A 144,179-nucleotide genomic window follows, 5' to 3' on the forward strand; every position below is an offset into this window, starting at 1 on the left:
ATTCTAACAGAGATATTATCTGTATGACTTTATTATTGTGGTGAATGGAGGTGGGGGTTATAATGAAGGAAAATGTAAGATTATTATTTTGCTGCGTTTTCTATGTAAGGACGAAATTCTTGAAAGGAACACACAGACAGCCGTACACAATGGAAAAACATTTACACTCCCTTCGATGGTGTTTACTGACAAAATAAAGTGCATAGTTCAACTTAATGTCTAACTTTTCAATAGCCTGCTGTGCATGATCTAAACAACTTTAATGTGTGCTTTCCCTTTATGGTCCATAAATTTGCTGAATGGAATGCCATATATTCTCTTCTTAGTATCTAATAATCTGTCAGTTAAGGATATGAGCATTTCATTCAGATCAACAGATCCCAAGCAATTTGCATATATTGTGGACAGTTTTATTTCCCTTGCAGAAGCGCTCTTAAACACAACTGCTGTGTTTATAAAAGATATGTTACAGTAGCACTTTGTCATATGGGAGTTTAAAACCACCGTATAGCAAGCAATGACTCTTTCTAAGAAACGTAATATAGATCCATTTACTGAAGGAATGAAATAAGAATTCCACTAAGTTGCTACCTACTCCTTGGAGAAAACCCCTGTAGTAATTTTCCCCCTCCTTTTTGAATTCATCTAATGACCTTGAAAATGAACAGTAGAACCCAGTACCTTCCCATCCTCAGAACGACTTCATAACTAGTGTTGCCTGGCTGCCTGTATTTCCTCCAGCTTCCTTTCTTCAAGTAATACATGTTTTTTCTTTTATTTTCTCGTACATCTGGGACCCTGATTGACAACTACCCTCTTTTATTAAACTACTTGGCTGCTTTTAGAAAGTCCACATATGTTTTACAGAAGAAAGGATTTATCACCTTGATAAACTGTAAGCCCTTTTTTTTTTCTGATCCCAAACTAATCATTCAATTCCTCTATTCTATTCATAAATTAAATGATCAGAATAAGAGTGTGGCCAGAACTGCAGGAAACATTAGTAGCAAAATGATTCTGGCACTAGTACACTTCATGGGAGCATGTGTGAATGCATCTTGTAGTCGGTGTAATTGAATTTTACCGTCGGCAATTTACTGCTGGTCTTTAAATTATGTAGTCCATTACCCCCAAAAAGTATTTCCAACTTTAGCTGTAGCACATCCTTATTAAAACTCCTAATTGTGTGCTGATGTTATATTCCTGAATGTTTATTTTTGTATTCAGTGTAGCACCTGGGTCTGTAGCATGTTGCATCCTGTTTGCAGTTGGCAGGACCACACATCACTCAACTGAAAGAGCTTATTTCCCATTGCGTGTTTCCTAGTACGGTGACTTTTCAGTCTTGCACATGAGTGTCTTTAATTACAGATTGATTTTGGATTCCTTCTTAAACAAGCTTTCTGGGCAATCTCGAGTTTTGGGAATGAAGAAAATCTAATCTAAACAGATTCGTTTTGATCGTTCTGAAACATTCCTCAAGGAGTAAAACAAAATATAAACCATACCTGGAGAAGGTGAAACAAATTTTTGAAGAAAGGAATCTTGTGTGGAGAGAAATGCAGAAGGGCAGTTATGCTAGAAATTAATGTTTCAAAAAGAAGCTGATTAAAAAAAACATAATGCCCTGACTTATTACAAAAAATTTCTTACGAGTTTTCTAACACCCATGGTACTTTTGGTGTCATTTAATGTCCCAGACAGCATATGGATTTTTAAGTAATTATCAGAACAGGCGTCTAAAAAAATCTGTATGAATGCATTGCTAACTTGAAAACCTGAATCAGTTTAATATACGAAAGTACGAGTTCTAACTCTGCAGCCAAGCTGACAAGACTTGACTGAAGCTCTGTAATCTGCCTACCTGTGTGCCCTTGGGTAAATCACACGGTTTTTGCTGGACCTCCACCTCCTAAGTTCTGAAATGAGTGAAGTAACGGTGTCAGACGCCTCCGGTGCCTTGCCCGGCTCTCCGGGAGCCCACCTGCCAGCTCTCTGGGCGACACGCCTCCGGCTGTGGGGAGCTGGGTGCGTCCCTAGACGGCCACCCGCTTTATCCCTGCCCCCCGCAGGCCCCCTCCTGAGCTAGAACCCCCTCCCCTGGGTGCCTAGGTGCTGAGAGAGAAGCCGAAGCTCTTCTCCTTTGACCCAAAGTAAAACAGAGTCTTTGGAATGATTTCCCCTCCGGAGCTCCTCTTGAGATGAGGTCCAGTTAGACGTCTCCTGGAGCCACATCCTCTCCAGACGTAACCTTTTTTCTTCCCTCTCCTGCTTCCCTCATGACTTCACAGGCAACACAGAGAGCGCTGATTCAATCAATCACATGCTCATAAACGCCCTTCTCAGGCCCTGCTGCTGGGGAACCCCGCCCAACGAACCTGTCTTCTTAAGTCGTTATGGGCATCACCCTAATTCACTTAAAGTCTCTAGAACACACCTGATACGTGGTAAACAATAAATGTTATTATTTTGATTTATTAATATTGCTTAAAGAGAGAATAATCATATGTGATCTTTTTAAAGTTAGTTTAATTTGACCTGTAGAAGATTTTGAAGATGAAAATTATACACAAGGAACTCCAATGAAACGATTAATCTGTCCATGAATTATTCTCATTTTATTAAATGGCTGATTTCAAATTTATCTTAATCAATGGATAAATATTTCTTTTCTTAACGTAAGCTGGTGCAAAAAAACAAACAAATGAAAAGACACAGAAACCTAGTAGGTTGTTGTCTACAAACAGTGCTTTGAGACCTAGGAAACAATGCTGTTTTAAAAATGCACTGTTGAGCGGACGTGTGTCTGTCTGCATTAATAAGAATGTCGTCCTTCACTGTGTCAAGTCAGTTTTCCCACCATAAAAGGCGAGGGCAAACAAAACGAAAGATGTATGTTCATATCTATATAACAGATAACAAGGAGGAAAAGCAGACGTTCTGGGTTTTTTCTGTTATTTACCCAGATACACTAAGCTGGAAGGGCTGGAGATGACCACTTCAGCAATCTGATGCTTTGAGAAAATTCATCTATGGACGTTTTGAGCATTATTAATGGAAGGCTATCCACCAGAATATCTTCATCGTTTCATCCGCGTGTGATATTTTTTATGCCAGCAAGGGAGTCAGCGTGTTCCATGGCTTGTGAAAGGCCACATGAAATTAGCCTATGTTTTGGCACCACTGAACTTCATAATAAGACAAGTGATTTTATTTTCATCATTTAATGGCAAAGTCATATTCTCAGTGTGAATATAACTATTAAATCAATATTTATTCAGGCAAGTAAATTGATTTATGATATCAGATTTTAATGGCAAACTTTGAAAAAAAACTTTATATTGCATAGAAATAATAATTGAAACATAACTGTGTTTAACTGCACATTGATAACTATTCATTTCCTAAATACAGTAATTACACAAAAATAAGTTGATGATAATCACATAATATTTCACTATTTAGAGATAAATATTTTTGTTGGATATTCTTCTAGCTTTTTATATGCATATGTAATTTTAAAATGCTATCACACCTTGGTACTACTTGTGACAAAGACATGAATATCTAATTATGCAAATATTATGAACAGCCTTATAGATCATTACATATTATCTATGAAATTAATTACGTGACTATATAACATTCCATTGTATGAGTTCCTAGATTATCTATCCAACTTTTTTAGTTTATAGAGAATCTGAATTCTCCTAATTATAAATGTCCTGGCAATGCAGGTTATCATACCAACATCTTTGCATCTATTGCTGCAGCAAAAATTCCTCCTGAAAGTTTGTGACAATATCCCTCCTCCAGATATATTTGAGACTGTCCATTTCATTGCAACTTCAGTCTTACTTGACTGTTTTTTATTTGTTGACAAATTAGCAGGTAAAATTTTTGACTGTTTTGAAACTAGATATGTTTTCACTTGTTTATTAATGTTTAAATGTATCATATTCAAATTTTACACACTCTCCTAAAGGGATTTTCTTATTACTTGATAAGATCTCTTTTTTGTACTTCTATAAACTCTTCATTTGTTTCATTTTAATTTCAGTTTTCATGGCATTTCTAGTCGTGCAAATATTGTACAATCAAATCCAGCTCTCTTAGTTTATTGCATGTTTTCTATGGCATCTCTATGAAATGTGTACAGGACTTATTGTCATTGACTTTAAAATGGATGAGGCGAGGACGAGGGTAGGGAAGAGGGAAGAGAATGACAAAAGCACACAAAGTCAGCTGTGACAAACAACAGAGACTGCATTTGGGCTGATCAGGCTCAGGGACGGTCACCAGTGCTCAGTCGGACGGTAGCAACAGGCGTCGGGGTACCTGTTTCATAACGATGACCTCTGTAAGTGTTGGTGGTATTTTTCCGCTTCAAAAGGCATCTTTGATATCTCCCTTCATTACTTAGTGATAATGAAGACGGGGCATTTGGAATACCAGTTGGGCTGAACCTACGGCAGACGTTCAAAACTTCTGGATAGGATAGCCATGTGGAATATTGAGTGTTTCCTTTGTGACATTACTGATGGACACAACTTTCTCGTTTTAAAAATAACATTCTGGATCTTATTTAGCCCTAGATATTACAGTATTGCTATGGGGCACAGGCTGTAGTTTTGCTTGAATAGGACTGCTCTCTTTTTTATTTTATTTTTTCACCCAACGTGTTATTTACTTTTTAATCCTTTCTGAGTGGTTGGTGTTTAGTTTCGGATGACCAAACCTTAGAGTCTCTGGGCTTTCACATTGACAATTAATGTATTTGCATTTGTAGTGACAATGAACATGTGTATGTTCATGTATAACTGAAAATTGTGCTCTACACTGGAAATTGACACAACATTGTAAACTGACTATAACTCAATAAAATAAAATTTTTAAAAAAGTATTTGCATTTGTAGTCACAAATGCTTTATCTTATTTTGCTATCTGTTCTTTTTTAATGTATGTACTATTTAATAGGATCGATAATCAATTCCAGATCGATCATGCCATATATGACTAAAAGGATTTTTTAAAAATAAGCTATAATTTTGGAACAGTTTTAAGTTTACAGAAAAGTTATAAAGAGGTCCCATACACCCCACATCAGTTTTTCCTACTATTAACACTTTTAATATGGTAAACTTGTCATAATTAATGAACCAATATTGAAATCCTTCTCAGGTGATTGCTTATCTCCTCATCTCTTATTTCTTCTTCTGGAGTTTTGTCTTGTGCCTTTGCCTGGAACATATTCCTCCATCACCTCAATTTGTCTAAATTTCTATTTGTATTTTTATTCAGGTTAGTTATGTTTCTCAGCCTTGGAGAAGTTGTCCTGATACATGAGATTTCCTGTGCGTCCCAGCAGTGCACTCTTCTGTCATCACCCAAGGGCGAGGGTCCAGCTGGTCCCAGGGTGAGGAAGGTGAGGCTGGACTAGAGGCTTGTGCAGGTCTCCTGGCAGGAGGGGTCAGTGCCTGCCCACTGCAGGGTGGAGCTGAGTCCTGGCCCTCTGGCGGGCAGGGTCATGTCCAGGGTTGGGTCTAGAGGCGGCTGTGGGCTCAGGAAGTCTGCTGATGGATCGGGCTGTGCTCCCATGCAGGATGTTGTTTGACCTGAGACCTCTTTGCACTTAAGCCTACAGGCTGCGGGGTGGGGCCAGGTCTTAGTGCTAATGACCCAAGCAAGATGCCAGCCTCCACTAAAGCTCATGTCGATGAATCCTCCCTGAATGTCTGCCACTTGCTTTTACATCCCTAGGGTGAGCCACAGCCGCCCGCAGGACCCAAGATACCTTCCAAAACTAGCAGGCAGGCTTGGCCCGGCTTCCTACAAATTCACTGTCTCTTCCTTTGGCCCCAGGGTACATGAGACTCTGTGTGTGCTTCCCAAGAGAGTGAAGTCTGTGTTTCCCTCAGTCCCACGGAGCTCCTGCAATTAACCCTTGATGGACTTCGAATGCTCTGGGAGGTCCTCCTCCTGATGCTGGAACCCTGGGCTGGGGAGCCCGACGTGGGGCTGACAACTCTCCTGTGGAAGGGCCTCTGCAATGTAATTTTTCTCCAGCTTGTAGGTTGCCCCCCGGGGCTGTGGGATCTGAGAACATCACGAGCCCTCCCTTCCTGCCATCCGGCTGTGTTCCCTCCTTACGTCTCCAGCTGGAGATCCTTTTTGGTGGGTTCCAGTCTTTTCCCATCATGGTTGTTAAGCAGTCAGTAGGGTTTGGGTTGTTGACCTTAACCATTTTTTTATGGAATATAGAACAATTAGCCATTTTAGTTTTTCAGATATTATCTTCCTTTATTTTTCTGTTTTAGTTGGTAAAATATGGTGTTTCAGACCTGTTTACATATTTTAAAATGTGACGGGTGATAATATTAGTCATATGAATTATTAGTGTATATATAGATATATACACATTATTTTCTACAACATGTGTATAGTCAAGTACTTCACGTTTACATTTTGATGGTCTTTCAGACATTGCTGAAGACATAATAAAGTAGTTTGTAGTCATATACCTAATTTTTGCAGTCCAGAAGATTTTGCAAGATTTTTTTCCTGCAGTTTTGATTACATTTGCTCTTCATTTGCTCTTAATTGGTCAATTTATTTTCCTTAAGTTTTTAAAGAATGTAAAATTGATCCACAGTCAAGTTATGCCAAAGGAGGATCCATTGCCAAGGATCAGTGTCCGCCCCCATCGACCAGGATCCTCTTGGTGTTTGGGTACAGTTGCTGCACCTGCAGATCTCAAATATTGGACATTCATTTTTATGTCCCTCATCATGAGAAACAAGAATTGAACAATCACTCTCATACAATCAGAGTATTCAACAGTATCTCATACCTCAATCTGTCCCCTTGAAAAAAGTATTTCTAGAAGTTCCAGAGGTGATGCATATTTCATCTTTGTTTTCAGCAACGGAAGCAAATGTGTTCCCATTTTTGAATTCCTTTGCTACTGCCTATGAAACAGCCAACTGGGCTTCTTCAGTTCACGGGGTTATACCACCCAGCTTTCCGTAAACTCAAATACGATGTAGGTTTCTTATCCTTTAATTCTCTGATGAAAAGAAATCCCTTTTTCTGTTATTTGATATGATTATAATTTATTGGTTAAAGAATAGTTGTCTTATAATAGCCAAACAGTTTTTGATAAAATATTATCAGAAGCATTCCACAGAATGTTTAATTTGTAAGTCTATCCTCTGCCCTCCTCGACTGCAAAGAGGAAGGTGGGGATCTTTGATAAAGCCTTTTACTTTACCTGGTGCTGTTAGTGTATGACAATTTATAAAGGTACCTTGTGTATTCGCTCTCTAATTGTTTCTGTGTTTTTTAATACAGCACCATACTGTACACAATATATTATTTGTTATTTGCTTATGTTTTAAATCATGGAGCAAATTATAAAATTCAGAGGGATTTAGGCGATAAGAACTTAAAAGTTTAAAGTGCTCCTCTGAGGGAGAAAAGGAAAAGACATAGTTATAATGTTTAATAACGTTGCATGATCATTTTTAGCATTTGCACTTGAGGCTAAGAGACATTTGCATCACTAATATTTTACAAATATGTTTCTTTAAGGGGTAATATTATCCAATCCCCAAACAGAAACTAAAATAAGAATCCAGTAAGAAGCACTAATTGAACCCTGGAGTACAAGAATTCCATCTGTTTTTACAGGACGTTTGTGTGTTAGCAGCAGAATATTTCTACTATAAAAATATCTTCGGTCTAAGAATGGTATATAGAGCTAAGTCCTAAACAGCCGTTATTCAGTTACCCAGAGTCCTCTCTGAGCTGCTATTTCTAAAAAGTCTGCCTTATACGAAGCTGATGGTTACAATGGTAGCCCTTGAATGCGTGTTCTAAGGCACTACGGAAATAAAAAGCATTAAAATGTAGTTAGCACAGTTGCAAGTTTGTCGTGTAAGTTTAAAATGTCCAGGAACATCAGTCGTTTTCACCGTCAGCAAAGCTCTGATCAGCAAGGCGGTAGCACTTGTTCTCAGACACCCCTGTTCGCCTCCGCGTCTTCAGGCAAACGGAGGTGGGCGAACGAGGTTTCCAAATGGGCCTCGGCCTCCTTCGGTCGCCCCTCCACACCCTCGCGTCCCCAGGCGCTCACATTTCACAGCAGTGACCAGGAGACGCCACAGCCGGGGCGGGACGACCGTAGCTGCACAAGCACCAGGCCGGGGAGGTTTCAAGACGGGAGCCGCGTTCCCCGCCGCGCTCCCTTCCTGCCGCCCGGACGAAGCGAGGCGAGCGAGCGCTCAGCGACGTGCTCCCCGCGCCTCCCCACGAGCTCCCGGCTGCTGCGGAGCCAGCGGAGCCCAAGCCCGGTCCCCAGAAACAGCGGGCCTGGCGGCTTCGGTGCGTCAGGCTGCGGATGTCGACCGATTGGCGGCACGGCCCTGCTGGCTTGAACAAACAGCGACGGCGCGAAGAGGGCTTGGAGAAGCGTTCGCAAGCTGAGCTGCAGGCTGGCGGAGGGACGGGCAAGCTAACCGGCGGGTTCACCCACCGATGGATGGGTCCCAGGAGGAGAGGCCCTTACACGCTCTGCGATGGAGGCGCAGACGGCAGGTACACGCGAGGGCACCGCGGGGAAGGCGTGCTTGCGCCGGGGCCCGAGACACGCGGTTTGCTCTTCCCGGCTGGCCCCGCACACGCATCAGGCTTGGCACAGAGGGGAGCGCGCCCGCTTCGCCCTGCATCCTCAGAAACACAACTCACCCTATTAGAAGGGCCTGCCAAGTCACAGTGAGCTCCTCTGAGACGGAGGCAGGGGCCCCCGCCCGCCGCTCGCTCCTGAGCCCCTGCGAGGTGGAGCTGCCCTCCCGCGTCTGTCGAAGGCGCAGCGCGTGCCGCCCTTTCCAGAAGCACCTTCAGCCTTGAGAAGCGCGCTGAGCACAGGCGTGGCGTGGTCTCTGTTTTAAAAACGTGATCTTGGCTGCTCAGTGCGAGACAGATTTAAGAAAAGTCGGAGTAGAATTTGCTGCCATAGTTCAGGTAAGGGATGGCCGAGCCTCAGACAAGGGAGGGCACAGGGCACAGGGCCTCCCTTTATCTTGAAAATAAACCATCAGACGTGTTGGTGGGTTGGGCCTGTGGTGAGGGTTGCAGATTCGTCTTCTTTATTTTGTTTGTGTTTATTTTATTGTCAGAAGGGACTCCCATTTTATTTGGTATTTGCGACTTGAGAGTGTGTGTGTGTGTTTGCCACGAGCCTCCTTACGTTTCTTACGGTTACGATGCTTATCTTTTATTGGTGGTGCCGCTGACTTAATTATGTCCCAATATATCTCCTTAAAAACGTAACCCCTTCACTTTAGTATATTTTGCCAATATTGTTCCAACTTGTCATTACCCTTTTATTTTTGTTTAAGGTGTAATTAAACCGCCATTTCAGTGCTTAACATTTTTACTTGCAACTATTTGGCTCTACAAAATGCACTTCCCTAAACACATTTTTAAGTCCCTAATCTAAAATTAAAGAGACAAACACCAATGCAGACCAACTGAGCTAATTATATTCTCTACCCTCCTTAAATCTTAATATAGTTTTTAAGCAAGGAAACAGGAAATAGTGTCTCTAGGGAATAATTCATAGCATGCGTTTTCTCAAAGCATATCTGATTTCTGATTTCCCAAGAAATGTTTGTTCTAACAAAAGATTGAATTGCTCAGGAATCCATACCCCTGTGTTTTTGCTCCCCTCCCCCCCCAAAAAGCATCCATTAAGCAACGTCAGATTCCTTTTTCTCTCTGTGAATCTCCATTCTGTGTATCTCTGAATGGGTCAAAGAAAACACAGTAAATGTAAATGGGTTATTTTTAATTTCACCTGATACGAAAACAATGGAGAAGGACCAAGTCACATCTACAGCAGAGAATTGAATCAGCTTTGAAGACGGAATCAAAAAGGTCTCCATCCACACAGAGGGCCAAACAATTTACCACATTTGCTTGCACATGCCTGAGAGATTTTTGCCTTGCTAGAGTGAGTTCTAGCTCAGGGGCCCGTGGAAACATCAAAGGGTGTATCTTGAGAAAGTAAGTGACTCTCAAGCTGGTTAGTTTTAAACCGACAGTTTTATCAATATTTGATCATTCAAAATGATACTAATTAAGTATTAGTAAATGCCATTTTGTTATTAAAATGTGATTAATTAAGAAATCATAGAGACCACAGATATTGTCGGCAAGCCTAGGAAATTTTATTTTATATCAGAGATTTTATGCAATCTCTGGTGAACCATGCAGGCATTACAGAGAATTCCATAATTTAAAAAATGATTTTGAAGAGAGTTTTAAAATATGTTCAATTTATAAAAGGAAGGGAAGAAATTGAGGAGAATAGAGTTATATTTCTGTTTCTATATGGAGATAATGTTCACGTACATATACAGATCCAATTTTTTTTTTTTAAGAACAGAGAGGAAAAACAAAGCCATGCTTACCCTTTAAAGAGAGGGAATCGGGGCCAAATAACAAGGAGACAGATTTGTTTTTGATTTTTAAATTTTATTTTATAATTACTGTACTCCTTATTTTTTCCCTGTATTTACTACTTTATTTCTAAGAAAACAAGAAGACAATTTCCATACAAAAGTGGTATGTCTGAAATGCATCCGTGTTGAGGTCACACATCGTAAGTAACAGTAATGGTGGTGGGCAGCCACCTCTCCTGTGAGGTTTACTTTCAGTTCAGCACTGCGTAAAGTAACAGCAGATTTAAAAAGAATTAAAATGTTTGTATAAAAAGGCCTGCCTGACTCCACGCTCTCACCGCTTTCTTTGAGCTCAGGTGGAAGACCCCGCTGTACTTTCCCTCCGACTTCCAGCCCGTCCTGATGCTGAGTGTGGGTAGATTCATTTCAAGACGAGGAACCGCAGCCGAGCCCAGGCTGGTCCCCGAGGACAAGGAGCCCTTCCAGTGTCCCTGACACCCAGAGCAGCCGTGACCACGTCAAGCTCAGTCAAGGATCCTGGTTTAAAATGCACGGCCTATAAATCTCAAAAAGACAACGCTGAGAGGATCTGTGATTTGGGACGACACGGATGAGCCTGGAGGATGTTATGCTAAATGAAATAAGGCAAGACAGGAAGACGAATGTTCCAGGAAACCACCTTATGAAGAATCTGAAACAGTCACACTCATGAGAGCAGAGACTAGAGTGACGGTTGCCACAGGCTGGTGGCTGGGGACACAGGGAGCTGTCAGTCAAAGGGCACGGAGTTTCAGCTTGGCGAGATGGATGAACCCTAGAGAGTTCCTGGTCTGGCTCTAGCTTGAGCCTCTAGTTCACAGCGCTGCTGCACACTGAAAAGTCTGTTAGGGAGTTAGGCTTTCCTTTGTGTTCTTACTTCACACTAATGACAATAATGAGGCTGCGAGGAAACTTTGGGAAGTGATGGACATACTTAGGGGCCGGTTGTGATGGCGGTTTCCAAATGCGTCAAGCTGTATACGTGAAGAATGCATACTTTTTGTACGTCAGTGATATGTCAATAAAGTGGCTTAAAAACCAAACAGACAAAAAAATAAAATGCACAGAATGTTTTCGCCCATTCCGTAGGTTGTCTTTGTGTTTTGCTTATGGTTTCCTTTGCTGTGCAAAACCTTGTAAGTTTAAGGAGGTCCCATTTGTTTATCTTTGCTTTTATTTCTGTCATCTGGGCAGCCTGCCCTAGGAGAACACTGCTGAGACTTTATGTCGTCTCCACTGAAGCAAAGGTAATTTAAAAATTCACAATTCCTGGAAATTCCTTAGCAATCTATTAATAGTACAATTACTGAACATTATAAATTAGAGCTATTTTATTCTACTAACCAATATCAAACCCAAAGCAGAGACCTAGAGGTGATTTTTTGGGTGCTTATGCATAATTGTTTATCATCGTTCTGTAATTTTTGATTTCTAAAATGAAAAAAAAAATCCAAAGTAAAATCAAGTTATTGGAAAAAAAAAAAAAAGGATGCTTTCCTAAAACTCACTTAAAATTTTAACCCAAAGGTCATTTAATTCATTTTTATAGATTTTGGTATATTCTGTTAAAGAACCATGCTAGAAAATACCTATTGATATGAATGTACATATTTCTCAGTTAAAGCATGCCGTTATAAGATAGACTTATAATTTAGCATTTTTGTAAATTATACAGGCATGTGTATTTGTTTAATAAGTTTAATCATAATATGACTTAAAGTTTCTACTGAAGAATTTAGTGGTGGTTATCTCTAGGAGAAAATATTATCCAAAATACATCTTTCTAAAATTTCATTTATTGAGCATGTATTACTTGAAATTAAGTCTAAATGCTATAAAAATAAAAGAAATTATGCTATTACAGGACACGAAGATAACTGATCATCAGTGTCAGGAAGGCTGCCTGATTTAACATGCAATGCTGACAAAACTTGGCAAACGAGCTTTCAAACGTAGAACGGCCACCATCACACAGCGTCCAGCTCACCTCGGCAACTAATTGGAGCTTCCATCTCTGTGATTGTCCACTCTCTGTGGCCAGCCACCTACTCCCTCCAGTCCTTTCCTATATGTTCCAATATCTGAGACAGATGTTGATTCCAGTGGGATGCTGATGGCCCTGAGTGTGAGAACTTCAGGACAGCCTATCAGAAAAGAGCGACCCCACCAGACCAGGTCCAAACACCCAGTTACTCAGCCTGAAATCCTCTGGGAGGTGTCAGCAAAACGATCCAGTTGGTCTTTGCCTCTCTCAGCCTCTAGGGTTTCTCTGTCCATATGAAATTAACACAGTCTTCCTTGAGCCTCCAGACCCAGGATCTGATGCCCTCTGGTGAACCACCTGGAGACAGATCATCCCAAAACAAAGAATAAGAGCAGCCAAAATCCAATATTGATGAAAGAAACACTGTATGTGTGTATTTCAGCCATAACTGCAGCCAGGACTTCACAGAGAAGTGCCCAAGGCAGCCTCAACTAGAGACCCTGTTAGGCACACAGGAGTTTCCTGTTTTTCCAGAGACAACTGGTCTTTAATTCACTTTTACTTTTACATAAAAGCCTATAATGAAGCTTTCAAGAACATAAAAGTCACTGGGAATAAAAAGTTTTAGCAGGCAATGTCTTCCTGTAGAAATCTAGCCCACGGAATACATTTAATAATTTTCCACCTGCCAATCTCGACTTGAATCTGTCTACACAGGGAGCCTGGGGTTAGCTGTGTCACACGATGTGAATGAGATATTTGTCAGTGCCTCGCGACAGAAAACTCTTGTATGTTTTTTTTTTTTCCTGTGAAATCCCTTGAAATGCCTGATGTGGTTGTAACAGCCATCGTTTTTTCACAGCAGCTCTCTTTACAGAAATTAGGGCATCAACGGCCACAGGAAAACAGCATGAAGCTTGGAAGCGGGTCTGCGCTGCAGTCCAGGGATGTTTGGTACATCTTTCCTTGGTGTAAGGATTGGCACATCTCGGCTTGCAGGAATGCCGGAGTTTAATCTTCTACTCCGGAGTATACATGAGCACAAGTTAATGAAGTCATTGAATATTGCATCTCTCAGAACCTTCTTTCTTAATAGCACGCAGAATAAGGACAAGTGAATTCTTAGTCTGCTGGATTTTTCTGAAGCTGACACAAGTTAGAGAGTTTAAATTTATTAAGAATTGCCAAGTTTGAATTATTTTTATGGCATTCCAGCCACAATTAGCTAACTCCAAGCTGATCTTTAATATAAATGATAATTTTTACTAAGGAAAGAACTGGAGTTGGTGCTAGTAAATTCAAGTCTTCTTAATATCATTTTTATTTGAGGATAATGTTAAATAAAGTTATATTAATGAAACTATATTTCTAATGTATTTGCCATAATTATGCTAAGTTTCAAAAAAATGAGTGTTTAGACTATTTTAACGACTAAGTTAGTATCCACTCATCTTTTAAATAATATTCACATATGTTTGAGATGGGCAAGTAATGTCTCTCTTATTTAAGATAATGGATTTTCCTCAATTAGTTTTAGTTTAAAAATGATTAGTAATTGGAGAATGCCATCACTGATAAGACGATGTGAGAAATACTTCATGTGAAAATATCCATCATTTTCAAAAACAAAATTATTCTAATCTTCCATTTTGGAAGTACTGGAAGATAGACTTTCAAGGTCTAATATTTTCAGACAAAAAAAAAAACACCTCTCAAAGATAGCAGTGCCTTCAAAGATTATATTGTCTTAATTTGGAAATTCAGTTGATCTTAAATTTTATGGATAAACAAATAATTTCGGTCTTAAAGCCGAATGACTTTTTAAAATGTGTATAGTAGGAATCAATTTGTCTTTAACAAATTTTAACATAATGAAGTATATTGGCTTTAATTCTTCAATTTAATTTATACAAAGTGGTGCTTTCCTGTCTCAAGACCTTTCTAGAAAAATCCCTCTGCTTAGATCCTGCCCTTGATTTGTGATCTCTGAGTTCCCTTCACCTTCCTCTTCTACTGAGAAGCGGTTCTCAATGAGGGAGAGTGTATTTTGGTCCCGGGAGACATTTAGCGATATCTGATGACATTTTAGATCATAACAACTGGAGTGGGAAGTTGGTGTTGAAATCTAGTGGACAGAGAGCACGGACGCTGCTGAGCATCCTACAGCGCACAGAGCAGCCCCCAGGAAAATAACCGTCCAGTCCAAAATGCCAACGCTGCTGGCCTGGAGAAACTTTGTATGAAAACATCAGTCTCCACGCCAAAAAAAAAATACCCTTAAACACTGAACCCAGCATTCCCTTTGAAAGTAGTTCCCGCAGTTTTGGCATCACTGGGAAAGGCTTATTTCAAGAAAAAAAAATGTTACATTTAGTCAAGTCACTTACTAAGTTAACAAGTCAATCAACCACAAGTCACACGTCAATAATAAAATAAGCTTCATTAGCTCCAGCATTTCCTCCAAGGAACGCTTTGCTCAGTCATGCAAGTAGGAATAACGCCACACGTGTGCAGGGATTCAAAAGTGAAAACTGAATACTGATAACATGCAATTTTGTGATGTGGTGGAATATTGAGCATAGTATTTCTTTATTACTCAAGAAATCCTTTACTCTGAAATGTATGCATGGATTTTACGTATTGGTTATGTCCGCTAAAAATAGCTATCACATTAAGACACCCAATATTGCTTAATTCACCAGTTTTCTCATAATTGTGGGTTTCGAAAATAAGTCAGTGCATGATTTGAGTAATTTAAGTAATATCATGTTTTTCAGAGTTCTAACAATATGACATGCATATGCATAATAATAGATACGCATATTGTTATGACTCAAAAAAACATGAGATCTATTATATGATGTAATATCTGGTCACATAATTATGTGTCTATATTGATAGGAAAAGCACTATGATGCAAAAATCTCATGACTCAAATGAAAGGTTAACATTGGATAAGAATTTAATAAATTAAAAACTCATATATATTCTCAGTGCCGTGATCAACTCACAGACAGTTTGACCTAAAAGGGTAGTAGAAGTAAAGACTGACTTGCTGTAAAGCCTGAGAGGACTTGAGTGACAAGAATTTTGCTGACACTCCTGTTACTAGACAAATGGCTTCCAGCCTTGCACATTTGCTCTCTGTCAAAGCCGCGTGGGCCACAGGAGTAACTCACCATGTTCATACTGTACGCTTTCAGTTGTTTTCTCACACTTCTTTGTCATGCCTTGCGTTAAACAAACAAACTGAGACACGTTAATGTATTTAAGCGTTTATCTGAGCGCACATCAGTTCAAATCAGGCACCAGCAAATCCAGAGCGGCGAGGAGGGAGCCACCGGCACGAGCCAGCAGGGAGCACCTTCATAGATAGCATGCAGAAGCAAAACCAGGGGATTTCTTAATTGGCTGCAGTTTCAAGCTGCCTTATCTAGGGAAGCCTGTTTGGCCCTTCATGACTGGTTGTTGCCAAATTTCATATTCTTGAACTGGACCGCGTGGATCCCAGCTGGGTTCGTTTCTTCACACACACTGCTAAGGCATTAGGGCCACTTCCTCGTTTAATTACTTAAACTACTGTACGTTTTCCAAGTACTATTTTAATCTACCTTTCAAAATATGTGCATTATTTCCTTTAGGAGGACAGAAAATACCTTGAACTTGGATATGTAGCATATTTATTTGTACTTCCGTTTATAATTCGGCCACTCTAGAAAGGGAAAAAACTTCGGTTTTTGTCTTGCTTGAAAGAGAAGAATTTAGATGGGAGACAAAAGTGTCGTGCAGCAAAGCATTTTAAAGATTTTTATTAGCAGGGCAAAAGTGCACCTCTGAGAGTGGAAGGCGGGCTGCCCCAAGAGCGGATAGCAAAGATCTGTTTTGTCCCATCTTACACCCTTGCTGAGAGGTGGTCTCTTGACTGATAGACAGCTCTTGCCCCTGGAGCGCTGAGTCATGCTGGTCTCCTTTTGTGCATGTCTTTGCCCAGGATGCACACAGAAAAAACCATGTTGGGGGGACCGAAACCACAATGCTAATTATATTGCAATGAACACTGGATCTTGTCCGGTTAGGTCCCTGTTGCTGCAGCATGGTCGTGGCCCGTGGGTTCTAACCAGTTTCTCGCTGACACTCATTTAGAGAAAGTAAAGCCCCTTTATGCTGGAGGAGGTCACACCGCCATCTTCCAGACCACCGTCCCTCTCCTCCGTCTTACCCGCCTGGTGCCACCATTTATCTAACTACCTAACAGTGCCACCAGGCTCAGCAAGTTACAGCAAATGCCTCATCATGGAATTAACATATCTTACCTTTCCTAGTCCATTCAGTGAAACGGCATCTGTAAAAGATGTGGCTGGAGAGAGAATTATAGAACTTGAGAACAAAAAGAGAAATTTCTTCTAGGTGTTCTAATTTTGCTTTTAGGTCAACTAACTGGTTAAAAAATGTACTATGAAAAGTCCAGTAGCCCTCAGACCACCAGCCTTCCATCAGTGTGACCTGCATCACTGAGTTCAGCTTTTACGTGAAAGATACCATCCCCTGCAAGACCTAGAAATGCAGCCAGCCCTTCTTCAGAGCAGTTCAGTGTTCTCCATCAGCCCTTGCAGGAGCTCTCAGCCCACACAAACCGGCTGTCAGAGGGGAGATGTCCAGAGGTCACAGCTCCCATGCTTTTCTTGACTGAGAGTGAATTTGTTGCTTAATTTAGCTCTGCAGACTAGTCATTGTCCATACATCTTTAGTTTAGAGTGAAAGTCAGCGCTGGCTAGGACTGAGTCTACCTCCAGGGCTGGAGGGTTTTTCAGCTCCTCCATGTGTTCCTGACCCTCGCAGGAGGAACTGGTCTAGAACAGCTTGCAATGGGCCAGCCCAGAGGCTAACGATGTGGGTTCAAATCTAAGGGTTAGCTAGATGTAAATTGCTATTTTCATTATCATGGTTGCTATCAATTCTGCTGTGTGAGTTTGTAGCCTGCCACAAGGGGATGAAGGCTGACCTTTCATACCCCTCCTCTGCCAGCTGCACTTCAGCTGAACCCAAGGGTTGCACACTTGAACGGATGGAACCAGGGCATCTTTGGGGTTCTAAGCTTCTGTGTCATGTCTCCGGTCTCTTGTCTCATGCTGGGTTGTTGCCTCCCCAGAGTGGGCAGTCTATTTTGCTTCCAGTCTAGTTCAGAAACACTACCCCCTGAAATAAAGCCTCTCTTCTGAATTCAGTTCAATTCAATTCAACTCATAATCCCCTGGAAATATACTTTAGTTAGCCTGTAGAATTTTCCAGGTCTATATATTTTGGCCTATTAAGACCTATTCTTACCATTATCTTTATTAAACATATTATATATTGTAAGACTATATACAGATACAAAACCCTGAATTTTTAAATAACTGGACCACAGTCATATTTCTAACTGGTATCTGGATCACACTAGGACCCTTGGATCCTGCCAAATGGTGGCAGATCCTTTCAGCTTCCTCTATTAAATCCTAGTGACACTGGTGACATTGGAGTTTTTTTCATTACTGCAATGGCCAATTATAAATAAGATGTGAGAATTAAAAAAAATTGTTTTTAATACAGCTATATATTCATGGACAGTGATTTGCAATTAAAAGCAAAATGCAAAAATACTGGGGGGGTTGTGTGTGCATGCTTCCATACATATGAGAAATCAGTGTTTCTAATAACAGCGTTTTTTCTGATGGGACATGTGTTTCAAAATAACGTTTAGATCATTTTTATTTACATTCTGATTATGTGTTAATCATTAAACCCAGGTTTTTTTTTTTTTCCTAGTGATAAACATCTAAGTGCATGTTGCCTCCTTACTGACGCTCTTGCAGAATAGAGTGAAATCTACTTGAAACTGCTGAAGCATGTTCATTCTGTTCTGTGGCTATTGTCACTATTAACTTCATGCTGTCTGCTTTAGATGAGAGTGACTCAGGGCCATTTGGGGACCTTGTAACATAAACATATATCTCAATTCCCTGCGTAAATGCAATACTGACTCTTAAGTTGCTACAAACTGTTACATATAAATCCAACTTTTCCATCTCTCCCTGAATCGGGCTCTATATGGCTACAAATAAGGAGAGTTTACATTTGGGGAATATTTAAGACAACTTTTTTCAGCTGAAAGGTTTGCTTTATTTAAAAATAAAGGGCTAATTTTTGAAGTAACAAATTGATTTATAAGAGACTTTAAACTGGACAGGTGGCAGTTTAATGTCATCTCATCTAATTCATTAAAGAGTTATTTTCAAACAGTTTCTTTTTATATTGCATAATATGTGAGATGGATGATAATATAGTCCATAGTAGATCTAAATTTTCAGGGTTTACAAGGAATCAAGATGAGCAAATATTCCCATATATGTTCCTGATATTTATAACCAATTATTAACCTACAACCATTTGCTTTAATTCAGCCAGCATATGCAAATTAATCAGAGACTCTTAGCATCCAAAGCAATCTGATTCATTTAGAGATGCTGGGGAAAATATTTAGCGAAACTGTAATATTACTAAGATCATCTGGCCGCTTTATAGTTGAATCTGGACCATAACACAGACCCCTTGGTGATCATGCCAGTGCAATAAGACATGTTTGAGTGAGGACTTGGGCAGACCCAGTAATGTACTGATAATGACAGTTAATAAAAAAGGAAGTATAAAGCCTGTTTTTTCTTTCAAGAAAAAAGTTGATAGTAAAAAATATGAAACTATATACATACAGGCTCAGTTGAATATTATTAAATCTTTCATGGAAAACAGTGAACATGCATTAATTAAGTTCAAACACATCACTATGCATATTAATATGTGGACACTGATATGGAGATACATACATTTAACACTCAAAACAGCCTTAAAAATTATATACTACTATCCTATTATTTCCATTTTACAGATTAGGAACTACAGAGGGGCTGGTTAACTTGCTTTTTTTTTTTTTTAACCCAGCTACACAGAGACAGGGAATTTTTGCTCACTGACACAGCACGCACTCAATAAGTACTTGTTAAATTGAGAAACTTAATAGTGCCGCACTGGAATGCAAATACTTTCAGCTTCAATATGCATGTTCTGGCTAATATACTGCTTTGCTTTCATTTGAAAAAAATGTACCAGTGTGGCAGAAAGAAGAAGCATATTGACTGGTGGAGTCATTTAAAGCTTCGTGCGGTAGTTCACATAAAAGACCTAGTTGGGCTATTTCATTCAGAACCGTCTACAGCCCTTCATAAAAACCATACACAAATGCTCCCTACCCTATGATGACGATGCATGTAACTGTCTAATGTACAATTATAAAACTTCAGTTTATGGAAGATATTATAAACCACACCCTTAGAAAGCCAAAACCGATCAGCAACAGCACTAGGACGACAATTACCAAAACATAATTGCTGGATACAACCGGACAATATGCAGAAAAATAATAACCACCAGTGCTTATGAGCTGTGATTTTTACCAGCTATTGAAGCATGCATTCTGCTGGCACCATTATAGCATAATTAAGCATCTTATAGGTCTTTTAATGTTTTGCTATCATTATTTACTTAACTCTCAAAATACCTCTGCTTTACAAATTTGTTATCACTCCCTTCCTTATAGGAGATAAACATGAGAGGCAAAGGGTGAAGAAATTCATCAGCATGGCCCAGATACAAAAAAGGATTTTAGGGTGTAAAACACCTACTTTAACCAATTAGCTTCCTGTAATGGATGTCTGATCAGATATGTTTATGTCGTCAGGAGAGACAGCTGGAATCATTTACAGAGTATTCCAGATCCTTCTACGACAAAGTCAGAAACTTGACTGATACCTGAACTTAATTTGTCAGACGTTAAAGTGACATCAACCCGCTTCTGGTATCATCTTCTACCCTTATGATTCTTATGTGTTGCAGAAAGAGAATTACAGCCATAGAGATATTATCAAAAGTTACACATTTACCAAGCCATTTTGTTTCTGTGTTACTTTCACTTCCTTTTTTGTTGTCAGTGTAGATTTTTCTACCTGGTTGTAATCAGTATAATGAAGATTATTGTGCTTTTACCATAAAATTATTTTCATATTTATCAAATGCAAATATTTTATTGCTTAACGTGTGGTTTCATTTCTAGTTTTTTCAAAGCTTATTTTGTGACTTATTTTTAAAGGAAAAGAACCTTTCTAGTAAGATCCTGTCTAATAAAACCACAACGCGCATGTTCTGTATTTCTGTTCTACAATAGACGTCTTATTTCAAGACATCCTAGAATGGAAACACTGGGTTAAAAGCTGGGTATGTTTGTTTCTATGGATCTTGATGCTTACTGCTAAATGCGTTAAAATCATAATTATTCTACTTTATATTTCCACTGTAGACACAGGTTTGACAACAAACATAAAAACTGTGCAATATAATTTAAAATATAATATCTGATAATATAGTCAGTTTATGGTATTACTTTTATTCCTTTTCCTAGTAGGGATATATATATATACACACACTCACACATATATAATATGTATTTTTACGTATATTTTCCTATCTGACTATTTGAATTTTATTTTTTTAGTTTTTTTTTATTATTGAGGTATAATCAGTTTACAGTGTTGTGTTAATTCCTGGTGCACAGCACAATGCTTCAGTCATACATGAATATACATATATTCATTTTCATATTCTTTTCACCATAAGCTACTACAAGATATTGAATGTATTTCCCTGTGCTGTACAGTATACACTGGTTTATCTATTTTATTATATACCAGTCAGTACCCACAAATCTCAAACTCCCAGTTTATCCCTTCCCACCCTCCTACCCCCTGGCAACCACAAGTCTGCATTCTAGGTCTGTGAATCTGTTTCTGTTTTGTGTTTAAGTTCATTTGTCTTTATTTTTTTTTTAGATTCCTCATATGAGTGATGTCATATGGTATTTTTCTTTGTTTTTCTGGCTTACTTCACTTAGAATGACAATCTCCAGGGCCATCCATGTTGCTACAAATGCCATTATTTTATCATTTTTATGGCTGTGTAATATTCCATTGTATAAATAGACCACAACTTCTTTATTCAGTCATCTGTCAATGGACATTTAGGTTGTTTCCATGTCTTGGCTATTGTAAATAGTGCTGCTATGAACACTGAGGTGCATGTGTCTTTTCGAGTTAAGATTCCCTCTGGATAGATGCCCAGGAGTGGAAATGGCTTATTACCCAATCTACCTTGTAACAAGTTTTGAATATCATGTGGAAACAAAGCCTTGATTTATTGCTTTCAATTTCTTTTTAAAATTTTCACTGAAGCAATATTTTATTTTTTTTATAGCAGAATCTGTCAGCCCTTTTTTGTGTTCCTTATATCACCTCCAATTTTATAACAACAGTTATTGAAGACAAATGAATAATTTTAAATGACTGAGCCAAGAGTTACCTTTTGGCAGTGGAATTTCAATTGGGTGTTACCACTATTCCTGTAACAGACAAAATGCTCATGTTACGTAAACAACATGTCATAGTCCATGTGTCGAGTTCGATCCAAAGCTCTAATGTTAAATATTTGTGAAATTTTGAAAAGGCTATTAAACTTATCTTAATTATAGCTTCTATATTTGTATATTCATGTCAATGTTTTTTAAACTGTTTACACTCAGAAGTCAATTAAATACACTATCAGCATATTATTAAGCAAAATTAAATAAAGTAAAAAGTATCAGAATGATATGGGTTTAAGAAAAGCATTTTTAATTCAGTAAAATGTATTATTTTCTATGTATGATGGTGAAAGAAAAAATGTGTATATACTTGAGAGCCCCAACACTAAGTTTCACATTCTGTTGTTTTATATGGTTCCCTACATAATCTATTCAGCTCTGCCCCATTTCCATTACACCTATCTATAGAGTTAATAATTTCATGTTTTTCAAATTATTGTTTTAGGTTTGTATTTTTGATTTGATTCTTATTTATGTAACAGAAAAGAACAAATCTGACTCCACATTAAATCTGTTCCTTTGGCTTCAACCCTGTGCCCTGTTTTCTAGGCTTCGTCTTGCTGGTTCTGCACCTTCTGTAAAAGGATGTTGCCTTTAGCCTGAAATACACAGGAGAGCCTGTTCTCAAGGCCCTGACCTTTAAGGATATTAAAGGATTTTGCACTTATATAAAGGTAACAAGCTGCAGAATGGAAAATAATGTTTGTTTTGTTGGAGGTTTACATGGATGCCGTGATCTGATCCACACAGACAGCTGCAAGAACAAAGGATTCCAAGAACAAAGAATTCCTACACTAAGACGTTTGCAACAACTAACCACACCCCCCTTTCTTTTCTAGTATAAAAGGAGCCTGAATTCTGGCTTGAGTAGGATGGTTCTCTAAGACATTAGTCTGCCATCCTCTCGGTCTGCTGGCTTTCTGAATAAAGTAATTATTCCTTGCCCTAACACCTTTTCTCCTGATTTACTGGCCTGTTGTGCAGCAAGCAGAATGAGTTTGGACTCGGTAACATTTACAAATTTTATTTATCTGCTGAAACCCCCCATCTTTTGATCCATTAAAAACAAAATAGTAACCATAGTTATTTTTGTCTGTGTCTGATAACTCTGCAATTGAATTATCTGTGAGTCTGTTTCTGTTGTTTATTTGTGTTTTCCCATTATTTGTTCAAACAAGCCAAGTGTTTACCTTTCCCAAACCTATTTTACTGTTTCACCTGCTATATTCTTCTCCTTTGCACTTAATTTTTGCCTAGTTCACTCCCCTCATTCTTATAGTCTTAACTTTGGTCCTTATATCATTCTGCAAATGTGTGACAGTATTTTACTTGAAGGCTCATTAAAATATTATAATTAAAGATCCCTTTCCCAAGTCTCCAATGCAAATTCTCTCCCATTATTCTGTTTCATAACATCTTTATATTTACTATACATTATAATCTATGAATTATGTATTAATTTTTGTTTCTATTCTTAATGTCCGATTTCCATGCACCTCAACCCCCATTTTGCCATGTTTTATGTTATCATTGTCTCCTCATTAGTATCCTATCATCAGTCCATTTTTTTTCCCTTTTGAAAAGTTAGTTCACTGGTTAATAAAATGAAACACAGAAATAGTCCAGTTTTATGTGTCTATAATTTAGTACAACTTTTGCTGTGATTATATTAATAACATGAACATTATCTTAATTTACACATTGGGATTAAAAGTTTTGAGTATGTACAGTAAGATTCCTAAATTCAGCTGAACACATAGAATAAAATATTTTTCTTTAAATTTTTAACAAGTGATTACCACTTCCACCAGAAGTGAGGTTCTGTTAAATTATGATCGTTAAATTGCAAAGGGAGAAAAGGTCATTCATTTTGAAAAAAGATGATTCGAGATTCCTCTTCATGTTGAAACTGAATTATGTGCATAATTAAAATGTGTCCTGATGGCAAATTATTTCTAAGCATGTGTGCATACAGTGTGGTTTTTAGAGCATGAGTGTGTGTGGGAATGTGTACAACATGAATGCTGTCGGCTTTTTTTGTTGTTTACATTAATGAGTAAGACAAAAGTGAAACAACATAGACATAAGTTAGAATTTCCCTCCTTAATGACATGAGTGATTTCTTTGCTCAATCAGCTAATAGTTTTCAAGTATCGGAAGGATGTGTTTCAATTTTTGTGCTGTTTATAATTAAATGGCTACAGATGCAATGCACTTCTAAGTTTAATCTGTATTTCTAACATTTCCTCTATCACTTTCTTAAGTCTAGACCCTCATCAAAACAATAATTCACACCTTTTGTTTTTGCTGATTTCCTTGGTGTAAATACTCCTATCACGGTCAGTTTCAAATGATCAAAGTGAGGTTACTGAATGCTCTTTGTGATAACAAAAACTCCGATTAGATCCTTAGTTCATAAAGTCTCAATTCAGTAAATGAAAGTACTAAGTCCATCCTATTAAGTATTACCTCATATGTCACGTAAAGCTGAAGCATCCTCTGCCTGGTCAGCGAGGACCAGCTGCAGGTGGGCCATCCGCCACCGAGAAGCAAAGGGGAAGTGTAGCCAGTTTCTCCCATTCTTGCCCACCTCCTCCTATGCTCAGGTACCACTGTTTCTTACTTGCCCAGGAAACTTTTTGATTGACTGGTACAATGATAAAAAGGGTATCTGAGCATAGCAGAAGTAAAACAATATTTATCTTTCTCGTGGACACACTGATTGATCCTTAATAGCCCCATTAAGAATAATGGGCCAAATTTCCCATGACAGGGATGGCATATTTTTCTTCATCAGCCTTGATTGGTTTCTGTTTATCTTTGTTGCTGTTGTTTTGGTTTGGTTTGGTTTGGTTGGGTTGTCTGTTTTGACAGTGCATTTATACAGATCCTTCTGTTGGGGGAATCACCAGGATTTTAAGTGGCTTGAAGCAGATTTATTCTCTGTCTCAACCTCTCTCTCTCTTTCTCTCTCTCTCACACACACACACACAGAGCCTACCTCTCTTCCTTGGAAAACACTTGTTCATATTTTTACCCAGACAAACTCCGAAAGTGGAAGCCAATTCCAATACTCATGTAACTCGTTTTTGCTCTGGCAATCCCATTTCTCAACTTCTGGATTTCTCAGACAGGAATCATATACCATTCTGTGATTCTACACTCACTGCTGGAAACACAGATCTAGCCCTTCAAGTAGCCTGTAGAAGCCCCTTGCACTACGATTAAGCTGGAGCTGACATCCCTTCCACTTTCTTTCGGATGAAGTGTGTGTGTGTGTGTGTGTGTGTGTGTGTACACACACATGTGGTAACAGACGGACTTACCTTTCCAAAGAAATCTTCCACACAATATCCTTTCTTACTCTCAACTCTCTGGATCCTTTAATATCCACACCATGTGTTCAAGACAACTGTAACTAATTGTTGACAACATTCTTTATAAATTCTACACATGGTCAGGATCTCCTTTGGAACACACATGTATCAGATCACAGTACTTTAAACAAAACTGGCACTTTAGCTGGTTACTACACCATAAATGTGGGTTAACAAGAGATTTTTTCAGTCCACTATCCAAAGCTGTTATGATCTCTTTTATTCAAGTAAAGAAAAAATGTATATGTACACAGGCACATACACACATCCCTATTTGGAAAAAATGAAAAAAAAACTCATCATATTAGAAAAAATAGAAAATACAAATAAACAAAAAATCATAAAGGATGAAATGTAATACACCCAAAACTAACTTCCCAGAAAATCTGCTCTGAATATTTTATTTCGTGCCCACACAAATGAAAATTTGTACAGAAATAGACCCCATGTCCCCCCCTCTAAGACCCATGTCCTCACTCCTGCTGCGTGCACGGCACTCATCATTGCCTCTCCGCAAACACAAGCCATTTCACTTCCAATGGCAGCATATCTTCTAGTTCATGAATATATTAACTTCCTGAACTAATCCTCTGTCACTATTTGGGTGCGTTTTTTTATTTCTGTGTAAACAACACTACTGTAAACACATTATATGTGTGTTCATGTATGCTTACCTCCTTAAAAAGGTGTATATACCTTTCATTAACTTCTCTTGGTGCTCATTTGCATTTTAGTAGGTACTAAACCTTAAACCAAAGGAATGCATTTCAAAAACAGAATTTAGATATCAGTTAAAGAGAAAAGGATGTATTTGTTCCAGGAGAAATCTTTGTAATTAGACAATTGCCCGATACTGCTTACCCATGTATCTGAGCTAAATAATATATGTTATTCATATGATAAGCCCTCCTTACTTGTTAATATTTTGGTAAACAATCTAAAATCAAGGACTATTTATTAAAATATTCATTTCTAGTGATCCACAGCAATCTTCGATGCTTATGTAATATTCATTTAAATTTCTCACACCTGCTAAATTAGGTTAGCAATCTTGTCTAGCAGTCTTTCTCTGTATTGTATTGGTCCTTTGTTCTGGATTGTTCCAAAAATCGTTGCCTGCCAAAAGATTATGAAATAAACAAGAAGAGAAACAAAATAGAGGCCATGCTTTATTCTGTGTTTTCCAAAGTTTAGTACAAGTTCAAGGGAGGTGTATAGCTTTTTAAAAAGTACGTATTTCAGGATTATATCATTTTATCCTTTCTAATTCTTAGGCTACTTTGCAAATTTAGAGAAATCCTATGATGTAGAACTCACGTGCTTTTATTTTTCTCGAATGGCACTTTATGGTAGCCGACTTGCATAGGGAAATGTTTGCATTATAAATGTAGGTGAGTTTAAAGGAAGTGACTGCAGTAAGGATGTCAACCTGCAATCTGACCCGCCTAACATTTAATCTCTCTTAGTTAACTGCACGTTTGGTAATATAATATTAAAAGGTAACTGATTTAAGGCTAAAAATGTACACTTCTTGAAAGTAATGCTCTAGACTGTTCAGTATAATGTGCAAAATTGCAGAATATATTTTGTTATCAAAAGCTGAGATTTTTAAAACTAGACCTAAATTTTTAATGTAACTATCCTTAAAAGTGATATAATTACATTTTTCCTTTCTCAGTTTTCTTACCAAAAAAAGCCTCTAAATAACTAAAACAAACCAACATCAAGAAAAATAAAACTGAAATCACTTCTGTTGTTGGAGAAAAGGTAATACATCCCCTGTGATATATGTGGGGAAAAAAATCAGGTCGAGGCAACTTTGAAACAACTATTTGAATGATATTTAGAGGAGCAGTATTTTACTTAAAATTTGACATCACTGAATGGAACTCCTTGGCAGAAGCCTTTCATAATATTTATTATTGGAGAGGGGGAAAAGAAAAAGCGATCCTGTGCCTTTAATTTCCCTTCTGAGCGAGGGAAGGCTGCACACCAGCGACAGTCTCACTTGCTCCCCTCTTTAATGTGCAATCTGTTTTCTCCAGCGGAGGGCACTCAGTGTATCACAAACCCAAGCATTAGCACCAACAAGCCCTCGGCGTCATCCGTCTCTGGAAAGCCTTCGGAGCTAGACAAGGGCTGCCTCCCAGCACAGCCACAGAGCACCGGCAAGCTGGCCAGCCGAGCGGGTAAACCTGGCCCGCATGGCTTTTAAGCTGGGGTCTCGGGCAGCGAGGAGGCCTGCCGGCTTAGAAGAGCTGAAAATGCACAGGATGAGTAGCTTTTTCTGAGAATGGCAAAAGCCGGCTCGATAAGGAATGCCAGGTACTCTGAAGATTTCCTTTCTTTCTTTTTTTTCCCCCCCTCCTCTCTTTTTCCAGAGAAGTTGGTCACCCCCGAGGCGGGCTGCCGCTCTGCTGCACAGACTGCCAGGTACTGCTGACAAGTCCCTGCTGAATTACGCGAGGATGCTCAGCGCCTAGAGGCCCTCCCACCCCCGGCTGCTCCGTCTCCCGGCCCCCCGCCCCAGGCTGGGGTGTTTTTTTTTTCATATATGTATACATATCTCTTGCCTGTCCTCTCCGGGGAAGTTTGTGTGGGGCCAGCAGCGCCCATGCGGGATCAGAATGGTGTGAATGACAGCTGCACTGTGTCATGAAGGGGCTGGTGGCTTCAGCACGAGACACCAAATAAGAAGAAAGCTGAGAGCAGCGGGGAGCCGTGTTTGGATGGCAAAGGATGGGTAAGTGAACTTTTGTTGTCTCCTTCTCAGCAGAGCTGAGCCTCTTGGCTTCCCGTTCTCAGCGATGGGCAGGCAGGCAGGCAGGCAGAGAGCGGCAGCCTCCGACTTTGCCACTTGACTCTCTGTAGTTGCTATTGCATTTCTGGATCGTTTTCCTTTCGTCTTTTTTCTTAAATTTTATTTTGAATCTGTAAAGGCATAACACGGAGTTAGACTCTGGAGAAATGTCTCTGGCTGTCCCTTCCGTGTGCGTGTCCACGGCTTGGGCATTGAGCGTGAGAGAAATATCCTATCTGTTTCTATTTCTTGACAACATCACAGTGCTCGTGCTGCTGGTCGCTGTGGGGAAGACTGTTAACACTTCCCTGCGTGTGTGTGTGTGTGTGTGTAGGGGTGGGGTCACCGCTTTATCAGAGGTCGTACAAGGGCTTGCTTCGTCTTTGAAGCTGTATCCTGAACACAGCTTCCAAATTGCCAACAGTCATTTGCCAGTCTTGCTTTTTCAAGTGCGACTGGCGTCCCCTCCGCCCCTCCGTTCTCCTGTCTGGGAGAGCTGGAGTGTATTTCAGTGAGGCTGTAGCTGGCAGGAAGGCAGAGAGCAAAACCAGTTTTCAAATAAAAAAATCTTAACTGGTTTGAGTTAAAAAAGGAGAGCTTCCTTTGTTTTTTTTTTTTAAATCAGGAATTTGGCTGATTGCCTCTTGGTTAAAAATATGAACATTTAAGATTAATTAAGAAACTGCATCACATGGCACTGTGTGGTTTTTTTTCCCTTTTCCTCGCCGCTGAGAAATAATAAATCTACTGTTGACAGAGGAAAGCAGTCCCTTAACACGCTATGACTTGGAAATGCAGCCTAAGTGCCAATAGATTGCAGCTTTGCAGGCTTTCTGAAGTTAATGGAGGTAGGGGAGAAATAAAAACTCAGTCAGTGAGAAATCTGAGCAAGTCGGGGTGGAGGGGGTGTCAGTCTGCTATCTGCGTCCTTGATTATTTCCATTTGCAAATGCAACTGGTTTAAAAATAACAGAGAAAAACTAATATTCTCCAGGACTATCTTACATTTCATGCAAGTGTTTAATCAGAGTTGCACAGCCGTAACTTGGGGGTGTCCTGTCCTGCCAGCAGTCGGACTCTGAGCTGGGGCCCGGGCAGGAAGCTCCTGAATGCCGAGAGCCTCCGCGCTCGTTCCCACTCTGAGCGCACCTTGTGCCGTGACCAGGCTGCGTGCCCGGCTCCGCCGTCTGTCCGCACTGGTCCCAAAGCCCTTTCCTCCCGAGCTCGTGTGCTGTTATCCTGTTATGCAGTGAGGCTCCAGTTTCAGGCAGGGCAGCTTCCCTTTGCCACATCACAGCCTCTTTGCTCAACTGGGAAAGATGCAGAAGCACAGGGCTTACTCAGTCGCATGTTTTCCCATTTCCAGGAGACTTCATGCTCGTCCTTTCGGTGCTGGCGTTCAACAGTGGCCAGCCAGAGGTGAACGTTATTAAAATGTCAGCATGAAGCATTAAGCTAGGCTCGGGGTCTTTTAGTGGTGATGCGTCTATGAACTCCTGAGACTCAGGGGGGCTGTTCTCAGTTCTCTGGCACGGTGGCGATTTGAGAATCAAGGAAAAAAGAATGGAGCCTAAACAGGAAACATGCAGCTATGCAGAAAATAAGGTTTTAAGCATCAAATACATTGCCCTTAAAGCAACTGTCCTGTTCCTACCTAAGAGGTAATGCCCCTGATTCTGACAAGGCGGTGGTGACTTACAGCAACAGCTTTACAACGTGCGTTTGTCTTTTTTTTTTTTTTTTTTTTTGATGCTGTAGGTTTCCGTTCAGTTACGCAGCTGAGAGGCATGCGTGTGGCGCTGGCGCTGCTCCCCACCCTGCTGCTTGTGGCGCCCACGGGGGCTCAGAGAGCTTGCCCAAAGAACTGCAGATGTGACGGCAAAATTGTGTACTGCGAGTCCCATGCCTTCGCAGACATCCCCGAGAACATTTCTGGAGGGTCCCAAGGCTTATCACTGAGGTTCAACAGCATTCAGAAACTCAAATCCAATCAGTTTGCCAGCCTTAACCAGCTTATATGGCTTTATCTTGACCATAATTACATTAGCTCGGTGGATGAAGATGCATTTCAAGGGATCCGGAGGCTGAAAGAATTAATTCTAAGCTCCAACAAAATTACCTATCTGCACAATAAAACATTTCACCCAGTCCCCAACCTCCGCAGTCTGGACCTCTCCTACAATAAGCTCCAGACACTGCAGTCGGAACAATTTAAAGGCCTTCGGAAACTCATCATTTTGCACTTGAGGTCAAACTCACTGAAGACGGTGCCGATAAGAGTTTTCCAAGACTGTCGAAACCTTGACTTTCTGGATCTGGGCTACAACCGCCTTCGGAGCTTGTCCCGAAACGCTTTTGCAGGTCTCCTGAAGCTAAAGGAGCTGCACTTGGAGCACAACCAGTTTTCCAAGATCAACTTTGCTCATTTTCCACGTCTGTTCAACCTCCGCTCGATCTACCTGCAGTGGAACAGGATCCGCTCCATTAGCCGAGGCTTGACGTGGACTTGGAGTTCCTTACACAACCTGGATTTATCAGGGAACGACATCCAGGGAATTGAGCCGGGCACGTTTAAATGTCTGCCCAACTTGCAAAAACTGAATCTGGATTCCAACAAGCTCACCAACATCTCCCAGGAGACCGTCAACGCTTGGATATCGTTAATATCCATCACTCTGTCTGGAAATATGTGGGAATGTAGTCGCAGCATTTGTCCCTTGTTCTACTGGCTTAAGAATTTCAAAGGAAATAAGGAGAGCACTATGATCTGTGCGGGACCTAAGCACATCCAGGGCGAAAAGCTCAGTGATGCCGTGGAAACATACAACATCTGCTCCGAGGTCCAGGTGGTCAACACCGAAAGATCGCACCTGGCCCCCCAAACCCCCCAGAAGCCTCTGATTCTCCCCAGACCCGCCACCTCCAAATCGGACCTCACCCAGCCCACCCTGGAAGCACCAAGCCCTTCCCCAGGGTTTCAGATTCCTGGCACAGAGCAAGAGTACGAGCACGTTTCATTCCACAAGATCATTGCAGGGAGCGTGGCTCTCTTTCTCTCGGTGGCCATGATTCTCCTGGTGATCTATGTGTCCTGGAAACGCTACCCAGCCAGCATGAAGCAACTTCAACAGCACTCGGTCATGAAGAGGCGGCGGAAAAGGACCAGGGAGTCTGAGAGACAGATGAACTCCCCTTTGCAGGAGTATTACGTGGACTACAAGCCTACAAACTCTGAGGCCGTGGATATATCCGTGAACGGATCCGGGCCCTGCACGTACACCATCTCTGGCGCCAGGGAGTGCGAGGTATGAACCGTGATCCTCCTAAAAGCGTTTCCGCCGCGGGGAAGGAGAGGTAGATGCTTGACGCGCTAGAGGGGTGTCTGGTCGCTAGAAAGATTAACGACCCCTTTGCTTTTGGGTTTTGCTCAGTGTGAAAGGTTACCTAATTAAATTACAACCACCAGAAAATTGACTGCTTTTTTTTTTTTCCTTTCTTAAATGGTTGACACTTGAAGGAAGTTCATTCAAGGATGGGATTAAGTTGGAATAAAGCATTATGTTGAAACAGCTGTTTTTTTTAACAGTTTGTATACAGGGGTTGGACTTAACAAACACGTATCCACACAAATGAAACTCTTTTCATTCTAAAGTTTATGTCCTGATTCTTGTTGTCTGACTTTTGTAACCGAGTAAAGAAGGAGGGGCCAGCCTAATTTAACAGCAAAGCGAGTTTTACCAAAATTCCAGGAGGTAATGAAGATTTAAACCAAAGAGCAATCTACCCAAGGGTTGATTTTGTTGTACATTTTTGGTTTTAATTAAAGCATGCAACAGGGGTCTCACAGGGACAACTGTTTCCGTGTGACGTGCCAGTTAGATATTATACCAGCGCGGAGAATGCCAGGCCTACTGTGCAACTGTATTAAGGCTTTCGAAGATGTCTTTTTTCCTCCCTTCCTTCCTTCCTTCCCTTCCATCTTCCCTTCTTCCTTCCTTTTTCCTTCTTTCTTTCCTTTGCTTCCTTCCTCCTTTCCTTGTTTATCTAATTACTGGACATAGCTCACTTGTCAAAGGTTTTCCTGAGTGCTGGCTGTATGTGTGTGCTCAGAATGGAACTTACACTTTGTGTTTTGGCTTCGTCCCTGGGAACTGAACCAGGTCACGGTGTTGTGGGTTAGTTAGCAGTAACAGGACAGGCATGACGGGGACTGCGTGTCAGTGCTGCTGTCGTCCACACACACATGCTGTGCATTCCTGATAAACTAGTCCAAAACCAAGCGATGCAGATACTCACAAATGCAAAGAGAGAGACTGGGGTTCTGAGTAATCTCCCTTCTGTAACAGTCGCCTCAAATGAAGGCATTTCTATACTATCCTATTTTCATTTTAACGAGAATAAGATTGGAGTCAGTGTCTAATCGTTTAATTTTCAAGACCACATCTAGGAACATGTGAATAAGTAGAAAAGTAGTCACAGATTTCCACCTTATCCATAAGGAACACTGGATACAGATCATTCTTTACTTGGTGAAGTTGATCAAAAACTGCCAAGACTGTGACTGGCAAGGCCTTGTTAGTAGAATAAATTAGTGAAGACAGATCAAGCACTGGCTCTGTGTCATCTTAGTACCCAGTTTCACATGTTGCTTTTTCAAAAGAAAGTTTTAATGAGTATTTAAAGATGTTGCCCTTTTTAATACCAGTTGTAACAGTTGAATAATATAATTTGCTTTTTGATAATATTTACCCACATCTTTCCATAATCCTAAATGCAGATGCTAGCGAAAACATTTTCAGACAAAAGCACTGAGTTTTAAATAATCTCCAACCCGGTGTAATTTGGAACAGCGAGCTGTTCTTCACAAAGTTCATTTTCTCTTTTTTATGTATGGTTGAAAATCAGAAAATCAATCCCAGATAATAAGTCCCTAAAAGAAATCTGTATAAGCAAATGCCTTTACAAATTAAAGAGAATAAACGGTTTTATATAAAAGTCTAACAAGGCTTGATGTTTTAATTGCAGGCTGACATTTATATAATATTCGTGAATATCAGTAAAACAAGTTCATCTTGTTTTATTTTAGATTCTTCTTATATTTTGAGATCCTTTTAAAGGCTAGTAACATAAAAAGAAAAAGAGAGATAAGTTCCCGTCATTCATTGTCTCTTGGCGTTTGTAGTAGAATGGTGATTTTTGTTTACAAGAATCACCAAAAAAGAAGATTCGTGAAGAGCTAGGACTTGAGAATGATGGTTCTAAACCTTTTATAGAGATCTTAAATTACAAAGATCATCCTTTAAGGACCCTCAGTATTACCATGATAGGAACAAAATAGAAACATATTTCATTCGATAAGAACGTGTAGTATATGTGTTATTTAGTGGTGTTTATGGCCATGAATTGCTGTGACATTGTTGGGGATGAACGTGCTGTTACAGAATTAAACAATGACCAGTTTAACTAAATGTTACAATGAAGCTATTGAGTTAAACTGGTAGACCTTCCTGAAGGAGATCAAACTGTCCGTGCCCTAAAAAGTAGAAAATGGTAGGCGATCGATCTAAGGTCATTGACTCCACTTTCGAGCATGTGGGGTCCAATAAAGCTACATTTAAATAAACATGCACTTGTTTTGAAACACAAATGCACAGAAACAAACACCGTGGCCGCCACTCCCCCTTTTATCAGTGTGTTCACTGTATTACGGTTACAGATGGATATAAGAAATGAAGAAAGGCAGATTCTTAGAAATTGTCATGAAAAACCATAATTTTCCCTTACTTCTCTTGTTTAAAAAACAAATTCTCTATAAAATGAAGCTGCGAGAAGAATGATTTACCCAAGTTTATGAATTTTTAGAACAGTAGAGATATGCTAAGTTTTAGTCTGGTGGTGTTTTGACAAACCTCACAAATCAATAGCCTCAAGAAATGCAGAATGACTGGTATATTTACAATACCTTTTTGTGAGGTAGTTTTTTATTTTTTATTCAAAACACCAAGCTCTACCCAATAAAGCCATAAATATTTAACTAGAAAGCTTAGCACCAAATGCTAATTTCCTAAGATAGTGCCTTGGAAGATATTGCATTAAGTTGAAAATTCCACCTATACAGTTGACGTTACCTGCCGTTATCATGATCTAATTATAGTTAAAATATCCATTTTGCCTATTTCCTTTAACATTCCTCCTTAGAATGATGGCTCTGAGACACCACACATAGAGAGCATGCAATCTATAAGTTAAATAATTTTGGCTCTATTCTTCACAAGTCTTTAAATTTTAAAAGTCCAGTTGCACACATTACATGCTAATAGACTGACGGAGAATATTATAATAATTTAGGAAGTGAAACTCTCTTCTAGGTATAAAAGAGGAGTAGAGTAGACAGGTATGAACGATTAATATGATATATGGCACAATGCCAATAGATACATCTGGGTCATCAGACGTTGAGTAGATCAGTGTGCTTGGTTGAACTGAAATCATTTAATTTGCCCTCAGTACCTGTTCAGGGGAGGTAACTTAAAACCAAAAGGACACAGCTTTATCTACAAGTGTCACTAAGAGAGACAAATACATTTGAAAACAGTTGTGAAACTTCAGGTCGCTTTACCTCGTACACATTATCCCAGGAGCCATGAAGTTGCGTCACGCAGCCCACCGAAGTTTTACTGAAGGATTACGCAGAACAGAATTCTGAACATCGGATCCTTCTAGAGTAGAGTCTCTCAGATGAAACTGGCAAAGGCCTTTATAAAATTAGACTCTGTGAAGTGAGCTGCGAATTTGCCTTTTAAATTAAAAAGAAAATTGAAATTGGTGAAACCTGAACATGAATGAACGTGATCTCAAAAGAGACCCTCCATTCAGAGCGTTTTAAAAGATAAGTAACTGAAATGTCGTTTAATGATCCTCAAACGCTGGCAAGGCTGCCTCTAGGTGTGTGGGTGACATTATAGGTATATATCTATATTTTCCAAACATTTAACATTTTCGTTACACTCTTTAGAATCAAGTAAAATTTAAATCTATTGGCTGTCTCTGGGGCTTACGTTGCTTCCTTCACTGCTGTGCGGTGGGTGGGATGGACCATTTCTGACCGTTTATTTGAGTATTTATTGAATGTATTAGATCAAGTCCAAACTACTGAATAAGGAGGGTTATTAACTTCTTTCTACGTGTTAGAAATTGACGTTTTGAAGTATACTGAATGAACTTCCATGACCTAAAAATCATAATATATTCAAAGAGGGTTAAGTGAAGCAGGCCCTGTATGACAGTTTAATTTACGCTTTACTCATATAAAGCTACAGAAAACGAAGTTAATTCTGGTGGCTGTCTACTACCGTGTCTTAGTAAAGTGTTACAATTGAAACTACGCTTTTCTATGTACAGAAAGTAAATTTATGCCTTTGTATGTGCGAGTCTGTATGTGTGTAAGTATGTGTGTGTGCTTGCGTACAGAGATAGAGGGAAAGTGTGAATTTATTTCCATTAAAATTTTTGTTCGTTTGGAGCATTTGAAATATTAATGACAAAAACTTGGGTCATGATTACTGGAATTTGTTAATCAAGAAAATCCTTCTTAAGATCAATGTTTAATCTTCTCTAAAATTGTAAGTTATCTTATGGCTAGAGAGTCTAATGTTCTTTAAAAGAAACCCAGAGTTTGAACTACACATTGGCATTTTTGGTGTGTCTTTATGATAGCGCCTTCATTTCTCTGTGACCCATCACTGAATGAGCCTATTCAGCCAGTACAATAAAGCCCATCTCAAATCGTTTCTGGAATAGTACACTTCGCAAACTTTTGTGGTCGTTCCTAGGACTACAAGAACAAGATGGGATAGGAAGGAAACGCTGAGCTATTTATGTTGATTGTTAATGAGAAAAGGAAGAGCTTCTTGAGTTGCTAAAAACTGGCATGCTCAGGTGAGCAGCCGTACAGTTTCTTTATGTTTGAGGGCAAAACACGTAACAGGCACCTACACATGTGAGTGTGCGTGCACACACGCAAAAATTTATGTGCCTTTTAAATGCTCCCAAGTAACTAGTTACTTTGAAAGCACTTGAAATATGACATCTAAAATGTAGACTGTCTAAATTTGATCCAATTAAAATCCATTTGTGAATAGAATTTCTATTAGAACCTTCAGCTATTAGCGGTGAAGAGTGACAGCTGCCAGGAAGGACTGACGTGGCTAATTTAGGAAAAATTTTACACTGATAATAAAGGGTTTAATTCCTTTATCTAGAATAGCTTGTATTAGCATCTCATGAGCCAGGCTTTTAATAATTGGTTGCTTTCTAAGATCCCAAGTTGAGAAGTCTGACTCTGGTCTCAGCATGTATAGCTGTCGATACACCCCAGTAATCTTCCTATGATTCCAGAATTTTTTTTTCTTGTGGCTTTCTCTATATTCAATAGAATCTAATCATCGTAGTCCTAAGAAATTACATTTATATATAGATTTAAGCTTTGGAAATTGCTCGAGAATATTAACACTGGGGACTTGATGACTCTTCAGAATTTCCCTGTCTCTAGAGTTTCGTGAATCACTAAATCAAAGTGAAACTGTATCAACCTGTGTATCAGCAGACACTGGGAGTTTGGAAAAATTAGTACGTCTTTTGATCTGTGAAAAGCATGAAAGAGATGTTGAATATGTTTTAAAAATTAAAATTGCTTTTTATAGTACCAGAAGAGCTATCATTCATTGAGTCAGTTTAATAAAATCTCAATATTCTTAAAGTGGAAGAGGAATTGTGAGGGTATTTTTCTCATGCACTCCATAAGACTTTAAAAATTTAACTGTTAAGGAAGGTTTAGAAAAAGCATGGTATTTTTCTATGGTATCAGAATCACTGACTTTTTAATAAGCTTGAAATGGCTCCATATGTATAAAGGATATGATTTATACTCCTTTAAAAAACAATGTTTTTATGGTCAAGAGAAATTAAGATCCTTTGAAAGTAAGCTGATTGACTTTTAGTCAAATCGTACATGTTATAATGCTTGTAAACATATGGCTTGGTAATTAAATGACATCAAAGTGGATACACATTAATAAAAGGTCATTAATAAAGGTTAAAGTCATGCTGAGAATATTAAAACATTCAGAAAAATCTTATCCAGAAATTATAAATAGATTGACTAAAAGAAAAATATTGAACAAAAGCTGGTGCCTGGATATCAGATAAACAATAAACATTTGCATAACTAAATAAAGTTATGATTTTACTATTTTTTTGTACATGGAAATCAGATTTTTTTGATTTTAATATTATACAAGTAGTATTCTTAAACATAAATAGGAAAGTAACTTTGAAATATAGTTGCATTTAAATAACCATGTACAATGATATACAATGTATATCCCACATAAATATTTCTAAACTACTGAAATAGATGTACTTTGCTTTATCCAATTCACATGAATTGCCTCAAAGATAAATATTTAGGTGAGATATTAAAAAAATTTACAGGCATCAAAATAATATTATGTTCTTCTATCATTGCCTCAGTGTAACACTATGGTTTTCTGAATTTTTGGATGCCCATACACCATCTCTTCGAAGGTTCTAGCCTCTCCTTTACTGCAGTCTTATATCAGTATTTACTGATCACTCAGACGTCAGAGTTAGAGATGAAGATGTAATTGCTAGACCTAGCAAGACAGGTCATATTTTTATTCTTATTTTACTTTCTTAAAAATGTAAATTCTTCTAGTAGAAAAAGTAAGGTACAGTCAATATGTTTATCACTTTGACTTTAAAAGAAAATTTTAAAGTAAAGAAAGAGTAACTATAATATCGAAACAAAACTTCCTAAACAAATATATAATTATCATTTTTACCTACTGTTTCAGTGGATCTTCAAATTTCACTGAACCTAAAAACTAAAAAGCTTATTAGTTTTTACAGTATCTCTGAAGATTTAAAACAAACTAAAATGGGTCCATATGGGCTTGTTTAAGAAAACTCACTCTTTTTTTTAGGAGCTCAGTAAGCAAAGGTATTCCAAAATAGGAATGGATAGTGTTAATGAATTGATTCAATTTTGGGGTCATTTTAAAGGTTAGATCAAACGCATAAAAGACACCTAATTTTAGAACAGCAAATGATACAAGGAGGGCAAATGCCTGAAACTGTTTAACTTTGGAAAGTCAGTGCTACTTAATTTATACTCACTGTGTATTTTCATTTTAAAGGATAATGACTGATGTTTTGTTGCTTTCTTTTAAAATTAAATATCATCAGATAAATCATTGAAATTACACTGATTTTATTAAAACCAACAAGAAACAGTCTTTGGGTATAAATCCCGTGCTTGCTTTTTCATTCCTCCTTCCTCCGTCAAGTCGCGTTCACTGAAACATTGCTTCTTTCATTTTCTGCTAGAGTGAATTATTTGCTGTGCTGGGAATTATTAAAAGTTGTTTTTTTGGTTTTGTTATAACTGACGCCTGTTAAATACATTTATGTTCAAATGAAGCCCTGAAAATATTGCTTGTTTGTTTCAGCATAAATTTGGTCGCGGTGCATTCCACTATTATTTGATATTTACAATTTTAAGTTGACGTCAACTATTGTTAAATATTCCTGATGAGATTTTTTACAAAAAAAAATACTAGACATATCAATTAATTCTGTCTAAGTCTTTTTTCGTATGGTCTCCACAGATGAAAAATTATTTTCCTCTGTGTTTATAGGTCTGTAAAAGCTACAGCAGACAGGTCAGCCTCAAAGGGCTTAGGTTGATGGTCAAACCACAACATGGACCAAAACTGCATTGGTCCAGTGGTTGGATCAAGGGCTGGAAAAGAGGTCTCAGAGATTTGAAACTGACTCACTTCACTTCTGTAGTATTGGACAAGTAAAGATGTATCTGACCTTCCTGTGATACAATTTTTCCATCTATTGAGCTGGGATCATAACTTCCCGAGTAACTTGTTGAAATGATTAATGAGCTACTATGCAGATACCACTCTGAACTCTTTCATAAAAAAGCCTCGGTGTGAAATATGAATGAATACTAGCCATAATCCCTACTGTCTGCTGGAAGATGCAAAATACAGTGTGGCTGTGCCATTTCCATTGTTACTATTAGTTACAATGACGATTATAACACTCCCTGATGTAGAGGCAAGTGTTGTGGTTACGTTTTTACCGAAGTGAGTAATAAACCTGGCCTTTCAGTCCCTCGTCTGAGCTGTAATTTAGTTTGGGTACCAGACGCACTAATGCTTAAATAATACCCCGGACTTGTAAAATGCTCCCTTGGCTGAACGTTTTATTCCTGTTTCAAAGAGAGCAGCATTTGCAATTCTTTTATTAGTGCTAACGCTAAAGAAGAAATGGGTTGTGGAAGCAACGTGCACGTTTCCAGTCTGATCAGATATTGCCTTCTGGTTCATTTTCTTAACAAACGGAGGCATTTTTAGTTTCCCCAAAGTGTTTGTGCATGCCAAATGGGAGTCTTCAAATATCATGTAAAATATTTCTTATGACTAAGTTAATGTGTGATTTTTAGAAGACCCACTATTTCTCACACGTTTATAACGCTTTCATGTCTATATAGTAAGTACTTATTTTTGTTAAATATAAGATGAGGTCTTCTATTTTGCATAAATATGTGATTATATAACTCCTGTTTTGCCTGATATATTTTGAAATGAATTACATTTCTTTGTAAGTTTATCATTGTACACGCTATGACTGTGTGTGTACAATTAGGGCCCCAGTGATGCGGGGTTTTTGACACAAGCAGCCTACAGACAAAAGAGCGTTAGCTTTGCTAGAGAAGACAGTGAATTGTCTTCCTTGTGACTGGAGAGGCAGAATTATTCCAAATTGGAGATTCTGCTCGGCGATGAGTAAGTCTCTTCCAGTTTTGCGTTCTGGAACTAGGGAGATAATCGCACGAATGTGACATGATGGGGTCCCAGACCCACTGGACCCGCTGTGACATGGATCTGAGCTAAAACTCCATTGATTGCGTGAGACTCTTGTCTGACCGGGGGGACCACAGTGATGTTCCGCATCTGAAGGAATTAGGGTCCCTTCAGGGTCAAGGGCCAGTAACCGCCCGAAGTCTGGTTACTTCACTTTCCCTGGTGCACGGTCACCTTGGTTAGTAGTTATGTGTCAGATGACTCAAGTTAGACTTCTGTTCACGTGACCTGGCACGATTCCACTTACGCAGATCAGGTCAGAGGTTAGCGGACTGCCCGTGTGCTGGCTCCTAAGGGCACCACCATTGAGCAGACAGCGTCATGATCTGCTTTGAATCAGACTACACTGAATGCTGCTTTGACTCTGCTGTCAGGCGTGGTAGCCGTGCCCACCTTGTCTTTGGCACTAGGACTGCGTCACCCTAGGATCTCATTGTCCCCACTGCACTTAGGGATGTCCGTTGAGGAGGCTGTTCCTACTAAGATTCCGAGCTGCAGTGAAGAGTGACGACCGAGCCATTAACCCTGACCCGACATTCCTCCATCTCTTTCCCCTCTCCTGTTGCCCCGCTGTCAATCAGTTTTATCATCTTGGGATTTGCTCTGCAGTATTCTCATCAGATTTATTTTTTTTGAGGACCACTGCCTAGATTCCAATCTTGAATCTTGAAAGAAGAGAATAGAAATTGTAAATATAAAATTTTAACCCTTTGCAGTGCTTAATCTTTTTGGCTGTCTGTCCACTCATGGTCAGCCCTCTCTCAAATGATTGGAGGATAAGAGTTGACTTTAAATCAATGTTCCAGCCCTTTCCCCTGTAATCTTGGCATAATATCTTCCGTCAGACCACGCGTACAGTTCTTCCCCACACTACGAAGCGGGCAAGGAGCACTGCCCTAGAAAGGAGGTCGCATCCATTCTCTTTCTCATTGCCTTTCTTAGTGAACATTTGATGGAACATGGTGATTAATTGCATAAGCAAATATATGATTTTATTGATGTTTTCAGACTGCTGCAATTCCATTGACAGAAAACAACTAAAGAGATAACCTTATTCTAAAATATGAACAAGTATAATTTTGTGCATTAACCTGACATATTTTGTTTATTTTTTGATTATTTTCTAATTATGATTGTTTAGAAAATGTTACAAATATGAGATTATTTATAAAAAAGAAGTAAAGCAATTATCAAAAGCATATCATACAGAGATAATAATTTTCATATTCTGCTACATTTACATCTATAATATGCACAGATATGTATATATGAGGGTTTATAAAAATATTTTAGCATTGAAAACTGGGTGCACAGACTTTATATATATATATGATTACTTTAAATTTCACATTTTGTGATGAATAAAATCACTTTGGAAAATAATATGTTTTGAAATTCTGTCCCTAACATCATATTTTACTTACTGCTCCCTTTTTGTTGAACTATTATGAAGCTCTGTCTCACTGTTATAAATATTTCTTCAATGACTTCCTTATCTAGATTCCTAGAAGAAAACATACATAGCCAAGGGAATGGAAACATTAAACTTAACTCCCCCCAAAATATATACCTATTTGTGTTACCACATGAACTGTATGAGTTATTTTCCCACATATACACCAGCATTATTTGTTATCTTTTATAGCAAGTTGACGATTTTTATTTTAGTGTTTAATATTTACATCCTTGGCTTTAGTGCTGTAGAATTTTTTGTATTACTGGATTTCTTATCTTGAAATATGGTGTATAAATAGTCCATGGGACTGACAATAATACTAGTTCCCATTGTGTTCTTTCACATTGCTTTTATTTTTTGGAAAGGCCTTCGCATCTTGTGGTAAGGAAACATTTACTATGTTTCGATCATTCCATGTATAATTTTATTTCCATATTCATTTCTTTAATCTACCTAAAACATCCTTTAATAAATCATGTGAAACACAGATCTACCTTGTTTTTTCTCACAAGAGTTGTGATTTTTCCAGTGTATTTTACCATGTTAATGTGAAGTTTTCATACATCCACATCAGTTCTGTGCTTTCTGTATTTTTCCTGGGGGTTCACTTTCTGTTCTTGTATCAGAATCACATTTTCACATTGTTATAGTTTAATTTTTAAATTTTTTATAAGTGTGTCTTTATTCCTACTGCTAAATTCCATATACATGTTTTAATTTTCTTGTTTATTCTTTGCTATTTTAATTTGAAATAAAATTTTGCATCTTCCTTTGTCTTTCTCTCTCTCTTTTTTTTCTTTTCCAGAACACACACACACACATGCTTACACACATACACACAGTACTTTGACTGGATTATGTGGATTGACGAATTCACTTGAAAATGATTAAAATCTGTTTGTTGTCAAAAGGAAAGTTATTGATTTTATGGCATAAAAAAGGCTTAGAGCTTCATTTATATTATCTATTTCTTACATCCCCTGTAAACATGACCTGATTTGTTTATTATTAAGATTCTAATATGTATATAACAACATTTGTGTGGATATGCATACATAATTATTATCAACATTTTGAACAAATCCATTAATTTCAGTAGATTAAGTTAATTTCTTTAAAATTTCTAGTTTAAAAATAATTTTGTAAACAAAAAAATGTGTTGACTTTCTAATAGCTACATCTATTATTTAATTTTTTCCTATATTCCATTGGCTAAGTCTTCTAGACTAATGTTACTTAATTATGGTGATATAGAATATTTTTGTTTGTTTCTGAGTTTAATGCAGGCTGTCTCCTGTGGTTTTGTGTATTTTATTACTATAGTTATTCATTCACTTATTTATTCAAAAAATGTATTGCATACCTACATTAGTAGCTGTTAAGACAGGACCCAGTGCTGTGTTTACAACAGTGGGCAAGATAATCTGTTTTAGGTAAAAATTTCTTTATCCCATTTTTCATACCTAGTCTCATTTATAAATATGCATTTATCAAGGTGGGCATCAAGTATGGCTAAATTACATTTTGGCATTTTGTTTTTCTCGTTTTGTGAGTTCTTTTTTTCCCACCTTTTAGTTATTGATTTTTATGAATTACATTTTGGTTTTCTAATGTGAAATGTTATTTGCATTTCTGGAACACATTGTAGTTGCTTCTTTCATAATATTTTTTCTAGAGTGAATCTCATTGTGTTTACTTTTATTTCACTTTCCATTTTTAAATCACTCTTAAGGGGTGGGACTCAATATTATGCTCTATTAATCAGTTGAATTATATTTATTGATTATCCTTTTCTAGCTCTGAAATGGTGCCCATTTTGAATATCATACTGAAAAAATAGTATTAATTTTATCCAGATTTGTTCCTTTGGGGGTCTTTGAATCAAAATGTTGAATTAGAGTTTCTAGAAAAATACCCTTTTCATTGAAAACATAGCATGTATAATGACTTATTTTATGTAATAAAATAAGTTTTTCTAAAACATCTCCTCTAGTCAATAAATATTCATCCAATCACTATGGGCCACTATACTAGAAAGTGTAAATGAGGCAGGTGAGTTTTATATATTCTTATAATCCAGAATAAAAATCATTAACATATCAGATATAGTTTTTCCTTAAGATTTTAAATTCCTTAAAGATACAAAATGTATCCAGTCATACTTTTTGTATTTTGGTTTTGTTAATTTATTCTCGTTCGTCATTGCTGAAGGCTTTCAGTTTTATTGATTTTTTTAAAAAGAACTCAAGGGGAATTATCTTTAAGTTAAAGCGAATTATATCACCATCCCACTTCCCAAGGTATAATGTCACCTAAGTCTGAGTGGACCCCTCCACCAGCAGGCTATATGGCGTTCAAAGTTTTGTCACCTTTTCATTCTCACCTTACCTTTCACTTCCTTATGTACCCGAATTCTTTCTTTGATCTAGACCAGGAGTCAGGAGAATATTTCTGGAAAGGACTAGATAGTAAATATTTTAGACTTTGCAGACCACACACTCTCCGTCACAACTACTTCATTCTGCCATTACAGCATAAAAGCAACTGTAACAAATATGCAAAGAAACAGCACATCTGTGACCCAATACAACCCTATTTACAGAAACAGGCAATGGCTGGATTTGGCTCCTGTCTTGCCGTTTGCTGACTCCTAACCTTGATCACCTTCACAGGATTTTAATCATGTCTGGGTCTCACTACCCAAAAATAACAGAATTTTCTCCTAATCTGACATCTTCCTTTCCTTCTGCCCTGTCTTATTCCTCCCCTTCCTAGAAAAACCTTTTCATAAGATTCTACCCTGGTCCGCATTTCCTCATCAGTCACTCAATTCTTCAAGCCACTGCAGTCTGTCATCAGAACCTATCAAGCCATCAAAACAGCTCCTGCTAAATTTGCCACTGACTTCATTATCACTCAATTCTTTGCCTTTATTTAAAATGTTTTGCTTTACTTTGATATCACGGCAACAGTCAACTCTTAGTGTTTTCTTTCTTCTTATTTGGAGAAGATGTTTTCTGGTAGATGCTTTCCTTCTTCATCGCAGCGTGTTTCTTTCCCACATCCTTTGTAAACTCAAATTCCTCTACCTGAATATTATGTTTTCCTTATGGCTCTGTCTTGCACCTCCTTTTATACAATTATGTTCTCTCTCCTCTCCTGCTCTCTCTCTCTCTGTCTCTAAATAATCTCAGGTGATCTCATTCTCATGTACAGCATATGCATTACTATTTATTTATTAACCATGAATAAGTTGCTTCTCAATTGCTTTTTTCTCTGAGTTCCCCACATGTACACCAATTTCCTATTTGGCATCTAAATTCAAATATCTAAGAGATACCTTAAGCCCATCCCCAAACCAAATCACAGTCTTTCTTTCCAAACCTGCTTTCCTTTTGGTGGTTCCAGTCTTGTGAATGAAGCATCCATTTCTGCAGGTCAGAACTGTAGGAACCATCCTTGCCTCCGTCCTCACCCTCACGTTCCATAAGCAAATCATGGTGAAATCTTGCTGGTTCTACTTCTTGAGTATCTCTCAAACCCATCCAGTCCTCTCCATCTTTACTGGTACCATTTTGTCCTGTTGAGTCTCCCCAACTCTGCTCTTGCTCTGCTGGATTTATTCTCTACGCTGTACATAAGGTGCGTCTTTCGAAACAGAAGCTGAGCGTGTATTTAGAGCAATTTAGAGGAGTCCTGTTGTTCTTTGGATGAAGATTGAAACCCTTAACATGACCTTAAAAACTGAATGATCTGGTCCTGCTTCCATGGATTCTTGTCCCATCACACTCCCCTTGCGCTCAAATCTCCGTGCAAGGAAGCGTCCACACAATCTACACTGGCCTCCTTTTCTTCTGCTTTCATTAGTCACGCTCTGTCCTTTGACGACAGCATCGCGTAAGCCCAGACCTAGAATTCTGCTACTCACTCTGCTCAGTTAGTTTCTGTTCCTCACCTCCTCAGGAAGCCATTACTGAAGTTCTCACGTTGTCAAATCACACGATTTTATTCCTGCTTACCACTGCATCTTTTAAATAATGATTGGATAACTGTCTTCCAGTTTTATTTGACTCTGATCCAAGGAGAAGTAACAGGTGACAGTTTTTATTTGACCTGTATCTTCAATGCCTTCCTCCATATCTTATGTAGATGAGAAGCTTCATAAATATTGACTGAAAGAATGAATAGTTGCATTCCCAAATTAGACTCTCTTCTTTGAAAAATTTCTTTACAAATCTTTTCTCTTGAAAAATCAGTAAGTTTATTTCATTTATTTTTTAAAGTTCAAAAATATATATTAGCTTTAGGATATAGGTTTGGTATAGCCCATTTTTAGTAATTTTTCTTAATAAACTTTTTATTAATATGTCATTTTATTGTACAGTCTATGCTCAAGATGACAAAACACGTATGAACGAAAAAAAGAAAAATACCTTTATGTAACTTTGTTTACCATTTTACTAACATATTTGTATATTTTTGTTACACAAATAAAATTAATAGAAGCAAATTGTTTATAATCTGCCATTTTTACTTACTCTATTGTGAGCCCACTAAGCGTTCATCTACAGCTTGATTTTAGTTAGTGGGTAATACTGTATAGTATTTTTCTGTACATAGTTTCTAGTTCTGATTTGGTGGGTGTTTAAAAATTTTTGGAATAAATGAACTTAAGATGACCACCTTTGCACTTATGTCTTTCTAAATACACTTAATGGTTAAAATTTTATTTTGATATTTCAATCCATCTTATCCAACAGTTAAAAAACTGTCTGGCTGTAACATGTTCCAACTTAGATCAAAAGGTATTTTGTTGTGTTTTTAGGATTCACCACTTTGATTACTAATGATATACATGATTTTTTACATTTGTTTGACCTTTGTATATTTTACATTCTGTATATTATGTTCATTTTCTTTGCCAGTTCATAATTTTTATTGATCTACAAGTGGTTTTAAATTAATTTATTAATCTTTTAGTTTCTATAAACATCACAAATGATCTTCTTAGAGCCTGTCACTTACCTTTTAATTATTTCAGATGGGATTTTGATTATATATTTAGAAGATTAATTTCACATATTTAAATTATTTCATTTTATTTTATGGTGTCTGCCTTTTTTTGTATATCACAAAGGTTATCTCCAGAAGATATTAAATAAATATTCATTTTATTTTCCTCTAATTGTTTCACGGCTTTATTTTGTGCATGCAAATCATTAATTCAACTAACTTTTTGGTGTCCAAAATTTTACCTAGTGTCCCTAACTCATTTGTCATTTTCTCATAGCTAAGAAATATTTTATTTGTTAATCTACAAAGCGTTAAATACTCATATATATAAACTGTATGCATATATATTTATGTGTTACATGTATGGATTATGTTTTCACATATATGTTTCCATATATATTTGTATATATATGGATACACATGCTCTTCTATTAAACTTGTCATTTTCCTAATGATTTTATCATGTTCTTTATTTAATGTAAAGAATGAATTACATTTCATTATTCATTTAAAAAAAGTTTGGCTATACTTTTTATTGCATTTCTATACTTAATTATAAAGTTACTATATACGCACACACACACATATATAAGTGGTTCTTTTGACTATCTTCTTTTCTGTTGACTTTTATTCTCTCCATAAACATATCCTAGAAATAAGTCACTGCTAATATTTTGCTCTGTGTTCTTCTGGATATTTTCTGTGCATATATAAATGAGTATGTTTTTCTTCTCAAATGCTACCTGTACCTCTGTTTGTTCGAATGCTTTGGAATTTATTTGTTTCATGTAATATACCTTGGACATGTCTCTATGACAGCAAATAAAGATCTACCTCTTTGTTTTTAGTTTATTAAAAGAATTCTCTAGTGGGAGACAAGTGAGATGTTTGAGGCTGTGGAGATGAACTTTAGAATGACTATGTCAGTACCCTAATAAAATTTCTTTGATACTTTTTTTGGAATTGCGTTATTTTTAAAGAATAACCTGGACTGAATTAATACCTTGTGAATTTTAACTCTTTTATCTAGGGATTTGATAAAACTCTACTTACGTTAACTTCTGTTTGCGAGCTAAGTACACAGTAAAACGGTAAATGATTCTGCATGTGGGAAAACACTTACTTTACATCCGTTACAATGACATTTGACCTTTGAATGCATTTGAACCGCTCAGGTCCACCTATATGCAGGTGTTTTTCTATAGTAAATAATACACAGTCCGTGGTTGGTTGAATTTGAGTATGCGGAGGAATTACAAACATGGGAGGCCAAGTATAAATTGTAGGTGGATTAACCCCTGCGTTGTTCAAAGTTCAACTGTGTTTTATTTTTGTTTCTAATATGTACATAATGAATTTTTTTTTTGGTATCTTTGATCTATTTTTTTGCTGTCACCCACCTGATGTACGTCTGTGTGTGTTTGTATGTGGGAGCAGGGTTGCATTTTTCTTAATGTGCTTAGTACACCCAGAAAGAGTGCTGTTCCAAATATTAATTCCAGTCGTGTTTTAGTACATTTTCTTTGTTTTAATAAATAGGACACTTTATTTATTCATTATCTCTCAATTCTCTCCATTGTTAAAATTCACATTCTTTTTTTTTTTCATTTAAAAAAAATTGCTTAATGGAATTACTGGAAATTGAACCCTCCCCTCACCAAAATTCACATTATTTTATTTTATTAGTCAAACTTCTACAATGATGTTGACCAATTCGGAAGCTTAACAATTTTCCTCTCTTTCAATTTCACAATAGTTGTAAAGAGGAAAATCATGACTGTGAATGACTTGGGCCAAAACCACGGAATGTTCCAAGTGATAGAGCAGAGTTTATAGCCGAGATTTAAACTCTTTTGCAGGAAGAGGTTGCAACAAGGTGGCCTGGAAGCAGCCTTCCAATGAGAGTGTCTCCACTCTGGGGAAGCAGACTTGGGCAAGTCGCTCTGAGCTGTACCACTCTCTTGTTTACTGTCTTCCATTAGGTTTCCTCTACTTCACTTAGTCTTTTGTGTGGAGATACTAAGAAAGCCAAAATAAGCATATGAGTTTGGGGTGAAATATTAGAAAAACGGTCTGTTTAAATTTGCCCGTGGGTTGCATTTAATGAAGGCTAGGCAAACTCAGATGCCCTCAAGGGCAAGAGAGATGACATGAAGCAGCAGGTATAAATAGATAAGGCTGGGGACTTAGTGGGACAGGGAAGCCTACAGCGACACGGGCAGACGGTGTAGCCTACGTCGGCTGTGTTCTTAGCTATAAAACAGTGAGACACAATCAACATCTAGGCAGGCTCAGGTAAGTGTGTACAGAGCGAAAGCCAGGAAAAGTTTCCTCGGGGAATTGTAAATGTTGAGGTGGCTCTGCTTCCAACAGATATTTTATATAAAAAAATAAAACTCCTAAAGTAGGAAATGATCTAGGACAAGGGTTTTCAACCTCATCACTATCGACATTTGGGGCCAGATATTTGGCTGTTGGTGAGGTGGGGGTGTGACGTGAGCACTGTATCCAGATCCAGCAGAAACCAGCAGTTACACCCACTCTCCAGCCGTGACGATGGACGGTGTGTCCAGATATTGCCGGATGATTCCATAGGAAAACAGGCGCAAAATCACCAATGGCTGAGAACCACTGATGTAGCACATGGAATGTGGTTTTGGAGAGAGAAAGATACAGCTCTGTAGCCAGGACAATTTCGCTAGTGATCCTCAAACTTCACAAAATCTTGGTGTCATTCGTAAGGAGCAAAGGGTGTTCTAAGAAGAGATTGGTAGGTATCTCTAGAGAAAACTCAGGCTCACTTCAAAGTTGAGAAGATTTGTGTGCAGGCTTTTAACAGAGTAGAATCAGCGGTTGTGGACGACAGAGATGACCTGCTCTGCTTCGTTGTGACTCTTAGCTCAGGTGCAAGGGCTAGCAGGTGTCCACAGATAAAACAGTCACAGTTCTGTTCCAGGACAATGAGAAGAGCACATTCATTTCTTTTTGTTGCCATCTTAATATACTGTAGGTCTAGAGAATTTTGCATGAGGAGAGGCAATGCTAGGAGAAATAATTACATGGTAATTAAAATACATCTTCCCACAGGGTTCCAGAGTACTTGGATTTGGGAAACACGGATAGCACCAATCAGGTCTAACAATATTTAATGCATAAATATTAGACATCAGTGAACTTAAGACTATGACTTTGTTTGTTTGCATATTATACACATGGAAATGGGGAAAAACCCTAGTAAGAGTCTTTCTACATTCCATTCAATGTTGGAAGACCTGCAAAGCAAGAATCACGAGGGAAACTGAAAAGCAAATAAAAGGTTTTGGGCACATCAAATGAAAATGTGCAGGAGAAACCAGCCTTAGGAATAACTTGGGGACTAGCCAAGGCATTTCTATAATTTTCCACAATCTCTAAGGAGATAGGCTTTCAGAAGGCTTGCTCTGTTAGAGGCAGCAATTTTCACGGATGGTAGAATTTTCCCCTATCATGTGGGGGGGATGTGGTTAAACTCTTGATGAAAGATTTCTTCCAATTGAGTTTGAGGCTCACAAGTAATGAAATCGGAACAAATGCCGCAGACTGACTGACTATGGAGAGGCCGACGTTGAAATATTTTTTTCTTTAGGAAGCTTTGCAGTCAGAAAGACCTGGGCTCTAACGTCAGCCCTGCCATGTGTAGCTCTGGGATCACGGGCAGACAGTGAAGACTGTGTCAACCTGTTTTCTTATCTATAAAATAATGATGCTCTTTGTACCTTATAGGGTGATATGAAGATGTCAGATAGTAAAGACTACAGCATATTCTCTGGCACAGAGTGTGTGTTCTTAACAAACGGTAGCTACTGTTGTGATATTGTTATTATGCATGTAATAGCCTCCCTCTTTGCCCAGACGTCACTAATTTCTGATTATTTCTATTACTGCTACCAGCAATTTAAGTAGATTACAGAATACGTGGTGCCATTTTGCAATAGGCTGTTTTATAAGATTAGAAGATGTTAATGATTCTTTCTGTATATACATATATAAAATTCCATATAAATCCATATATGGACACACACACATACATATGCATGGACTTAAAATCTTTTTCTTCTTGACCTCTTGAAGCTATAGAAAAGTGTGACACAGGGAATACCTGGAGGAATATCCTGACTATAGGCTCCAAAACAAATTTCAAAACTGCAGCCAGTTCTTGTGGGAACTTTGTGGCGCTCAATACCTATAAGAGAAAAGAAAGCTCTCATCTCAGTGACCTCAGCTTCTACTTTGAGAAAGCAGGAAAAAGAAGAGCAAGTCAAATTCAAAGCAAGTGGAAGTACATTAGTAATAAAGATAGAAGTTGAAATCCATCAACTGAAAAGACACAAAAATAATAAAGAAAATTAATGAAAGTGGAAGCTGATTTGTTGAGAAAAGTGATACAAGTGGTTAAACTCTGGTCAGGCTGATTTGCAAAAAAAAAAAAAAAGAAAGAAATACACACATATCAATATCAAGAATGAGGCTGGATCACACCAGTTTCTAAAGATATTAGAGACAAATTAAGAGAGTATTATAAACATGCTTTTGAAAATCAGTTTGTTAACTTAGACATAATTAACAAATTCCTTGAAAAAAACAAGCTACTAAAGTTTACTCAAGAGAATATCCTTATGTCTATTAAAGAAATAAAATACATACTTAGAAAAACCTTCCCACAAATGGAGCTCCAGGTGTAGGTGACCTCACTGATAAATTCTACAAAACATCGAGGAAGCAATAATACAAATTCTCCAGAAACTGAGGAAGATTGAAGAGAAAATTAAAGAGGAGGAAACACAATACAACTCATTTAGTGACACCATCACTGCACGGCCAGAAGCAGATAAATAAGTTACAAGAAAAGAAAGTTACAGGAAATACACCTAATAAACATATGTGCAAAAGTTCGATGCATACATCAGCGTACGTTCCCCAAATTATATAGTCCTGACTGAATGGGGCTTATCCCAGGAATGCATGGTTGGTACAGCGTCTGAATGTCAATCAGTATAATTTATTACAGGATATAAATAACATACAATTATCTTAGTACATGGAGATAAAGAATTTGACAATATCTGACATACATTTCTAGTAAAAACTCAGCAAACTAGGAATAGAAGGCAATTTCGTCAACCACATAAAGAACATTTATGAAAAAACTGATTGCTAACATCATACATAAGGGTGACAAACAAATGCTTTCACCTTAACTTCAGGAACAAGGCAGAGCTGTCTGCTCTCACTGTCTCTGCAACACAATGTGACAGTTCTAGCCAGTGCAATAAGGCAAGAATAAGAAATTAAAGGCATCCAGATCGGAGGGAAGGGTATAAAATTACATTTATTTGCAGATGATGTGACCATCTAAGTAGAAAATCTAACGACATCTATGAAACACAATCAACAAAACAAAACTTCCAGAATAATTGAATTTAGCCAGGTTACATTGTGCTATATTACTGTGTAAGAAATCAACTGTATTTCTGTATTACTAATAAATATTTTAGTGAAAGCAATGCTATTTATGATAATATCAAAATATGAATTACTTAGAAGTAAATCTGAGGAAAATGCCCAAGATCTGATCTGTACTCTGAAAATTACAATATATTGCTGGGAGTAATGAAAGTATGTGTAAGTAATCAGTGAGGCAAACCTTGTTCAGAGATTAGAAGACTCAATATTATTACAGTGTTGGTTCTCTCCAGATTTATCTGTAGATTCAACACAACCCCAAACAGCATCCCAGCAAGCTTATTTTTGTGTAAAATGTCGGACTGCCATTGAAATACTAAGTTTCACGCTGATGTGCGAAAGACTTAGAATAATCAAAACAAACATTTCAAGGAAGAGCCAGTTGGAGGGCAAATTTCCAGACTTGTAAAACATTAGTATTCAGTACAGTGTGGAACTGACATGAAGGTAGACAAATGGGGAATGACACAGGGTTCAGAAGGAAACCCAAATATATATGGACGACTGATCTTTGCTGAAGCTATGAAGGCAGTTCAAGGAAGAAAGCATAGTCTTTTCAACAAATGACGTTTGACATCCATACACAAAAATAAAAATAACAAACACTTCATACCTCATAATAAATATAATAGTATGAATCATAGACCTATGTGTGAAAATGGAAACTGTAAAACTTCCAAAGTAAAACCTAGCAGAAAACCTTTGTGGTTTTCTTTAGATATGAGAACAAAAACATGATCCATAACCAAATGAAATGATAGATGAGACTTAATCAACATTAAAACCTTTGCTCTTGGGAAGGCAGTGTTAAGGGAATAAAAATATAAGCCACAAACTGAGAGAAATGTTCAAAGTGCAAATGATGGATTCTATCAAGGATTGACAAAGATGTGGGAAAACTAGGACTCTCACACAGTTCTGGTGGGAATGTAAAATGGTAAAAGTGGTTTCCTGGAGATGAAGGGGTGTTGGTAGGAAGGCTAAAAAGGGACACAAATAAATCATGTTGGAAAACCATCTGGCAGTTTCTTAAAAAGTTAAACATGAACCTCGCCATGTGGCCTAACCATTCTACTGCTGGGACTTTCAGCAGAGGATATAAAAGCACATGCTCATACAAAGACCTGTACGTGAATGAACATGGTAGCCGTGTTTGCATACGCAACAGGTGGAGACAGTCCAAATGCCCGCCAGCAGATTCACAGATAAACAAATTGTGGCTCATCCATAAAATGGGACACTACCCACATATAAAAGGGAATACACTGATAGGACACTTTAGAAGAATCTCAAAATATTTATGATGCTAGAAGCCAGCAAAAAAAAAAGAAAGAATGTCATGTGTAATTCCATTTGTATAAAACTCTAGAAAATACAAACTAATGCATCGTGATAGAGAAAAGATCAGTGGTTTCCTGGAGGTGGAGGGGATTGCTGATAGAAGACTAAAAAGGGATACACATTTCTGAGAGTGGTGAATGTGCTCTTGATTGTGTTGATGGTTTCAGCAGCGTAGACACCTGCCCAAACTTACCAAATTCTGTATTTTACGTATGTGCAGCACATGGTATGTTAATTTTATCTCTTTGTACATTTATTTAAATAGTGCAACCACAGTCTTGAAGGAGAGTCTATGGCCTGGGTCACGCCAAATAAAAAGTAGGGAGAGGCAACGTGCAGATTCTGGGATTTTTCTGGGACAGGATTTTAGAGTTGTAGAAGCAGTAGTGGGAATGGCAGCCTCACTTTTAATTCTCTGCTAATCCTGTCTGAGAGCGTCCCTGGTGGTGCACAGGTCTCAGCCAACAGAGTCATGAGAAGCATCTAAATGTTGGGAACCCGTGCATCTAGGGACCACCAGCACAAGCCACCATCCCTCACCTGCCACTGTAGAGGACCCGCTAAGACAGCCATGGGAAAGAGCGAGGGTGATCTGGTCACAGACATCTAGGGAGTGGCTCGCCTGGGCGTGAGAATGCCAAACCAAACCGAAACAAACACAACAAAACAAAATGAGGTTGTTAAAGTTTTAAAGTTTAGTTTATTTTTCCTCTTTTTAATTCTCTACACTCCGGCAAAAGCTTAGCAGGTCTTTCGTAGTCCAACATTATTGACAGCAATGCTAGCTGGTTTTAGTTGTAAATTCTTTAACACGTTAAGGAAACACGGTTCTCTCAGTTTATAATGGGTTTGTAAGAAAAGCATATTGAAGCTTAACGTACAAGTGAGCCATATCTATGGAGATGATTTCTACCTACTAATAATTTTATTTAAAATGCTAACAAAACATATTAATAATGTTGACTTATTTTATCGGTTTCCTAGTTTTTAACCATCGCCGCTCTACTACTTGAAACAATTTTATCATGGGATATCGTGGTTATACAAGGCTGGAATAAATTGGCTGTAAAATATTAAGTATTAGTTATCTATATCTGTAAAAAACTCAGTTAGTCGTTTTTTTTCATTTGTCGTTTTTAGTACCAGGATTAACCTAGGTTTGTTAAGTGAATTGTAAAGCTTTCTATAATTTCTGCATTCTTTAATGCTTTAAAGTCCATAAAAATGAATACTTACTTCATTTATGTTATGCTTAAAATTCTTGGAGTCCTGAGTGTTTTGTTTCTGAACTCATTTTTATGTAACTTTATGGTCAATGATTTATTGAAATAGTCCACGTGAAATCATTTTGAAAATTTCTACTTTTTAGAAATGAATTTTAAAAGATTATCAAGTTTACTGGCAGAGTTGTATAAGCAGAAATTTTAAATTTTAAAGGAAATAAAATACAGTCTTCAATTTACAGATTTATAAATTATTTACTTTCTTTTAGTCTTAACCCATTTCTTAAATACTGGTGTCTAATGTTTATATCTCTTCTTTTATCTTGATTTTGCTATAATAACAATTTTCAAATAAATCTTATTTGATGTTCTGTGGTCTATTTTAGGCCTCATTTTATTAAAGAAAATGCGATATTTTATTTTTGTGTTGTTAATTTGTGAGACTTTTAAAAACATTTTTAATTGATTTCTAATTTTATTACTTTGGTTTACTTTTATTTTGTAAGATAAACAGATTTTTCTATGTCAACCAGGGCACAAACGTGTTCAAGTACTATGTGTCCTGGGTATGAACTGGATTATTTCTTCCTGTCATATAACCCTCTTAGTGACATTATTTAAATTTTATAATTTCTGGCTTATTTATTGATCTCTCGAAACTGAGGGCTATATATACATTTCTTAAAATTTCCCACAGTTAATTTCATAATAGATTCTTAAATCTTGATTCTTCTTTAGTAAGAATAGGTTGGTGTTTATGCATTGTTATTCTACATTATTTCACACATAAACTTTCAGGAACGTCTATATTCCTTAGGGGTATTACAATTAGAAATATATAGCAATGCTTTTTGTCCAGAAATATTATTTTCACCAAAGTTATATAAAATTTTGTATTAATTTTGTGATCTTGACTTTTAAAACCTTTTCTAACACGCTTTTCTAATATATTTATTTATAATTTGTAATATTTCATATACATTTAAAATGTGAGGTTTCTTTGTTTCAATTTAAGGGATGAGTCTTGTAAAATAGCTTTATATATAATTTAATTAGAATTTTTCTTGAGGTTCACTTGAAATTATTCTCGTATGTAGTTGATACACTCTTTATACTTTATAATATGATTGCAAGCTTTTCAATTTTAGACTTTCTCATCTCTGTTACTGTTTCAGATGGTGTATACCTTGCTTTAAATTTTAAATAGCTATCTTTATCTTTTCATTATCTTAAATAATTTTTAAATTTCTGATTCCTGTAATTATCTAGAAAGAAATAAATATAATTTGATGCCCAGTTTCTGAGACAAGGAATTTAACATTTTTTCCTTCAACAATATATTCTTGTTGGTTTCAGATCTAATCTTTTTATTGTATTATCATATAATTTGCATATCACTTTATTTTATATTTTATATTTTATTCATTTTTATGGGTTAAACAATGATATTATGGGGTTTTTTTTAGACTTGTCTTTATTTTATTCCACTGTGTCATTACATCATGGCATTTAAAATTGATCATTCTTCTGGGCAATGTGGAAACTTTTTGTACATTATTCTTTATCTAGGATGCACTAACTTCTAGGAATGAGATTGTTTGAGTTGTGATGAGCCATTTCTTTCTGTGTATGGGGATTTTTTATCTCAGGGACATTGCTAATTTCCACCCAATTATTTTTCTGCTTTACTTTTTATTTCTTTTTCACTTCTGTGTTTATCCATATTTGACTTCTCACTCACTTTCTTCTTTATCTATTTTGTAACCTATCAATATTTCCTAGTTTTATGTATACATAAATACATATATACATACACACCATTTCTTTCTTATCTATTTATCTGTTGATGGGCATTTAAATTGCTTTTACATACTGGCTATTGTAAGTAATGTTACTATAAACACTGAGATGCATGTACCTTTTAAAATTAGTGTTTTCATTTTCTTTGGATATATACCCAGGAAAGCAATTGCTGGATCATATGGCAGTTTTATTTTTAGTTTTTTGAGAGACCTCCATACTGTTTTCCACAGTGGCTACACCCATCTGCACCCCCACCAACAGTGCACCTTTCTCCCACATCCTCACCAACATTTGTTATCTGTGGTCTTTTTGATGATAGCCGTTCTGACGTGTATGAGCTGATTCATTTTGGATTCGACTTGCGTTTCTCTGATGATTAACAACGTTGAGCGTCATTTCACGTGCCCGTTACCTATCTGTACGTCTTCTTTGGGAAAATGTCTAATCAGGGCTTTTTGTTCATTTGTAATCGGGTTGTTCGCTTTTGTTGACATTGGGTTGTGTACGTTGTTTATACGTTTTGGATATCAATCCTTTATCGGTCATAACATTTGCAATTACGTTCTCCAATTCAGTGACTTGTCTTTTTGTTTTGTCAGTGGTTTCCTTTGCTGTGTAAAAGATTTTAAGTTTAATTAGGTCCCATTTGTTTACTGTTGCTTTTGCTTCCCTTGCCTTAGGAGACAAATCCAAAAAAAGTATTGCTACAATTTGTCAAAGCCTGCCCTCCCTGTGCTTTCTTCTAGGAGTTTCATGGTTTCTGATCTTACATTTAAGTATTTAACTCATATAGAGTTTATGTTTTCTATATGGTATAAGAAATACCCTACTTTCATTCTCTTGCATGCAGCTGTGCAGCATTCCCAGAACCACTTACTGAAAAAGCTGTCTTTCTTCCTTGTGTATTCTTGCCTCCTTTGTCACAGACTAACTGATCATGAGGCTGTGGGCTCACTTCTGTGCTCCCTGCTTTGTTCCAATGACCTGTGTGTCTGTTTTCGTACCAGCACCACACTGTTTTAATGACTGTAGTTTTGTTGCATAGTCTGAAGTAAGGGCATGTGTTCCCTCCAGCTTTTTTCTTTTGTGTCAAGATTGCCTTAGGTATTTGAGGTCTTTTGTGTATCAATATACATTTTAGGATTATTTTTTCTAGCTCTATAAGAAAATATCATGGGTATTTATATAGAGATTGCATGAAATACGTAAATTGCTTTGTGTAGTGTGGACACTTTAACTATTAATTCTTCCAATCTATGAACATTAGATATCATTTTATTTCTTCATATCATGTTCAGCCTCTTTCATCAAATTTTATAATTTTCAGAATATAGGTCTTTCACGTCCTTGGTTAAGTTTATTCCTAGATACTTTATTCTTTTTGATGTGATTTTAAACAGAACTGTTTTCTTGGTTTCTCTTTCTGATAGTTTGTTGTTAGTGTAAAGAAGAGAAACAGATTTCTGTATTTTAATCTTGCATCTTGCTACTTTACTGAATTCACTTACTAGTTCTAATAGATTTTTGGTGGAGATTTTAGATTTCTTTTGAATAGTATCATGTCATTTGTATAGTACCCTGTCATAAGCAAACAGTGACAGTTTTACTTTTTCTCTGCCAATTTTTATGCCTTTTTTCAGACTTGATTCCTGTGGCTAGGACTTCCAATACTATGTTAAATAGAAGTGGCAAGAAGAGACATTCTTGTCTCATTACTGATTTGAAAAGAAAAGCCTCCAGCTTTCACCATTGACTATCGCGTAGGCTACGGTTTTGTCATAAATGGCTTTTATTATGTTGGTATTTGTTCCCTCTGTACCACTTTGATGAGAGTTTTTATTACAAATGATTGAGTTTTGTCAAACGCTTTTACTGTGTCTATTGAGATGATCATCTGATTTTTACCCTTCCTTTAGTTAAAGGGGCGCATCACAGTGATTGCTTTATGGGGACTGGAGTACCCTTGTGTCCCTGGAATAAATCCCACTTGATCGTGTCTCATGATTCATTTTATATATTGTTGAATTTGGCTTGTATTTTATTTATATGTTACTGAGAATTTTGGATCTGTTTTCATCAGAGACGTTGACCTATAATTTTCCCTTCTGTCGTGTTTTTGTTTGGTTTTGGTGTCAGGGTAATTCATGGTGGTCTTGTAGAATCAATGTAAGACTGTACCATCCTCTTCAATTTTTTGGAATAGTTTGAAAAGGGTAGATATTCGCTGTTCTTTATATATTTTCTATAATTTCCCTGTGGAGCTGTGTTGTTCTGAACTTTTCTTTGCTGGGATTTTATTTATAGCAAAGTCATTTTCAGTGTTTGTTCTATTCTGTTTGTTCACGTTTTCTTTTTCTTCCTGATTCAGTCTTAGAAGAGTGAATGTTTATAGAAATTTCTCAGTTTTCTGTAGAGAGTCCATTTTGTCGGCATATAATTGTTTGCAGTATTCTCTTACGATTTTTTTGTATTTCTGTGATATCAGACGTTATAGCTCCCCTTTCATTTATTATTTTGTTTATTTGTGTTCTCTTTCTCTTTTTCTTCTTAATGACTCTGGCTAAAGGCTTATCAATTTTGTTTATCTTTTCAAAAAAACACTCTTTGGTTTTATTGATCTATTCTTCCGTTGGCCTCTGTTTTATTTATTTCCTCACAGATATTTTTACTGTCTTCCTTGTGTTGACTTTTGGCTTTGTTGGTTCTCCTTTTTCTTATTCCTTTTTGATGGTAAGTTACGCTGTTTCTTTGAGATGGTCCTTGTTTCCTGGCTTAGGCCTGTATCACTATAAACTTTCTTTTTGAACTGCTTCAGCTGCATCCCATGGATCTTGGAAAGCTGTGTTTTCATTTTCATTTGTCTCTGATATTTTATATCTCCTCTTTAATTTCTTGGTTGACTCACTGGGTTTTAGTAGCATGTTGTTTAGTCTACAGGTGTTTGCATCCATCCCATTTTCCTTCCTGTAATTGAATTCTAGTTCAATATTGTTGTGATTGGAAAAGATGCTTGACATAATTTCTATCCTCCTAAATTTGTTAACATCTGTTTTGTGGCCTAGCATGTGATCTCTTAGGAGAACATTCCTTTTGTACTTGAAAAACATGTGTATTCTGTTATTTTTTTATTGAATGCCCTGCAGATAGCTGTTAAGGTCAACTGGTCTGATCTGTCACTTAAGACTGTTCTTTCTTTCTTTATTTTCTCTTGGGATGACTTGTACATTGATGTAAGTGGGTTGTTAAAGGCCCTGACTATTATTATATTATTGTCAATTTTTCCCTTTATATATGTTAATATTTGCTTTATATATTTAGTTGCTCCAGTGTTAGGTATATATATATTTTAGTAAGTGTTAATATCCTCTTTTTGTATGAAACTGTGCCTTATAAGATGACACATGCTCTGTGTTCTGAACACCCCACTGACTGGCCACTTCCCCATCTCTATTTCTAGGATCTGAGACATAATTCTATTCAAATTAGGTCAGCTAGTGACCCCTCAATCACCTTTGAGTGTTCAGCTAAAAGGAAGAGTAACATGTCTCTCACTTTAAATGAACGGTAGAAATGATTAAAGTTAGTGGGGAAAGCTCGTGGAAGGCCAAGATGGGACAAAAGCTAGGCCTCTTCCGCTAAAGGGTCAGACAAGTTTTGAATATAAATAAAAATTTCTTGAAGGAAATTCAAAGTGCTACTCCAGGAAATACACAGATGATACACTGTTTCTATGGGGAGGGTGCTCTGGTGAGAAGATCGAATCAGACATAACATCCCTCTAAGCTGAACTCTAATCCAAGGCAAGGCCCCAACTGTCCTCAATTCTACAGAGTCTGTGAGAGAAGAGGAAGCTGCGGGAAAAAAAAGTTTGAAGCGAACAGAAGTAGGTTCCTTAGGTTTAAGGACCGAAGACGTCTCTGTAAGATGGAAGTACAAGGGGGAGCAGCAAGTGCTGATGTAAAAGTTGCAGCACGTTATCCTGAAGACCCAGCCAAGATACATGATGAAAGAGGCCGTGCAGAACTACTGATGTTCAGCGTGGTTGAAGCAGCCTTATGTTGGAAGAAGATTCCATCCAGGACTTTCCTAGTGATAGAGTAGAACTTACTGTCTGGCTTCAGATCTTCAAAAGACAGGCTGACTATCTTGATAGGTGCTAATGCAGTGGTGTCTTCAGGTTAAAGCCAGTGCTCACTGATCGTTCCAAATATCTTAATGCCCTTAGGAAATACACGAAATTGACTCTGTCTGTGCTCTGTCAATGGAACAACCAAGCCTGGATGACAACACGTCTACTTACAGCATAGTTTATGAACATTTTAAGACCACTGTTGAGACCTATTGCTCAGAAAAAAAAAGAATCCTTTCAAATATTGCTGCTCATTGACCATGTACCTGGTCACTCAAGACCTCTGATGGAGACGCACAATGAGGTTTTTTTCATGCCTGCTAACATGACACCCATTCCGCAGCCCATGGATCAAGGGAAATTGACTTTCAAGTTGCACTATTTAAGAAATTCATTTTGTAAAGCTATAGCGTCCGTAGACAGTGGATTCTTCTGAGAGATTTGGGCAAAGTCAATTGAAAACATTCTGGAAATGATTCACCATTCTAGATGCTATGAAGACCCTTTGTGAAGAGGGAAGAGGTCATGGGATAGGGAGAAATATCAACATTGAGAAGAGTTTGTTAATAGTTTATTCCAGCTCTCATGAATGAATTTGAGGGGTTCAAAACTCCAGTGGATGAAGTAACTGCAGATGTGGTGCAAACAGCAAGAGAACTAGAATTAGAAGTGGGATCTGAGGATGTGACTGAATTGAAGCAATCCCATGATAAATAATGATCAGATGAAGAGTTGCTTCATATGGATGAGCAAAGAAAGAGGTTTCTTGAGATGATATCTACTCCTGGTGACAATGCCTTGAGGACTGTGTAAATGACAAGGATGTATTTAGAGTATGACATAAACTTAGTTGATAAAGAAGGAGCAGCAGGGTTTGAGAGGATGGACTTTGATTTTGGAAAAAAAAAGTTCTACTGTGGGTAAAAAGGCTACCAAAAAGCATTGCATGCTCCAGAGAAATCTTTAGTGAAAGGAAGAGTTATTCAATGTGGCAACTTCGTTGTCTTATTTTAAGAAATTGCCACAGCCACCCAGTCATCAGAAGCCACCACTCTGATCAGTCAGGAGCCATCCACATCAAGGCAAGATCCTATACCTGCAAAAAGATTAAGGGTTGCTAAAGGTTCAGATGATGGTTAGCTTTTTTTTTTTAGCAACAGAGTATTTTTAAAATAAAGAATGTACATTTTTCAGACACACTTAAAAGACTACAGTATAGCTCAAACACATCCTGTACATGCACTGGGAAACCAAAAAAACTGTGTGACTCGCGTTACTGGCATATTTGCTTAATTCTGGTGGTCTGGAATTAAACCTGCAGTTATCTGTGAGGTACCTTGTACCTTTCAGTAAGATGTGCTGGAAAAAGAACAATTTATTTCAGGAACTGCTAGTCAAGTTCTTGTAATGACAGAAGTATCATTTTCTTGTAAGCATTTTTCATCTGTGGACGCCACCTCCCAGAATGCACTTCTCCTCTTCTCACTCCTTGATGTATATACCCTTATATTAGAAGAATATACATCTCTATAGAGATACTGTACTTGCCCATGTTGTTATTTTTATATTAAGGTTTTTTAATTTCAAATTGATGAAGAGCATTACTCAAATATGTAATGTTTCAATCAACGTTGCCTGACATTTTTGTAACGTATTTTTTTCACTTTTCAATTCTTTATTTTACTTGATGTCTTGGTCAGACACAGTCTTCAAATAACTGTCGAAAGCACAAACAGGTGTAAGTGGGATAGGTTCTGGATCTTCCTGTACATGGGCACATCCTTCTGTTTTTCCTATACTGACCATCTAGCAAGGCTGAGCCCAAAGTCACTTTTGGACACATTGCTTCTCCACTGCTGATACTTTGTGTTGCAGGTAACTAATATGTTTGAGAACCATGAGCAAAAGATGGGTGGCCAGCTTTCTTTGTGGTGCAGTTCCTGGGCATTTGAAAACAATGGTGGACAGTAAGGGAGGGGTTAAACCTTCGCCTCATTATTTTCAGGAACCATTATTTCATGATTCTACCCGTATTTATTTCATATAGCACTGTATCGGGATCTATTTATCTGATTGTTTGGATGAGTCATTCCATAGCCATAAAGGCATAATCTCTCTATCTTAGTTTTCAATCCTGTTTTAATGTTCAACGTTTTTAAAACCTGTATATGATTTAATGATGAGTGGAGAAGCAGAGCTGCCCTTCAGGACTGTGCTGGGCTTACGATGTTGGGTTGGGAGGATATGTACCAGAGTCTGCTACCCCTACGCCACTTCACACTTACAAAAAAAATGCATATGATTTTTATATCTATAAATATCATAGGCATCTGTCATTAGTTCCCTTAAGTTGGGTGGCCTTGATGAAATAGATCCATTATAATAGATTCAAATCTTTTATGATATAATGTCTTTATGTTTCTGTAGTAGTTGAATAATTTCAATCACCTTTCATAAAATATGAAATCATCTAAAACTCAAGGTAGTATTGTCTCTAGCAAGGGGCTTGTAACCTTTATTATACAAACGTATATCTCTTATCACACTTTAAATCTTCTTTAAATATCATACCGAGAATACTAAGAAAGATAAAAGAGTGGAAGCATCCATGAAAGTCATTAGGAGTTAGAAATCTAAGAATATAAGTTTTGCCATCTTGATCCATTCATACAGCTCCTGTTTATTGTAAGAGGAGATTATTGTGGGGTTTTTGTTTGTTTGTTTGTTTGTTTTTTGAGATACTAAATCATTTAGGCTTGCTCCAAGTCTACCCATGATAATTCTTCCTCAGACACTGTGGTCCACGTTTTTGAAATAGAGAAAACTCTTAAAGAGGCATGTTGTTCTAAATGTTGAATACGTTTCCTATAGCAGAATTATTTAAAATAAAGTAGCTTTCCTTTGTGAACAAGCTCTCCCTGGTTGTTGCTTTGTTGATTTGTGCAATCATAAATCAGAGTCTGTGTTACAAATAGTTGTTTAAATATTCTGAACATCAGTTTCCAGTTCGCCAAATCACAGTAACAGCAGACCTCTAAGAAAGATGGGTAAATTATGGAGAAATTGCAGTTCTTTGAAAATGAAAACCTGAAGGACCACCTGTGGCTATAACGCATGTGTTACCTGCTACCAAAGGGTAATGTTTGCACAAGGTCAGATTACAGTCTTCTGGACCAGAGGCAATCTGCACAGATCAGAAGTAAACAACACAGGGTAGTATTGAAAAATCAAGATGTATAGAGGCCATTTTGACCATTTAATCACCGTTGTATGTATTAGTAATACGTATACCTGTCAGGCAGAATAGTAGACTTTGGGTAATGTTCTATAACATTTTATGTGGTCACAGATCGATACGGATTATTAAAGCCCTTTGCTCCATGCCAACCAGATAAATGCTTTGTGTAAGACTCACTCTGGTTCGAGATTCAAACATAGCAAAGACTATAAATGAGTGTGTAAGAAGAAAAGATATAAATCAGTTTATTACATTCTGTTATTGATTAGATCATAGTATTTGAAATTAATTCGTATTTGTCCTTGTACTAAAAAACAGCTTGTCATTTTGCTTGATAGATCTGAAAATATGTCACTTTAAGATTCCATTAAATTTTCAACATGCTGTTCTTTCCCCTTAATTTTAATTTTTTTTTCTTTAACTGGTATTTACACAGTCCTTTGATGTGCTGTAAATGGTTTGTGAGAATTAAAATACTTGGCTATTTAGTTTTACATTCCTACTGAATGCTGTGGTGTCTCTGAAAGTCTCTCTCCATTCAAAAAAAAGTAGAATGTTCCTAATATAGACCTGTCATTTTTGGATGTTTATCACAAGAGTTGAAAATAGACATTATCATTTTTGTGAAACACAAAATGGCATATCTCTTTGGTGTTATTTCTTCATCTCAGTGAGCTTATTTAAAAGTATACATAAGCCAATTATGAATCATGCCATATATGTAAAATGAAAAAAAATTCTTAACTTGCTTAATAATATCACTTTTTCATAAGAAATATGCAATTATAGTGGATCCATCTTTATAATTCATAATCCATAATATTATGCCATGTCTTTTTTTAAGGTGATCACAAAAAAAATACAATTTCTTACACAAAAATCTCCTTGCCAGAATGATTGAGGAAAATATATTTTTACTAATTTTTTCCTGAGACAGGCAACATTCTCTCTCTTTGTCCCTCTGTCTTTTCTCTTTCTTTCTTAGAGTAAAAAGGGAAAGAGACGCATACTCAATTTTTATTTGCTTGCAAAATCCTTTAGTTCATATCCTTTTTTAACTTCCATAAGAATAACTACCATTACTCTTTATTTCTGTGAATTTGCTCTATTGAGTTGGAAGAACATGGATCTTCCAGCCAATGGGAAACAACAGTCAATTAAAGTTGTCATCATGACTTAATCGTAATAGAAACATACCTGTATAACAACCCCTGAACATTTATTAAGTTTGTTCCTAGAAAGCGTAAAAGAAGTTTTAGTTTATTTTTTAAACTGCAGCCCTTCCTTTGAGAAAGCACACGGATGAAGCTGACAGTCTGCATTTTTGCTGGGTGCCTCCAGGGCTGTCTTCCTAAAGAACAAGTCTTACGTCGCACTCCTGACTTGAAAAGTCCTTGGCTTCCTTTCTCTCCCAGGCAACATCCAAACTCTGAACCTCTTCGTCATCTTTGTGATCTGACTGCAAACCTTCTCTCTGAGTTAGAATTCCGTTCATCGCCATTACTCATTTTTTTTTTTTTTCAACGGGAATCCTTCGGTTCACAACTATAACGGAACATCACACCTTTCTTCACTCACTGGGTCTTTGGTCACAGTTTTTCCTCGATGTAGACTGCACTTTGCCCTATTTAATCTGCTAGGAAAATCACCCTCACTTAAGATCCAGTTCAAATTTCATTTAAAGTTTCCAGAGTAAATCAGTGGTCCACTCTTGCGTACACTCGAGCTTTCTATGCTCTTTGTGTCCTTCCCCATGTATATTACAGGACCCATTAAAAAAAACAAAAACAAAACTTTGTTTATATACTGTTCTCCACATTTAGCTTTGAGCTCCTTGGAGTAAAAACCTATACTGTATTTATCTTTAATATCTAAGAGTCTTGTAAATTGTCTGTCACACAAAAGTTACTTAAAAATAAATTTCAAAAGTTAGCATGGTCTGAGGAACACATTAAACATTGCAAATAATTCAATGAACAGAAACCAATTGTGGAACTTATTTTAATTCTACTTGAGATTCTGATTCATTGGGCTTTTTTTGTTAACCTGAGTTTTCCTGGCCTTTCTATCTGCAAAGGTTTTATGCCTGGATATCCTTTAATGTTCTCTATTTATAAACATGTCATTAACATCTCTCTGTGCTTGGGTAAATTTGTTGTAATAATTAAATTCAGTGATTGCAAGACTGCTCTTCACTGACTGTTAAAAACAATGAAGGGAAAGTGAGCTTATCAATACAAAGAAAAAAAAAACCTCAGATTTGTTTTTTAACTTTTTAGCATTTATAGTTTATGAAATAAGAGTTTTAAAATTAGAGTTATCATTTCTAGCATTAAAATTGTTTTATGTAATCTAAAATGTGTTTCTACTTAACATACTAATAATTATAAATTTAAGCAAATTCTATTATAATGGCTAACAACTGGGGAGTTTTCTTAGCCTTGAGAAAGAGATTCTTAAGAGATAAAAATAAACTATAAATTTCAAAAAAAGTCCTCCTGCTTTAGACCAATCTTGAATTCATGGGTAGCCCTTTGCAGCCTCAGACCAGGCTTTAAGATGGAGCCATACCTTCAGATGCAGATAAGTGACCCGGTTAAAATATATGAATAATTCTGCTTGAGAAATCTGTTGCTAACTGCAGTGCTTGCTTACCCAGTAGGCAAAGACCTGACTGGGTGTCTCAAACGCGACTTACTGCCAAGGACATCACTTCTCTCTTAACCTATGCGTCTAGACACCCTTCAGTGACGCTCAAACCAGTCGAATAAGTGCAGCCCAGGTGGACTTCACTATGCCGTGGGCTAATGATTAACCATTCGTACGATTTGTATTAGACAAACCTTCTAAGACTGAGTCAGCAATGATGTAAAAACAAAGCAAAACCTTACTCTGAAGTATTAAGAAAAATACCTCTACCAAACAGAGTCTCTGACTCATAACAGACAATCAATAAATTCAAGCTGTTCTGAAAGACACTTATTATCTCAGCTATACGTGGTCGGCTTGCGTCCAGAAATAATGTTAGTAAGATGTACCATGTAGATAAGCTTGTTTCATTATTCATACCAGTAATTTCCATAAGAACAGCTACCTTAGAAAGCTACCCGCAAGTTTTTTTTAGTTCACTCATTTAGTTTTAAAAAATTTTTTTAATGTGTATGTATTTTTTTTTTAATTGAAGTACCATCAGTTACAATGTGTCAGTTTCCGGTGTCCAGCACCACGTCCCAGCCGTGCACACAGGTCCACACATCTGTCTTCACATTCATTTTCATAAAAGATTATTACAAAATAAGGTTCACTCATCTAGGTTTCAGATCCTACTCAAGGTCATTCCCCTTCACTAGCTGCCGAGAGCTTCTCTCCAAAAAGGAAACTTCACTCACATCTTCTTCTCATGACTTTGACATCCTCTTTTCTATACTTACTTATCATCCACATTAGTTAAAAAATCTCCCGTGCAGTCTTCCAGATTTTCATCTGAGATGAAGACCTCACTTATACAAAAATATTTAAATACTATATATATGCATTGTAACTTAGAATCTCATGGTATTTAACCTAAGAACTTGAATTTTTGGATTAGATTTAAAAAAAGTGTTTGGGGGAGGGGAAAAACAAGTTTTATCATTGTCAGGTAATGCTAATTAGTTTGTCTATGAAATGAAATACATTCTAAATACATTAATGAGACCATACACTTTTAAAATATGATTTTGAACGTGATACATACCACAGTGATTTGCATTCAGTTACAGAAGGATAAAAGGTACTTCGCCATGGCATCTTGTGTCTAAACTATACCAGGCAATGTAATATGTAATGATTTTTTTTAAAATCTTTTCAATGTATAATGTAATTATTTTCTCTGGAATCTATGTCAAGATTTACTTTCTAATAGTTTCAAGTAGAATGGAAAGTTAATCACACGCCTTAATATGTCTTCTAAAAATACTTCTGTAGATGTTTCTCTGTTCAAAAATGTATTGTTTTATGGTCATTTATATTTCATATTTTCCTTTCTTTGCCTTTTTGTTTACTTCATGAAGTCTCAAAAAGTCTCACGCAGGGTATTCGATTTACAATCCAATGCCTTGCAGGAAATCAAATGAGAAATAAAAGCTCCTCTTATTCCCTCACAGTTGGAATAACGATTGGCCAAATCATACTGGGAAAAAAACACCAGCAACTTCAAATTAGTGAGACCCATCTAGGGTCGTATGTCACGTACTTCGCCCACCCATCATCTTTTTTTATTGAAGTCAGACTTAGGAATGTTTAGCTGTCCATTGACCTGAAACATATAACATATAACATTTCACTTGAAATTTTAGAACACTTTTTCATTATCTTCAGAAGGCTGGTTAGAAATCAGAGTTACACACTAGGTTTAGGTAGTAAAAATCGCAACAACTTTAAAGCAGTTCAGGAATTTTGAGGGAAATGATGCGTTTCATGCTTACTGTCAGGTCCCAAAATACCTAGAAGGGAAAAAAAGCCGTCTCCACCTTCTGGTTATGCTCAGTGCTGGTTGTGGGAAATAAGTTAACCTGGAGCAGTTGCCCCCAGCCTTTGGATAATTATACTTTTTTTTTAGAAAAAGGGCTTTCTCTTTTGTGTATCCATGGAAAGTACTGAGAAGGGATGCCTGAGACAAATGTCACACATCTCAAACAAAACAAAACTAAACAACCTCACAATCTCCAATTAAGCAAAGAATGTGGCAGGAGAAACAGAGGGTGGGCCCTCGCGCAGAAGCCCTGGGGTGGTGCGATCTTGGCCTTGACGCTGGTGCCTTGCTTCATCCAGAGCCTGAAGGACGCTCCCCACCTGACGGAGAACCAGGGCTCATGCGTTATTTTCATCTGATCCAGTCTCTGTATTTGGGTATCCGGGCAAAGGCAGACTCCACCTGCTCTCATCTGCTTAGCTCTGCACTGTGTGAGCAGGCGGGGGGATCTAGCGGATGGCCTTGCTAAAGCCAAGTATTATTCACGGTTAAGAAAAGCAGATTCTGGAACGAGATTGCTGCATTTGAACCACCATATATAAAAAACAGATTAAAAAAAAAACTTTCTTCTTTATAGCACAGGGAACTATAGTCAATATCTTGTAATAACCTGTAATGAAAATGAATATATGTATGTGTATGCATGACGGGGACAGTGTGCTGTACACTGGAAATGGACACAATGTAACTGACTATCCTTCAAATAAATACATAAATACATTAATTAACTAATAAATAATCTTAGCTATGCCTTATCCTAGGCAGGTGACTTGACTTCCCCCAGCCTCAGTTTTATCTTCTGTAAAATGGAGATAACACTAGACCCACGCCTCACAGGGTTGTGAAAAGAATTAAACCAGCGAATGTACATCTCCATTTAGAACACGGCTAATCGCAGGGGATGTGTTCAGGGACGTCCGTAAACATCCACTCTGCTTTCCCCTAAAAGGTGCCAACGAGGAGGTAATGAATGGACGCTCTTCATGGGAGAGTCAGATTCTCTAGGCAGAGAGTATTTCCACGTGGCTCCTGTCAACAACATCCTACATCGATTCTAGGCTGGGTCAGATGCGGTGGCGTTAGATGTGTTTGGGGATTTAGTGACCCTATGTTGCATTTGGATGTAGAGCTGGACTGTGAAGGGAAAGAAGAGAGAGAGAAAAGTCTGTGCAAAGGGCTCTTGTGGTCTGTCTCTGTCTCGCTATCTCTGTGTCTCTTACAAACACACACACACACACACACACCCCTAAAACAGCCAGGTGAAGCAAGTTTTGAGTTTCAGAGTGTGGGGAGTGATGCTGAGTGACTCACGCGGGTTATTTCCTTGTAAATTGTGAGCTTCTGGGCCCGCACTGTCTCCCCCTCCCCCCGGCTGCAGGCGTTGCCTAACTGGCCTGGTTTATTCATGCTGGCCTGGCAGTCCGGGGCAGGCAGGAAGAGCTCTCTCTAGGAACTGAAATGATGTACAAGTTGATTTGCTTGGGCCTGCTTGACTTCACGATGGTGGACCGAACACGGGTCCGCTGAGAAGCCGGACGGCAAGCCCGGCGAGGTGGCTGTTAACGTTCCGTGGTCTGCGTTCTCTGTTCTTTGCGTTTGCAGTTGTTAACGTATTAAAATAGGAGGACCACGCTGTCTGTTGGGAACACAGGACCAAGATGAGCACAAAGCATCTCTCAGGAAGAGCAGATACCTTCTGAACTACCTGCAAATGACCTGCCGCCGGGCAGCAGCGCTGGAGAACCTTCGCAGAGGCTCTGCTCTCTTCCGGGGCCTTCGCCCTCGCTCATTTCCTCTGCAGAGTGACATCCATGGACGTCAGCTTCATGGACGGGCAGGGTTCGCTGAGGTCGATCCTCAGAGGCAGCGCCGTTTACGGGGAAGAGCGTGGGCTGAGGCCGACCCCGTCTCTCTTTCAGACCAAATTCCATCGCCGTCTGCCCTGGCGGGGAGCTCCGGCTCTGGGATGTGCAGGCCGCTCCCTTCGGGGGTGGTGGCACCACCATTACGTGCCAGATTAAACCGGGACAAGGGGAAGTGAGATCCGAGATGGGAAAACCCCGGGTCACCTGGAAAGTATTATTTGAAACACGTTTTGTTTCCTAGACATGCAGCTTTCCCTGTTTCCGCGTTACACAGACACCAGGTGGCCTGCAGCCTTTGTGAGAAGATGAAGGTCCTCTGAAGGGCCTGGCGACCCCTGGGCACGAGAGAGACGGGGGTCAGGGAAGGGCGTGAGGACTGGCAGGGCTCCTCCTCGAGCCCTGAGACCCGCTGTGGCTCCTGATGACTTAGAGGCAGTGACGCCCTGCGTGCTTCCTGCGGGTCACAGCCCCGCCGCAGCCAGCGTCACCTCCCCGCTGCTCCTCTTTGTTCATGAGTCTGCGGATGTTAGTATCCTGCCATGGTGCACACTCTCCAGGAAACTGACAGCTTGCTTTCTGAAGCTTCCAGAGCTTTTCCAAACTGGCCCATTTGACTTTTTTTTTTTAATCAGATGTATTGTGTTAACAGAAAAATATTCATTTCTGGAGTATCTCCCTTCCTATATGTTTGTATAATGGGCATTAGAGCCCATAAAAGATTCCCACATTTACTTTCACACTAAAAAATATAAAACTCAGACGTCGACACTAATGAAAAAGTCAACAAGGAAACAAAATCACTTAAGAGACAGAAAAGTTCTTACATAAAAATAAACACTGAATTACATAAAAATTGTTCACTGTGGGAGACTGATTAAGACTAGCCCTTTGTTTTTTTTTAATTTTTAGAAAAGATAAAAATTGTAACCTCCTATGTGACAATTACAGCCGACAACGTCTTCACATCAGAGACTGCTTACAGGTGTTTAGATGTAAGTGCCTTTGAAATGGCGTGAACAAGAGAAGTTCATTGTCTCTAATTAAATATCTTAGAAGCTCAGATTGTTTCCCGGGAAAAGAATTAGTGTATACACGCCAGTGTCTGTGTGGGGACAAATACCTCCCAATCAGTTGGCTTTTGTGGAAAGTCTGAAAAGTTGCTCAATCCTGAATTAAATGCTTGTAGAACCAAAAATTCTCTTCTGAAGGAATCCAAAAAAAAATTAAAAATTAAAAATGCTCACTGCTGATACAGGACATTATATGTTTAGATGTAAACAGTTTTGTAAATAACTTACCCGAAACCTAATTATTTAAAGGAGAGACCGGAGGAAGACCTGGGTAATGGTTACAGCACTTCATCTTGAAAATTCCAACAGCTGAGCTGTCTTGATGTGCATAGGTGTGAAGATACATTTGCACTTAAACAATAACGTTCCTATCATAAGTTGCATTTTCAACTAACAATAAAAACCAAGAGTACTTTCCACGAGTGAAGTTTGAAGGTGCGTGTTTCCTTCACCTCCATACAAGTTCTGACCAACTTTGTTAGTGTGTAATATTGGGGCGAGAGGTTCTCGTCTTGCTGCAGAAGGAATTCAGAGACGAGACGCAGAGGTTAAGAAACCAAAGCGAGGATTTAGTAAGGGATGGGTGGCTCTCTCTCAAGGGAAGAGCGGGCAGACCCAGGTGGGCAGCTGCCGCGAGTGTCCTTGGCAAGCGCATTATATGACTGTGAAGTTGAATGGACAGAATGTTCATTGGTGCACAGGGGTGTGGGGTCATCTTCCTGCTCTCCATCCCAGCTCCGCCTTCCCAGGTGGGGAAGAGGGATTTTTCTTCCTTATTTAGTCTTGATCAGGAAGTTGGATGAGGTCATAATGAACAAAAGGTTGCATTCAGTTGGGGGTACCATAAGCAAAAGGCTACATTCGGATGGTGGAGATTCCAGTCCTGTCCCACCCTTCTGCCTCCAGGACACTTACCAGACCAGAAGGTGTAGTTTTTTTTATCACTCCAGAGGACCCTGGTTTTCTTGGTCTGCCAAGGACCCCCATTGTTCACAAGATGTATGGTTTTCTGCCATTTGCCCATGTCCCCCTTTCTCTGCCATATCTAGCTACCTGCCTGCTCTAACAGCAAGTTGAAAAGAAAATGGAAGCAAGATAAGTGTTTAGGGGCAAACAAGCAATAACAGGGAGAGCAGTGGTTTGTGAGGGTATCCCAAATGGGTTTAATCGAATTCGTCTTGCAATTTAGAATTCGTGTTACCTTGAGGAATGTAGTGGATGTCACATCTGTGAGCCTGGCGCCCCCAGTCCTAAGATTCAGTTAACAACAGCCGCCTCGCGGGGCTGTTGGAAGAGTGTGGAAACATGCATACATTTCGAACACTGTGTGGCACGGACGTGTGTCTCAAAATAAATCATTTTATAAAAAAAAGATAATGAGACCGTACTATTCCACTGGTACTTATGCAAGGGTTTGAAATAACGTTTTAACTCTACAGATTCCCGCTTAGGACTTCCTTTAGTTAGGGTGAGAGAGTTGTGTTTTTTTCGCTCGTTTTCAGAAATTGGTTGCTTTTGTCGTAGATGTGCCAGCCATTATATCTCTAAGAATATTTCAGATGCATCTCAGGAGCTACTTTTATTTTCTTTGGTGGCTCTTGATTTTTTGTTTTCCTGAGTTCCCAGCAGGCTTCTTGAACTGTACACGTTGCTAATGGCCTCATCATGTGGTCGACATTCTTTCTGTCTCTCTTGCCCTCTCTTATCCTTCCACTCTTTTCCAAGGTCTCTGGAGAAACACATTAGAAAGCCCAGTAAATGACCACAACAGAGGTTAACATGTGTCATCCTTTTACCGTATTTAATGTGATAAAAACCATACACACACACACACACACACACATTCCTTCAGAATTAATTTTTCATATATATATGCATTTATTTTTACTTCTTTTTAAAGTAACATTTTTGCAAGAGAAGTTAATAGTGTGCACCTAAGAGAGAAGAAAGAAAATAATCTGCACTATTAGCCCTTAAAGAAAACCATGATTCACTTATTTTTCTTGTAAAATATATTATAGTAAATTATTTACATAAGTTTTTAAAAGATTGGGTCATTTATTTAAAAAATGTTTGTAACTGGCTTTAGTGTGACAATTGTTCCATGTCATTAAATGTTCTATTGCAGCATTATTTTGATTGCATTATTTAGCATTATAGAATTTTTCCAGAATAAACTGGGGTTTGATTAAAGCCTTAATAAAATTCATACATTCTGTCTTTTCATTTTACTGTAAAGAATTTCTAAATGATGCTTCGGCTTTCTTTTTGATATCAGGGCTGTTAAAGAGAATACGTTGTGCTTACTTTGGTATTTCTGGGTTTTTTTTTTTAACTACTAAATTCAATTCATGGCTTTTATTGCATTATTGCCAAATAATTTGATCTATATATTTACTGGTTTTGAATTTTTTTGTTTAATTTTATTCAGAATATGATTAAATTTTGTAAACGCTCTCCAAGCACATAAAAATGGTACAGCTTTTGTTACTGTAGATCACTCAATAGTAGCTCTAAAATAAACCCTATCAATGACATTATCCCATTTCTTGATCATCTTATTTATATTTCTACAAGTTTGATACGTCCAAAGCTGAGAAAAACATTAAACCACCCCACCTCCACAGTTGGGAAAGTTCAAAACTTATGTGAAAAGAAATAGGTTTATGAGTCTCACACACATCCACCAAGTACTTCTCAGCGAGAAAGTGGCATATTAGCACAATGGAGCTGGGATAACGGTCAACTATTTTAAAAAATGAGGTAATTGAGTCATATCTTACAACAATAGCAATCGCATTCTGAATAAATTGACGTATGGAAATAAATGAGAGCATCACAAAGAAGCAGTGAGTGTGAAGGAGGGTATCTAGGCAGGGGGGCTGCGAGAAGGGTGTTGCTGGCGGCACAGACAGGGCAGCAAGGAGGGGGGTCTCCTTTCGCATCCGCCCACCAGGAGCTCAGGCTGGTCATTACTCTTTTCTTTTCACATGAACAAGCCACGCCCTCTGGGCACCTTTTTGCATGAAAAAAGATTCCACGGAGCTCTTTACCCTGAGAAAAGCCTCTACTGCCTTCATTAAATTTTCTAATGTGTCTGTGTTAGGAAAGGTCAGTATGGATCAAGGATATATAAAAGTTTAATTTTGTGTGCTGTAAAGCCATGAACAAAATCATGCAGGAAGAGATAAGAAATAGAACACTAGAATTAAAAAAGAAATGCTTTTATTAACCAGGAAAGGTAAGCCTACAAATTAATCAAAGATAGAATGTCATATACCTTATATTAAAACGGGCAAAGGATATGAACCATTGGAGAAAGAAGAACTGTAAAGTGCCCATATATGAAGAAAGGCCCAAATTCACACATAAATCAAAGACATGACAGCTACACTAATAATTAATTACCTATTTTTCCTTTTCAGATTAGTAAATGTTTAAAAAATTATTAAGCATTAGTGTTGATGGAGAACGGGTAAACCTTTCTAGAAGATTATTTTAAAATAGGTATCGAAAGACTTTATAACATGCATATTATTTAACCTCTACATATCTGAGAAACTGGCTTAAAGAAGTAGGTGTTCATTCATCTTTGCCTTGTCTGTAGGAAGAAAATCTTCAAAAAGGTAAAAAAAGTGAGGTTACTCTATATTCATTAAATAAAATACTATGTTTTGGTTCAAAATAGATGATATATTTGTGAAAAGTAATTTAGATATTTTTCATTATGTATCTCCAAGGGGCTATGAAATGATGCAGGCTACCCGCACAAATGTGAAACTTTGAATTTTTAAGCAGGATTAATGTACCCCCCTAAATTAAGCTAAAACCCTTTCGTATGAATGGACGGAGTTGTAAAAACAATACCTCTCGGGCTTTTATATAGGTGTGAATTGGAGACGTTTTCTCTGCAAAACACACTTGGTGTTTCAGGGAAATAATAATTTTTCCTTCTTTTACGTATCTTAGAAGAAAATTTTTCCCATCCAGGTACATCTCTGTTGCTCATAAATGTTTTCTTCATGTCCAGTATGTCTGTGTTTCACACAATAAGTCATTTGCAATGTACTAAACCCTTCCTTTCCCCAAGTTTAAACTTGCTTCACAAAATGGAATTTGGACTTTCAGAAACCAGTGGATGAGCAGTTTTAGGTTTTCACGCTGTGACACAGCCCAGCTGTCAACAATGATCTCGTGAAACCCTTAACTGTGCTCATATCACAGAGGTACGTGTTGACTATTGGAAAAATTTATCATATGATGCCTTTATCCTTTTATTGAGTGCAATACAAAAGAACTGCTGATGGTTACACACAACATAATCGGATGAAAGGTGTTTATTGCTACAACTGCAAAAAACAGCTCATCGCGACCCTTGATCACAAAGATATTGGATTGAAATAAGTCAATATATGTCAAATATACAGTCAACAGAAGCAAACTAGGGGCTTATAATCTTCTTTTACCAATTTGGTACCAATCTAACATTTATTTGACTTTTGCACATTTTATTGTCTTGATTTAATTTTGACACTTTTGGTTTAAATCGAATTTAACTATCATATCGATTGTGTTCCAACCTTCGTTTTGGCATTGTTGTAGATGGTCCCTCCTGCTGAGAAGTTCCCACTGGAATGGGCCTCTGTGACTGTATTTAGATGATGGTTCTTGTAAGAATTGGCAGTTTGGTTCTATCAGAAAACCACGCATATGATTAAGTCAATAAAACCCAACAAAGGGGCTGACAATTTATAAAAATAATCTAACCTATATAAACAAATGCCTGCAGCCCCAGGCAAATAATTCAGAATCCACTCAATATCTTCTTTTGCTCTATCTTTCAGCTGCTGCCACTCCCTTTTGCTCTTTCTTTTCCACTTCCTCCCGGCCTCCTCCCTCCTTCCCTTCCTCTGTTAGCGCATCCTTTCACACATGCCCTTTTTTAAACCACTGTAACAAATTTTTTATCTGAACACACACACATAAACACTTGAAGTGTCAATTCCATGGTTGATTTTTTTTCCTCTATCACTGATCCAGACATGACGACCTCATTTGTGTTTCAGCGTAACACCAATGAGGGCTGATAACAAAACAAAGGCGCGGCAGGCAGACTCACCTGGCTGGCATTCTGAGCAAGGGAAGGGACGATGCACACTTTCCCAATTGCCGGGACTAATGGAGTGAATGGTTCTTCGTAAGAATGACATAAAAGCGAGCTTGGGCTGTTGCAGGGCTTAGAATTCAACCTGCTGAGGAAAGAAGGGAAGGTGCACAATGGAAAGAAATCTCTGTCCTTTCTTCATTAGCATCACATACATGGCTGCCAGAGACGCCGTCAGGCAGATGTTCGGGCTTAAACACCCCTGGCAGTAACTTTATTGAAAATCAACACAAATTATAGTCAACCATCAGTTCTTACTCCCCCAAGAAGCAAGTAAGTCAAAGTGACAGCGCAGGAGTCCTCCAGAGGCGAAAAAGGCAAAAACGAAAGCGTCAAGTCTGCGAGTAGAAGACGCTCTGTGTCACAGTTGTCAAGCTGCAGTCAGGTCAATGTTTTTTTCTTTATTTGATTTTACTCGTACTTCAGTCCCACTCATTTCTCGAAAGAAAAAAACAAAGGCTAATAGAGCCATCAGGTGCGCGCTGTGCATGGAATCAGCCCCATTAGCCCTGAGGGAGAGCAGGCTCTGTGTCTGAGTGATGTTAATTCACCTGCACGTCTTTGGTTTCACCCGTTTTTTTTTTTTTTTTAATAAGCATATTTATCCTAAACTACCTCTTTAAGCATCCCTTGATAAATACTTTTTTTCAAAGTTAGATGAATGATTCATATTGTTAAATGATTATTCATGATTTTAATAATATTTCATAACATGTAGCAATTTCCAAATTGCTTTTTTACATTCATTATCTTTCTTGATTCCTTCAACAATCCAGAAAAGTGGGTGGGGAAGATAAATTTACTTGTAAATAACAGGGCAAAATCTCAAAGGCTTAGTGACTTGATAATGAAGACGGATGCGACGTGTATATGAGTCTGTGTGTGTGCGTCTACAGAGAAGGAAAAAAATTACGGAGTCCGTAATTTCCGACTGTGTATCCTCAAACTGTCTACTCTACGCTGATTTCTGGTTTAATCACTGCCTTTATCCATTTATTATTTTAATTTATGGATAATAATAAATTTTCAAATCACAGTTAGTTGAATAACAAGTAACGTGGGCTTGCCTGTAACCAAAAGATGATAAATTCAGTTCAGAATTAGACACACCTGAAATGCACCTGTCCTTTAATTCATTCATTTAAATCACTCCTTCATTTCTTTCATTTCGTTTCACTTCATTTCATTCTTTAACCAAACAGTTTTTCACCAGCTTCACCCTGAGCAATACTGAGGTGGTTAGGAACCCAAATACACTTTCTGTTGTCATATCTTTGCACCTTAAGTAAGTGACTCACCTCCCTGTTGTAAGATGTTTTAGGTGTCAGATGGGTATATTGGCCCCTGCAATACTGCACTGTTGGGGAGATTAAATGCTGTACTAACACACTGTGACAACTGAGCACCAGCTCCATCCCAGGCACAGATGTCAGCACGGGAGATACACTAGTTTGGAAAATACACAAGGCCTTGCTTTTTCGGAGTCGCCTGCATTATAAGGAAGAGGGCGACAATAAAAAAGAACAAATATAGTCCGATCTCATTATTCACAGTAGTTGTGTCTTATGATGTTGCCACGAACACTGAGTTAACACATGGTAAGCCATTGCTCCTAGGGGAAAGGCAGGGTAGGTTCCTGTGAGCCTCTGATCACAAGATCTTTTGTAGAGGAGCAATACATACCCTTGTTTTACGAGTTTCTGTTTAAAGACACCTTGTATAATATATGCTGTTGATTCACTGACACTGAGCTTGCAGCCAGCAGCCCAGTGACTCACGCCTGAACGAGGCTCATCCAACACACACTTTTTTTTTTTTTTTCTGTAAGACACAGCCTAGCTTTCTTGCATTTAGGAACCCGAGACAGCACTTCAGCACTACACTTGGGGCCATTTTAAACAGAGAAATCACTCACAGAAACATGAAAAACGGGAAAAGCATGGCACAAAATATACTGAAAAAAGGACACTTGTTTATCGTATGAGACTTAAAACAAGAAGCCAGACAGTTCGGCCTCAGATGAGCATGTGGCCCTGGGGCACATTTTTCACAGCTCTGCACCTGCCTGCAGACAACTTTGCAAACGCCACCTCGAGGAGTAGGCTTTTGTTTACAAAGGACCTTAAGCGAGTGCACAAATTTGCAAATACGGAATTTGCCCAAAATGAAGACAGACAATATGCGGGTGTCTAAAACATACCAGATCATAGGAAGTGGAGAAAAAGAAATCAGGTAAAGGGGAAAGAGAATGTGGCTGCTGGTGGGGCTGTGTGTGTGCACGTGTCTAGTCAGCAAAGACATCTGTGACCAGCTGGCGTTTGAGCAAAGAGTCCAAGAAAGTCAGGGGGGTGCCATGGGGACAGGTGTCAGAATTGGCTTCCAGGCAAAGAGCAGCAAGTGCAGGTGACCTGAGGAGTCGTCACCATCCTTTGGTTTGAGAAGCGGCCAGTCCTGGGTGCTGACGCGGAGGGGACGGGGGCTGTGGGGAAGACGGGGTCAGAGAGGTGGCAAAGGGGGCAGGTCGTGTGCGGCATTACAGAGACCTACGGACAGTCCAAGGGCCTTGAGGACATGAGTGGCGTAATGTGACATACGTGGATCGTGCTGGTTTTTGCGGACAGCGGATAAAAAGGACCAACAACACACTGAGGAGACGGCGGCAGGGCCAGAGCTCGTTCCGGCGGTTTGGCTGAGCGACGACCCTCTGCGCTCAGACGGTCAGGAGGGGTCGGATTTTGGATAACAGGAAAGTAGAGTCAATAGCCTTCTCTGATGGCGCACAACGTCTAGGAAAAGCAGCGCTCGCGGTACCTCCGTGACGGCTCTCTGAGCACCGGGAGGCTGGAACTGCTGTCAAGGAGCCGGGGGAGCGGTATGAAGGGTGGCTTGGGGTGGGGGCAACCAGGAACGTTTTGTTGTTTTGTTTTGCTGTCTGCCAAGTTTCAGGTGCAGATCTGAGACACAGTGGAAGTGTCGAGCCCTTGGCGGTTGTGTGAGGTGAGGGAAAAGGTCCTGTAACAGGAAACAGCGATGTAGGAGAATAGGTAAAGCCAAGGGGCCACCTGGCAGTAAGGATGCAAGGTGCCGGGGGAGGGTACAGCCCGGGGGGGAGCGTGTGCTCAGCACCCACGGGGTCCCGGGTTCAATCCCCAGCACCTCCGTATAGACAAATAAATAAACCTAATTAATACCCCCTAAATCTCTTGAACTTAAATATGAAACAGAAACAGGCTCACAGACACAGAATACAGACTTGTGGTTGCCACGGAGGGAGGGGGATGGGGAGGGACAGACGGGGAGTTTGAGATCTGCAGATCCTTACTGGTAGGTACAAAACAGATAAACAAGTTCACCTGCGCAGCACAGGGAAATGTACGCAAGATCTTGCGGTAGCGCACGGGGGAAAAGTGAATATATGTGTGTCCATGTGTGACTGGAAAACTGTGCTGTGCACCAGGGGCTGACACAGCATGGCAAACTGACTGCACCTCAGCACATAAAAAGAAGGGAGAGGAATCCCTTTGGCATGACTGTTCATGAAAGTAAAAGAAAAACAAAAACAGAAGAATGCGAGGTGCTCAGACTGAGTTCTGCACGTTCTGCTACTGGGCAATTTGTGGTCTTAATCAGTGTCCATTCCTGTTTTGTTGGCACTAACAGAGCCCACAAAGTTCCCCATAATCCCAGAAGCAATTGGCATGATCCGGTTGTGTCCTTGTTCATATAATCTAAAAGAAAAATGAAAGCTGTACGTTTAAAAAAATAGCGGGTTCTATCTTAAAGCACCGGAGTGCAATGTCGTGGTCGATAATTACAAAGGCAAAACCTCAGGACACACGTATCATAAAACAGCAGATGAACTGTTCACTCGGACCAGGGCTCCCCCAGTGATCCTGAGCTGCATTCTTACGTTCTGTTCATCCGTAACACCAAAGGCTGTGATTAGGGCATCAGCATTCGTCCCTGGCTTGATGCAGCGTTCTCTGTGTCCATCCAACCCTTGTTCAGCGGACTCACGTTCCTCTTCTTTCTGCCCTGATTGGACAGCAAAGCGAATGTCTTGCTGTGGGTGAGCATTTAGTTATTCTAGGAAAACATTCTCACATCTCCTCTTCCAAAAATATCACATGCTTTCAGATGTTTGCTTTGTGCCATTTGGTTTCTGCTTTATGTAATTTTCAACACATCTGGCGTCCACTTGTGCCTTCCAAAATCCTTACATCCACCCATCTGCTTCCTCACCCGCCGAAAACCAGGATAAATGGCTCCTAATCCTCAGTTCTTCAGGGAAGAGCTGGACAAGATGGAGCGGAACGTTCTACCGAGCTGCGGGACACATGATCGCGATGGGTGTGCACAGCTCGCTTGAGTGAGGGCACGCGCTTTTAAAACGCCTCTGCCTACAGCTTAGACGTACGCCCTTGCTTCCCCGCAGCAGGTCACGTCAGTCCCAGCGAACCACACCTAACAGAGCTTGGGAACAAACTGACCCTGAGAGATTCATTTCTTATCCTATCTGACCCACTCGTGACTTTCAAAGCGGTGTGTTGTCCTACCTTTCCAGGAACGTAAACTCACTGCGATTAACTGCACTTCTATAAATAAGAGATCTTTCTTTAACTCAACTGTAATAGTAAACTAATCACCACTTTAAAATGGAGATGACCGTGTCAGCCTTATAAAGAGTAGTGTTAAAAATGTCAGAAAGTGTGTTAAGTGCCAGAGAAAAAGGAAGTTGCCCTTGACTATGCATAAATTAAATACTGAATGCATTTATTGCTATAAATGCATTCATCTGCGTGTTTTAAATATATATGAGATATATATACATAAAATCTTTAATCATCCTCCTTTTCCAGAGTGAGATTGGTATCTTTAGTTTGCTACAATTCATCATCTCACTTTCTTAAAATCTTTTTATATACTCATCAAAATTAGGGCCTTTATTCTGGAATCAGATGGAAATGAGAGAAAGTCTCGGGCCTTCTCGTTTGCATAATTGCAAAATTTTGATTTGTGTGTTAACCTGGCACTGACTCCCATTTATTTCTTGGCAGTGACTTGACTGTTAGCAGCAAGCTTATTTTTTTCAGTCCGTGAGCTCCCTGGTACTAAATTTCAGCTTGACTTCTTTGTAGGATTTTTTTTTCCTGCCCCCTGACACATTCCCTCTTTCTCCCTCAAACAGGCTTCTGTGTGAGGAGTTTATTAGCGGCCTTCTGTGAAATAAAGACGCCTCTGTGTGGGCTGTGGGTTCCCTGCGCCTCTGCTTTCAGAGGGAAACCCCTGCTTGCTCCCCTCGCCGCGGCCGATTCTGCGGTCTTTAGCCGTCGCCCTGGCCAGGCTCACCACTTTCCCCAGATGTAAATGCTTGGGCAGGAATCAAAGCAACCTCTTTCCCTCCTCGCTCTTTCTCTGTCCTTCCTTTTAAGAAAGCAACTAAAGTTGGGCGTGGAAGGACAGTTTCTGTGCTCCCTAAAAAATCCCCCTCAATGTACCCGTGGGGCACGGTCCTGCCCTCCTAAGTGAGGGTCGAACTAATGTCCAGTTTCAGCACAAACATGGCAAACGTAGGTAACATGCTGTACTCGGCACTTGTAAGCTAGAATCTCAGGATGGGTCCGTTTGACAGGCGTTTCCTGCCGTGTCCTCAGTGACTGAGAGCTGAGCCCTCGTGCGGGTCCAGGGAACACAGGGAGGAGGATGGAGTCGGCCCTTCGCGGTCTCCCTGGTGCCGTGGACGTCGCATCCCGGGAGTCTGAGCGCACAGAGGCCCTTGCGAGCACAGACGCTGAGCCAGGAGGAGGGCCAGAAGGGACCTGGGAGGGGAGGCGAAGACTTCCAGGCTTCTGCGCTCAGAACCAGTGCTCCCAGGTCTGCGTAAAGCCAGAGACGGCCCGGAGCACCGTGTGGCTCTCCGCGCCGTGTGCCCGCTGCCCCTTGACGCGTCTGTCTTCCTTACAGGCTCTAAGCCCAGTGAACTCGGTGACCCAGGACAACGAACAAAGAATGAACAAAGGCTGCTCCAAAAACGCGCTAAGCTACCTCAGCGTTGTAGCACGGTGTAACAAATGGCCGGGCTGCCCAGCTGCGGCTTCCTGGGGACGTGCGGTGTGCACGAAGCACCGCTGCGTCTTCAGTCAGCCATGGTTCTCAGTTCGTATGCTCCCCAAGAATATAACACAGCACCCTACTCACAGGAAGAGTAAAACTTGTCAAACGAGGAGACAAACAGAAGAATGGAAAAAAAGAATCAGTGATCGCCAGAAGTATGGTTAGTCAATGTGGTTTTAATGAATTTTTTTCCTGACTCCTCTCTGATTCTTTGGTCTTCATTCTCTGGAGAAGAGGCAGAAGACGGTGTGTAACAACTACCGCAGGCACCGACAGGACTTTCCAGAACGGATATTTATAATATTATAGACATTCTGGGGGGGAAAAGGGAAAAGCCAATGAAATAAAAGCAAAACACAAAAATTAAAATAAACAGATCCACACGGCCTGACTCCTTCCACCCCTCGGCTGACACAGAGAACGATCTGAGTGCCTCCGATTGCTGTGCAGAAGTTAACAAATCGACAAATAACCTCTGACATTTATTCAAAATATTTTTTCGGGGTTGACAGCCATTGATTTTACAGCACACAGAACGTGTTTCTTTTCTAAACGTCTTGTCGTTTTCCCTACCATCCAAATTTAAGATCACTTTGTTATTTTTTTCTTAAAAATGTGCAGGGGGTTTTCAGACTATAATGTCAATTTCAACTGTGTTTCAAACACGGTTACATTATTTATAAACTCAGTCTTAGCCTGACTACACACTAAATTACTGTGCTTTGGCCTAAAGTCTTTGACATGTATCATTCTTAGAATATGCTGAAAAGACTCCTGGCGGTCAAGTACACCAGGGTGCAAGTCCACACGTACACGCGTGCAGGCGTCAACATGTGAACGAGTGTGCGTACGTCCTTGGACCACCTCCGGTGGGCGTCTGTCCAAGCACCCAGACTCCTTAAAGGCAGATGTGACATGATGGACGGCTTGGGTGCAACACCTGGTGGATAAGACTCTGCAGCAGCAAGAGGATGGCTTTTGCCCTTCCTGGATGCCCACCGGATGGAGAGGTCATGTGGGGAGGGTCCACGGTGGGGGGCGAGTCTTCCTGTTAAGTGTCAGGATAGCTATTCTGAACAGGGAATGTAAGTAAGGAGAGAAACTTAATACATTGACCATCATCCCTGAAAACTCAAGAGTGAGCGCTTCCATGAGGTAGATCTTTCAACCGCACAAATTCCATTTCGTCGCCGCACCTCCAGGAATAGAACAAAGCCGAAGACAAACTTGTTTTACCTTAAATTGCTTTATATAAAAATGTTAGCATGCAAAATATGATGTTTAGTTCCAGTAGCGAACAGAGAGTGAAAGCTGATGTGATATGGTAGCTTTTATCCCAGTGCCAAATATTTTATTGGAGACGGATTATTCCAGAAACAAAGGACTGGAAAAGGAACTTTGTTGTGTTGCTGTCTTCCAGATCTCAACTGATTGACTACTGACAAAGGAAAACAGTGATTAAGGAACATGATATTGTCATTTAACTGTTAACATAAGAAGAAGAGATGTTTTAAAACATGAAATAGTTGGACTGGATCATTTAGTTAGCGACTTTTGTGACTTACACCAGCAATCTTCAGTTCCTTGCATTAAGGCATCTCTCCCAGACCAGGAACCTCACCTCTGAGGTTATGAAACTCAAAGTACTTACACTCAGCTGCCAGATATTTTCGTTATTTTTCTTTCCTTGCTCAGTGGTAACCAAGACCAATTTAACTCTGACTCCTCTGAAGTAATTAATTTGGGGTGTTTTAAAAATAAGAATTCTGCAGAAGCAAGGTTCCTTTCAGTTCCATCCAATTAAATCCACAAGCCTCCACTGTCCCCATATGCCCCTTCCTGATAAGCTTTGTGCAGAACTGAAACTCTGTGGAGAACTGATCTGAATTTAATTCTGTTGTTTCTAAGAAGTGCATCCCATAGTTGAAGCTTGTTGTTCTTCCCTAAAACAAAGATGTCTTCCTTACAGAAAAAGAGTCATGGTTGCTTAGGGCTGAGTTAGACACACTTTATGTTCTATGAATGGACTACAATCACTTAGGGAAATAGGAGTGCAAGGAAAAGCAATCCACATTGCGTTTGAGAAGTCTGCAGTTTGTGTCAGTGCCTCGTGTACCAGCTGTCTGTACGCGCTGTTCTGCAATGCCGGTCTAATCAGTGCAGAGGCCAGGAACACAATATCCGGGAACACCAGAGAAGTTTTGCTAAAAACAATAAATCCAAACAGAAATCATAACATTGGGACCGTTGCATTCAGAAAGAAAACGCTTTCCGGGATTTGCAGTAGGCAAAATGTTTGGCAAAAACAAGTGTTTTTCTTGCCTGTGATGGTTGAGTGGAACCAGGATTTCAGTGACGGGAGACTCTTAGGTGACTCTCCCTGTATCAAAATTGTAAGGAATTTCCCTTCCCCCACCAGATCATAAGAGGAAATAACAATTATTCGGGTGATTTTGTGGGGACTGAATTGCACCTCTTCCAATACATGCTTTTAAAATCAAATATTCTTGGGAGATGGAAGGCAACGGGTTATTAACAACTGTGATGTTATGAATTCACTCTTCTTTCTCACAGGAAAAACAGATAAGCAGTGGGAAAAAGTGTTAAGTAAATACTTTGTACATACAATTAACTTTCATTTCGTACAGTCTTTCAAGATGCATATTACCTTCAGTTTATGGATGGACAAACTTTTAGTTCGTGTCATTACGTCGGTGGGTAAGGGAAGTAAAGATTTCGCTCATTGCGTTAATCAAGTATTTGCCGAACGTCTACCGTTGTCCGCCAGGGACTATTTTAACAGCACATACACTGTATGTTACATGGATACCACACGTCAGTCCCAGACCTCACAAAGGTCGTCCCTATCAGTGGCAGAAAGGCAGTCAACAGGCTGTTTACAGACCGGAGCAATGATAGATGCTGTGATGGAAAACGAAGCGTTTGAGCGCCTGAGAATGTGGTGATTGTGTATTTCATCATTTTTGTTTTATTCTTCTACCATGCAGCCTCTCCAAGTAAAGGATGATTAGAATTGATTTGGCTCTAAAATGTTACTGGTTTCACAGTATTGCTCCTGACGTCTGTCATTTGTTTATTGGGAAAGTATCTTTTAAAAGCTGTGTTTTCAGACATTAATCTGCATAAGAAATACTTGGTTAGCTTGTTTAAAAAATGTTACTCTTATCGAGCAGTCCAGAGGTTCCCATGCAACAAACCTTGGGAGAGGATTGTTTTAACAAGCATGAGGTGATTCTAACACAGGGGGTTCACTGGTCACCTTCTGAGATGCTATCACGCCAAGGAATGGATAGTTAACGCTGGTTATCCACTGTGCTATCAGGCCCCATAGTGAGGGCTCAAAAGAATGAAAGTGTCTGAGACCAATTCTTTTTTGTAACCATCAGTTACAATGTGTCAATTTCTGGGGCACAGCACAATGTCCCCATCATGCACATAGATACCTATATTCATTTTCATATTTTTTCATTAAAAACTATTACAAGATACTGAACATAGTTCCCTGTGCTATACAACAGAATTTTTTTTACATCTATTTTTATATATAGTGGTTAAAATTGGCAAATCTCAAACTCTCAAATTTATCCCTTCCCACCCCCTTTCCCCGGTAACCATAAAATTGTTTACTGTGTCTGTGAGTCTGTTTCTGTTTTGCAGATGGGTTCATAGTGTCCTTTTTTCCTTTAGATTCCACATATGATTGATATCATATGCTATTTTTCCTTTTCTTTCTGGCTTACTTCATTTAGAATGATGATCTCCAGGTCCATCCATGCTGCTGTAAATGGCATTATTTTATTCTTTTTTATGGCTGAGTAGTATTCCATTGTATAAATATACCACAACTTCTTTACCCAGCCCAAGACTGATTCTTATCTGACAGCTGCCTTGTTTAATACATGTGACTCTTGAACCCTTGAACTATGCATGGCCCAAATTGAGGTGTGCTAAAAATACAAAATACACACTGGATTTTGAAGATTTACTTTAAAAAAGAGAATTTAATGTAGCTTGTTAATGTTTTTATATTGATTATGTGCTGAAATGATAATATGTTGTGATATGCTAGGAAATTAATATATATTGTTATATTAATTTTACCATTTAAAATATTTTAATGTAGCATCTAGAAAACTTCACTCATTTCAGTAACCGGAGCCTTCGGCTCTCTCTGGGCGCTCTCTGTGTCCTCTAACTCTCTGCTAAACACTTCACTCTGTGCACCTGCTCTCCTCCTGCGTTCTTGGAGCATCTTCACACACACTACTCTAAGCTCTTTCTCAGGAATCTGCCTGTGTCTCCATCACTTATTTCTTCTGGGATTTTATCTTCTGCCTTTGCCTGGAATAGTCCTCTGTCAGCACATTTTGTCTAGATTTCTCGTTGTATTTTTATGTAGGTTAGTTAGGCTTCTCGACCTCGGAGAGGTGGCCCTCTGTGGGAGACGTCCTGTGCGTCCCAGCAGGGCACTCCCCTCTCTTCACCCAAGGGCCAGGGTCCAGCTGGGCCCAGGGTGGAGTCTGGCCTGCGTTTGTGGACTCCTTCCTCGGCTGTGGGATTGTGTTTTTTTTAGTCCTGACGCCTGCCTCCCAGTGGGTGAGGCCGGACTAAAGGCTTGTGCAGGTCTCCTGGCAGGATGCGTCAATGCCTGCGCACTGCTGGGTGGAGCCGAGTCCTGGCCCTCTGGCCAGCAGGGCCACGTCCAGGTGCATTTCTAGAGATGGCTGTGGGCTCAGGCAGCGAGGGTGAGCCACAATCATCCCCCGTCTCTCCAGGAGACTCCCCCAGACCAGCAGGCGGTTCTGGCCTGGGGTCCCGTGAAGTCACTGGTGCACGTGAGATTCTGTGTGCTCCTCAAGAGACTGAAGCGTCTCCCCGGTTCCGTGGGGCTCCTGCAATTAAGCCCCACTGGCCCTCGAAGCCGGATTTCGATGTCCTGGGTCCTCCCCCCTCTGCCGGAGCCCCAGGCTGGGGAGCCTGACGTGGGGCTCACAACCCTCACTCCTGTGGGAGGGGCTCGGTGATAGTTTTTCTCCAGCTTGTGGGTCTCCCACCCGGGGGATGGGGTCCGATTATATTACCATCCCACTGGGCTCCCTCTTTATGTTTCCAGCTGGAGAAGATCTTTTTGGCCAGATTCCAGTCCTTTTACGTTGACGGTTGTTCAGCCGTCAGCTGTGGTTTTGCTGTGATCATGAGAGGAGGTGAGCTCTGGTCTTACTACTCCGCCATCTTGACTGGAATTAAAAAAATTTTTAAATAATATATGAAGCTCCCATTACAGTTCTAGTAGACGGTTGTCTTAGACCAATGATGAAACCTTGGGTTTTTTTTTAATACAAATCTATAAAAAATGATTGCACTGTTATCCTAAACTTGCTTCCCTGGGCCCTGTTCCCTTGGCACATATGAGCTTTTCTGATATTTTCCTAGTCTTGCCCCATGCGTTAGACACCCTCAACCCACGTGCTCTCATTGCTCACCATGTTCTGTACCAGCCTGCATCCAGGTCATTTACCTTCTGGGTCCTTCCAAACAAGACGATATAGATATAGATATAGATATAGATATAGATATAGATATAGATATAGATATATATGTGATGCTATTCCATCAAACTCAGTTCAAATCCCATCTTCTTTAAGAAACAGTCCCATGCACCTATAACATTAATTTTGTAACTCTCATCAACCCATCCAAAAGATTACAAACATTGCGCCATGGTAATGTTTCTTGTACTGGAGTACTGTCGAGCGCCCAGAGGTGCGGTGTGCAGACAGGAGGTGCAGTCACTGACGGCGCTGATGCTGTAAAATACATCACTAGAGAGCGTTCTGCACGGCAACTGTGATGCAATATGTACATTTACTTCATTATTCACGTTCCCACGTGTCAAAAGGGATTGAAGTCGGAGGAAGGTGACGAGGTGTGGGAATGAGAAAAACAATCTTGGAATCGTTGTCAGAGCTGCAAACTGTATAACGACCTTTTATTCACACAAAATGCAGTCGGTATTCTCCGGTGGGTTTTCTTGGAGGACAATTGCAATGATAAAAAATGCACTTAGGGACCAGAAACATCTCCCAGAGCTCTCTTGCACCAGAGCCATCTGCAAGCTGTTGTGGATTTGGTCATCATGAACAAGCGAAAGGTTTTGGTTTGCTGGTAAAACAGAGTATGTATATGCGTGCCTAACATTTGAGATTTGCAATATAGAGGTTATTCATGAGCATACCTTAGCATAACATAAACCCGGCATTGGTGTTTATTTACCAAGATGATATATTAATAATTAAATTGAGCACAAACAATCAAAATAATTTTCCTCTCTGTCTTCCTAGCCACTTCTTCTTTTGAGACGTTCATGATCTTTGCCTGGATCATCCTCTGTTAGTTTACTACTCAACCCCAACACACACACACACACACACACGGATCCTTCTCGAAGGCTCTGTTAAAACAAAGAGGATTGCCCTAAATTCAAAATCGTAAAAACCCTGCGTGCAGTTATGTCTGCACAGGTGGGCAATTGGTGCTCTGATTTTTCTCTTACGCTGATTATTAGTTAGGGTGGAGGCAGGACCTGCTTTGTTGCCACGTACACTCCTTTGCTTGTGAGCGTTTCGTCGTCTGTGAGCCCAGCAACAGCACGAGCATCAGAGAGCTGTCGGCAGACCCTCCTGCTACCTGGTGTGTGCTTGTTTCCCCTTCGCCCCCCCGCCCACGGCGACGCCCCGTCGTGCGCCTCACGTGCCAGGCCGGCTCCTCGCGCGGGTCCCCTGCGTCGAGACGGGCAGTCCCTGCGCCGGGCGCCGGCGGTCAGCGGCGCGCAGGGCCGGGGGGACGTGGGCACGGGGCCGCCTGGCGAGCCCCCGGCGGCCTGAGTTCCCTCGCGTCCCCGCCCCACCCGGGAGGAACGCCGCTCGGCGCCCACCCCAGGCGAAGGGGCGCTTCGCGAGGGCCTGGTCCGATGGCGTTGCTTCTGCAGCAATAATCATCCCTCCGAGAGATCTGGCTCTATTTTGACACCGACTCCTTTCCGTCAAGTATTTCGCTGTGTGCGGTGGTGACTGCGCCAGACCTCACACCGTGGCTTTCACGACTCTGCGAGGCTTACGCAGGGGCATCGTGGGGACAAGGGGGGGTGTCCAAGTCAGGCTTCCCAGAGGAAGTGTCCGTTGAGCTGCTGGGTTAAGTGAGCAGATGACGAGGGGAAAAGGAGGAAGCACGCTGCCAGCTGCTGCTGGTTCTCGGGGGGGAGCGAACTCAAGACACTATTCTATGTCCGTGCGTAAGGATTATGGACCTAAGTGATGTTAAGTAATCCGTACAGAAACACCAAAACAAAGCCACCAGTACGCCTTTGCTCAGGGCAAGCCGAGAGACGACATAGCAGATAATCAGAGAGCGGCACACCAGCTCAGCAGCCATTTGAGGCAACTGACTGAAACAGCATCTGATCGGTTGCTCAGCTCAATTCAATACTCGCGGGGTGAGCGACCGAAATCAGCCACAGGACAGGGAGGCTGCGTGAGAGGCTGTAATGTTCCCAAATCTTCAGAGTGAACTGGATTGTCTACGACTGAAAGAGCAGTAATAAGTATGCAAGTTTTGGGGAAAAAATTGGTATTTGTTATTTCAAAATAATCACAAGCAGCCCTCACTGGTAAAGTTGTTTTCCTGATGGTTTGGCAAAGCCGTGACGTTTTGTGCCCTGCGTACTGTTCACTGCGCAGAGGTAACTGGAAGTAGGGAGTGCCGTGTTTTGACATTTTCAGTTCATACTGCTGTCAGCTGAAGCAAGTGCACAGCCTAAAAGTTGGGAGCTATGTTTTACATGGCGGACGTTTCTGAGGACTCGAAGCCCTTTGAGCCGGGTTGACAGCCTCTCAGGTCGCTCTGAGGGGCTGCTCCGAAGAGGCAGAGGAGTAGCCGGGATATACAGGAGCTTTACAACACAGACCAGGGAGTTGGAACAATAAAAGGTTACTTGTTAACTGTAGAAAACCAGGCATCTCAAGTTAAAGAATTTAGTGCTTTTCTCTGTATGGGAGGAAGCAAACGTTTGGGCTCGTTGTATTCATTCCTTTGACAAGCACCAAGCTTGGGCCAGCGTCCTGCCCTTTCTTGCTCTGAGTGCCCTCAGGGGGCACCGTGGCGAGTGGCTGCAGAGGCCGGGCTTCGGGCTGGTCTTCCCTGATGGCTTCAGCGTTCTCTGTTTACTGATGTGGTTTGCAGTATTTTTCATTCACACAGCTCTGAAGCTCTCAGTCACAGCCATGGCAGGAAGGTACGCGCATGGTTACAAATCTGTGGATATATTTAACCAGCACTCAAATGAGCAGAACTAAGAAATCCAAATATCAGGGCAGCTGGCCAGTACTGAGTCTGAATAAATTTCTCTGCATTTGAGGATGCGTATAATAACTACCAGAGCATAAAACCCATGTAACAGCAGATGCCTCAGAGTGATTAATAGTGTGTTCTCATGTATTCCCATGTTTTGTAAAATGAGTACGTATTTTAAGTCAGAGAAAGGAGAAACCTCAAATTCAGCATATACAACTCTGGTTTGTGTGTATGTATGCATATACATACATATATACATACATAAATGCATATGTTTCTGTATGTATGTATGTATGTGAAAATCCATTGATGTTTACAAGACAGAAAATTAAAGTGCACTAAATAGCTAAGTAAATATAATTGATTCTGGGTTGAAGACTTTTTTTTTCTCCCAATTACTTCTTTGCGATTTTCAAATTCTTCAAAATTTAATATATATTCTGTTTGAATATTAAATGGGGAAAACTTTGCTTTAAAAAACTGTCAAGTTTGGCAGAGGGTATGGGGAGTGGGTTGGAATTCCTTGTGTCACAGCAGACTAACAGGACATAAGTACCTGTTAGAAGTCACTGCCCTGACCAGGGCGAGGTCAGAGGAGCTGTGTAGTGCACCCTTCCTCGTGCTCCGAGGGTACACCCAGAGAGCCAATCGCTCTAAAAAAATTCAAAATATATTCTGTAACCACCAAATCAAATCCTTAAGATATTTCCATCTTTCTAACCAGCGTACATCACAGATACAGCTGTATCATTTCAAAAAGAAAGTTCTTTCCTGATCTATTATCTTATTACATGTAAATAATTATTTTGGTTAATGGACTATATAAATCATCATCTTAAATTCATGTTTTTATGGTTGTCAGGACTAACTGGAAGGCGCTCAAGAAATAAACCACCTGGAGATTATTTTTTTTTTCTTGCCTGAGACCTATGGACATGCAGGAAGATTTGTCATCGCTATCTTCCGTCCAGTCACTGTAATGGCTTCTCTCTTATGGATAAAAGAAAGCTCAAAGTAGTTAAGTGACTTAACCGAAGTTCATACGGTTGGCAAAAGTGCACACTTGGCTGTGTCTTAGTCCAGCATTCATACTCCTTCCAATAAACATAATTAAATATGGTTAATAACTTATGTTTGGAAAGAAAGAAAGAAAAGAAAGCTTGTCTCTAATTATGGACAGCAGCCGGGGTTAGCCTGACTGTGGGGAGGGGAACACTCAGGGAATTGCTATATTTGATGTATGGAAAACATACGTTGTTCAGCAGATATGCGGACATTGAGGTATTCAGTCAGAGCTCCTTGTGTTTTCCTGCACTCCTTTGTGCATCTGCGGGGGATGCAGACACGGAATTATTTCAATTAGTTCACTCAAGTGGAAAGAAAAATGTAGTAACTCGAAGATTATCATTTTTCATCATGATCGTAGGATAGATTGGGACTTGACGAGGTGGCCATTGTAGTAAGAAAAAATATGTGTCTAAACATAATACAGGGAAGAAGCCATTGCTAAAAGGCAAGAATAGCTCACAAGCATTTGTGACTCCGTTAACATAAATGAGAGTTCAAGGGCCACACAGGTTCTTGGCAAGCATTAGTTTCAAACCAAAACCAGCTTCCGCAGAGTAGAAAGCTTTAAGTGTGTCGTGGGAAAAGAATTCACTTCTCTGTCCCTTATTTTACTAAAATATATTTCATTGAAATGTATTTCACTGGAGCATCCACTAGACCTGACATGAAACATGTTTAATATGAGCTGTTTGTATAAATGTCATGGATGCCACAATTTGATGTTTTGCAAAGGACCAGTATTTTTTATAATTATAATATCTGTAAACTGTATAGTGCATAGTGGGGATAATCAAGGGCTGATTCCTAAATTAAAAAAAAAATCTGAACAACAAACAAAGCTCAAAATTAGTAGAAGGAAAGAAATAAGACATTTCAGAGCAGGAATAGATAAAATACAGACTACAAAATAGAGAAGATCAATGAAACTAAGAGCTGGTTCTTTGAAAAGATAAACAAAATCAACAAACCTTTAACTAGATTAACCAATGGGGGAAAAAAAAAAGACTCAATAAAATCAGAGCTGAAAGATGAGAAGCTACAACTAATTCCACCAAATAAAAAGGGTCATAAGAAAATACCACAAACAAAAAAAGTCCAACATACTGAACAACTTAGAAAAAATAAATTCCTAGAAACATACAATCTTCCAAGAGTGAATCATGAAGAAATAGAACATCTGAATGTATCAATTACTAGTAAGGAGATTAAAACAGTAATCAAAAATTTCCCAACAAATAACAGCCTAAGACCAGATGGCTTCACTGGCAAACTCTACAAAACATTCAAAGAAGATTTAATACATATTCTTCTAAAACTCTTCCAGAAAATTGAAGAGGAGGGAAACTTTCCAAACAAATTTTACAAAGCCCACATTAGCCTGATACTAAAACCAGAAAAAAAGACACCACACACACAAAACGATTACAGGCCAAATCTTTCATAAACACAGATGCAAAAATTTGCAACAAAATATTTACAAAAAACATCCAACAGTACAGTGAAAGAATCAATCACAAGCAAGTAGCATTTACTCCATGGATGCAGAGTGGTTCAATGTCTGCAAATCAATCATTGGAATGCACCACATTAGCAAAAGAAAAAAAAGAAAAAAAAAGGTTAAAAATCATATGATCATCTCAAATAGATGTGAAAAAAGAATTTGAAAAATTCAACATCCATTTATGATAATAACTCTCAATGAAATGGTAATACAGGGAACATACCTTAACATACTGAAGTCCATATGTGATGAGCCCACAGCTGACATCACCCTCAATGATGAAAAGCTGAAAGCTTTGCCTTTGTTAGTACGAGAAGAATGCTCACTCTTGTCACTCTCATTCAGCAGAGTATTGGAAGTCCTAGCCATAGCAACTAAGCAAGATAAAGAAATAAAAATCAACTAAATTGGAAAAGGAAGAAATAAAACATTTGCAGATGACATGAGACAATGTATGGAAAACCCAAAGGCTCCACCAAAAAAGAATGTTAGAACTAATAATGAATTTGGTAAAGTCACATGATATACAAAATCAATATACAGAAATATGTCGTGTTTCTATTCACTGATATTGAACTATCAGAAAGGGAAATTAATAAATAATAATTTCATTCGTAATTGCATTAAAAGAATAAACTTAACCAAGGAGGTGAAAATTATAAGACACCAATAAGTTCAAAGATATTTCACATTCTTAAATCAAAAGAATTAATGTCATTGAAATGTCCGTGTTTTCCGAAGCAATCGACAGATTCAGTGTAATCCCTATGAAAATCCCAATGGTGTATTTCACAGAACTAGAATAATGCTACACTTTGTCTGGAACTAAAACTACAATAACTACAGCATTATTTACAGCCGAAGTGTACCTCAGTGGATGAATGGATAAAGAAGACACAAAATACTACTCAACCACAAAAAGAATGAAATCCTGCCATTTGTGACAACGTGAATGGCCCTTAAAAGTATTATGCTAAGTGAAGTAAGTCAGATAAGTAAAGATAGATACTATATGATTTCACTGATGTGTAGAATTTAAAAAAAAAAATGAACGAACAAAATAAAACAAAAACAAAACCACGGATAAAAAGAACTAGATTTGTGGTTACCAGGAAGGAAGGGGGTCCGTGTGGGCAAGAAGGTTTAAGGGGGGCAAATGCATAGCAACTATACTTGGGCTGACGGTCACTTCGTAGTGTACACAGGAATATTTGCCGGGGTGCAAATATTTAAAGGGGAACTTCTGGAGTCCCCTAATTTGGGCCCCCCTTCACCGTTCCAGCGTCCTGGAACTGGACTGAGACGAAGACCCAGTAAAGAAGTGGAATTGGGCTCAAGGAACCACAGAGGGGAATCTCACCCAATCGGGTTGCCAATTACTTGCCATATGGTCTTAATTTGGATGCCTCATTTTTCAATTTCCACTGAAATGACAAAAAAAAATGCAATGCAATTAAATACTGAAGAATTTTTATGAAACAAATTGTAGCAACTTCAACCGTCCACTGAGTGTCTGGAAAGGTGGGCACGTCTGTCTGGATACAAAGAGTAGTAGGTGCCCCATGGAACCCCACCAACATTCCTTCATTGACAGCAGCAGAGGCGGGGACCAAAGGCAGCCTCTGGGCAGGTGATGGGAAGGACACATTGATCGCGTCGTTCCCCCAGGTTCCTACCAAACACTGGACTCAGTTGCATGGGACAGCGCCCCAGTGGCGCTGCCTCCCAGGTTACACTTGGGGCCCACGGCTGGCTCCCAGTGGAGGGCGTGGTGCCAGCTCTACAGAGAGCCACTGACCCAGCTAACGGCTGCTGCTCTGAGAGATACAAGAAGAAGTCATTTGGCAGGAAGGTGGAACACGGTGCCTCTGCTCTTTCTGGCTGCAGCTCCCTTGCCACTCCGTCCGGCAGCAGAACACAGAGCAACTCAAACCTTCCCTCTTACTCCTGTGCATGAGCTGGACGTATCCGAACAGGGATCAACATAGTCTCTGATAGACCCCGTCTTAAATCCTGGATCCGGAAGATAATTATTGACTGTCTGCAGTCCGTGAGGGTGGAAAATACACTGGACGTGTCCCGGGACTCGGTTTTAAAAACAGCGTTATTCTAGGGGCTCAAACCCATGCCACGCATGAGAGAGGTGGCGTTTCTGTCGCCTGGGGAAGGTTTTGTTCTCGTTGCTTCTAGCCTGACTCCCGTTCTCTGAACCTGTGTCTGTACTGCAGACAGTGAACTCCAAGCAAAACCTGTGCCAGGAACGAGGATGACCCAGGAAGGCGCCTCCCAGAAACTGGCCTCCGGGCCGAGGCATGATGAAGGGAAGAGGGCCAGGTGATGGCATCCAGGGAGGATTTTTAGGCAGAGGAACAATAAAGGTCGAGGCACTGATTCCGGAATAAAATGGGCTTCGCGGAGGCACAAGAACGGGTGCAGCGCGCTGGCTCCGCGCGCGGATGGAGCGCGGGAAAGACGGGAGAACAGAGCGTCGTGAGGAAATGGGCGACAGGAAGACGGCGGCCTTGCGGTGTGCGAGGCAGCAGAAGGGAAACTTTAAAGGGAAGTTAAAAGCTGTTTGAGTGGCTTTAAGTAGAAGGGCTGTATGTGTGATTTACAGTTTAGCACGTCATTGTGGCTTCTGCACAGAAAATGAACCAGGCAGGGAGGCTGGTGTGGATTTCCTGGCTACAGTCTCGCTGGGAAATGAAGGTGATGGGATTAGCGGTGCAGATGAAGAGACGGATTATACGCTGAGACATAACAGTACTTAAAGTAACTTTTATAAATATATATACACACGTACATATGTATATAGATACAATTTTCAATGCTGTGTCAGTATCTGGGGCACAGCACAGTGCTTCAGTTGCACATGGACACACATGTATCCATTTTCATATTCTTTTTCATTATAAGTTACTGCAAGATATTGAATATGGATCCCTTTGCTGTACAGCGTGAGCTTCTTGTTTATCGATTTTATATACATTATATAGTTAATATATTATATATATTCCCAAAAGGGAGAGAGCTGGTTCAAAATTCTTTAAAGAAACAAAGATGGCAACTATCTACCCCCTGCGCACTGCCTGTTGGAAGCTGCGCCTCTGGGATGACTACGTTTATTTAGAGCACGAGGTGAGCAACCAGCGGAGATTCTAATGGATACGCGGAACAGCCACACGTTTTAACCAAGTCGGGTCCGACCCCGCTCCCCACGCAACCTCCCAGCCCAGCCGTTCACCAAGCGCGGCGGCTGAGTCCCCCCGTCCGGCGGCTTCTCCCGCCCCGGCCCTCACTGTCACCTGCCTGCGGGGGGGCCATGAATCCCCACCAGATTTGCTTTACCTTCAGTCCTCATTCCAATGAAACGACGGCACGAGCGCACACGGCTAAGAAAGCCACCCCCCCCCCCCTTTATGTACCGCGGAGGCTGCACAGCAGGCGGCCAGGGGCGGCCCTTCTGCAGGCCCCCCGGCGACGCGCCCCCTGGGGAGCAAGGCTGGTGCCGGGTGAGGACACCCCGACCCACTCACGGGAGGCGCTTGGAGCGGCGCTTGGCTCAGTCCGGGTCTTTGCTAGCGTAGCTCTTGGCTGCGAGCAGCCAGATTGGCAAGCGCTGCGCGTCGCCCGCCCTCCGAGAGGCCCGGAGCGGACGGGGTAGGGGCAGCGCGCCCGGCCCTGCAGCAGCGGGGCTCCCACCTCCCCACCCCCCCCGCCCGCCGGGGCCCGCGCTGCGGCCCCGCGCCGCGCCCCCTGCTGCTGAGACAGAGGCAGCGCGATTGGTATCGACGCGTCTTACGCGCTCGCTTCCTGTGTGATACGTGGGTGCGTCTGTGCGTGTCTGTGCGAGAGAACATTTCATTCCTGTTTTTGTTTGTTTGGCGAAAAGACCTAAAGAAATAAGAAGAGTTAAGGATCCTATGCATGGCCTCCTTCTCCAGGTCTTTTCCAATTAGAACACGTCAGATAATGGTAACTGCAAAGGCCGGGCTGCAGAGGTGAACAGAGGTACTAGGAAGACGTATTTTGATTTCCGTGATAGCACGATTCGAATGATGCAAGGCGCACACTGTGAAGCGTTCTCCCCCCAGAGGTCGAGGCTGAAGAATAGTTTAAAGACGAGGCTATGGGATGTGCAGTGTGGATTAGGAGCAACCGTTTCATCACGGGGGCAGAGGGCTGACCTCTCCCAGAGCCAGGCGTGCTGTGGGCTCGCCCGGACCCCTGCGGGGCCTGCGGTTGAACCACAGGGCGGGACAGGAGGTCGGGACGCTGAGCCCTCCGCATCCCAGGGGCTGATTCTCATGCACATTCGCCCTGACGGTAGCAGAGGAGCCAATGCCACCTTCTGTGTGATAAGCACCTGTCTCTGTGTCTCTGTCCTGCCTCCCACCCCCTTGAGAGGGGGCAAGGAATTAATTCTCCAACCATTAAGGAACCGAAACATTTTCATAATTTGTCTTCGGTCTTTTGCGCCTTTCTCCAGTTTCCCCCATGGTTCTCTCATCTCATCTGCTCTTTCAATAAGTAATGCCTCCTCTGCTCCTTATGGAAAATGGAAAATGTTTGAGAAATAAATGGTGCTATTTCAACGCGAACACGCCCACATTTGACGCTAGTTACAAACGCCATCGAGGGGAAGCAGCGGATTCCAACAACTAGAGAATATTCACCTACATCACCAACTGCAGCGGCTCTGACATAGCTACGTGTGTGTGTTCCTAAAAGCCACTGTGCTACACAAACCTGTGCAATGAGACCCACAGCACTGTGGGCAAATGGGGTTGGGGCGCAACACTCAGAAACGTGGTATTTGGGTATGACACACTTAAAAAATACAGAAGACCCTAGTAAAAAGTAGACCCGAGTTTTATACATGTTGAACGGTTAAGAAATACAGAAATAGTGCAATAAATATGGTGCATCACCTTGAAGAGCATCTAAACTTTGCTCATGAAAATGGACTTCAGAGTGACTGGAGCTCCTGAATATTACCCAGTGATAGAGGGAGGGTTATTAAAATTGGACCCCGAATGTGGGTGGGCACGGTTAATGCAGTGATTCGAGGGAGCTGGTGGGCTATGAAATGTGTTTGCCGCCTGGGCGCACTCAACCGGGTGCAATTTTCTGAGTCCACCTAGTGTTCTTGCAGGTGAAGTTTCACATCAGAAAATATGTTTGTATATAGATAGATGCAAATGTATCTACGTCTGATGGATGCATTGCTTACAGCATATATATAATGTAAAACTATGTATAGTATATATAACTATATATTGCATTTGTATACACGTACCAGCTGCCTTGAAACACATTTGCAGTTTCAAAAAAAGCCAAAATAGAAATACCTGTAGTAAAAATAAATAACGAGCCTGTCCCGCTCTAGCATAGCAATGTTTTGAGTTATTAAAGCATCGGCGAATCTGATGAAAACTGTGAATCTCTCCAATACATACCCACAGATAAGGCGGAGGCTGTAGCTCAGCGGTAGAGCATGTGCTCAGCACACACAGGGTCCTGGGTTCAAGCCCCAGGACCTCCATGAAAATAAACAAATACACTCACCCCCCGACAAAACCAAAACCAAAAAAATACCCCAAAACTCCACATATACACACACACATTTCACGCACGAATTTCTGAAAATAACGTCCACTGTTGTCTCTGTATCACTTGTTCGTTTTCTTGTTTTATTTTGTTATCCAAGCCAGTGGCTTCTATTCTGAAGTTTTCCTGATGATATTTTCTTGATTTTAGCTGAAAGCAAACACCTGGACAATAATCAGAACTGACCCCACTGCCTCCAATGGTCCTTAAAAGGTTTATTGACTGAAAACAGTGAACAGTCACGGTTGCCTAGAAGCCATCTGCTTGTACAAACAAAACAGAATGAGAAAACATCAAACTATGACTGCCATTGCAAATCAGATGTAATTATAAACGTGAGACCAAAGTGCGATTTGAAGGCCCGTTGACATACAGTCTTTCAACTACGTGTCTAGCACTATGATAAATACTTATTATTTTCGTCATTATTTCTAACAATTTTGGCCTCATAAGCTTATTGCCTCCATTTTACAGATGAGGAGAGAGAGGCTCAGAGAGAGAAACTGATTCATTGACTTGCCCAAAATAAAATAACTAATAGAAATGCTGACAGTTAAGCCCTCGTTTGTAAATGTGGAATAGAAAAGTATTAAGTAATCAAGCGATTAGGAGCACAGAATAAGGTAATCCATTCAAAACTCTTAGCACAGTACCTGGAAAATAGTACGTATCCAAACATATTAACTAACTATATCATACCTGTGTTCATCGAGTATTTTTTTGAGCATCTACATGGATCAAGTTACTGTTCTAGGCATTGGGTATAATTTTAAAAGTATGAAATATTTAAAATCCTCAGTCCTTGCTTTCCTGAGCATTATTCGAGTCAATAGTTAATAAGGATGTACCTTTTCAATTCTAAGGATTTAGTTTAAATAAATTACAGCAGATCATCTTCAGGTCAAGGTGAGATAGAAATGTTTAGATATTAAACAGACTTCCCGCAAATTCATCAAAATATACAAATTTATGAACACAGTCAAGTTCTTTGGACAGAATACGTTAGCATATTTAGCTCATTGTGAGAAATATTTTTTAAGAGTAAAACATGTAGGCAATTACAGCGTTCACAACTGCACAAAAACAACTCTTCACTGCCTTTGGGAGAGTGCCTCTTAATTTACATATGAAATGGCCAATCAGGACAGCTTCATTTAAATATTACTTCCATTTCCACAGAACTAAGTCTGTGTGACTAAGGAAGGAAGACATACCTAAATTTTCCTAAGGCATCTGCATCTGCACTGAACTAAAGGATATTTTTTTCTCCGAGAATAGTTTGGTGTTTTGAAAATAGTATGTAATCCAAGACTACATCTATTAGAAATACACTGAATTTGCATTGCCTTTGTAAGAATTAATTCAGTATCAGTTAACTAACTCATAATTTCTGAATTGATACTGATTTGCAAGCTTCAAGACAGGAGCTGCTGACTTTTATTTTATTTGGCATTAGCATTCTAAGCAATCAATGTCCAAAATAAATTTATTTTTACAGCAAATATTTAATCGCTTAGCAAAGGCTAGGAGAGAATCCAAATTTTTGTCCCCAGTAGACTCTCTGCTCCCAAGCAGTGTTATCTCTTGCCCACGTGATTTTTTAATACATTCTCAGGCCTGTTTGCAGAATATTCAATTTCATCCCTCTCTCCTTTCCCGGTGTCACATTTCTTTAATTACAGTCCTTCAGAATCAATATCAAACAGTATCTCTGGAATAGTCCAGCTTGGTTCATTTTGTGCTAATTGTGACATTCAAAATAATACTCAAATTTTCCGTATTTCTACTGCTTCATCAGTAAAATGCAAATAATGATATTGAGACAGGATGGAAGGGGGCAGGGCACAGCCATTCAAGGAATGACAGTGATTAACACCAAAATGGTGGAAGATTTAACTCCCAGTTGGCCTTGAGGATTAAGAGGTTTGACTTCTAGCAGACCTGAGCTTCATTCTGTGCGCATTGTAACATATTGTGATCAGGAACATGCCCGCAGGCGCCATGACAGCCCCAAGGCTGACCGCAAAAGTCAAAGAATGGGTGGGGGCCAAATTCCTGGGAACCTCAGCCCCCTCCCCAGGGTGGTTAGAATGGTCCCACCTGTAGGCGTGTGAAGCTACTGTGCCAGTAAAAACTGGCAACACCATGTCTGGCTGCCTTTTTTCACTCTCTCCTCTTTGGAGATGGCCCTCACTCTGTCTATGGAGTGTGTACCTACTTTTATCTTAACCTGAGCACCCAATTCCCACACCTTTTTCCTTGCCTTTCTCTTGCCTTACACTCCATGCAGTGTGTGTCTCTCTCAGTAAATCTACCTTTACTCAACCTGAATTCTTTCCTGCGCGAGACCAAGGACCTACACCTGGCGGGGCACGTCCCAGGGGCTCCACCAAAACCTGGGACATGGCCCTCCTCACGCCCCACATCCATTTTCCTGCAGCAATATTGCCTTCCATGTGGTTTTGTTTTCAGAGGATGAAACGAGATAACATATGTAAAACCGCACTGCACTGACCTTTACATCACACACAGTGCAGCACAAAGTATTGATGTGCTGTTATCATTAACACTTTTGCTATTTTAAGAAAGTACATATCGCTAACATATTTCTACTGTTCATTTCTAAATATAATTCTGTTTAAAGTCTGCACTGATTTTAGGCACTACTTTTGGGAAAATAGTAACCCTTAGAATAATATGTCTTCTCATTCAATAGAATTGTTTTACTGATTTCTTCCTGGATGATAGTTAATACTTTCCTAAGTTCCTAAATAGAATAAAGATTTTTTAGTTTTCTTTTTAGACAACAAAAAAATAAATCTATAAGTCTATGATGAATTCCACATTTGGTTTTATTTGGCCATATTTGGCTTTCTTCCATAGCATGCAAATATAGTAAAAAAAAAAAAAAAAGGAGGAAGAAGAGTGGGAAACGAAGTGATGCAGGAAAATGGATGTGGCGCAAGAGGAGAGCCATGTCCCAGGTCTCAGCTGAGCCCCTGGGACGTGCCCCGCCAGGTGTGGGTCCTTGGCTTCACGCAGGAAAGAATTCAAGTGCGAGCCACAGTTGAGTAAAGGTAGATTTTTTGAGAGAGACACACACTGCATGGAGTGTAAGGCAAGAGAAAGGCAAGGGAATTGGGTGCTCAGGTTAAGGTAAAAGTAGGTGCACACTCCACAGACAGAGTGTGGGCGGTCTCCAAAGAGGAGGGAGAGAAAAGGGCCACTAGGCATGGTGTTGCCAGTTCTTATGGGCTCAGTTGCTCCACACGCCTACAGGTGGGACCATTCCAACCACCCTGGGGAGGGGGGTGGGATTCCCAGGAATCTGGCCACCCCCATTCTTTGGCCTTTTGCCATCAGCCTTGGGGCTGTCATGGCGCCTGCGGGCATGTTATTGATCACGCTGTTACAAGTAGCATATAATGAAGCTCAAGGTCTGCTAGAAGTCAAACCTCTTAATCCTCAAGGCCAACTGGGAGTTGAATCTTCCACCATTTTGGTAAATCTGCCACCATTTTGGTGTTAAATTGCTGTCATTTCTTGAGTGGCTGTGCCCTGCCCCCTTCTCTCCTGTCTTAGAAGGAGAAAGGGGGAGAGAGAAAAATCTGATTGTAGCATTGGAAGGCCTTCAACCTAAGAGCACCAGGAGCTCTCAGTGGTGAATTCTCTCTAATCTTCTCAACATCCTGAATCGGGTCCTGGTTTTATGGACCTTTCATAGGGAAAGAATCTTAGGCTTAAAAAGGTCAGGCAACTTTTTCAGCTTCCTATCAGCTTGGCCACCGTCTGAAGATCATGAACCTAACACTTTTCTGTCTTACCTCCTTACTTCCTAAAGAGTCTGCAAGCGCGGTTTGATTTACTTTCCCTCAGGTGACTTTCAGCACTAGCCGTTAACTTCCAATGGGCAGGATTGTTTGGCTGTGCGCTTGGCGTTTTGGTTTTCTGTCTGTTGTTGCTAAGTTCTAGCTCTGCTACGTTATGCCCTCGCAACAGGGTCTGTATACCTTATGCTTTTCAGAAAGCTTTGAGATCATATCCTTGTTATAAATGAGACTTTCTTTTGTAAAATGCCCCAAGCTTCCTCAAATGAGGAAGTGTCTTCTATATGATATGTTGGTGTTTATGCCTATGCTAAGAACAGCTTTTATTTTTTGAAAAGATTTCTTGAATTTACATCTTTCTAGTTATCACTACCATTTAGATTATCATTTTAGATTCCAATGTATGCTTTATTTCTGCCCCTCACACAAAACAAGCATTTTTGTAATGCTGTTTTAAACTCACACTACGACTTATTTCTGTATTATATCATCTACGTCAAAATTATTCTGGGCATTTTTATTCAATGCTGTAACAAAATTTACCAGTCTACTGGAATACATATGTTTTGTTCATTTCATAGCTTGGTAGTATGGTCTGTATATATTTTAGATATATTTTGTAAATGACAGGCTCTGAAAAAAAGAATATATTCATTTCATTTTTGTGAACTAGCTCTTCTGAATTTTAAGAAATTTAGTGAAAGATACCATTTATACAACTGTTTCATTAGTTACAAGAGTTTAAATCTCCATAACAACTTGACAATATTCTTGCTATACATACAGTTTCGCTATAATTGCAGTAGACCATTAATTCTTTATAATCATTTAATAATCCAAACAAAGTCTCTACTCTGCTCCCATTTGGAGGAAATTCAAATTAAATTAGTATATTACAAATATTCAGTAAATACGTGCTTATTCACTTTATTATGTTCAGGGGAGAAAAATATTCAAAAAGGGAATAAGATAATATTAAATGCAAAAAATAATCTAAAATAGATAAACATTAAATATTCTGGCCTTATGTTTTCTATTAAACACGACTCAGTTAATTTTTAGAATGTACCTGTATGTTATTTTTAATCCCTTTGATAACTTTGCAAGAGCAGTGGTGATGTTTTTTACATTTATTTCATGAGTTAAATGCCCCTAATAGAAATATGACTTTTCCAATTCAATGAGTTTTCATTTTCTTTTATCTGAAAAGGTTATGCCCCAATTTCCTCAAAGCAACTTGGTTATTTTTTTAATATATTTCATTTCAAGTATTGAGCGTAACTGCTGTAACCCCATGGTTTGAAAAGTCAGTAGGGCTGAGATAATGCAATTACCTTGTTTTCTTGCATGAGTCAACAAATGGAGTTCATTAGAGGGTTGAGTCTGTATAATATGAAGTTGCTGTGAGAGGCAAAGTGTATTTCAAATTTCTCATGCTTGCCTGCTCAGAAGGGCATATTTAATAAGCTTGACTTTTTATATTTAAAGGTACCTTTGATCTATCTGACTTCTTTAACTGTCCTAAACTCTGGCTGGATCAAAAATTCATAAAAATCATTATACTTAGCCAACTGTAAATGTAACAGGCCTGTCTTGTTGAAATGGCATCTTAATTAAAAGGTTTAGTCCTAGCAAAATGATTATATCTTGAGTTCTTTTCGACCAGATCACTGTTGATATAGTTAATCACAATTGTCTTTCAATCCTATGAACTAGACATATAATAGTTACTATTACAGATCAGTTTATTATTTATTATTGAAGTTGCTGTACTTTGTGTGAATTCTCAGCTGATAAAAATACACTGTTTTGTTGTAGGTGTACCAAAAACTGGTTTCCCTGTACATTAACTGTCCTTAAACTTCATGTGTTTGCTGTTTTAAGAGTTTAGAGAAGTTGACAATTATTTATGTGTACAAATAAAACATTACCTTCATAACTAGTGTGCTACATACAGAAAATAATTAATTATTACTTATCATTGTAAGACTAACAGCAGGATATATAAAGTCTTGGTAAGACTGAAGGCGTGACATTTTTGCTTCTTTTCTCTTTTACTGAAATTCATCGTCTAAGGGTTCTGTGTTGTGACTTAACCATTGAATCCGTCTAAAGCTTTCTAGAATCTTTTCTTTGTTTGTGAGCACATCATTTCTGGAGGTAATGATTTCTACAGTAAACTAGTCTCTCTTCTATCAGTCCTTCCTAACACCCAGGTGTGACTCTTAATTTTAATTTTACTTTTTAGGGCTTTATGTAATTATATAAAATCAATTATATTAAGTGTGTAATGACATATGTGACATTATAAATATATATATATGTATATATATTCTATATAATTGATTTTATGTAATTATCTAACAGCCTTGGCATTGATCTTCAAAGACAGATGATTTTCCTATTTTTAGCAGTCTAGTCATCATTAGACCAGAGTCACTGATATCACCTGGAGGCCAGGGTATAAGGCCATGACCATTATCGTAACTTTACCACTTTGCAATGTACTTGGCTTTATTAAATGGTGTATAGACTATTAATGATTTTAGCTCCTGCTCTGGTCATTCTTTCTTGTAGTAATCCATAAAAATACACAGCATGTTTTCTTCACTGTGAAGAGCAGTCCGATATTTTTTTTATTCCTTTTAATAACTCTCCTTCAACGCTCTACCTTGTTTGAAGAGATCAGAGTCTCCTCTACTCACATGTATTTGCACACACACGGAGAGCCAAAACTGTCTACAGAAAGATGTCCCTGTGATGGAAATAAAGGAAATAAATTTGAGTAAGGTCATGAATCAAGCATCTCTCTTGGAGTTCCACTGGTCCTTAATTTTTTTTTTCCCTTTGTGCTTATGGTCAAAGTAAACATGGCTTTAGTCCCCTGGTATTACAGTTAAACAGCTTTTGTGCTTATCGTTTTATTTTATCTTCTTAATCGTGTTTTATAAAGTTGATTTTATGATCTTTATTTTAGAATTGAGAGGCTATGCATAGATAAGGTAATTGACCTGTCTAAGAAGTTTTATCTGAGCAATAAAGCAATTCAGCTGAAGAATGGTTGAATAATAAAACTTGAAAACGTGTCTTATGAAGCAATGTCTTTCCATGAATTGTAGAAATGTCTTCAACTATTCTAATTACCTGTATTCAAGTCTTGAGGTTACAAGAAATCTCAAAACTAGAATCAGGACAGCTGGGGAAGGGGAAAGTCATTTGAGTGGCCCCTCAGCCACTTCAAATATAAAGCAATTGTCCTCAACTAGGGGCTATTTTGCCTCCCAGGGGACATTTAACAACATCTACAGACATTTTTGGTTGTCACAACTGTGTGTGGAGGTTCTACTGCCATCTAGTGTGTGGAGGCCAGGGATACTACTGAACAATTGGCAAGGCACAGGATAGTCTATCACAAGAAAGAATTATTTTGCCCAAATCTCAGCAGTGTCAAGGCTGAGAATCCTTAGAGCTAGAGAATCAGTTCCCTGGAGGTAAGAGGTGAACATGAAATCTCCAATTCAGCTTCAGTGTATATACCCGCTTGCCAGCATCCCCATCCTTGCTTCTGCTTATGAATGTATGGTATGGCTTTTAGAAGTAGAGTTGTTACGAGTCTTCTTGAGTTTGATTCCTGATCCTGCCGTCTATTTGCTTACTAACCTGGGGCAAGTCATTAACCCTTAAAATAGTAACGCTGTAGTAACAGTTTCTAAGTTGTGACGGCAAAAGAATGCAGGCAAAGTGAAAGAGCTCCATAAACTGAGTTAATGTTGAACACTCATGGTTATGAAGATGTATCAATTGTGGTGTGCGAAATATTTATTTTTTATCCATGACCCTAATTAATTTCTCCCACCAGATCTTTTCAGCCTGGTGGTGAAACAAAATTAGCCACTTGTTGATAAACTCAGACAATACCATCCTGTCTCTGTGGGAAGCAACTTAAGGCAGTTTCACATCTAGACATGGTGGACGATTACGTGTAACTTTATCGCTGCATAACATATCCATGTACGGGGAACTCTGGAGCCTGTTGCTCACGCAGCCCCATGAAACTGGCGAAGGCATCCTCTGCTCCAGAATCCCAAAACTTGTCTGGGAATTCTCTCGTTCTCCTTCTCACGAAGCTCAAACAAGGGTGGAAACACAAGGTAGAATGCCATTTCTCAGGGAGCTTTTCCAAAGTTGACTTAATTATTTTGTCCTCCCTAACAGTCCCCACGTCCCCGCTCAAAGGTAGGTTAGAGAGAGGTTTATCTGCTCATTCTGCAGCATCACAGTGGCTTGAAAAATTTCCTCCCAATCCTGTTGTTTGGGTTAAGATTTCAGCTTTTGAAAATCTAGAAGCCAAGGAATTCTTTTTTTTTTTTTTAATGTCAGCTAAGTCTTCCCTTAATTGATGGCAAGATGGCTGAAGATCTTACGGCAATGAGGAACTAAAAATGGGCAAGTAAGTTAATCAAAGCAGTATATACTCAGTATACGATCTCCCTTTACTACACAGACACTCCACTTCATAGTGAGGATGCTTCGTAGGCATAGTGTTTGACTTTTAGAAATAAAAGCATCTTTAGAGGTGTTAACACTGGTGCCAGCTTGAGAAGAAGATAATCTTCCTCTTGGCTCGGCATCCTGTTTTGATTTCAGGATGTCATTGCAGATTCTGTTTGATCTTTCCCAGCTCTTACTTTCTCAGAATATAACATCACAGCTTTCAGCGACCCTATTTTTCTCACAGTGCACGCGTAACTTTCCTTCTAAGGAAATAAATGGGGAGGCCTAGGTCCTTCTACAGGGCAGCAATCTTCAAAGGACTGAATGCCGCTCCTCGTGGAGCAGAAAGAAGGCCCAGGGGTTCCCAGGGGGTGAATAGATATAAGGGATTTAATCTCCAGACCCACATATACTATTTCCTAAAACCTCACGACCTGAGAACTGTCTACCAACGGCAGATTTTCCTTTCCCAAGGCCCCTCCACCATTTTGCAGAAGAAAGATGCAACATTCACTCAGCTGCCGTCTTTCTAGTGAAAAGAGCTATTAGCAGGGCAGACATTTTCCCTCAGGTAAATGAGATAAATCTGTCCCTTGAATGTTCAGTACGAAATGTAGTGAATTTCCTTTTAAATTTAATTTTGTTTTAAACAGATATTTTATTGCATAAATATATATACAATTTCCAAAAGAAATACATCTTTCACAATGATTTGAAGATGAAATAATCTTAGATGTCAACTTAAAAAGTGAAAAGAGGTTACCTGGTTTTCAAGTCTTTATATGGAGTATGTGACTAAAAATTTTGAAGGTCAGTGCTTTAGAAAGTTCTAGAATATCACTGAAATAAATCGGAATTATTGAATGGCTACAGTAGCTTTTTGCAAGTTCATTCTTTCTGTAAGTGACAAAGGCAAGCTGACTGTACCTTTTAGCAACAATTAAACAAAAAGACTCCCCCTGAATTAATTTAATCTTTATTGAATATGTTTTCAATTTTCACATGGAAATTGCAAAGTCCATCTGCACCTGAAATCTTGCAGAGGTAGTTTGGAGAAATGAGTACAAAAGATGATATTTTTAATAGAAATGAGTATGTTGTATTACTAATTAAATCTTAAACTTTTTACTTAATATAGCTCCCAGCGTCATGTTTATTTTGAAACTTCAACATAGATAAATAAATGGATGGATAGACAGGTAGATAGATGATACAGGGGGAAAATGAACTAGGAAAATGTAGAACTTTAACCAAATATTTCAAAACATTGGAACTGCTTTGAATTCTAGAAATTAGTGAGGACATTTTTTTTAAATAAAATGAATGCTTCCTTATCTGCACCAAATACAAATTTAATAAATATTTAACAGTATTTCCTTCCAGATTCAAGGATACTGAGTACTTTATACGAGGCCTCATTTGTCTTCATCGCCCCTATTCTCAGAGGCAGACCAGTACAGCAGAAAAAGCAAAGATTTTGGATCCCAAATTTGGGCATTTGGTTTTCCTTGAGTTCCTATATTTTGAATGAAAATAAAATGCTTGGTTGGGATGTGGAGCATAATAGTGACAAGATAGCTGGGGAAAGACAAGCCCCACTCATTCACCCGTCCATGTGTTAATCCCACGCCAGTGAGGACACACGCTATGGCTGTGTCCTCTAAAGATGGTTGAGATGCAGCCCATGTACTGCTGAAACTTCCGCAAGAAACTGATCATTACACGATCGTGTTCTAGAAATACAGATGGTTTTTCAAAACATTATACATCTCCTGCAGAGAAGCATCTATCTGACAGCATTAGAAATTCAGAGGCGTCCTTATGAAATAGTCAGTACAAGTGAGTTTTGCTCAAAGAGGTGTTTGCCAGGAGTGAGACTACTGGGGGGCATTCCAGGCAGACAAAACAAAATTTTAAATGCAAAAATACATTGTACAGGAAAGCTTGACTTGTCTGAGAACCTTCGAGCATTTCCGTGTGCCCAGGGAGTGTGGTGCACAGACACGGGGCACGAGACTTGAGCAGAATTGGGAGGGTGCAAAGACAAGACCACTGGAATTAATTTCAAAAACCCTGGAGAGCCATTGAAATATTCCAAATAAGGAAGTGGTAATAAAATATTTTATTGTCGAATAATAATATTGAGAGGGATGGGTCTGTATTATGGAAAAAATGGTCAGTTGGGAGGGTTAGAAATATTAATAAATAATATTAAAGTAGTGACAACAGGAAGAAGTAAAAGATATACGAGTTGTAATTATCAACATGAAGTCTTCTAGAAATTAAGTAGATGTCAGATGAAGTAAGTAGGAGGTTAAAATGAGTCTTCAATTTTTGGCACCTGGACATAAGATTTCTTGCATGTTACTACTCCCTAATGTACAGATTATAAGAAAAATGGCACACTCTGCTGGACACAGAGCTGAGTCCAGTTCTGAACATGTAACTTATGATTTTGCTAAGGAATACCCAGATAAACACTCAACTGGAAACATGGCTGGATTTCAGAAGGTGAGATTTGCACTGCAAATAAGGCATCAGCGCACACCAGCATATGTATTCTATTGGTCAGCATTTATGTCCTTTGAAAGCGATGGAAAGCCAATTCAAATACAGAAAAGAATTATTTTTAACTTATGTAATACATAGAGTTACTTTCAGGTACAAATTCATTTGGGAGCCAGAGACGTCGTGCCTGCACTTCCTCTGGTTTGGTTCCACGTTCAGGGCACACGGGAAGGCTGCCGGCAGCCTCGACTTCCCTCAGCAGTGACTACGGTCTGGAACCCATAGTTTCCTGTCATGGGACTTAAGAAAGATAGAATGAGTTTCTACCCCCAAAGCTCCACAAAACATCTCGTTATCTCCTTTACCGGGGGCGAGGTCACTGAGAATCATGAGCAAGGTATAGGGTTTGCTGAGTCTCATAAGTTAGGCCTGCCTGTTTGGGGCCATATGTAGCTTCAGATTATCTGGAAACCGTTGGGTAAAGAGCGGAGAACGTTCCCCAGAGAACTGGAATATGTTACAGGAGGGGGCATGGGATGCTGGCTGGGCCAAAAACAAGAACACTAAGGGGGGAAAAAATTAGAAATATCCTTAGGCATGAAACCAAAACAACAGCAGGTTGCCTGGAGCAACGTGCAGGAAGGGAGCGGGGCTGTCTTGCGGTCTTGTCCGGAGCTGCGGGCGTTGAAGGGGTCCACCGCGGGGGAACTTCTGTCAAATGCTTACATTAATGGGGTTCTATTAATCACAAGGCAGTTAAACTTCATTTGCTTTTTAAATAGCCTCAGTGATGGAGCTTTGCTCAAGACCGTGCGTTAGTTCTGTCCACCATTTACGGCTCTGATTCTCCCATTAATGAAAGGCCTTACCTGTGTTTTCTGTTGACAATACACAGGCCAACTTCCATGTTTTCCCTCAGTTTTAAACACTTATCCAGTTGATAATTGAAATTACGTTGAACCTTTTCCTCAAAAATGTATAACGCTTCTTCAAATTATTACTAAGAGTGGGAGAAAGAAATATTTCACTGTGAGCTGAGTCCTCACTCACAGTATATGAGTGGCTTTCATATGTCAAATTATGGACTGAAGCCAGTCTCCCCCAAGGGCAATTTTAAAAGGTCATGGTGAAATGCCAAAAATAAAGACACACACCATAGTTTAACAAAAACTTGTGTTTATTTAATTGAAAAGTCTGTCCTTACGTCCTTTGAAGTTTTTGATATTAATATATATCCATCCTTTGCTAAAGACACGGCTATTGAACAAGTAATGTGAAGATTTTTGATATTCATAATTTTCAAGTGAAAAAGCTGGTAAATTTATGCTAGTCTTCAACACTTTTTATAAGTATTCTGTCGTATGCAACATGCTAAATATTAGCAACATTGATTCAGATGCCAATAAGTGAAGAATTTAACCTGTTCAGCGGAGCTTGGTTTCAAGATCAAACGAAAATTACATACACAAAAAACACAGTGTTCTCTGCGCTATTTCCTCCCCATGGCAGGCTGACAGCCGTATCATATAATTTAAGGTAAAATATATGTTACCTCAACAGGTCAACTACATTACAGCTTTATATGGATCATTCATCTTCAAAACGCAGCTTAATTATCCCATAATGCTCTAAGAATTTTAGCTTCAAGCTACTGGTAAAGGAGAGTTTTCTCTGTATCCTCAGTTGATAGAGCGTTGTTGCATGAGTTAATGTGTGCATGAGAATGGGCCCTTCTTTTCACTTTAGCAAGATTGTTCTCAAGGGAGAAATTTTAACTTGCTAAATGTCTTGGCTGAAGAAACAGAGAAACATACATGAAAGCAGCGTTAAGGTAGAGGTATATGACTTGAGAGTGTTTATGTATTATTCTTTCAGCAAATCTCCCTTACGTGCTAACCAGGTCCCGAGCGCTCTAGTGGTGGTGGTAGCAGACTCAAGTTCGCCTGCTCACCCCTGGGAAGTGGCACCTGAAACACAGGTGCTGGTAGGAAGGCAAAGCTGCTGTAATCAGGGAGCCAGCAGTCCGGGGCAGCTGGCGCCCCGACTCCAACTCTGAGGGGTCTTCCCGGCCATGACAGCTTTTAAAAGGAAAAAGAGCGAAGAGTCTCAGCAGAGGCAGGAGGTCGTCACTCTCTGCTGCGTGCAGACTGGCTGACCTCTCGGCGCCTTTCTTCTGACCTTGCCTTGCCCGCGTGACCTGCCAGCAGGCTTGCTAAGAGGGCAGCTGGGGCGGAGAGCCAGCTGCCACTTCACCGCCCAGGGCTTCATTGTTGCTTGGTTTTTAATCTAGGGAAGGAACCAGCAGGTTAGACAAGGTGTGTGCAGCCGGCAGCTTACAAGCCAAGAGTCAGGTTAATGTATTTAGCGACCTCATTCCCATAAGGCTGGAGGGGGACAGAAGCGGACAAGCAGGGCGGGGGTGAACGGGCCCCTTTCCCCAGGTGCTGGGACTAAGGTAAACGGACGTGGCTTTTCCCCTCATGGAGCTTAAAGAGCAACGGGGAACACAGGCATTCAGCTGTCCTACAAGGAAATGCAAAGTCAAGCTCTGCAACTAGAGAAGATCTTACATATATACACACACATACACATATAAACACATACACACACATACACACATACACACATACACACACATATATACACATGTATATGCACACGTATATACACATACACATACACACACATATACACATATACACATATATACACACATATACACACATACACACACATACACATACATACAGACACATATATACATATACACACACATGCACATACACACACATATATACGTATAATATATAAATATAATTTAAGATCATATATAATATAAAAATAAAATAAATGTATGTATGTAAGATCCAAAGAATAAGCAGAAATTAATAAAAAGATAATTCCAAGTAGAGGAGGCGGTCCCGAGGCCGCAGGGAAACAGGTGAACGGGAAAGGCGGCTCGATGGCCCCACTGGAAGTTTGGGAGAAGTAACTCAACCAGTTTTTCTGGGAGGAAAGAGAAGCCAACACGTGTTTCACCTGACGACTATTTCCTGGTTACTGGGATAAGAGTGTTGCTCCGGCGGCATGTACGCTGTAGGGGAGTCGAGAAGGATGCCTGTGGGGAGATGATCTGATGTCTACCGTAGGTATGAAGTAGAGACAGTGGTAGCTTGGACTTAAAAAAATGGCATTAGCAATAGAGATATTCAGAAAGGAAACGAGCATGGATGACATTTCACAGGTATATTTGAGAAGATGAATCGGGTGGGAGGAGAAGGAAATGACTGTCACGTCTGACTCAATCACTGACTTGCATAGCTAGATGCACAGGGGTCCTCTTACACGAGAAGACAACTTTTGAGAGGAGACGTGCTTTCAAATAAGGAGGAAACCACTCAGAGTTCTTAATACACTTGAAACATTCAAGAGAAATTGTCGAGGAGGCCGTGGATATAAGCGTCTGGAGTGAGGAATGAGCTCTGTCCATTGGGTCTCTGTCTGTGGGTGCAGCACACAGTATTGTCATGCTGTTGTCACTAATACTTTTGCTATTTTAAGAAAGCCCATATTGTTAGCATATCTATAATGTTCATTTCTAAATATAGTTCTGTTTAGATGATGATTATTACTGCACTGATTTTAGGCACTACTTTTGGGAAAATAGTAACCCTTAGAATAACAGGTCTTCTCATTCAAGAGAATTTTTATATATTATTATCTAGGGAAATAGCGTGGAGTGCAAAGAGGAGAGACTTCAGACTGAGCCTTGAGGAATTCCAATCAGAGAAGGCAACATTCTTAAAGGAGGCACAGAATGAATAACCTGACATAAGGGGAGAAGCGTGAATGAGGAGCAATCAGGAGGCCAACGGGACAGAGACAGTTCTTACAAGAAGTCTGTCTATGAACCTGGAAGATTTCTCACTTGGTCCCTCATTTCCAGACACTTCTGTTACTTTGAACAAATAAAAACAGGAGTAAAAACTTAAGAAATAGAAATGAAAATATTTGAAGATTATTAAATGCTAAATTTCTCACTGTGAGTGTAGTTTTATTTAGCACTTTTTTTTTGTAATTCGTCTGTTTTTTTTAACAGACACCATGCTTAATCATCCTCAAGAATCTGCCACTGTGATTCAAAGATGTTTCATATTCCATTTCAAATATCAAGCATCTAAAATAAAAAGGAATATATTAGCTCACCTCCTGGAGCTCCGTGGTATTTCGATAAAAATAACGAAGGCTAATAATGGGCTCATTAACGCCCGTCCCTGCCATCTATAAGCTTCCCTGGGTCGGTTGCCAAATGCAGTGTGACTCCCACCAAGAACGTGTACGCGATTAAAGCTGGAACTTCGTCAAGTTTACAGCACACACCACCCTCCCAAACCTTTTGTTCTGATAAACTTTTCATTGAATAATCTCAAGAAATGTATATCAGCAGGAATGGCAATTTATACAATCATCTCTAAGGGGTTATTTGATGGGCTCTGGGAATTTTCCTTTCGCTAAGATATTTTGCTCATCAGACGGTTGCTAAGGGAGACATCACACGTGAAATATGCATTTTATTGGGATAAGGACTGGTTTTGGTTAAACTTCAAATATTCCATAGGGGAAAGATGAATTAACCTCATGTCTATTATTAACATTTTAGTACTAAAAAGCTTATCTGATCTTATTGAAAGTGACAGTGAAGTGGTATCACCTTATTATATAAGGAGACTTATTATGAAGAACTTCTGAAGGCAGAGAAGCAAACAAAACGTCCAGATGCTAAAGCACTGTGCATAGAGGGTGGGTGGAACAACTTCATTTCAAAGAGATTTTCCTCAAATTCACCTTTCCAGTGAACTCTTATTTTAACAACAAACCAAGCCATACAAAACGCTTGCTATGGGCCCAGCAGTGTGCCAAGACTATGTGCTAAACCAGGTTACTAAACTAGGCTATTTTAACCTCGGGTTCTGAGTTTCCCACCCCCTCAATCACTATGACATCTGCCCATCCCAAAACCGCTGGTATAAACTATGTAATAAATATGCAGTTACCTATGTAGGTAGTGGCAAAATATATGAATATGTAGGTTAGAAAAGACATCATGAAATGAATATTGATGCAAAACAAATTTAACTCCACTAACAGCCTAATAAATGCAACTTAACAACAACATAGCATTTTATATATAATTCATAAATAAATGAAATGTGAGTAATTGCACGAAAAATTGGATGTCATTTAGCACTTTTGTATTCTTGAAACATGTGGGGCTCGCATGCTATGAACTGACTCATGCAGCATCCACTCCCAGCTGCCTTCTCTCTTTTATGGACACCAGAAAACTCATCGCTCTATTTTTCTACACAACTTCCAGGCAGGCATAAAGTTGCAACACAGTTCTCACCAATAAGTCAGAAAAAGTCTGTGAAGGATGACTTGCCTATCTATACACACAGTCTTGAAAGGAGGTTTTGCACCTTCAGTCCTACTCCAAGGGGGCGCCTACATACGTTACAACAACAAAGGAATGTGCCATGAGGCACCACTAAAGATGGCAAAACAGAAGAATAGAATTTGTGTTATTGACGGCAACATGGTACCACTGTACTAGCCGTAAACTTCATATTATGTGAGACAAACAAAACACTTCTTGTTTAAGTAATTGCTATCGGATGTTCAGTTATTTGCAGCCAAATGCTTTCTTAATCCCTGGAGAGAGTGATTTGCCTTTATGTCTCAAAAATCTTTAGAATGATGAGAACTTATATTAAATTATTTAAATTCTGGGAATTATTCCAAAGAGATCGATTTATACAAGACCTGTATGCCCTGAAATGAATGTTTGGATAAGAAGTTGTATTATATGCAAAACTGTTTATTTCAGCACTATTTATAATACTGAGAAGTAGAAAAAGTTAAATAGTAAGTAGGGGTTGAAAAGACAATGAAACAAGTGATGTTTATTTAACAGACCGTGTTATCCAACAATAAAATGTTTCCATAACATGGAAAATAAATAATGCCAAGAGAAAACTTATTTTAATACAAATAGAAAATTAATATTCAAAGTTACATACAGTATGATTAAAATGTTACATTAAAACAAATATGATGCAAAGTTTTGTTTCAAGATGATATGCATTACAGAATATTTCATTACTAATATTTGTTTTTTCCCTTAATCTGACTATAGAATATAAAACTTTCATGTAAAATTTCAAAAACATGTAAAAGGAGAGCAAATTGTATTCTGAACTCATAACGTCAAATTGTTTCATCTATAGCCCTGTACAAATCCTTTTTCCATTCTGGGTTATTTTGAGGTACCTGCCAAGCAACGTTATATAATTTTTCTGTAACAGTTTCAACCTTTTTCTTAAAAGGTAGGAATGCTTTTTAAAAATATGACCATCTTAGCATTGTCACGTTTATAAAGATCAAATAATTCCTTAACATTGTAATCAAATATTCAATGTCTTTTAAAATTTCTCTGATGATCTTATACCTTTTTCTGCTTATTTGTATTAATTTGAATCCAGATGTGTTCACTTTGCTGCGGCTGGTTGGTATGTCTATTCTGTGTCTTATTTGCTTCTTTGAAATTTACTGATTGAAGAAATTGAGACATCAGTCCAGCAGAATTTCTCAAAGTAAGGATTTGACAAATTGCATCTAGGTGGTGTCATTTATAATATGTCTCTGCCAGACATGGATTCAATTGACAACAACGCTATGTGGATGGTGGTGTTGTTTCGTATTTATGTGATGTTGAGAACCATCGATGGTCAAGGCTCACATCCACCTTTTATTAGAGTTTGAAGAAAGTTGGTATTTTACTTTGAACATTGTTACTTTGTTTCTTACCTAGAATATTTTCAAAAGGAAATTTTCATCTCTTCAACTATCTGGTTAAATGAAGGTTTCTCAACCCAGGCACTATGCTTAGAATGGATAATTCCGTGTTTAGATGGATAATTCCGTGTTTAGATGGATAATTCTGTGTTTCGATGGATAATTCTGTGTTTAGAAGGGTTGTTCTGCGCATTGTGAGATGTTTAATAGCATCCTTCCCTCAGTCCTGAGAACCAAAAATGTCTCCAGACGTGGCCAGATTATCCCTGGGGGCCAAACTGTCCCTGGTTGCGAATCACGTGGGTTAGCCTCAAGATGATACATGAAAAGCAGAGTGCATCTTTTTCCTTCATCCATTTTCAACATGATGAGTTAGTTCTCAAGCTCTCCTGAGAGGAGGCATATGAGGTTTTTTCCCTAGTATCATTTATGAACTCATAATTTCAAATATAACTTACGTCTTTGGTATAATGTAGTGACTGTTCAAACTTACGCCCCTCCTAGTTTTTTATTTTCCCCCTAAATTCATTTGATACATCTAGCGGCCTTGCTTCCGACTATAACAAGTTAGTCCAAGCTAATCTTGTAGGTTTCCTGCACAGACGTGGACTCCGTTATTTCTCCAAGGAACTTTATTTCTTTTTGAAGAAAATGGAATGTAGACAGTACAGTCCAGGTGGATGCTTAGCAATTTCCTTCCTCCCTACTCAGTAGATGCCAGTGGCATCTCCCCCATCCAGTTTTGACCAGCAAATGTGTCTCCAAACACCACCAAACGTCCCCTAGGGAACAGAATCAATGCCTTTTTGGTCATCACTATCTTAGACATAAAATATATTACGTTTCTGGTTTTTTTTTTTACATCTGCGTGACACACATTTATGTGCATATACGATGACTTTTTTTCCCCGCCAATCCCTTCTTGATAGACATTTTGGTCTTTTCCAGATTTTTGCTGCTAAACACAGCACTGGAGTGACTAGACCTCTGCTTTTATCTTTTCATATTTTTGCCATTGTATCGTTGGAACGGATTCCTAATAGTACAGTTGCTCCATCAAAGCCTGAGTGTGTCTGTAGATTTGCAAGATATTGGCAGATTCTCTCCTTACCCTGTAGAAATTTGAACTATTTTCTTTCCTACCAGAAGCATGTGAGAATGTTTCCCTGTGGCTCCACCCACAGTTTGTTGCCAAGTTTAGGATCAATGCCAGCCTGAAAGGGATGAAAGTCGTCTTAGCATCATTTTCGCCTGTATCTGTCTTTTCAAGAGCAAGGATCAGCAACTTTTCATACATGTATATTCATTTTTTTTTGTTTTTTAGACCTTTTACTATCAGTTTTTTCTATTTTCTTTTTCTTTTCAGAGATCTTTATGTATTAGGTTTGTCAACTGCTTGTAATATAATTAGAAAATACCTTCCCAGTTACCCATTTGTCTTTTAACTTGTTTACTAGGTTAAAAAAAATTTTTTTTAGACTCTTCTTTTGAAAAGTTATCAATATTTTCTTTGTTGCATCTGGATTTTGAGTAATGGTTAGAAATTTTCTCAATGCCCAAAATAGAGAGGAGCTCAACCAAGTTTTTCCCTAGCAACTGTAGCAAAATTCTGAATCATTTTGTATTTACTTTGATACGTATATATATAGAGAGAGAGAGAGTAAGAGGAACAGGGTCGATTTTGTGCTTTTCAGTGTGGCTACCCAGTTATCCCAACACCACTCATTTTAAGAGTGCACCTTCACATCACCTGTTTTAAAGATACCTTTACTTTACAGCACATTTCCAAGTATACTGGGTCTGTCCGGGTTTTTTATTTTGTTTCGTTTTTAGGCACATTTATTGAAGTATCACTTAATGCCGAAGAATTTATTGACTTTAAGGGTAAAATTAAATGTTTTTTAGAAAATGTATAGAGTTGCACAGCCATCACCAGAATCCAGCTTTAAAACATCCCTAACGCTCCAGAAAAGGTTCCTTGTTCCTCTTTGCCAGCACTCTCCAGTCCCATCTCTAGCCCCCGGGAATCACCAATCAGCCTTCTAGCCTTGTAAGTTTACCACCAAAGAGAAGGTTTACAAATGAACTTACGGAGTGTTTCGCATTTTGTGTCCGGTTTCTTTCACTGAGCATCATGGCTATCAGTTTCATCCACTTTGTAACATGTTGTCTGTACTTCACTCCTTTTTATCATCAAACTATGTCCCCTTGTGTGGATAGACTACACTTTCATCTATTTATCAACTTACGGGCATTTGTATTGTCTCGGCTTTTTGTCTACTGAAAACAATGCTTCTATGAAAACTCGCACACGTGTATTGGAGGGGACAACATCTATCTTATTACCCTGTGCACGTAGCTAAGGTAGAAATGCTGAGTCATTATGGTACACTTACATTTAACTTTTTATGACACTGCCAAACTATTTCCCTGGGTTTTCTATTTGTAACTTTGGTCTCTGTGTCCAGACCACGCTCACTTAATATAGATAATCTTTCCTTCAATGTCTAAAAGGCTAGCTGCCCTCACTCAGTAAGGCATTTCCTGACCATTCTCACTTCTTTTAATTTCGGTTTTGAAAAGGATACGTGAATTAAAATCATATTAAGTTTATGAAATGGCAAGTTATTCATTGCTGTAATATTAATGTTTTATGCTCAAGAGTAAGGGGCACATTTCCATTTGCGCCAAGCCTGGGAAGCAGACCTGTGTAAGTCGTGTGTCTCTCAGAAGCATGGCTTCAGGCTTTTCTGTTTGAATCCTTGCCTGAATTTCCTCTGTTTTGAGAAGTAGTCTAAATGTAGTATTCTCCTTCTCTACATCTTGTAACAAGTTGTTTTATTATAAATGCTATTGATTTTATAATAGTCTACTTTGCTCAATTATCGTGTTTATAGTGCATTTTCTATTGACTCTTGGGTTTTCTGGATCTATAATAGTATCATCTGAATGAGAAAGATTTTTTATCTCTTTCCAATTCTCATGGTTCTGATTGCTTTCTCTTTTTGAACTGGGATGGTTAATACTTCCCACGAAACCTAGGTAACAGTGTAGAGTGGGTGTCTTTGATTTGTGGCATCATCAAGAAAGTCCTTGCAATTCTCCATTGAGAAAGATGCAGTTTTCGGGATGAGAATTCATCAATTCTTATTTTATGAAGAATAATCTCCCATAGACCAAGCGGAACCTGGGTTTCTGTTTGGTTTGGTTCTGTGTTCCTTCACAGCTTTATTTCTTCTTTGGTAATTAGCCATTTTAGACTTCTGTCTTTAACGGGGACAACTTTGTCGAGTTGCTAGTATTTTACCTGAAATTCGTGCATTCCGTCTAGGTTTCCAAGGTAATTTAATTTTTTTTCTTGCTCGGGAGTACTTTATCCTTGTCACCTAAAACAAATTCTCTATTTGACGCTTCTTCACCCAAACCCCAGTCTCCCTTTTCTCTTCCCCTTTATTAGGACCACCAGTGGCTTGCCTACTTTTATTATTATTTTAAAATAAAAATTTTATTTATTAGTCTTACTGTTTTATTATACTTGGCTTTGCCAGTGCAATATGTTTACAGCGAAAATCACTGAATATGCAAGTACTGAACAATTGTATTCACAGACCAGCAGTCACTGGGCCTGGAATGTAAGTCAAGAGAGCTTCAAATTTTGATTGTATTAAGAACATGTTTTTGATACGACACAAAATAAGACTTTGTCACATATTTTTTGCTTAAAATGAAGCTTAGTCAGCTCTCGTTTTATTTGAATGTGAATGTTGGAGGTCAGAGTCTCCAATGCCTGATGTACCTGGTGAGTTGCTGTTAAATTTATATTGAAAGAGCACGTTCTGTTAAAACATAACCTAGGAGGCCTGTTATTTTCTGCTCAACAGTCATAGATTGAGAGTGAAAGAACCACGTCTGAGAAATCCTTGAAGTCTGAGCATTGTCTGTGGACCGCTCCTAGCACGATTTCCACGTCCCTGGTAAAAATCCCGGCCGTGGTTCTGGTTCCTGACGGTGAAGAAAAGCAGACTTGTTGTGAGCAAATTTGTTCAAGGACTCATGTGACAGAGGAGGCCGGCTGTGCCTATGGCCAGGAAGAGAGAATTGCTGAGTGGTGCAAATGGCTTTTGAATTGAATTTTTGAATTAGAACTCAGCTAACAGCACGGAACCCACATCTTTACACCAAGGCACGTAAATAGGGAAAGTAGCCATTTAAAATAATTATTTTAAAGATTAACCAAAGTTTGAAGCAGACCCACTGCTGGCCAATACTTTGGAAATGAAGAGAAATGGAATTTAAAAAAAAAAAAAAGAGCCAGAAACCCAAACTTGAGAAGAGGAGCCCACAGGTGAGGGTGACGGCACACGCGGGGCACCCACAGCTCTCACCTCAGCGCATCCTCCCCCAGCGGCTCGGCTGGTTTGATGGTGTGTTTGTTAAAGCTCGGTGCTGGGTCAGAAATTGCTGGTTTGAGCTCGGCTGTGAAATTCCTGCGTGCTGCAGTCCTGTGACTACGGTGCTGGCTTCACTCTGTTACACCAGGGCTTCTCAATCCGAGCGACAACTGTGGACACTTTGGTCCAGATAACAATTTGTTGCGTGTTTTGTGTGCTGAGTGATGTTCGCCAGCGTCCTCAGTCTCCACCCACTGGATGCCCGGAACGCTTTCCCCTCAGTTGTGACAACCAACTAAATGTGCTCAGAGGAGACGGGGCAACCAGTAATAAATTAGTAAAAACTACTGCCCAATAGATTGATTGACTGTGTTTCTCTTAGGGTTGGTTGGCCATTCCTTCCCATTATTTTCCTGGAAAATTGTATGCAAAAAAGGAGCCTGGACAAAGAGGATTCAACCTGATTTTACTTTCTGAAATTCCAGGTTTTAATCTTGGGCTTTTTTTTTTATTTTTAAGTCCACCAGAATTTGTTCTGTAATATCCACAGTGGGCATTGGGGAGGAAAATAAATATTCATAAATCAGTAATAGGCTCCAAACAAAATATAAGACATGTCAAAATGTGGGGCTTTCTGCTGACTGGGCATTAATTCTTTATAACCATTAATTATCTTAACCAGGCCCACGAGCCATTAATTTTGGGCTCAGATGTCTGTAATCACAGCATGGGCAGTTACACAAAACAAACAAGCAGACAGGTCCACAAACAGGGCAGCCAGGGAGAATTTATTCACTCATGCAATGAATATTTATAGCCTCTACTGTATACGAAGTATGCGACGCACTTGGCAACACCAGTAAACAAAGCAGACTGAAAACAGAAAATGTGTCGTGCCCTCATGGAATTTGTCATCTGGCAGGAAGAGATGAAAATAAACACAAGAAATAACTGAACATCAGAAGGCAGGGACCCTAGGGGCCACCTTAAGAGTCTACTGATCACAGTAAATAAACAACAGGGTATAATGGAAGCCGGTGTGAAAAGAGCAGGCCTGGGATGAGGAGTCAGTACATGGGGATGCGTTTAAACTGAAACAGCCTGACAGTGAAGACTTATGTGACAATCTGTGTGCAGTCATGGGCATGACGGGGAGAAGAAAATCTTTGCTGGGGAAAAGCCAGGTCAAAGGCCTGAGGCAGGCACACACCTGCCGTGATGTAGGCGTCATGTGGCTGAGGCAGTGGAGAAAAAAAAGATACAGTCGCAGAGGTGGTGACGGGGGGCCCTGGCTTGTGCAGGACCAAATCGGCATTGGACGACTTTGCATCTTCCTCTGCACACAGGTGAGAATCACTGGACGTTTTTGAGAATTCTTAGAAATATTGGGATAACGAAAGTCTTACTTCAACTTCTGTTTTTCAAAATAAGCCATGAGCATACGTTACAGGCTTCAAACCGGAATTTTCCGGGAGGTGGAGCATCAGCTAATAATTTTCCAACCTGGTCCCAAATGTCGGTGTATCTTTAATATTTAACCGTATCATTTTCTCAGTTTAATGTACAAAATCATCACATGATTGAAATGGGCAAAATTATGTCCATCAATCAGATCAAGACACAGTTTTTTTTTAAAACAAAAATCATCAGAAATACTATGTCCAACAATGCTGCCCCCCCCCGCCCCGCCTCGCAGACTCAGTTTGGAGAACCCCCCAGGCACGCGTTGTTTGAGTTTTAAGAAAGACAGTGGAGAACCCTTGGCGGGGGGACGAGCTGGAATCCAGGGCTGGGTTCCTCTTCTCAGCCCCGAGGGCTTCGCTGCTCGCAGGCTGTGTTTGTTCCCCCAAGACGTCATCCTAATTGCGGGGACTAACCACCCAGCCAGCGAGATGAGGTTCTCCGCGTGGTCCTTCCTCCCCTTCTGAAGGTTTTATAATCCAAGAAAATGTAGATAGAATAGTTTATTTTCTTGTTTCTTGTTTCAATTTCCCCTTCTAGTTTATTCAAACAACCTTGCCCAGTGGTTAGCTGAGGACTCCGTGACAAAGCACCGTCGGCTGGGTGGCTTAAGCAGCAGGAATCAGTATCCCCACAGCTCGGGAGGCTGGGCAGCCTGCGTGGCTGGGTCCCACCCGGGCCTGAGTTCAGCTGAGGACACTGCTCGGCCGGCGGGTGGCCACCACGGTGCAGAGAGATCCTTTCTACGTCCTAACGAGGTGGAGAAAGACCTCTTTTCCTGCGCTTGTAAGGCCACCAGTTCTACTGGATTGGAAAGCCACTCTTAGGACCGCGTTTAACCTTATCTCCTAAAGATAGTCACACTGAGGGTCAGAGCACAAACACACGAATTTGGCGGGAACACAGTTCAGTCCACGGCAGTTTTCTTAAATGATTACCTTTACTGGTATTTTAGACCCTTGATTTTATTTCCACATTATTTATCCTGTTATTTTCTTTTGGTTTTTCAAAGTACATATTTCATGTATACATGTGTGTTGTGTGGTGTGCACGTCTATGTATAACACATGCATGTACAATATATGAACATATACACACATGTACAATATACACACGTGTGTGGGTTATATGACATACACATATGTATTGTATACTAGGGGCACACACATAGGTGTGTGTATATATATTTCCTGGATTATTCTTTGGTAATACCGTCTTGCATTCTCTTAAAAATTTGAAATGTAGTTCATTTTTCCCCTTTGGTCCTAAAACTCTCTTCTATTAAATTTTTTTAAAACTATTTATTTACTTATTTAAAAGCGGTGGGATTAGGTTTACTTACTTACATTCTAATTTTTTTGGAGAGGGAGATAGTTGGGTCTGTTTATTCGTTTACTTATTTTTGCAACGGCGGCGCCGCGGATGGAAGCCAGGGCCTCACGCGTGCTCAGCACGCCCTCTGCCGCTGAGCTCTACCCTCCCTTGCGCACCTGTTAAGACCTCTTCAGAGGAAATAACCTACGGCCATTTGTCAGATTGGTCTCTGTTCTTTAAATCGGAGTCCCTTACTTTGTCTGTTTACACTGGACCCTCCGTATGAAGCCACCCCTCACCGCGCGTGGGTGTTGTTACTCCCTTCTGAGCGCAGGCACTGAGGGTTGGCATTCGTCAGGGGACCCACAGCAGCGACCCTTTCCCTGTGGGCTGAAAGCAAATGGGCTTCAGAACTGAGTCTTTTCCTGAGAATTAACTGGAGGCTCCTGGTTCTCTGTCTTCAACAAGAGAAGAAGGAGTAGGTGTCCTTCAGTCACGTGATGGGGAATAATTCCGTTTTTGGGGGTAGAGCCCCCAGAGGGCAGCCCAGACAGCAAGACCACCAGTTGTTCCCCGTATGTTAGCATAAGACGTGGACACAGACAGTTCCCCCCTAACGTTGGACGGGCGCCTTCGGCCAGCTGGTGCCCAGCAGATTTATTCCACTGGTTCACACGCACAAGGATGCCTCATATCAGGGACTCAGGTGCACAGGATCCCATCAGACCACACTCCTCCGCCCTGAGCCTTCCTGTCAAGGTCTGCTGTCTGTGTTAGTGAAGTCAGCCTCCCCGGGCACAGCAGAAAGGGGAGAGCCTCCTCCTAGGCCAGTTTCTCTCTGTTGAAGTCAGCGCCCCCACCACCTTTTTGACTTTATCTTTTCTTCCTTCATTCCGTTCTGGGGATCTGAGTCAACCTCAATTTTTTAAACAAAATGTGTTTCATACATCTCATGTTTTTGTTTTATTCTCTTAAACAGAGTTTACCGATGTAATACATGTTGATTTGGCAGTCACTTGCTGTCTTGTTGGTGTTTATACAATTCTGCTCAAGGTATAATTGGATAAATAATGAAATTGAAAGAGACTTCCTGACCTTCTTGAGTTTATTATTCAGTTACAGGGTCAGACATGATTAAATAAACAGAGATAATTAAAATAAGCCTGGAATGACCTCTTGCTGACTTTGATATATAAAGTCCTGTGGAAACACAAAATAGAGGTGGTCAGAATGAATTACAGTTCTTCAGGAGATTTATTGGAGACGTCTTGAAGCAATTTTAAAGGAAGTCAGTGGTGTGAGTGGGTAGAAACTGTTACCTAGTCTATGTCAAGAATAAGAATAATGAGAATGAATGAAGGTGCAAAGATGATTGGAAGATTTTCAAGAGCCAAGTTCGCATATAGATCGGTTGGTATGCTCTAAAAAGTGCTAAATGTGCTTTAGCATATGACATGTTTTTCACCCGGTAAACATAATCTTTTTTTTTAACTCAATACATTTCAAGCTTACTTCGTAAGTGCTCAATAATCTAGTTTCAGGGATGATCAGTGGGTTTTTATAATATGATTAATATTATAGGCAAATAGTGTACCCATGTGTCTTCTTATTTCACCAGTAATCAGAAAAGAATGGTCCAATAGTAAGAAATTCACACCTCTTTCTCTGACCCAACCTCAGATAAAATCTGAACGAGTCTCGGAGAGGACAGATTTCCTAGCGATGTACCGTAGAATCTTCACAGAAAAGACCCTAAAACACAGAAGTTATGCAAAAGAGGCCTTTTGAAAGCGTGGTGGTCAAGTGGATTAGCGGTTGGGTGACGGACTGAGTTTGGTCTAATCTACGTGGGCCCTTAATACCTTTCCCGGGTAGATCGTGACCAGGGAAGAACCAAGCGGTAAGAAAGGATGCCTCTTCACCATCCTCCTTGCGGCTGACTCAGAAACTCCGTGTGTTCTTAGCGTTCCTAGTCCCCACCAAGCGGTGAAATCACATGAAATGGGTGAGCCATAGAAACGCAGCTTCTAAAACTGAGGTCTGAAGGTGGCTCTATTTAGGGTGTAGACTACTTTCTGGAAGAGCTCACCCACCTTTAATGCGATATGAGCCACACAGTGTGCGTGTGAAGTGACTTACAGGGAACTCTGAATGAGAACATCCGAGCCTTCAGTCATGTGGTTTCAAAGAGTCAGATTATTTCAGTGTTTCACTCCAAAATGACAATTTAGGAAATTATTTTGCAATGCTTATTTTCTAGTTAAATAAACAGCAGGATCGTAGCTTATGCATTCAAATGTCTAAAGTGAAAAAGTGTTATTAAATTAACATCTGCCTTGGAAATAAGTCAGAGAAAGACAAGTAGTACCTGTTATCATTTATATGTGGAATCTTAAATATATATAAAAAAAGAATATAACAAAACAGAAACAAACTTATAGATTTAGAGAACAAAGTAGTGGTCGCCAGTGGTGAGAGGGAGGGGGGCCGGATGGGGGAGGGGGTTCAGAGGTCCACACTACTGTGTATAAAGTACATAAGCCACAAGGCTATGTTGTACAGCACAGGGATAGAGCCCATATTTTATAATAACTTTATATGGAGTAACATCTATAAAAATATTGAATCAGTACACTGTACATATGGAACTAGTATAATATTATAAATCAACTCTACTTCAATGAAAAATGTAAAGTAAATGCAAAAAAAAAGTCTTAGAATTACTTAAGCTACCGCTATGTGTTTTATTTTTAATAGTCAACTTCTTATAATGTTGTCAAATGCTTTGCCCACTGCTTTAGTGACATCTATTTATAGAGACATTTTAGGGAGTAAAAACATATTAGCAGGCTATTTACAAAAGGAAATTTATTATAAATATTTTCTGTATGAAAAGCAAAATTTTACAAAATATTGAAAATTTAAAAATTAATTAACATCGACTTTAGAAAATATATTTGATCCTGCCTTTCAAGAAATGTAAAACATTTGGGTTGGGATAAAAGCTAATTTTTTTCTCTACACACTGAATATAATTTATTAGGACAAGATAGAAGATGTCTGATACTAGGTACTACCGTGCTTCCCTGAAAGCTCTGAGTCCTGATGTGAAAATAATAGAAATAAAACAAGTGAGTGTGTGCAGGTGCCCAACTTGTCTTCAGAAAACATTACCATAGCATTAAAATAATCAAGAATCCACTTTCATTGTGCTTTTATTGTATTGACTATACGTGCAATAAACATTACAGATTTCTCACTTTCATAAAGCTATTTCTACTGTAAAAAGTGTAAGCCAATCTATGCACAAAATAAATGACTGGCAAAGTCACTATTTAAGGGAAGGCATAGATTGGGCAGGTCTGTCGTTTTTGTCCACGGATCCCCTCTAGCTTCTACTCTGCGACGTTGAGTGAGTGAATGACTGAGAACCCGGTAATTATTTGTATGCTTAATTTAATTTTTAAGGAATAAATAAGCTCACATTTGAAGGCTTTTGGATTTTTTAGCTAGATCTAGTGAAAGATGAAATGTAGTATTTTAAGGATATGTCTTTATCAAGGAACTGTTTACTTAGTTACCATGCTAACTTCTTATGTGTCTTCTTTGACTCAGTTTCTTTAGTTTTTCTGCTGGAAAGGAGCCCTTTTCGCTATGCCTGGGGAGCTGAGTTCTAAGCTGCAGTTTTGCCTGGAGTCGTACGCTTTTGCTAAGATTCCATAGTAAGAGAAACATCTCGAAATTGTACTTTTACATGTTCATGGTAAGGGTGCGTCAGAAAAGTCTAATTTCTTTTTTGAGAATGAATTTGTAGCCATTTTAATGTTTGCAAATTATAAACCTTTGTAAAATGTGGGGTACACTTATGAACAAACCAAAGGCATTCAGTAGCAACTGTACAGATAAATGTTTGTGTGCTTACCATGAGTTACATATTTATTTTAGGAAAAAATTCTAGATGGAATGAATAATCCATAAGTGACCACAGAATATTATTTGTTGCTAAAATCCATCTGTCTCGCTCATTTGGAGTCCCATCATGGTCTTACAGATTTACCTCCTGGAGGTGAATTTTTATTAGTTTTTAACTGTTCGCCATCAATTTTGCAGTCATGATTTGAAAGTCCATGAGATTTAGGGGACAAAATGAAAAAAAATATTACTCTATTCTATAATAAAGCAGGTTAGAAAAATGAACACAATGCATAAAGGGAAAAGTACAAGCCATATCTTATTTTAAAGAAAGATGATGTGGACAACGGAGAGAAAATATTTGAATGCTCTCATACTGTACCTTGATTCTAAAGTATAAATTAAGAGAATTATATAGATTTTCCTGTAGAGGATTTCAGCCTTGATCTAGTAATCAAGAATAAATTAATCATGTTTGGATTTGCTGAGTTAACTAGCATTTCATCAATGATACGGATTTATTCACTGATGCATGTGACAAATATCTAGGGAGTGCCTATGAGGTAGCAGGCACTGCGCGGAAGTCCATGATCCAGAAACCGTGCTTGAGCTCGTGAAGTTAAGGCCAAAATGTATGCACAAATAAATAGGGAATCACAATACAACATGCTGAGAGAAAAAACGTGCTGCAGGAATTTTGTAAGAGACAGCTGCAAGGGGGATTCTGTAGGAGGTTTGTAGAAAGAGTAGCACTCTTTAGTAGTGGGACCTAAGATGACTGTGTATGTTGAAAAGGAATGAAACAGGCAAATGGGTGGAGAGAGAGAATGTCTGATGCACAGAGGTTCTCGCAGGGAGTCAAGGAAGCGCGGTATTTCGCAAGAAGTCGGTGCTGGTCAACATGGCTGGCACATGGAACTGAAGATTCCCCTATGGATAAATCTCAGATTCGCCAGGATATCTTGATGGCTACACAACTGAGAAGGAATGAATTTGAGGAATTGATACGCTCTTGCACCTCATGAAAAGGAGAACGATGTTCAGCTGGCAGATATATTATAGAGCATAATCTATAATACAGTCAAAGTGAATGAGCATTCATACAATTTAGAACCATGATCAATATTCACTCCTTCCTAAATCATGACCACTAAATCTTTCTACACCGGTTATAGAATGATTGCATTTCTGTAAGACTTTGGAGATTGTCTCGTCTAACCTCTTCATATTGTATGTGAAAAAGCAAAAGCCATTGGAAATAGTCAAACTCCATCTTTATTCCCCCCCAGCTTTATTAAGGTAAAACTGACAAGTAAAAATTGCATGTATTTAAGGTGCACAGTGTGGCGCTTTAATACATGTATATGTTGTGAAATGCTCACTATAATCCAGCAATTAATATATTTATCATCTCACACAGTTACCTTTTGTTTTGTAGCGAAAACACTTGAAACCTACTCTTTTAGGCAACTTGTTTACCTTTGATTTTCGTTCTGATGTGTTATTTTCTAGCCAGGCAGCTCATGCACTGAGTGAATTGCTCATGCTGTGTCCACGTGAGGGAGGAACGTGCACAGGGCACGCAGGGAGGGTTGGAGATGTGTCCACAAATCACGTGAATCGATAAGCATGTATTTCTCGGCTTAAACACTAGCCTCTAACTCCACTCTCGCTCCTCCCCTAATAGTCTCTGTCTTCCTGGGAAAGCAACTTTGAATCAGAACAATCCCTAATGACTAGGAGACATTTTAGAAAAAGGTACATCCTTTTCTGGTGGCAAATTGTACTCACAAACCCGTCCTTCTGGAGTTCATTGTCTTTAATTGGCTTTAGTGCTGATAACAGCTATGATTGGCAAAGAAATGGAGACATTAAAACACACGGAAATAGGCTGAAGAATGAACAGGGCGGTTTGGGAACGCAGAAGGAGGTCGCTGATCAGACAAGGTTTGAGGAGCGAGCAAGAGAAGGTTTCCTTGGGTAGGGCAATGAAAGCTGGCAGCGCAGCACCCGTGTAACACTCAGTGTCTCTGCTCATAGTGTTTGTCTGACTGCAGTGTAATTATCTATGTGCTTGTCTGTCTGCTCTTAAAGGCCAGCGTCTTGATTTACCTTCGTTTTCTCAGCTGTATGGTGCCTCACACTCAGGGAAACTTCATGATCTATTTGTCGGGTGGAAGGAAAATAGGAAAAGGGTTTTAAAAAGGGAGAGAAAGGTAGAAAGGAAGGAAGGAACGTGAAGGAGAGAACGTGGCATAACCAGGCGGGATGAGCAACGTCTTCTGTTTCAGCCTAATCTTCTTCCAACCTTTAGCCACCCTGTCAGTCAGGAGTGTTGCAAATACTCACCCGCTTTTCTTTTGTAATGAAACAGAATTGTGATCAATGCTGCTCGGAGGAAAGTCTCATTGACTTTCGGGGAACAAGTCACCTGCTGAGTTCGAGTCAAGGGCTCCAGGCACCCACATAGCTGGGAAAGTCTCTGATGAAACTAGCTGTGTATCTAGACAAGACGCGTCACTGATGTTTGCCTGCTGTGTTGCACTTGCAAAGCGGATCCATATTTAAACACATAATTTCATTCCTGTCGTGGACCGTGTGTGTGTGTGGGTGTGAGGGCGTGCGGGTCAGATGAGGTGGAGCCCTGTAGCAGCCTTATGCTTCTCAGCATCAATTCTCTCTCCTCCCGGAAACACGTTCCCAAACTTCCTGCGAGAAGTCACGCCTCTAATTCTTACCTGTGAGTGGAATTTTCTCCAGCATCAGCTGTATTGTCTTAAACCAACGGGACTCCGTCTCACACTCCACAATACATTGGTTCAGAGCAGCGCCTTCAGCAACACAGAACAAAGCTGATCAAAGAAAGCTCTTGCTGGGATGTTTGAAATGGAAAGCCCTTCACGGTCTTGGGCACGACAAGTGTGTCTGGGAGACTGGGATTGCTGAGGTCAGCTGGCCATCCCGAGGGGAAACAGCCTGGTGATAAACCAAGGGAAGGGTCTGAAGGTAAGGATTTCCATGGCCCATGACCCGGCTTGAACCTGCACTGCAAGTAAAGCCAGACTCAACCATAACCTTTTCAGGTCTATGAGTCAATCAATTTCTTTTTCGTTTATTACAATTTGGATCGAGATTTCCTCTAATTACAAGCAAAACAGTCCTTAATGATGCAAGCAGTGAACTAAGAGTTATAACACCAGTGTTTTTTGAATAAATAATCTTGCCACGAACCAACTAACCAATTGCACTGTGAAGCAAGTCAGCTTTGCAGTTGGGAAATTGACCGTGCAAAAAAAAAAAAGAAAAAGAGAAAAAAAATCTTCCCTTCCTGCTTCAAAATAACGTGAGTCTCAATAGACACGACACAGGTGGAAATACTTAAGTAGCACTTCAATAAATGAATAAATATAAGGGAATATTGTTAACACCTCAAAGGGTGAGCTTCACCTTTGTTTTTTTTCTTACTGACAACAGAGCTGAGGTGCAGAAACTAGAGGGTAGAAAGTCAAATCAAGATATTTCAATTTTTTATACAAATTTCTCTCTGCCATCCTGTGCTCCTGGTGCAATGTAGACTAATTTTCAAGACTGCATTTCATTAATGATGGCAGTTTCTGATTAATTATTACTCACCCCTCCCTTGATAGTCTTGCTGCCAAACATACCCTTCTGGGGTTTGATTGCCCAGACATGACCTTGTGTTTCAATGTTGTCATGTCTTCTGTTAGAGACAGACATGATTTGAAGCAGCCAAATTTCCTTTTTACAACCAGTAATTCACATTCAGGCTGTTTGAAATACTCCTGGGGTTAGCACATCAAGAAGGCATTATCCCAAAATTAAACACGCGTAGCTGCTTGCAAAATGCTTGCAAATATGGAATGTTTGCTAGGTGGCTGAGCAGATGTGGTTGTGGTTTTGGGAAAACTTAGAGGAACATATTAAGAGAGACTTTTCTCTCACTGTCTGTGAGTTTTGTTCAGAGATAAGTTAATTTCTTTCAAGTGACATCCTGCTAGAATCTCGGCTCTATTGCAAACTAAACCTTTGCCTTCAGACTGTCCACTTATGCCTGTGGTCCCGACCTTCCCCACTGACCTGGCTGTCCTTCTCAGCACTGAGGAGCTATTCATGTGGGGGTACTTGGAGGTCCCTACGAGTAATGCCAAAGGGATGCAGAACTTGACCCTGCATAACTCAGGGACAAGTGACTAGCCTGTGGAGAATCCATTCTAAGGACCATTGTCATGCCTACGATCGAGGCAAATGCCTGGGCTGATACTGTTACCCCAAAAGGGGAAGGGAAAAGACCCCAAGTCTTGTCTTACCTGGAAGAGAAGAATTCAGATGGAAGCACTGTGTAGTGAAAGATGTTAAAGGTTTTATTTAACAAAGGGAAGGCACACCTCCAAGAATGGGGGGCAGGCTGATCGGAGGGCAGACAGTGGTGGTCTGTGTCTGCCCCTCCTCTTACACCCTCGCCTGGAGGTGGTCTCTTGACTGATGGACGGCTCCTGACCCTGGAGGGCTCAGTCATGTTTGTCCCCTTTTGTACATGAACACAGAAAAACCCATGGGGAGGCCTAAACCGCAATGCTAATTATATTACAATGAGCACTGAGTCACGTCCAGTTGAGTGGGGGCCTTGTCGCTGCCTCACAGCCACGGCTGTCCGGTTCTAACCGGTTTCTTGCTGGCACTCGTTCAGAGGAATTAAAGCCCCTTTATGCTGAAGGCAGGCACAACTCCATCTTCCGGACCCTCCTCCCTCTCCTCCGCCTTATCTGCCCGGTGCCCCCACTTGTCTGACTACCTAACAGGTCCACAGGAGCTCATTCTTAAAATAAAGTGAGAGAAGCAAGGGGCTAGTGAGGCCCCGGAACCTAAAACCTGACTCCACCGTCAACAGTCAGGATGGGGCTTGATTCATTTCCATCTTCAGAGCCGAGCATGCACAGCTGCAGGTGAGCCCGAACCTTCTGCAAACCGGCTAAATGAACTCACTGGTCCAGCGATGGGGTGAGTGCTACAGGAGAGACCCAAGGCCCTGGGGTCGAAGGCCTGGCTGCCCTCTCCCGGGACGGTCCGAGGGAAAGGGACTGGACTCTGGGTCCCGCCCCACCCTCAGGCTTTGCTGCGGTGGCTTGTGGTCTTGAGCTGAACATCAGTTAGGGACACAGAGGAGACTGAGGCCATGGTTTGGGCTGCCATGAGAGTCCCTTGCGAGGGACCAGGGGAAGGTGGGGGAAGTGAAGTAGGGGCCTGAACACATGCTCCGGTAAGCCCTTCCTGAACGTTTCACTTTGCATTTTATTTGCAACGTTTATTATAATCCTTAGTAGACGATGCCTTGTATTTCTAATGCTTGTGATTTATTATTCCTGGTAGATTATAATCTCCTTGGAATTAAAATCCATGTCTTCTTTGTCTGCTACATTCGTGTTTACCTCCACACTGTTCCTTCTACATAGTCAGTTTCCAATCAACTTCGGTTGAATGAAGTTCAGCCCAAAGGAGCTGCCTTGCTAGACGTTTATGGGGATGGTGTATGTAACAGAATCGCCTGGAGGGAGCTAAGTGTGCAGACCTGGTCTGTCCACCGGAGAGTCTGATGCACCAGCTCCATCTGGGGGCTCAGGACACTGTTTTAATACCCCGACCTCAGACAATCCTGACGTCTCTTCCTGGTTAAAAATCACTGCTTTAGTGAGTGGGAAACATCATGGCGCTGATCTCCAATACATGTGCCCTTAGGACAAATTTAAATTTGACCAAAGTTTCTCTAGTGTCTTTCCTTCTCGGTCCGCATTCCTGTTCTCCTTCTGGGCACCCCGTCCTCAGTGCAGGCTCCCATGGGAACTGTCGCACTTAATTAGCTATCTGCCAGATGGGAAGGCGCTCCCTGGTCAGGTGTTGGCTGCTGCTCTCCACGGCGTTACATCCTGTAAAGCAATCTCGATTTAATAGGAAAATGTGAGGACCAGAATCTTTAGGGCTTAAGATCCCTAATAGGGGTTTCAAGTACCGGTGTGGGAGCTACTTCAGGGCAGGGAGGTCTTAAAAATAGACCCTTCAAATCACAACGAAACTGGCTCCCTACTTACATGGCTGGCCCCACTTCTCCAAATACCAGATTCCAGTTACACCTGAACTGAAGGAGTTTCTGATAATTTCTCTTCTGTTGCCATTTATTTGTAGGTTGGTTTTTATAATATGTTTTAAAACCTGAGACTTATTTTTACTTCTGAAATATATATATATATATATAATGATTTGTGGAACAAGTTTAGCAGTGACAGGTGGATTGATCTGAGCTGTTTTCTTTTAGGAGCCAAGTGAGAGTTTCCCTGTTGCCAGACGTTTTCCGCTTTCCTTATTCTGAGGTTAAGTGGGATGAGGAGGGACAGGATTGCCACCAGAGAAGTGCTGTACCAGGGGGTTGCAAATGCCTCTCTTCTTCTGCTCTTGGTTTGATTAGCATTGTTCCTCGAAGTTTTTCAGTCAGCCTTGTTATCAACTTAGGGCAGATAAGATAAAAATAAGGACTCTTCTACTTAAAAAATAGTTTGACTTTTATTTTGTAAGAGGATAAAGGCTGAGAAATGGCATTTCTTACTAAAGAAACTTTGTCAGTCGTTTGTCCTTGTTTTTTTAAACTTACTCTAAAGGAAGTAAAAGCACACATGTGCACACACACAAAAACACAAACAGATATCCATCCTAAAAGACAACCCAAAACGCCTCCAATTGGTTAAAACACACAATACATCACACACTCTCACATATTTATCATATTTAATTTGCATACTGATCTTATGAGGATAAAATATTGTTTTCACTTTTCTCTGCCGTTAATTATCTTGATGAAAATTCAATGTTTATTAAAAAAAACACACACTTCTAGTGGAAGAATGCTATTTGTATGATTAGATAAAAATAGCTATATTTTTCCCAATAAAAGTTGCCTCAATTATAATATTTTCTCAAAAAGTGGAAATCCTTAGTGCCAACAGACAGCAGAATGTGCACATGTAATGCATTACCTATTTTCCTAATTGACTATTTAATTGATATTAGTTTTTTTCACACAAACATTTATTAAACAGGAACTAGAACACCTGTATCAGACACCAGGGACTTAACAGGCGTAATTTTTCCTTTGAAGAGCTTCAGTCTGATGGGGGACACAAAGGAGTGAGAAAGCGATCAGAATTCAGAGTGACAAGGACCACGCTGGGGAATCCGGGTTTAACAGCAGAGGGACACCTGACCCTGACAAGAGGGTTGGGAGGCTTCTGTAGACACATAGGCCCACAGGTAATTTGATGAACAAAGCCCTCAGTTGCTGCAATTACTTATTTTCACAAAAAAGAAAAACATGATGAGAATTATTTGTGAATATAATTTCAGCAAATTGAATATTGATTTTATATTGCATTTCTCAGGGATTTAAAGTCTCAACTTAACAGATGGATGGAGGCCCTAATTAGTAGCAGCATCTTTTAATAATCTATTTCAACTTGGGATTTATGGCCTGATACCATTTGGTCTATGAAAAGCTATGTCTGGAAATATTTCAAATATTGATAAATATTGAGCTATTTACAAAGAATCACTAAATTGGAAGTTAAACTGCAGTAGCAGATTCGGAAGCAAATATCCCCATTCTGTGGGACTGGAAGGAATCAGGATGCTGTGTCGCACACGGCAGAGACCATTCTCTTAATAAACATTTGTGCACAGGGACAAATGGTCTACACTGGGAAGCAAGATTAAAGGCTGGGAATAAAAAGCATCAATGCTGAAAACTGATTTTTAAAGTGGAAATATTAATGGGAAACTGTGCTTCCTAAAAAGGGTGGATACGTGTTCTGAATGTTGTAGAAACAGAGACTCGGATGTGCACGCCTACGGGCTTCGATTTACAAATTCGCTCCTGAAACTGACCAAGAGTGAACGGACAGGCTACAGGTTTAACCGAAGGAACAGATAGTTAGTCATTTGTGCCTTTCTTTTTCCCCTTGCCGGGTTCTTTGGCATGATCACTGTCTTCAGAACCTACCCTCAGATCAAAGAGAAGTCATTCAAACACAATTTGTCAGTCTGGAATCAACATGTCAAGATCAGAGTCAGCTCTCAAAAGCTTCATGTAGTGACTACACCTCACACACATAAAAAAATATTTCAGGGCACTTTCTAAACATAATATAAAGATAAATTTATTTGCTTTATATAAATTGTGTTTATTTTTTCCTAGCCAAGTATCTTCCTGTCCCTGTTTCAAATTGTTCTCAAACAGGGGCATGGGAGATTGGCATATGTGCATAAATTCCTCTTCCCCGATGAATACGACAAAGCAAAAGAGCAGATACCAATCCTTTGTGAGATTTTCTTGGTAAGATTTACTTTTAATTACAAGTGAGCTCGATAATCCAAGTCTAAGGAATAAATACTCCCTCTACAATTAGAAATTATCTATTTAAAAGATTGGCTTTATTGATCAACATTACAGTAGTTAATTTTGTAGGATATGCACCAGCAGCCTGCAGAAGCGGAATTTATTTCTCCCATGACATTGGGCAGTATATTTCCCTTCGTCCTTTCCCAGTAGAATGGAAAGGCCTATTTTCTGGTGGTCATATTTTTTTAAGATACAAGATTATTGTATTCCAGTCTCTGTCTTTATTATTTGTGGATGTAGAGCAAGAAAAAATTTCCTTTCTACTGCATTTCTCTATACAAAATGGAAATCATTTCATCGCACTGAAGGAAGGTATCTGAGCTCAGTTTGCACCATGCAAAGTGATCTGATGATCATCAATTTTCATAGCAATACATATAGTATCGTTTTAATAAAAATAACTTTCTTACTACTCACCAAAACTAACATTAACCAAAGAGATGATGCATGTGAAAGTCTCTGTTGCATAATCTAGTACGTAGTAAATGGTTGCTCAGTTTAGCAGTCGATTAATAACTGTCTTATTCTGAGTTTTGGGTCTAAATTCCAGTGAACGGTGCCCAGATAGACCCTTTTCTCTCTGACTTCCCTGCCTTTGCTTCCACCTCCCTGCTACTGAAGACAAGGAGGTTACTATGGCAAATATCAGTCTATCAAAACACGAGTGATGCTGCTGGCTTGTCAGTATACGTAATTCATTTATTCTTTCATTTATTTATCCCACACCTACTGGCTTTGGACAGAGTATTAGGCTCTGTTATTGGGATAAAGGAAAGGAAGCTACTCTTGCTCTTAAGAAGCTCATTGTCTCCTGTGAGAGTCAGACACGTGTCCACACAAAGATGGCAGAGAGAAATAAAAGCTGTGGAGCCAGGGGAGGAGACGCACTAGCCTGAGGGGAGTGTGGCCAAACCGCCTCCTTCCTCAGTGTCCTCAGAGATGACCCCGGGGATGTCACGCAAGAAGACTGGGAAGATGCGGGATGGCTGGATGTGAAGCCCTGACTCTTGGCTTTCAACCCCCGCCTTCACGTTCGAGGCTACTTACCATTTGTAGCTGCCGACGCCTCCTCGGTTTCAGGAATGACTCTGCTGCTAAGTTAATTTCAGATGAGAGGACAGTTCCTGGAAGGGTATATCCCTGGATCAACACTGAGCAGAAAGCGGAGTGAGCCAGGTGGCGTTTGAAAGGGGAGCTGGAGGCAAGGGCCCTGGCTAAGAAGGACGGGATATTGAGGGGGTGGCGTGAGGCTCGGTGCTGAGTCCGAGAGCGGCACCTCCTCCAGGTAAACACGTGTTGCCAGTAGAACAGAGACCGGGCTTTAGGGGGCTGGGGTGGCGCGAGGGGTCCCCTGCATGGGTGTCCACCACGTCCAGGGGCTTCCTCCACCCCCACCCCCACGTTGAAGTAAAGTGTTAGTGCTGGTGGATTTTTCTGTAACTCCCAGAAGGGCAGCCAAGTCGAAATGAGCATTTTCCCGTCATAAATCAAAGTAAATTTTATTAATTCGGTTGCAATTAGAGAGAGATTGGTAAGTGGAAGCTTTCAAGTCAAACATCTGTGGAAGCTGAGTTTTTATGTTAGACTTTTAAAATTACATTAAAAGTCAGTTAAATCGTGGCTTACACCTGCTATTTAGTGAGGCTGAATGCAGAGTGTTTAATAAGTTTATAAGTTTTACCTTAAAAAGTGGCAACACCTTTACCAATAATATGAAAGTTCAATTATTTAAAAAGGAGGAAGGAAAGGGGTTTATGAAAAATATTAGAAACATTAAATCCAAGATACCCAATCATTCCTGTTGCTTAATTAAAAATGCTACTTTTTTGGCCTTTATTTCATGCAGTTACCTAGTTTTAGAAGTTTCCTGTGGCCATTTTAATTAGCTTTCCCACCACTCCTGGGAGAGAGGCAGATAGCATGGGGCTGGGTTTGATGAATCTGGCTGTGGCTTAACAATTTCTTATAGAAATCTGGACGTTTTGATTGTGTTGAAAGAAAATCCTAAATCTCATTTGTCTGTTTGAAAAATCACTAAGCTTAAGCCCCCAGAGGCCAAGCTGTTACTGGGCTAGATCTGTTGCGCAGGGTAATTAGCTACTGTATGTGCATTCCCAGCATTTCCTCTCCTTCTAAGCGCCTTTCTTGCCTCTTTAAGTTTGCTTAACGGAAAACGTTTTTCTTGCGCTTATTGGATTTAAATGTGCTGTTTTTTGACATGCAGTGGCCAGCAGAGAAAGTTGTAATGTTAGCAAACGTTTTTTTAAATGACAGCATCACTCCAGGAGTACCTCAGAGATATTGTGGGTTCAGTTCCAAACCATTGGAACAAAGTAAATATCACAATAAAATGAGTCTCACAGTTTTTTTTAATTTTCCGGTGCATATACAAGTTGTGTTTCCACTACACTGTGGTTGTTAAGTGTGCAATTACCTTATGCCCCAAAACACAGTGTTTATACCTTGTTTTGAAATATGCTTCCTTGGTAAAAAATGATAATCGTCACCTGAGGCTTCAGTGAGAAATCACTTTGTAATTGTGACATCAAAAGTCACTGACCGCAAATCGTCGTAAGGAAGATAACAATAATGAAAGAGTTTGAAATATCGCAAGAATTACCGAAATGTGACAGAGACAGGAGGCGAGCAAACGCTGCTGGAAAAAGTGGCCCCCGCTGACTTGCTGCAGGCAGGGTTACCACAAGCCTTCAATTTGCAAAAAAAGCAGTATATGTGAAATGCAAGAAACTGAAACACAGTCAAAGGCGGTGTTCCCATCCTGTAAAATGCTGACACTTCCAACTGAATAAAACTCTTTGCTAGTTATAAGTCGCAGTTATCTGAAGAAAGATGATGGGGAAGTTAAAAACAGCGACAACCTAGAGCAAGCTTTTTCACCTGCACACAATTCCAGCCGTCTAATATTAGCTTTTCATTTCTATGAATTAGTTATGTGACAATATTTTAAAGTAGAGTGGATAGCTGAGTCAGAAACCAGAATGCCATCATGCAACATCCCTGTACCAAGAGCTGATCTCAGGACTACTTTCCTACAGAAAACAATAAATTAGAAAAGAAGTCGTATTGTCTTCTTTATCCAGGTGAGGTTCTTACTCACTGACTCATGTTGCTGCCCAGACAGATCCTTTAAAACTTAACGGTAAATGACAGTGTATTATATTTATCTACAGGACATTTTATAGAATGATTTTAGAAGTATAATAAACATTTTTCTTCCTCTTAGTGTGGAAAAAAACTAAGTTTCCTTTCCTAAAAGACATGTCTGTTTCTATTATAAATGGGAAAAAAGATGCATTTCCTTATTAAAATAATAACAACAATCATTAGTTGTATTTGTTGTTGACCGTTGCATTAGATATGGTCCAGGTTAGGGTAGGATTAAGCTTCAAAGTTGACGATGGCAAAAAGGGACACTTTATCGAAGACTGGCCTCAGTTACCGAAGGCCTGGCACTTATCTATCTTAGGGTTATCTAGGACCTATCAAGTCCCGGCCCCACTGAACAGCAGTTAAAATGATTAATTAAACAGTTATTAAGTGGAGCAAAAAAACAAAACAAAAAAAAAAAACAAAGAAGAAATAAAAGGTCAATATATTTGATGGTGAAGCTGTTTTATTTTTAATTATATATGTTTCTATAATATATATGAAGTCTTCCCAGTTTCCTTTATTTCTTATTCATCATTCATCCACTTATTCACCCCTCTTTATGTAAATACTAAATACTCACTCTACTCCAAGCACTGTGCTAAGCACTAGAAATCCACCTGAAGCAACACATAGATCCTGGCCTCAGAGGAATTACAGTCATACAGCAGCGACAGGAGGGTGAGCAACACGTGACCTCGGGGCGCGAGCTCGGGGTACTGTGGCTGTTCACAGGAGCGTGAACCAGTCAGCCTCCGGGGACTGACGGCCGCAGACCTTCTACTGCTACGGAATTCTGAGAGGAGACCTTAAAACAGGAGTTACCGGATGAAAAAAAGCAGAGAAGGGGGTGGGAAGGATTTGGATAGAGAGAACCACGATGATCAATACGTATCTATAAAATCAGAGACAATAACCAGAGGGCTGCCATTAGCTCCGCAGGATTAGAACCCTGAAGCCAAGGCGGCTGTGGAGGGGTGTTCTGGGGGCGGGCGCGCAGCAAAGGAGGAGTCGGATTAAAAGGTCGGGAGGGAAAGGCAAACTGATTGCTCAGAGTGTGTCCTGGTCAGGTGAGGAGCTTTAAAACCTACCTGCGGTTAGCAGGAAGTCCTTGTGCGGGTTTCAGCACGAAAATGGGGTGATCAGATGGGAAAAGCAGTTTCAGGGCTCAGTGTGGGGAGTGGCTTAAAAAGAGTGAGACATGGAAATGGCTGGATAGGAACCTAAGACGTAATTACGTGGACCTGTGTGAGGATAGTGACCCCGAAAGGTAAAGTGTGTACTCGTTTTATGAGCAGAATGACTAGTTGTTCCCTCATCTACCACCATAATACAGAGCCCTGAAGATGGCAGATACTCAGCAAGTGTGTGTTGGCACCCGTGAAATATCATGTAGGCCCCCCACGGAGTGTATTCCAGGGAGGGAATCATTTGGGGGATTTTCGGCAGAGGAATGGCGTGATCTGGCACATCTTCAGGGTCCCTCTCTGGCTGCTCTGTGTAAACATGAGGCAAAACAGTGGGCAGATGAAGCAAGAACAGAAGCAGAGAGACTCGCCAGGAACTTCCCTCAGTTACACAGGTGAATGTTTCGGCCTTGAGCCTAGACAGTGGTGTAAAGGTGGTGGAAAACGGCTTTTCTGAGATGTAAACCAACTACATGTACTGACGGATGAGCTGCGAGATGAAAGAGAAATAAGAATGTCCCCGGTTGTAAGCATATCAGCCTTGGAAAGCCTGGGGAACTGTCGGGCCAGTTCCTCAGCTGCAGACGTTAGACTGCGTTGTAGGTTCAGTTATGCAGGGTAGGCAGTTGAGCAAAATAAATAAACAAGTAATAAAAATGTGAGAAGGCAGAATAGACGTTAGACATGATGGAGGGGTTAAAAAAAAAGGCAAAGAATATGGCATTATGCCAGCAAGTAGAGAAAGTATTTTGAGGAGAATGGAATCGACCTGGCCTGGTCCTTGTGAAAACGAGGGTGAGGCTCGAGGGAGAACGGGAGAAAAGTCGTGGAGAGAGTGCTTACAGATCCTCCTGGAGGGGCTCTGCTAGCGCAGGGAACAGACAGCGGGGACGCGGCTGGAAGGGTGTGGAGATAGGCACCAGCCCCGCGCTGTTCGGAGGGAACGTAACAGCACGTGCACGTGAAGTGTCCGATGTGACAGCAAGAGGGAAAAAAAAAAAAAAACTGGGAGGAGGAAGGGGAGGAGACTGGGAAAACCGATTGACTCACATCGTCGAGTTTGCTAGAAGAGATGGCTTCTCGTCCTTGTCGGAGGACTCATCACAGAGACAGGGGAGAAGCAGGAATGACACCTGGAAGTGCAGGTACAGAAAACGTGGGCAGAGCGTTCCCTGCTCTTGTCTGATGCCTCCTGTTCTGTGCAGCCCGGGAATAAGGAGGACACCTGCGTGCACCTGAGTCTCTGTGAACTGGCACGGGAGGAAAGAGACAAAGGGAAGGCGTCAACTGTTGGCGGAGATTTCCGAGCAATCGGGTTTATGCAAGGGCAGCCGATTTCACGAAGGCGGTGGGATCAGAAAAGAAGGCGGAGAAAGGAATTCGGGGTGTCTGTTGACGAGGGCATATTCTGAGAAGAACACATGGGGTGGGACGCAGATGAGGCTGTGCACAGCACACAACGGGGTGCACCTTTGAGGTCCAGCCCTTGTCTTTCCTTGAGTCTGGGGAGCGCTCGTTGCTGATATGGGAATACTGGGGGAAATGGTGGACAGAGAAGACTTCTGCGGCTCTGCTTGGTCTTTCGGGGTCAGCGATGAGGTCTGGGGCCGGGGTGAGGAGCCGTCTGAGCCTCGTGGGCTTCTGCTTACCTTCTGCAAGGGCAGCGCTGAAGCCGCCCAGGGCCCCTTGTGAACGCGCTGTGCCGGGTCACCGAGGGGCACTCTTTCGGGCATCTGACAACGCTGCATCGTAGACACCGTCAGTCAGCCACTTTGTAAGGTAGCCCTGGGGAGCTGGCAGTGCCTTCACCCAGGTTTTCTGAGGTAGATTTCAATCCAAGTTGTCCGACTTCATGGTCTCTACTTTTAGCCGCTTCTAAGTGGACAAAGTGAGGAGGGAGCGGCAAGATTTAACTTGACCATCTTTTCCAAATTCCCTTTTGGAGTAAGAGTGGTACCACCTTTAAGGACAAAGCCAGTGGCTTTTATTAAGCCCACAGCAACTTACTGTGTGTCTTTGGGCACATCACTGAAATGCTTTTTGAGTCTGATTCCTCCGTATTTATATGTAGTAAGAAATCACCTAATTTATGAGCGTATTGTAAAAAAATAAGATGAGAACTCACTCGATGCTTGTTGGTTATTGTTAAAAGTCCACAATCCTTTAATCATAATTCCGAAATCCACGCATTCTGGAACCTGAAATTCATTTTATCATCAAACATCAAAACTTGATTTAAACCTACATGGCTCTCTTTTTAACCTTGATTTGTCCCATTTCCTGGAGACATCCTTACACTTATCTGAAAAAACATGAATGAATTTCGTTTTAGGGTGTATCTCAGACTGCTCTGAGATAAAAGAGGCAATGCATAGAATATGTAGTCAATTACTTTTCTAAAAATCTGAAGTAGTATGAAATCTCAAATATACGCCCTTCGTAGGTTCCAGGAAAGATGTTCCTGCCCTGTTGCATCATCATTACCCACTGCGCTTTCCTAGAATATGCTGTGATTGGATGTGATTATGTGAAACAGTTAGTTCCTTTGTAAGAAAAAAGACTTTTTAAAGTCACGTTACAGTTAGAAGAACATGATTTACGTTGGTAGAAACATTTGGAGCTTTCGTGCAGGGGTAGAAAAATGGAAAGTTCAGAGTAGGACGCAGTGAAGGGGAGCTGCTCCTGGGCCGGCCGGCTTCGCTGGCTCCTGGGGAGCCAGGTGGGGGGCGTGACACACAGGAGTCTGCTGCGTTCCTGAGTCTGGCCCTAAGCCTGGCTGCCTCAGGAACTGGTCAGCCCCTCCTTGATAATCATGTGTCACCTCAGTGAAGCTCATGACTATGGCAGCCCGGAAATTTCAAGTGGGAACCACCCCCGCCAGTGGAATCAGGTACATTTGATGCAGACTCTCCCTGCAGGCAAGCGGGTCATTGCAGAAAGGCACATTATATTCAAGGTGTCAGCTTACGTATTTACTGATAAGAGGGTAACACATATGGTCCAGCACATAGGAAGACAACGGCATGCATCGTTCTGTCTGTTTAGCAGAGAACCCTGATATGACAGGGGGTAACAGGATGGGTTGAAATGCTTAGTGGCATAGGCATGAGACAAACTGGGGATGGTTTCACACAAAGATTTTACTAGAGACAGAAGATGCGAATCAAATTCCTGGGCCAGGGCACCTCTCGGCTCAGCGCAGCTCTGGAACGAGGATTGCAAGTGTTCTTCTGTACGACCCTCCTTTGTATTCTGTGCCCTGCAAACTGTCTCACCGCCTTAGAGAGATGCACTATTTCCCAGATGATCAATACTTTGATCAGGTTCTAATCACATTCTGCTGGCCTGGGAGCCATGCAGTCTTTTGAAAATGACTTTTCTTATCTTCTCCCTGATTGGTTCTCTGCTACTACCTGTGTGTGATCAGCGGAACTCAGTCCTAGAGGGCTTCCCTCTCTAAGGGAAGTTACTGCGGGCTAGCACGTTGTCCTAAGGA

General features: G+C 39.9%; 1 protein-coding gene across 1 annotated transcript; it reads left to right on the plus strand.

The window, feature by feature from the left end:
- The first annotated feature begins 27,435 nt into the window (after window positions 1-27,435).
- On the plus strand, window positions 27,436-113,796 carry LRRTM4 (leucine rich repeat transmembrane neuronal 4). Its single transcript, XM_015238755.3, has 3 exons — window positions 27,436-28,108; window positions 29,924-31,470; window positions 113,660-113,796. The coding sequence occupies exons 1-3, from the start codon at window positions 28,105-28,107 to the stop codon at window positions 113,705-113,707; spliced, it is 1,599 nt and encodes a 532-aa protein (XP_015094241.2). The 5' UTR covers window positions 27,436-28,104; the 3' UTR covers window positions 113,708-113,796.
- Window positions 113,797-144,179: the final 30,383 nt, after the last annotated feature.

This window comes from Vicugna pacos, chromosome 28 (genome assembly GCF_048564905.1).
Source record: "Vicugna pacos chromosome 28, VicPac4, whole genome shotgun sequence".
Taxonomy (NCBI): domain Eukaryota; kingdom Metazoa; phylum Chordata; class Mammalia; order Artiodactyla; family Camelidae; genus Vicugna; species Vicugna pacos.

Coding starts and splice junctions, on each gene's coding strand:
- LRRTM4 (XM_015238755.3), top strand. Junction 31,471..113,659: donor CTGGCGCCAGGGAGTGCGAG/GTATGAACCGTG, acceptor ATTATTATCTAG/GGAAATAGCGTGGAGTGCAA.